The 129,335-nt window shown below is 46.1% G+C and overlaps 6 protein-coding genes across 16 annotated transcripts; all 6 read left to right on the top strand.

The window, feature by feature from the left end:
- Positions 1 to 26,849: 26,849 nt before the first annotated feature.
- LOC102444674 (protocadherin beta-16-like) lies at positions 26,850 to 73,813 on the top strand. Of its 11 annotated transcripts, XM_075900035.1 has the most exons (3): positions 48,368 to 51,474; positions 51,824 to 51,876; positions 72,786 to 72,914. In XM_075900035.1, the coding sequence occupies exons 1-2, from the start codon at positions 49,063 to 49,065 to the stop codon at positions 51,872 to 51,874; spliced, it is 2,463 nt and encodes an 820-aa protein (XP_075756150.1). In that variant the 5' UTR covers positions 48,368 to 49,062; the 3' UTR covers positions 51,875 to 51,876; positions 72,786 to 72,914. The 11 variants fall into 11 exon arrangements, with proteins under 11 accessions (XP_075756145.1, XP_075756149.1, XP_075756144.1 ...); XM_075900030.1 differs by lacking the exons at positions 48,368 to 51,474; positions 51,824 to 51,876 and adding an exon at positions 26,850 to 29,901 and having other exon boundaries at positions 72,786 to 73,813; XM_075900034.1 differs by lacking the exons at positions 48,368 to 51,474; positions 51,824 to 51,876 and adding an exon at positions 26,851 to 29,859 and having other exon boundaries at positions 72,786 to 73,813.
- A 1,971-nt stretch (positions 73,814 to 75,784) lies between these two features.
- Positions 75,785 to 80,313, top strand: LOC102444450 (protocadherin beta-16-like). The gene is made up of 2 exons (XM_025183424.2): positions 75,785 to 78,217; positions 80,308 to 80,313. The coding sequence occupies exons 1-2, from the start codon at positions 75,785 to 75,787 to the stop codon at positions 80,311 to 80,313; spliced, it is 2,439 nt and encodes an 812-aa protein (XP_025039209.2).
- Positions 80,314 to 88,903: 8,590 nt separating this feature from the next.
- LOC106731829 (protocadherin beta-16-like) lies at positions 88,904 to 91,237 on the top strand. The gene has a single exon (XM_075900728.1). The coding sequence runs from the start codon at positions 88,904 to 88,906 to the stop codon at positions 91,235 to 91,237; it is 2,334 nt and encodes a 777-aa protein (XP_075756843.1).
- A 24-nt stretch (positions 91,238 to 91,261) lies between these two features.
- LOC102462505 (protocadherin beta-1-like) lies at positions 91,262 to 106,279 on the top strand. The gene is made up of 2 exons (XM_006120695.4): positions 91,262 to 97,138; positions 101,291 to 106,279. Exons 1-2 carry the CDS (start codon positions 94,706 to 94,708, stop codon positions 101,306 to 101,308), a joined length of 2,451 nt encoding a protein of 816 aa, XP_006120757.2. The 5' UTR covers positions 91,262 to 94,705; the 3' UTR covers positions 101,309 to 106,279.
- An 11,647-nt stretch (positions 106,280 to 117,926) lies between these two features.
- On the top strand, positions 117,927 to 121,487 carry LOC142818693 (protocadherin gamma-A12-like). Its single transcript, XM_075900020.1, has one exon. It carries the CDS (start codon positions 118,429 to 118,431, stop codon positions 121,051 to 121,053), a length of 2,625 nt encoding a protein of 874 aa, XP_075756135.1. The 5' UTR covers positions 117,927 to 118,428; the 3' UTR covers positions 121,054 to 121,487.
- A 991-nt stretch (positions 121,488 to 122,478) lies between these two features.
- Positions 122,479 to 124,818, top strand: LOC142818772 (protocadherin gamma-B2-like). The gene has a single exon (XM_075900727.1). The coding sequence runs from the start codon at positions 122,479 to 122,481 to the stop codon at positions 124,816 to 124,818; it is 2,340 nt and encodes a 779-aa protein (XP_075756842.1).
- Positions 124,819 to 129,335: the final 4,517 nt, after the last annotated feature.

Here is a 129,335-nt window from a genome sequence, read left to right as displayed (position 1 = left end):
AGTTGCGAAGTACCAGCCACCGTGCAAGTTTAAAACCATGTGACCATTTCCAAATTTGGTTTGCAGACAATAGAGACTCCAAGGAATTTAACCCACATACCAAGAAACTGCATCAGATTTTTCCTTTTTTCTCTGGCTCATGGACAGCTGAGCCTCTTGAGATTTAATTCAGGGTCCCTATCAACACCTGATAGTCCTCGTTAATGTTTGCTGAGCAATATTCACACTTCTACATATGCAATAAAATCAGAATAGGTTTTATCCATGGGCTCTATGCAGCAGGATATATTTGTTGGCTCTTAACATACAAAACAGTTTTGAATGGATAAGCTGAATTCCTTTTCTGGAGTCACCCCTTCATTCACACTGGGCTAGAATCCTGATACAATGATTGTGTGATGCAAAGCATCTTATTAAGATCTTACATATATAATATACAATTTAGTGCACACATTTCAAGAGCTAATTTCAAATTAGCTCTTGAAATTTGTAATGATACATCAGGCAGAAGGGATCAGACTTTTTAAGGCATTGTTCAAAATAATACGCAAATTGATTATTACATTTTCTTTGTATTTCACATATTATCTGCTTCTCTGTCAAAATGAAATGACCATAGTATCAGCATGACAGAGATGAATGCATTGATGTTTTGCTGCCAAATTGGAAGCCCAAAGATTCTGTGAGCTAAAGTGAGAGTTTTATTACAGTGAATCAATGTGAGTCCCTACGTGTGATCTTTAGCACTGATAACTGTCAAAGCTTATTTTTAATTTCCTCCAAAATGTTAGGTTGTTTTAAAGTGACCATTGTAACTGATTATATTGTTGTGAACATTTTTTGGTGAAATAAAATGACTAACTTTCTAGCTTCACTCTCCTTCATGTATTTGTCTGGTGGTATCTGAAGTAACTCCTTTACAGTAAAAACTTTAAAAACAACAAATGATCCTGCAGCACCTTAGAGACTAAAAAAAAATGTAGATGGTATCATGAGCTTTCATGGGCATAGCCCACTTCTTCAGATAAATGGAGCAAGGAGTCCAGAGTTACAACTTCCATAAGCAGAAAGAACTGGGAGTGCTAATAAATAAGTACAATTATGACATTGTTGGCATCACAGAAACTTGGTGGGATAATACACATGATTGGAATGTTTGTATAGAAGGGTACAGCTTGCTCAGGAAGGATAGACAGGGAAAAAAGGGAGGAGATGTTGCCTTATACATTAAAAATGAACACACTTTGAGTGAGGTGGAAATGGACATAGGAGACGGAAGTGTTAAGAGTCTCTGGGTTAGGCTAAAAGCGATCAAAAACAAAGGTGATGTCATGCTAGGAGTCTACTACAGGCCACCAATCCAAGTGGTAGAAGTGGATGAGGCTTTTTTTAAACAACTAACAAAATCATCCAAAGCCCAAGATTTGGTGATGATGGGGGACTTCAACTATCCAGATATATGTTGGGAAAATAACACTGCGGGGCACAGACTATCCAATAAGTTCTTGGACTGCATTGGTGACAACTTTTTATTTTAGAAGGTTGAAAAAGCTACCAGGGGGGAAGCTGTTCTAGATTTGATCCTAATAAATAGGCAGGAACTGGCTGAGAATTTGAAAGTGGAAGGCAGCTTGGGTGAAAGTGATCATGAAATCATAGGAGTTCACAATTCTAAGGAAGGGTAGAAGGGAGAACAGCAAAATAGAGACAATGGATTTCAGGAAGGCGGATTTTGGTAAGCTCAGAGAGCTGATAAGTAAGGTCCCATGGGAATCGAGACTGAGGGGTAAAACAACCATGGAGAGTTGGCAGTTTTTCAAAGGGACATTGTTAAGGGCCCAAAAGCAAGCTATTCCGATGTGTTGGAAAGATATAAAATATGGCAAAAGTCCACATTGGCTTAACCACAAAATCTTGTATGATCTAAAAATAATAAAGGAGTCATATAAAAAATGGAAAATAGGACAAATTACAAAGGATGAATACAGGCAAACAGCACAGGAATGCAGGCGAAAGATTAGAAAGGCAAAGGCACAGAATGAGCTCAAACTAGCTACGGGAATAAAGGGAAACGAAGACTTTTTATAAATACATTAGAAGCAAGAGGAAGAGCAAGGAGAGGGTAGGCCCACTGGTCAGTGAGGAGGGAGAAAAAGTAACAGGAAACTTGGAAATGGCAGAGATGCTCAATGACTTCATTGTTTCGGTCTTCACCAGGAAGTCTCTAGGAATGCCTAACATACTGAATGCTAGTGGGAAGGGGGTAGTTTTAGAAAGTAAAATTTAAAAAAACGAACAAGTTAAAAATCTCCTAGAAAAGTTAGATGCCTGCAAGTTATCAGGGTCTGATGAAAAGCATCCTAGAATACTCAAGGAGCTGACAGAAGAGGTATCTGAACCTCTAGCTATCATCTTTGGAAAATCATGGGAGACAGGAGAGATTCCAGACAATTGGAAAAGGGCAAATATAGTGTCCATCTATAAAAAGGGAAATAAGAACAATCCAGGAAACTTAGTTAGTTTAACTTCTGTGCCAGGGAAGATAATGGAGCAAGTAATAAAGGAAATCATCTGTAAACACTTGGAAAGTGGCAAGGTGATAGGGAACAGCTAGCATGGATTTGTAAAGAACAAATCATGTCAAACCAATCTGATAGCTTTCTGTAATAGGATAACGAGTCTTGTGGATAAGAGAGAAGCGGTGGATGTGGTATACCTAGACTTTAGTAAGGTGTTTGATACAGTCTCACATGATATTCTTATCAATAAACTAGGTAAATACAACTTAGATGGGGATACTATAAGGTGGGTGCATAACTGGTTGGATAACCGTACTCAGAGAGTAGTTATTAATGGTTCACAATCCTGCTGGAAAGGCATAACAAGTGGGGTTTCGCAAAGGTCTGTTTTGGGACCGGCTCTGTTCAATATCTAAATCATTGTTCAATGATTTAGATATTGGTATTGGCTTATTATGTTTTCAGATAATACCAAACGGTGAGGGGTTGCGACTAATCTGGAGGATAGGGCCATAATTCAAAATGACCTGGACAAATTGGAGAAATGGTCTGAGGGAAATAGGATGAAGTTTAATAAAGACAAATGCAAAGTGCTCCACTTAGAAGGAACAATCAGTTTCATACATACAGAATGGGAAGCGACGGTCTGGGAATGAGTACGGCAGAAAGGGATCTAGGGGTCATAGAGGACCACAAGCTGAATATGAGTCAGCAGTGTGATGCTGTTGCAAAGAAAGCAAATATAATTCTGGGATGCATTAACAGGTGTGTTGTGAGCAAGACACGAGAAGTCATTCTTCCGCTCTACTCTGTGCTGGTTAGTCCTCAATTGGAGTATTGAGTTCAGTTCTGGGCACCAAGTTTCAAGAAAGATATGGAAAAATTGGAGAAGGTCCAGAGAAGATCAACGAGAATGATTAAAGGTCTAGAGAACATGACCTATGAGGGAAGGCTGAAGGAATTGGGTTTGTTTAGGTTAGAAAAGAGAAGAGTGAGGGGGGGACATGATAGCAGTTTTCAGGTATCTAAAAGGAGGAGGGAGAAAACTTGTTCATCTGGGCCTCTGTGGATAGAACAAGAAGCAATGGGCTTAAACTGCAGCCAGGGAGGTTTAGGTTGGACATTAGGAAAAAGTTCCTAACCGTCACGGTAGTTAAACACTGGAATAAATTTCCCAGGGAGATTGTGGAATCTCCATCTGTGGAGATATTTAAGAGTAGGTTAGATAAATGTCTATCAGGGATGGTCTAGACAGTATTTGGTCCTGCCATGAGGGCAGGGGACTGAACTCGATGACCTCTCGAGGTCCCTTCCAGTCCTAGTATTCTATGATTCTATGATCTGAAGAAGTGGGTTATGCCCTGTGCCCACAAAAGCTCAGATACCATCTATATTTTTTGTTAGTTTGTTTTTTTTTCTTTTAAGTTTTTTTCAGTTACAGACTAACAGTGCTATCACTCTGAGTCCTTTACAGTATTTCAACTTTAGCTGTCCTTTAGCAAAGGTTTTGTTTGGAAATGCATTTTAGAACGAGACAAGAGTTGATTCCTCTATAAATTCAAGGTGAGAGTTTTATGGAAGAAGTAGCTGAAGGAGAAGTTGTTGGTTCCGGGGAGCAAAGAGATGGCTTTAAGCAAAGGGAGAGGCTGAAAGAAGATGCAAAAGATTAAATTGGGGGGATACAGAAGGGTCAGTGAGGAAGAGGTTTGTTGCAATAGCACTACTCCGTTTGCAGCAGAACCTGCTCCGATAAAGGATGGAAATGAAGAAATTAAATTGTATTTATTTGTGATTTATAAAATGTGCACATTCTTCTTTACAAGCTCAAGAGACTCAGCAATCTGATGTATTGAGACAGACCTTTTAGGGATTTATAAATTAAATTGCTTGGATTTTCACAGGGTATAGGATCAGATGGTGCCACACCACTATGCAGGTGTTGAAGGAGAGTGTATAAAGACATTCTCCCCATGTATCTTCAGTCAGTGATTGCTCCCCTTGAAGGGCTAGGCAGCCTAAAAAGGAAGAAGGAGGGCTAGAGATGCAAGACATTTGACTCTTCTCTCTGCACCAGCCAGCAGAGCTGAAGAAGTGCAACAGTGGGTGTAGGCCCATTGGTCTGGGGTGTTCCTGGAGGAACTGTCTCCCTCAAGGTACCTGTCAGTGAAATAGTGCAGGTTTGTACTGGTCTCTAAGTGGAGCAATCAGCTACAGCTACAACTGCTGGTTTGTTTGTTTGTTTGTTTGCAGAGGCTGGTAAGGAGCAACGTGCTATGCAAGAGGCAGATCCCTGAATATAGGGTCTATAAGTGCAGCCAAACAGCCAGTCAGTAGCTCAACAGCTAGCAAACAGAGTCAGTAACAAGGGTGACTTTTTGCAGGTGTGTGTAGATGTCTCAAGATCTTAGGAGCAAAGGCTGTGACAGCTACTGAGGCAGCAGGGATAGTGACACGAGCAATAGGGGAGATAATGACGATGGCCTGATGTGGAAGCTTTGGCATGTGCATTATCCTGGAGCAGGAACCTATGAAGTGGAACCTGACAGAGCGGATAGAAGAGAAGATCGGAGGCTTGGAGATGTAGGTGGAAATTGTGGTTGCTTTTCCAAGGGGATTCAAGTAGATGGAGGGAAAGTGAGAGGAGGCTGAAGGGAAAACACAGGACTCATAGATGGCATGGAGAACTGTGAGGGGAGACTACAGAATGAGGCAAGTGGCCAGTGGAAGCATGCGACTGAGAACCAGGCATAGAAAAAGATCAGAGAGTGAGGGCAAACTAGAACTTAGGAACAGTTTGCCATGCTGGAAAATGAAGAAGGGGACAGTGGGCAGTAAAAGGAAGAGGAGAAGAGCAGCTAGTCCCATGAGAGGAGGGAAAAGAGTCAATGGTGATAGCTAGAATTCCTCTATCCTCCTGGGGCTCTGACTCACAGAAGGTTTTAAGTGAGAACAGGAGATGAGGTCTTGCAGGCTGAAAACAGCAGAGGGATGCAGATTAGGCAGGTTGACATTGCAAATGAAGCGGGGATTTAAATATCCCACACTTAATTTGCATAAAAATGGCCACCAGTTTTGCAGACTCAGCACTTTGTTGGCAAAAAGCATCAGTCTAGAGTGGGATCTGTTGAGAAAGAAAGCCTTTTCAACAGATCCCTTCTGCCTCCTGCAAGGAGGTTTACAGTACGTCAAAAACCGCTTTCTTTCTCGACAGATCCCGCTCTAGACTGCCGCTTTTTGCTGATAAAGTGTTGAGTCGGCAAAAACGGGGGCCATTTTTATGCAAATTAAGCACGGGGTATTTAAATCCCGACTTCATTTGCAATGTCAATTTGCCTACTATGCATCCCTCTGCCGACAGAGGGATGCAGTCTAGACATACCCAGTCTAGACATACTCTGGCATTCATGCACAGAGGACAGTTCTTGTGAGATGGACTCTGCTTGAGTAGAGACAGAAATAGATTTTAGGATGCAGGTTTGCACAGCTGATTTGAGCTTTAAGCTGGGACTCCCATGGGTCAGGTGGCAGAACCTAGGTTAAACGATTAACCAGTTAAGCTCCATCATTTAACCATTTTAAAATCCCTATTTCTTTTTTCATGTATATTTTAATATAAAATACTAGAAAATGTACCTACATGGCTAATTTACTCCTTAACTCAGGTAAGTGTTTTCTTCATTTAAATCATTGTTTGGAGCAGTCTGAGGATGAGGGGTTCAGTAGGCAGGCTGCCTTGGAGAGAGAAGACAACCCCAGCCCTCTCTCACTGCAGCGGCTTGGGCCCTGGTGAGAATCACTTATCTATGGCTGCTGCAGCTACAGCAGGCACAGATGGGGGAGCAGTGGATGTCCTCTGGTTGAGGGACAGACAGACACACAAACAGATGTACAAAGAGGGAAACACTCTCAAACATATAGTAAATAGCTGTCCCTTTCTCCACCTCTGCCACTTGCTAGTCCAAGGGGGTATAGCTCTTCTGGTCTTGATCTCTGGTCCCTTTCTGCCCCCCTGTGGTCATTCTGAAGTACAACTATCCCTCCTGCCAGACCCCTCCCTTTCCATTTTATGAGAAACAATCTAATTCCAGACACATCCTATTGTCCTGTCACAATCAAACCCTTACTTTGCTTTAAGTTAGGATAAGATGAAGTTGCATCCCAAATTTGGTGGACCTAGCTCTTCCTGTTTAAGAGGAATTTCTGAACAGACTCACAGATGGATGGACAGACACTAAAATACAGAGTAAGAAAACAGATGGCATGTTTGTCTCTCTAAATATGTCTGCATCTCCAAGGAAAAAAATCAGTGCACCAGAATGGCAATTGTTTAGGTTAGAAGATGTCAGATAATACCAAAGGTATTAGATTATATTAACTCATCCAGTCTGACCTATTTAGCACGACTGAATGAGTTAATATAGTCTATTTTATGTGCTGTCTGTTGGCCAAATGAAAAGTTGATGTAAGTGGGTGCACTACATTCAGGGTATTGATTTCAATCTTTGGTCTGAACTTGGTATTCTGATTCTACATATTTCATTTTAAGCTAGTCCTTTCCTTTTGCAAGTATTTTTCACTGAGCACTATCACTGAAGTTCTAAATAAACAATATATGATACTGTGGCAAATCTGTCCAAAATTCTGGGAAATTATATCCACAACTTTCCCCTCAAATATTTGTTATTTTAAATATTGTGGCAGATTTATTAAGAATAACCTTGCATGTGTGAATCCTCACTGTCCTTAATTAAATCAGAACACTCCAGCTGGTCCCTGTTCCATTTTTATTTAATGACTTCTGTCCATTTCTCATAGCTAGCTTCAGATTTACCAGTTTCAATTTCCTATATTTTTACTTAATATAAAATATAGGCAGTGCACTCAGCTCTCTTTAAATACGTCTTCTGTTTCCAAAGGTGTTTTGAATTTATATGCTAATATTGCCCCATTTCTTTTGGCATTTGCTTCAGAATTCTGGGTTGGAGACTTTCTAATTTTGTACAGTTTCGTAATCTTCAACTGCTCTAATTTTTTAAGCACCTATTCTGGCAAGATTCAGGTTTTCTTCAGCAGGTTTTCCTTTTCCAACATATTCATGTCTGTTTCTGGAGCAAGTGACTCATGTTTACTGATTGTACTTTTATTAGTACTTTCCCCTTACCCTCTCTTGTTCCCTGTGAAATTAAATAAAATGTTATCCCTTCTTTACTGAGTGCTGACTCTGCACTTGGTGGTGTTTAGAAGTGTTAGGCATGGGCCCTAGCCAAAAAGGCATGCAGTGTAGTTCAGGCTCAAATAAATTAGTTTGACATGTAATATATCTGTTGGTGGTGGCCCAGTTGTGAAAGGCTTAATGAAGGAAATGTGCTTGAAGAGGAGGTTGTTTGATTCACAGGTGGAGAGAAGTGGTTCCAAGGATAGGTAATGCCTGAAAGAAGGTACAACAAGTAAAGTGGAAGGAAAATGCAAAGACGGCAGGAGTCGTTCTTCTGCCCACTCTGTCATGATTTTCATAGTCTCCATATTCATCTTCCTGGATTTTCCAAGTTTCCAGGCAGGGTTAGATAGTGCATGCTTCAATGCTTGTGCACTGTCCATTCCTGAGAGAACACAGAGTGCAGTATTGGGACTCTCCCATATAGGGTACATGAGGCTTCCGGTATCTCACGTTTGGATCATGAGGCTATTTGAGAGGCATTGAGGCCTGTAGTGCAGTCAGCATGTAGATGGCACGCTGCCCTGTATCTCTTTTTCATCAGAGCTGACAGGTTCAGTTGATCAACTACTCCTGTCTAAAATAGGGCTTTAGATGAGAGCCACCTGATTCAATAAAGATGAGACTGATATTATGGTAGCATAGCATAGCAGAATTGACCAGAGGAAATGCATAAATTATCAGTGTCCTTGTTGAAGAAGTTTGCGTATCTGTAAATACTCAAGTTTGAAGTCAGTGGGACTACTGGTATGATGAAAATTGAGCACATGTGTAGATGGTCTGTTAGATCAAAGCCTGAGTACTTAGCATCTTCTATAACTGGCCCCAAAGTCTGCATGAATTTAGAGTGAATTCTTTATGTGCAACTTCTTTCATTCATTTATAGCATTACTTTTAAGATATTCATATTATTATGCTCAGGTTCTCCTGAATGTTCACTCTGACTGGCGTAACACATGTTGTATACATAGTTTATAATTTTAGCTTCCTTGGTACTTTATCTTGCAAGCCTTACACCTTTTTCTGTTGTACTATGGTGCTTAAAATGATCATATCTACAGCATCTCATTAACTGCCTACAGCCGGTTTGGGGCCGGGCCTTACTTTAGGCCGGGCAGCAAACACAGTTAGTACAAAGGCCAGGCCCTGGTTCAGGGCAGTAACAAACACAGGTTTGGGGTCTCCTTATTCAGGAGGGGTGCAGGCCAATCGCCTGCAGTGGCAGCAAGGGGGGAGACTGCCACCCAGTAGGTGGGTGGCAGGGGGGGCACAGGCCTGCCCACTTCACTGCGCCCCGGCCCAGGGCGCTAGGAGCAGCAGTGAAAGCTGCTACAGGCTCAGCGGGGACTCCAGCCTGAAATGTGCTGGCCTTGGGCCTTTAACAGCCCCCACTAACCCCTGGTTCATTTCCCTTCTCTCCCTCAGCTAGTACCTGGGTTTCTGGCTGCTCGGCCGAGGCGTCCAGGGTGGTCTCCTCCCACTGGGGTCCAGTCCGGTCCAGTCCTCTGCCACTTGCAGGTTCACAGGGCTCAGCCAGCTCCTTGGTGCAGGCTATGGCAGGTGTCTGGGCCGGTCCTCTAGGTCAGGCTCAGTCAGGGGTTGTGACGACGTGTTGGGGTTTTCCCATCTCCTGCACCCCTGTAATGGCATGGACAGACCCCACCAGCCAGTAGAATAGAGGGAGTTTGTTTCTCCAGGATACAGCACAGATGTAATCTGGTTACAGGGCAGGCCTAGGATGCCTCAGCCCCTCTTGAGATGGGGGAGACTGGGCCCCTAAATCCCAGCCCCTTTCCCTAGGCTGTCTCCTCCATGCTCCCAGACAGAAAACTAACCAACTCTCTTCCAGTCCTGTCCCCAGCCAGGGGCGGCATTCCACCTTCCTTTGTTTCTTTCCCTGGGGGGGTAAGCTGGTCGGACAGGTTGAGAGACCCTTTTTGCATAATGACTCATCCCCTGCCCTGCTGGGCCTTGGTACAGACAACAGCCAGTGGAGGTCACTCACAGCCCATTGCCCAGCATAGCAACCAGCAAGGTACCCCCACTCCGTCACAGGGGTCCAGGCGAAGCCTCAGCCTCCCTGGCAGGGAATGGGTAGTTTGCCTCTGGCTCACAGGTGGTTGGCGGCCGCGGCCTCAGCCTCCCAGGCCAGGAGCACCGAGCAGTCCTTTGATTCCTCTGCAGGCTGGGCCCTGACTGAGTCCACAGGCTGGGCTTTTATAGCTCTGGCCCCGCCCCCTGATTTCCTGTGAGGAGTCCGGGTAGGGTCAGGCTCAGCCCAACATGGTGGCTGGAGGGGTTCCTCTTCTTCTGACTCAGTGGGCAATCACTCCGCCCTACTACACAGCCAAATTCCATGATGTCACAAGGGGAAATATAAAAGAAGTGTCTTTAAACATCAGTCTAGTCTAATCAGGAACCATAAATACTAAAATTCATGAATAATAGTTGTATGTTTTGTGTGGTGTAACAGTTTGCACAGAACCTGGAAGAAGGAGGATAAGTTGCAGAAAGGGAAAGTCTGTAAGTGGATCACTAGGAATATTAGGCTGCAGTTAGAGCTGCTTGCTAAATGAATAAAACATTTAGTTTACCAAAGGCAGAGCCATCTCACAGACCATGGTACTTAAGAGACAGTGTCAGTATAGGGCAGAGTAAAGGCTGTTTGGGTGTTCAAATTGTGCCTTTCCAGTCTCAACTTCTTTGATTTCTTTTAAATTTAAATTCAACTCTAAATGTCTTGCATTTGTAATTCTTGTTTTTAGAATAATTGCAATATACCCTTAATCTATTTGCCCTTAAGTTATGGATACATACTTTCAACCTTAAATCTTTCTTAATGTAGAATTCTACTTGGGAATAGATGTTGCAAGACAAAATATCAAGTTAGTTACTTACTGTAGTCCCTTTCCCCACAGTACAAACTAAACTCTCCCATTAAACAACTTGACTTGCAGAAATGCAGATGTAAACCAACCACAACTTGGTGTAGTGTTTACATTTTTCCCTGAGCCATTTTGGGTAGATGCTCCTAGTTCTGCCTCCCTGAGAGTTCTTTCTCACTTCACTATTGATCAACTTTGCGTTTTTGTGAGCTACTATCTCACCTCTTCATCTTCCTTTCTCCAAACCATACATATTTAACTCTCTTCCCTCACATTTCATTTCCTTCAACTCTTTTATCTCCTGGTAATATTTCTCAGTTTATCAATATACCACATTTGAGCAGTGTGACGATCTTATTATAAAACGGATATTATAAAAATGGAGAAAATAGAAGTCAGAATTATACATGGATCTAGAGACTGTAGTTAATTAAAAATATCACAGAAGCTATATCGCAGCAGTTTAAAAACGGGAAACTTAGTGATGGCTCATTGTACTATACACAACGCAGACAGATGCTACAGGTGTGTCTGAATTGGTGTCTAGTGAAAACTGTAGGGAAACATAAAGAAATATATAAACAAAGTGTCCTCATATAGACTGGGAAATCGGGAGATTGAAAAGGTGAGTTGTATCCTTTATTGTCCCCGATTTATGTCCTGCTCCAAGTACAGCTGAGCTAAACCAGATATAAGGAGCCAGAACATCTGTTACTATTTAGTGTTTCAGTGGTGTCTGGTCAAATAGTCTCAGAGGGATAGCTGTGTTCATCTACAACTTTAAAAATGAGAAATCCTGTGGCACCTTAGAGACTAACAAATATATTTAGTATATACAGTATCATGAGCTTTCGTGGGCAAAACTCACTTCTTCAGATGTGATGATCTTGAGTGGAGAAAAAAAGTGGACTGTCAGAATAAGAAGGGACAGGGAGAAAAATAATTACGGGTCAATTGTAGTCCCGGTGCTAATGAGGCTAAGTGAGTGGGCTGGAAGTGTCCCAGACTTAGCTTTTAATGTCAATAGGGTGTTGAATGTAAGGAAAGCTGGTTTTATAATATGTTAACCAGTTCAAGTCTTTGTTCAGACCGAGGGAGATGGTATAAAATTTTCATATGAACATCAATTCTGCACTCTCTCTATAGTTGGCTTGTGATATTCCTTTGTAGAAGAATGGCTACTTTTAAGTCCATTAATGAGTGTCTAGGTGGGTTAAAATATTCTCCTACACAGACTTCTCTGTGTTACCATTTTGAATATTCTGATTTGTGTTCATCAATCCTTTGCCACAGAGACTGTCTGGTTTGGCCGATGTATATGGCAGAGGAACATTGCTGGCATTTGATCGCCATAGAGGATGTGCAGTTGTATGAGTCTCTGGTGTGGTGGCATATGTGGTTATGTCCTGTGATGGTGTCACTTGTATGGATGTGTGGACAGACTTGGCCATGGGGTTTATTGCAGGGATGGGTTCGTGGGTGTGTGTGTCTGAAGTGTGATGAGTGGCTGCTGGAAAGAATTTGCTTCAGGTTAGGATTTTGAACTGAATTCAGAATTTGCTTCAGTTGTCTGTAGGTGAGGATTGGCCTGTTTCCCAAAGCTTGTGAGAGTGAGTGACTGTTTTCCAGGAAAGGTTATAGATTGTCACTGATGCACTGGAGGGGGTTGAGTTGGGGGCTGTAGGTGATGCCTAATGGTGTTCTGTTGTTTTCCTTATTGGGCCTGGGTACTTGTCTGGCTCTGTCAATCTGTTTTTTCACTTTCCCAGGTGGGTATTTAAGTTTTAAGAATGCCTGATAGTTTCTGATGATAAAAAATGTATCTGGTCAGAAGAATAAACTTGAATGGTGTTTAAATTGGAATAAGATTCATGGATTTTTTTAAAAACCGCAGAAAGGAAAAGAAATCTGTGAATATGAATTATTGCTAGGATCCTATGAATTCCACTGTTGTTGTTCTTAACAATGCATATGAGCCCCACATAGGAACCCAGATGCCACTGTAAATAGCACCCAGCAAACAAACAAACAAAAACAAGATCCCTGGCCAAAGATCTTATCATTTAGATTTACATAATAATTCATTTGGTTCAGACTCTCTGGGACTTCCTGAAGTTCATCTTCCCTGTGATTACAGGGCCCTTTCTGGTCTCATCCTGGCAGACATCACTGCAGATTTTAATGTCATGGTGACCTTAAAGAGCTTAGGGGAGAATCACCTGAAAGAGTCTCTTCTTCCCATTCAAATCCTACCGGGGACCTGCCATGCATATCTAGAAGAGGGTTTCTGTCCTTGACTCACTCCTTTGTGGTCTGGGAGTGTCCAAGACTCTGCTACCTTTATCATCTTCTCCTGTGTCTGCTCTGTGTGGGACTCTCGATCAAAGATCCATTTTTCAGGTTAATTGGTTTTGGGAAGCCATACTGGAAGAAAGCCCTGCCACTGTTCCGTAAATGTTTGACATGGCAGCCATGAAACTGTACAGGCTGGGTCTTGCATGAAGACAGAGACACGACACTGTAGGAGTTTTGTCGCATGTTGAGGGGCAGGGGGCAAACGTGTGGAAGCAAGCAGGAGGCATGTGCTGTGTGGTGTGTCACATGCTGGACTTCAACAGACCAGAACAAGGAGTAGGATGCCAGGGAATCATGATCTATTAAATACCAACCCAATATGAAACTATTAAACCAGCCTAATTGAGAGGGTAGGTCTGGGGAAGGAATTTGTTGCCTATAAAGCCTGTCCGGCCTTTTACATCAATTGTATGTGATTTCCAAGACTTGGTCACTAAGCTTCTTCCAGAATTTTCTCCAAATAGCTCCTGTGAAGGAGGGAATGTGTAGAGTTGCGAGAGGTGTCATGGGAACAGTTTGGGGAGGGAGTTCCCAAGGATCTTTTGGGGACAAAATCCATTAAATTTTATGATGAAGGGACATGTGGAGTAAATAATGCCACGTAAATTCAGGTGCCCCGCTGTGACTGAAAGATCCCTGGGTGCCATCTGGAAAGGGGTTACAAGAATATCCTGATACTGGCATGTAGATTTTGCCTCTCCGATGTCATGTGAGATTTTAAATGAAAGCTACAGTCACCCTTGTTGTTATTGTTGTGACATGTACGTGCAGATACTGTGTTAGCAATTATCTAGGTACAAAGAAAATATTTTCTTGGATTCTGAATCACAGCAGAGGTGGAGAAACAGATGTCCTGTCAGACAAGGGATATTTATTGAAATGTAAATTAAGTATTGTCCCATTCACAATGGATCTGCCATTACCCATCTAAGATGATGCATAGAAAAGGTTGTCAGAATTTCAGAAAGGAGCTAACAAGTGTACACAGAAAGAGACAAAAACCATATCTTGAGATTCAGTGAACTTTTGAAATTTACCATATTTTTAGACCAAACAAGACACTCCATCCTGTGCCTAGAAAAGGGGCAGCACATTCACATTCATGAAAATTGGATCACAACCAGCACTGGCTGAAGTCACAGCAAAAGTGAATGAGGTAAACATTATTATATTGAGGTTAAACTAAAAATGAAGTTTATTCTCCAGAAAGACTGTTATAATCTTATTTTATCGATAGCCTTTTGTTTCCATTATCCAGACTCACTCTGGCTGTGTCTAGACTACACCTCTCTGTCGACAGAGAGATGTAGATTAGGCACGCTGAAATTGCTAATGAAGCAGGGATTTAAATATCCTGCACTTCATTAGCATAAACATGACTGCCGCTTTTTTTTTTAAACGGAACTTTTTTGGAAAAAAACGGCAGTCTAGATGGGGATCTTTCAAAAAAAAACCCTTTTTTGAAAGATCCTGTATTCCTCAAAAAATGAGGTTTACAGAATCTTTTGAAAAAGGGTTTATTTTTTGAAAGATCCCCATCAAGACTGCTGGGTTTTTTTTCCAAAAAGCTCCATTTCGAAAAAAGTGGTGGCCATATTTATGCTAATGAAGCATGGGATATTGAAATGCCTGCTTCATTAGCAATTTCAACGTGCCTAATCTACATTTCTCTGTTGACAGAGAGGTGTAGTCTAGACAGACCCTATATCTTCCATTTTCTGTAATAATTGTTCTCCTTTTAATGTACTGTCAACAGTAAAACTTACCTCTGAGAACTTAGCCAAATTTAGCCTGAAATATTCCTGCTTAAACATTTGTTAGAGAACTGACATTGTATATTCTTTTAAAAATGGGAAGGGTTTCAAAAAAAACTAGATACATTCATGGAGGTTAGGTCCATCAATGGCTATTAGCCAGGATGGGTAGGAATGGTGTTCCTGGACTCTGTTTGTCGGAAGCTGGGAATGGGCAACAGGGGAGGGTTCATGTGATGATTACCTGTTCTCTTCACTCTGTCTGGGGCATGTGGCATTGGCCGCTGTTGGAAGGCAGGATACTGGGCTAAATGGACCTTTGGTCTGATCCAGTATGACTGTTCTTATGTTCTGTTCATTATAGTACCAACTCTTGTGTAGAAATAGTTGTACAGTAAAGCATGCATTTTTGCACAAAATAAAGTATTTTTAGTAGAAGAAAAGGGAATGAGAACTGAAATTGTAAAAGGCCTAGGACTGAAGGTCTAAAAGTGACTCCTGATTTTTGCATGCCTCAGGTTTTGGTGGTTTACTTGAGATGTTTACAAGGAGAATGATTTTCAGGAATGTTTGACACTTCACTTCTGAAGATCAGCCCTCTTTAAGGTGCCACGTGTTGGGAACTCTAATACTGGAGCACCCAAAACCACAAGTTGCTTATAAAATCTTGGCCTAAACATATTTAGGAATATTTTCTTGGAAAAGGATATAAATAGATACAAAAACAGCCTGGAGTAGAAAAATCTGATATGATCCTTTTAAAATTAGGCGTGGCAAGTATTTAGGAAGAGTGAATATTCCAAACTCAGAAGAGCAGCCATTTCTTGAATGAATGGGTGTCTGTTCCTTTCACATTTCCTACATTTCTAAAACATATTAAAATATGAGCTAAAATTATGTGCCATTAATTGTGGTAGCCAAGCCCTTGGAATAAGCATAGCTAATGTAAGAGTAGAGTAAAATGTGGCATTTTCTGCGTTAAATCCCTTTTTCAGGTGCCCCACTCTGACTAGACTGGACAATATTCTTTCTGTCACCTCTCTGACAATTAGATCTGATTCAGATATAGAATCATGGATGATTAGGGTTGGAAGAGACTTCAGGAGGTCAGATATTCCAATCCTCTGCTCAGAGCAGGACCAACTTAAGCTAATCATTCCAGCCTGGGCTTTGTCAAGCTGGGCCTAGAACACCTCTAACATCTGACCTAGGTTGAAAACTCTCTCTTTTTTCATTGCCTTCCAAAAGCAGGAGCAAGGGGAGAAATTGCAAAACACTCATGATCAATTGGCTTTATACCTGTGGGTTAAGCGACACACACACAGAGAGAGAGACAGAGGGTACATCTACACTACATGCTTCTTGTGCAAGAAGCCTTTTGTGCAAAAACTTCTTGAGCAAGAGCAGGTCCACACCTCAAAGCACATCTCAAAAGGGATGTGCTTCTGCGTTAGAGAGTATCCACACTGCATGGATGCTCTTGCACAAGAAAGCTGTGATTGCCATTCACAGAATGGCCATCAGAGAACCTGTGCTTTTTCCCAGAGGGGTTTCTTGCACAAGAAACCCCTCTGGAGTGTCCACACTTGCATTTTTCTGCAAGAACTCTTGCGCAAAACGGAGTTATGCCTCGTAAAAGGAGGTTTACCTACCGGAAAAGCTCTCTGTTCTGCCTTGCTACTCTTGATTTCCTTGCGCAAAAGTGTCTTTGAGGTGTGGACGCCCCCCGGTTTTTGCACAAAACAGCTATTTTTGCACAAAAACCTTGCAATGTAGACATAGCCAGAAAAAAAGCCCGCGCCAAACCCAATGCCTTCCCCACTAGCCTCCAGAGATAAAATGATGGATAGGCATGAGCCACTTGACGGACTTTTCCGCCTAAATCCAGTTCAGTTTGGAGCTCCCTGCTTACGTTTCCTCCTCACCCAGGCTCTAAGGGGTTAGCTGGATGTCCTCTTAGCCCCGATTTATCTTCTGACTCTAGACTTTGGGTCCTTGCCTAAAACTCGTTTGTATCCTGATTTCAAGGCGTTGTGATTTAAGATGGAACCGCCTAGGACTAATAGTCGGCTCGGCTGCTACTAAGGTCAGTGGCAAATTTCGGTTCCGTGGTTGCAATACAAAGCCGCCTGCTGCCGGGCGTTGCCCCCGCGTATCCAGGGCAGTCTTCGGTTCCAGGGATCCTCGGGACTCTGCGAGCTTCTGCCCCTTTTGCAGGCTTAAAGCTCCAGCTGAAATCCCCAGTGGCTTTTGCGCTGTTGAAGCAGGTTCCTGGGTTATGCTGTGGGACTTGCAGAACATAATGTCAAATTCTCTCTACCGGTAGCGCCAAACCTCGGCTGAATCTGCCCTCTGCTGGTTCAAAGCAGGATTTACTGTTTGTTATTACTCGCAACAGGAGAGCGCCGGTACCTCCGAAATAGAGTAACTCGGTGAATAAACATGAAATAGAGGGTATAAATAATCCAGCCATTTCTCATTCACCTCCCACCTCCTTTACCTCCCCTCCCCCGAACCAGCTGAACACGTTTCGGACTTTGAGACTCTCCCTGGGATTTACAGTATGGTTGTGTTTATGTTACCCTTTTAAACCCAAGACAACTCCCTGGTAATTGGATAGACCAGGAAGGGCTTCTGCCTGCTAGTTAAGCAGTAATGCAGTGTTACGGCTCAAATCCGCGAGTGAACCCTAAAAGGAACAGGTATTTAACGGATCCTGTTGCGTCGTGTGTTAATTGCAGACGAAAATTTGGTTCTATGGGGGATTGAACAAAAAAAGCGTTAATGTTAATGGCATGTGTTAAGTCGTCTGTTTTAAAACGGAATTTCATATGGTCCCGTATCTTTAACCTTACAAGATAGAAACCTGCAAACTTCCCAGCCTGCGAGTAGAAAAATCCTGAAGTAAGAGGAAGGCAACATGCATCCCAGACTTCTGTGGTGTAACAAAAGACAGGACTATGCAGCACTTTAAAGACTAACAAGATGGTTTATTAGGTGATGAGCTTTCGTGGGCCAGACCCACTTCCTCAGATCAAATAATGGAAGAAAATTGGCATGACCATATACTCCAAAGTGATACAATCAAAAAAAGTGAACACACATCAAATCAGATTTTAGAACAGAGTGAGGGTGAGGGTGGGGGGAGGTTAGTGTCTATGAGATAATGATATTAGGGGTGATAATCGGGGAAGCTATCTTTGTAATAGCTTCCCCAATTATATGTGTTCACTTTTTTTGGTTGTATCCCTTTGGTATATATGGTCATGCCAATTTTCTTCCACAATTTTATCTGAGGAAGTGGGTCTGGCCCACGAAAGCTCATCACCTAATAAACCATCTTGTTAGTCTTTAAAGTGTTGCATAGTCTCGTCTTTTGTTTCAGCAAGACTAGACTAACACGGCTACATTTATATTACTATTCCATGGTGTAGACACTCTGGGGACTGAATTCTACTCTACAACAATTCAGTACCGGTTTCGGGTAATATGCACTAATAGAAATACGTGTGTACACGCACACGTTATTAGTATGAAACACATTGAGACAAAACGTTGAGGTCCCTATTTAGTTTTCACTCATTCATTGCTTATACGAACTCCCACGGGAGTAAAATTTGGTGCTGAAGTCACTGACAGTTTGCAAGGGTAAGGAACGATTAAAAGGTGAATAGGGATTTGTGTTTCGCCCAATGAATGATTGTGCTGATCCTTTTACCTTCTCACAGAGGAAATGTCCTACCCCATTGCATTAGAGAGATCACAAGTTTAGGTCATTTTTTTTCTGAGGGGTTTTTTTTTAAACAGAATTCTTAGTATAACTTCGTTTCCTTCGTTCTGGTTAAAAACAAAGCAGGACGTCACAAGACAGCGTATCTGAGAACTTGTTGATTCGTAGACAATAAAGGTCTTAAAGTAAGACAAGAGCACCAAGTTGACGAAAACAGTTCAGTAGCTCTTGGTCTTGCCTTTGCTTTGTCAGCAATCAAGTATGAGCTAGAAAGGAGTTAACAGGGCGGGACAGATTCCTGGTTTCCTTTGTACTGAAATGTAACGCGAGATTTCTCTGGTCTGGCTTGCTGTTTGCTGCCGTGGTTGGGTTTGAGTCTTCCGTTGGAAGAGAGCGAGCATCCTCTCGAGTTCCGCTTTTAAAACAATGCTCATGAAAAATGGGTTTTCGGGGCCAGGTATGAACTCAGATTCACCAACTACCGTCCATCCGTCTTCCTTTTCCTGTTTGTCTCTCTAGTGCTGTATGTTGCTGCTTACTCTGGTTGCCCTCCATTCCCCTCCTCCTTTGGTCTGGTCTATTCTACATTCCCCTGCCATAACAAACCTCTCCATCCTCATTACTGCTCTCTTGCTAGCTCTACCCAAGGTGTCTTCTCTGTCTTCAAACGTCTTGACTAGCCTTGCCAAAAACAACAGGCAGGTCTTGCTTTCCTGATTTCTCTTTTTTTGCTTCCTTTGTTTTATGGCCTTCTGGTTCTACTCCTACGTCACTGGCTGCTGCTTTGGCATCTCCTTTAATAGTTCATCTTCTCTGGGTTAATCACCGGGGTTCTGGTCGGGATTCCCTCGTTTTCGCTCTCTCAAATACTTTATCTCCTTTCAAGTCTTCAGCTCAGATTCCGAAATGCACTTATCAGCCCGGACTTCTTTCTCCAGTCTCTGTAGCTGGCAGGCTGACATTTCAAAGTTTTCCTCAAACTGAATATTGCATTATTCCTCCTAATTTTTATACAGGTGCTCCTGACGTTCTCATTACAAATGAGGAAATACAACCTGGATGGCAAGACTGTAAGATGGGTGCTAACTGGCTGGAAAACTATTCCCAGAGAGTAGTTGTCAATGATTCACAGTGATGCTAGAAAGGCATAACAAGTGGAGTTCCACAGAGATCCGTTTTGGGACCAGTTCTGCTCAATATCTTCATCAACTAATTAGATAATGGCAGAGAGAGTACAGTTGCAGATGATACCAAGCTGGGAGGGGTTGCAGGTGCTTTGGAGTATAGGGTTATAATTCAAAATGATCTGAACAAACTGGAGAAATGGTCTGAAGTAAACAGGATGAAATTTAATAAGGTATTCCATTTAGGAAAGGAACAATGAGTTGCATACATACAAAATGGGAAATGAAAGCCTAGGAAAGAGTACTGTGGAAACAGATCTGGAGGTCATAGTGGACCACAAGCTAAATATGAGTCAAAAGTGCAACACTTGCAAAACAACAATAACAAAACACAAACAAAAAAATCATTCTTAGATGTATTAGCGAGAGTGCTATAAATAAGAAATGAGAAGTAGTTTCCCCCTCTACTACTCATGGATTAGGCTGCTACGGGAGTATTGTGTCCAGTTCTGGGTACCACATTTAATAAAATGTGGACAAATTGGAAAAAGTCCCGAGAAGAGTAACAAAAATGATTAAAGATCTAGATAACATGACCCATAAGGGGGAGATTGAAATAATTGGATGTGTTAAGTCTGGAAAAGAGAAGACGGAGAGGGGACTTAACAGTTTTCAAGTACCTAAGGGTATGTCTACACTACCCCGCTAGTTCGAACTAGCGGGGTAATGTATGCATACCGCACTTGCTAATGAAGCCCGGGATTTGAATTTCCCGGGCTTCATTAGCATAAGCGGGGAGCCGCCATTTTTAAATCCCCGCTGCTTCGAACCCCGTGTAGCGCGGCTACACGGGGCTCGAACTAGGTAGTTCGGACTAGGGTCCTATTCCGAACTACCGTTACTCCTCGTGAAACGAGGTGTACCGGTAGTTCGGAATAGGCACCCTAGTCCGAACTACCTAGTTCGAGCCCCGTGTAGCCGCGCTACACGGGGTTCGAAGCAGCGGGGATTTAAAAATGGCGGCTCCCCGCTTATGCTAATGAAGCCCGGGAAATTCAAATCCCGGGCTTCATTAGCAAGTGCGGTATGCATACATTACCCTCCTAGTTCGAACTAGGAGGGTAGTGTAGACATACCCTAAGAGAAGGTTACAAGAAGGAGGGACAAAAATATACTGTCCTTAACCTCTGATGATAAGACAAGAAGCAAGGGGATTAAATTGCAGCAAAGGAGGCTTAGGCTGTTCTTAGGGAAAACTTCCTGTCAGAGTGGTTAAGCAATTAAATAAATTGCCTACGGAGGTTGTGGAATCTCCATCATTGAAGAAGTTTAAGAGCAGATTAGATAAACACCTGTCAAGAATGGTCTAGCTGGTGCTTGGTCCTGCCATGAGTTCAGGGGACTGCACTTGATGACCTCTCAAAGTTCCTTCCAATCCTATGATTCTATTATTGTAATTCCTTCCCTGTGTTACTTCTCCCTTTACTGAAAACACAATTTTCCTTATCTCTCTGGAATCTCTCTGGAATCTCTCTGGAATCTCTGACTCCTTCTGCAGTTTCTCACAAAATCCAGTTACTTTCTTTTTAATAATTCCATACCCATCCTTTCCACATGTATCTCATTGTTGATATTTTTGTTTCTACATTGATAATCTCCTGCAGCAATTAGTGCAATGTTCTGTGTGCCTTCACTGTCGCTCAACTCTCGCCACTCAACTTTGTCCCAAATGTCAATGCTAAAATCTTTTCTTCCCCCATTTCTTTGAGCATGAGGAAGATAACGTGTAGGGGACAGTCATTGCTCCAGAAAATAGTTTCTTTGAGCACAGGTGTGCCCCGGAGTGTGGGGGAGTCCCCAGGCTGTGCACCCTCATCCACCTCCTGATGTGACGCTCAGCCAGCATGTAGAACAGAAAGTTTATTGGTTCACAGGGACACAGCATAGCTCAGACTTCTTGTTACAGGAACCAGGAGCATTCAGTACAATTCATCTTAGGGACAGGGGGGTCCAGAGCCCCAGCTCAGGGCCCTGCCATGGACTCTCAGGCTACCTCAGCTCCTTTCTCCCCCAGCCAGCCGAAAAACTACTGACACACACACCTAGGAACTGCTAGGTGCCACGCTGCCTCCTTTGTTCAGATTCCCCAGGCAAAGTGTCACCTGACTGAATCCTTCACCTAGCTCAGGTGACAGGCTGGCCTGGACCATTCCCTTTGTGCTTCCCCTCAGGAGTTTGCACCCAGAGATTCCATCCCTGCTGGGCACTATGCATGTGCATACACACACACAGATTCGCTACAGAGCAGCACAGGACAGTAGAATCATACATAGCACAACAAAGCAACCATCAAATGTAAAAACCAAGTGACCACCATGCCTACAAGGGTATGTCTACACCAGAGGTATCCTGAAATAGCTACCCCACGTCTTTTGAATGTGAAATATAGCAGATGCGCTATTTCAGCATCCTCATAAGCCTCATTCCACGGGGGATAAGGAATGTCTCAAAAGAGTGTGTTACTTCAAAATGTGATGCCATGTAGATGCTCCAAATTTTGAAATAGCCTAATTCGCAATAAAATTTAAATAAGATACACAATTTGTATCTTATTTTGAGTTTAGGGTGCAGAGTAGATGCACCCCAAGAGTGAATGCAGTCCCCACTACATCACAAGGTGAGAATTAAATAGCAAGCTCACTAATTTCATCTGTGAACAATATGCCATTGCGGAACACCCTTTAATGGGTGAAAAATAAAACGTGAATTAAAACAGTGTTATACTAAAATATTTGTGGGACTCGAGATCAAGGATACAGACTTACATCCCAAGAAAGAAGGGGCAGAAAAGACCTTTCTATGCATTAACAAAATGAAATGTTTTGGCTTTTTGAGAAAACTTAAACATTGGATAAAAAACATTGGACCATATCATGCTCCATTATAAGGCTGAAAGACTGGGAATTGAAAAGCCAAAATGTGATGATAGGTAGGAAGCAGTGTCAAATTGTTTGACTTTCTGAATTACATGAGCCAAGCATACTGTATGAGGGCCATCTCTAGAACCCTGCAAATCTGCGGATATCCGCATCGACTGATATCACTCATATTTGTGGAGACAGATACAGATGAGATACAAAACATTTGGACGGCATTCCCATCTGTAGTTGACCATTGAGGTCAATCACAGCAATGATTCAGATAAACTTCTCAAAGTGCTAATACATTTAAATGAATGTGAAGAATGAAATTTGGATTCTACCTCTCTCATACTGGGTAGATGGAATTTTCGATGCAGATGCCAATGAATTATTGGGAAAAAATGACCTTTTTTGATCACTCAGGATTGTTAACACCTCATGATATTGGAGAACTGTAGCTGTTCCAGACCTTTGTGACTGAAACATCTTATAAGAACCCTATGTTCTACTAAACAGAAAAATTAGCAAGATCAGAACATTAATTTGGCTGATGGACATTAATGGCTTTTAAAGAGACCTTACATGCTGAAACTAAGAGGTGGATATGTCTCTGGAGATAAGGATCATGTCATGGCTAGAGAAGATAATTAGTGTTGTTTCTTTCAAAATATGGAGGTAGGAAAAGGACTGGTTAGAGATCTCATGGAAGGCCAAATCATCCAGTCATGCGCAAGCATTCATCAGACTGCTACAGACAAGGTTAAGTGGAAATGGAAGTACCAGTACCTGAGAATGCTGCGAGTAAAAACCAGATAATTATCTCACCTGAGGGTAGCCTTTGACATGATACAAAGCACAGTTTCCTTTGTTCTCCAAACAGTGAGGGCTGTTTGGAGATTTTTGGATATATGAATTGCCCATGAATTGTGTTCTGAAGCAACCGACGACACAATTACTCTACGTAATAAAATTGGCCCTTAAATTCCGATTACTTCAGCAAGAGGGAAATATTAAAAAGTAATGGGCGTGCCTCCTTAAAAAAGCAAACAATAGCTGCGTTCTCAGCGTGCGATGACCAATCTGTCAGGTAACCCGGCGGGTTTCTTGACCTATGATCTTCACAGTGACTGAGCAATGGCTGGTTTGCTGATGTTTACTATATGATATTTATTAGTCTTAGGTAGGAAAACGTTAGTATAAAATGTCTCTTAAACCATCGTGAAAACCAGATTTTTGTGTGTTGGGTATAATGGATGGCAAATATGCTTGCAAATTGAAAATGTGAATCGTATTCAGGATCTTAATTTGAAACTAGCCAAAACATTGTATAAAAATGGTCGCGGAACAATTTGCATGGAGTTCACGTAGGGTTGCAGTTCTTACTTTGAACACGGCGTGTCGCTCTTGCTGCAGTTTATTGCTGCTGAGACTCAAGACATTTTCCGGCAGGAAGCTGCCAGTTTACTCTGACGTTATCTGGCTGTGCAAATCCCAGCTGCGGTATTGTGCTTAGATTTGACTATTCCCCTCGCTCGCAGCCGGTACAGAGTACAGCGTCGCGGCGGCAGGCAATGAGAATGGAGCCCCTCTTTTCCGTGAAAGGAGATTGGAAATGTGAGCGCAGACCGAAGCCAGGGGGTTTATTGTCTCTTCCGGTCTCTGTACGATGTCGCTTGTTCGCTGATTCCTGCAGAACTGGGGGGGTTGCTGCTGAAGATCTGGAACGATTCAGACACAGACGGTAGGGTGGTAAGATCCGAGTGAATTCCGGGACAAGCGATCTGTTCTATTTACGAGTATGAAGGGGGAGGGAGGAGCATGTAAATGCAGATCGATTAGAGTAAACGTAGGTACTCAACGCCCCTTTTCGTCTGTTGAGTAACAGGCAGGAACGGAAAATCCCCTCGGTGAATTTCCAGTGAAGACGGAGATTCTGGAGCTAAGGATCAATGCTCTGCATTTTCCTGGCGGTCGTGGCAAGCTGTCTTCCAGCTGTTAACACTGTAAGGTATCGCTCTAGAGAGGCAAGGCTGCGAGCTCGCGATAATGAAAGAAAACAACACGATATTTCCTCCCTGAATTTGCTGATGGAAATCCACGAAGATCGGAAGATGGCCGACATTTCTAGTTTGTCGCTATATGTAAAATAAAATGTACCAACAGCGGAGAGCGGCTGGAGAAGTTCGTGACAGGAATGTTGTTTTCATAATCAATACGAGTGATATGGACGTGTGAGGTGGGACAGGAGTCCGTGGCGTCTGGCAGGCAGAGGAAGAGAACAGGTGCTTTCGGCCGTAAGAATTTAGCCAAGTAAAATAATCTTATGTAAATTCTTAACAGGAGACACCTAAATGCCATGCACAGCTTTTAGGAAACCGAAAAACGAACTATTCTTCTGCTACAACTATTGCAGGAAATCACTGAATTTTACGAAGTTGTCACTGAAGTTCTGGAACCTAAGAACCGTACCCCTGGAAATGTGCTAAGAGGAAATGGAGCACGAGGCACCACTACAGGTGCCTTTAATGTCAAGGACTTGCGGGGGGAAGCATTCAGTGCAACAAATGAACATTCCCTCTGTGCTAGAATTCTTAGCAAAACGAAATCGCCTTGTTCATGGAAAGGGCCTTAGACCGTGAGAAGCACATGTACAACCTGGCTATATTTTCGGTGGAGAAGAGCTCGCCCCAAATGACGTCTTTGGAAACATTCGAATATAAAATTACCCATTTTAATCACAGGCTCTGTATATATTTTCAAACCTCATGCAACTTGCACTGGGAAAAACGCAACAACCTAGTTCTACCGACTATGTAAATTCTACTGTTTTAAATAGGGACCAGAAAGCCAATTAGAGATATTCAGCGGTATGCCAAGTGAAGACGTTTTTATTTCTATACACACTGAAAACACTGACAACTATGTTCCAAGAACAATGGATTATGAGTATATAAAAATCTATATTGCATTCAGAACTGCAGATAGAGGATGGTCCCTTCCATTGAGCTCTGAAGTAATTGTCTCAGTTGATGATTAATGAAAACGACAACCCGATAGCTTTTCACGAAGCGGCAGGGTCTGGCCAAAAAGGGATGTGCTTGCGCGTCCAAAGCTCTCTAGTCAGCGCTGTTAACATTCACACTTGATGTTAAGAGTTTTAAAAATCTACAGAATAGACAAAATGAGCGAACCACGAGGGTCTTGTGAGAAAATACTTTGAAATGTTATGTCTGCGGAAGAGGATATCATAACTGAGAAAGTTACTAGAAGCTGTATGTAGAGTATAATCATATTTCAAGTGTCTGTGCTGTATACTCAAAGGAAGATATTTACCGAGCATGTCTGTGGCTCCCTCGACCGCATAATTGCAAGTAAATAATACTTAAGTGGAAAATTAAGACGATAACGCTTTTCATTGAAATCAAGTTAAGGACATTTTAGTGGAGGCGCTGATGACCATAGACCAGCCGATAGGTTTACTCGTACTAAACCAAAGGAGATCCCAGCTGTTCGGGAAGAATGTCTGAATACAGTGTAAGATGTTTTAACTGCATCCAGGGGCAGCAATTTATAACCGAACTACTCGCAATCAAGGTGTAATATCGGACGTCAAGAAAACTGCTACAAAGCACAGTGATTGTTTTTAAAAGACTGTTGTCGTTGACGTAAAATGGCTTGCGAGTTATCAAGCGGCTCCATCAAAAGGAAAGTTTATTCTCTAGTTCGGAGATCGGAGAGAGATCCGAAACAATTCTCTGTTCTTTAGCTTAGATCATGGAACGTGACCGGGAGAGAACATCGGATTCGGAATATAGATGTAACCATCATTGCCATCGACTCAAGGACTCCCAGACTAATCACAGATATTGGATATCGGACTCGAATGACACTTTTCTAGCATTGAACCAGACACTCTACACTCTGTACTTGAAGGAAAACATGGTCCGGATTGGACCATATAAATGCTGGCGCTTAAAAATGTTTAAAAGCAAAAGGTAAAATGAAATATTCCTTAGCGCAGACAGGTAAAGGAGCTGCCTAATAACCCTGGATTAGTAAAGGTAACAGATTGCTGAATTGCTGTGATAGCAGCAGATGGCGGATCTTCTCCATGGAGCGCCGAAGTCGGCATCTGAGTTGTAATTGATAAAAATGACAAAGCTCTGTTCATTTTATACCGGGTGGAGAACAACCGCTGCTTCTATCTCACAGAGGGGACTTGACTCTGTATGAAGATTCCGGTCAGAATTCTTGACTTTCCTGCCAGCTGCTGAACGCCACAGACCCGGGTCTCTTCACTATCGGACTCCATAATGGGGAAGTAAAGCCCGACAGACGAATGACGGGAGGAGACCACATTAAGTCAAAATCAGCTGTTGCATGAAGACAGTGAACACCTTCCTTAATCGAATAGTATTACGGTAAATACAATGATAGTGGATGGATTTTAAGAGGTGAAAATACATCGGTAAGGGCGTAAGAGGAGAAGATGACAAATTGAATATATATTTAGTAAACTATGGTTTCAATTTCATTTTTTCTTCTTCCTGCTGTGGTCTATATTGCTGTACAAAAACGTAACAAGAGAAAATCAGGAAACGATGCACGTGGCTTCTTTCAGTTGGGAGAAACTCCCCGCATCACCAACAAGTACATACAATTTCGCAATAAATGGACAATTTTAAATGTACAATCATGGGCTGCATTATTTTAGCTCAGCCACGAGGTGGCGATATTGGCAAAGACGGTGCTGAAAATTCAGCCTTTACGTCAGCTCTCAGGCTTCAGACGCCTGAATGCCGCGGAAGGCAGCGGCTCTGCGTCGGGAACAGGTAAAAGAGGTTTACAGGGAAAGCGCGGCTGGAATCGCTACAAACAGATTCAGTCTTCGGGATAAACAGATTCCCGTCTAGCACAACATCTGAGCGGCTGCCGGAGCTTGACAGAGAGTCCTGTGTTCACATCTGACTGGGCCTGGCTGGCGCAATGGCGAATCGCTCCAGGACAAGGCAAGTTCTCTCTTTCGCTCTGTGTCTGTGGGTGTCCCTGGCGGAGGGCGGGACGAGCCGCTATTCTGTGCCGGAGGAGAAGAAAAGCGGGTCGCTAGTTGCTAATATAGCAAAGGATTTGAATGTGGCCGTAGGGACCTTGTCTGCTCGCAGGGCGCGGCTGGTTTCTAAAAGCACCAAGCAGTATTTTGAGCTGAACGCGCGGTCCGGGGATGTGAGAATAAAGGAGAAAATAGACCGGGAGGAGCTGTGCGGACAGAGTGACCCGTGTGTGCTGCAATTCGAAATTGTGCTGGAAAACCCACTGCAGCTGTACCCAGTGGAGGTGCAGATCGAAGATGTGAATGACAATTCCCCGAAATTCTCCAAGAGTGAATTCGGTTTACAAATACCAGAACAGATCCCCGTAAACACCCGCTTCCCTTTGGAAGGAGCCCAAGATTCGGACATAGGAACAAACGGCATCCAGAGCTACGCAATCAGCTCTAATGAGCATTTCCGTCTGGATGTGCAAACCCACAGCGACGGCAGCAAATACGCGGAGCTTGTGCTCGAGAAACAATTAGATCGCGAGGCGCAGCCGCAGTTGATGCTGATTCTCACAGCTGCAGATGGGGGCCGCCCACAGAGAACCGGCACAGCCCAAATACGCGTCAGTGTGCTGGATGCTAACGATAACTTCCCCCAGTTCAGCCAGTCGGTGTACAGGGCGCAGTTACCGGAGAACAGTCCTAGAGGTACCTTGGTCACCAGGGTGGAGGCCAGTGATTTGGATCTAGGTTCCAATGCAGAAATCAGCTATTCCTACGGGCAGGTGCCTGAGAGAGTCCTCGAGTTATTTCAGCTCAATCCGTCCACCGGGGAAATCACTGTGCTAGGGTTCATTGACTATGAAGAAACAACCAGCTATGAGATGAACATTCAGGCCACAGACGGGGGCGGTTTCTCTGCGCACTGCAAAGTGCTGGTGGAGATCGAGGACATGAATGACAACGCCCCGGAGGTGACGCTGACGTCCCTCAGCAGCACCATCCCCGAGGACTCCGCCCCGGGCACCGTGGTGGCCTTGTTCAGTGTGAGAGACCGGGACTCCGGGGACAACGGCAGAGCAGCCTGCTCCATTCCGGGCAATGTCCCTTTCGCTCTGAAATCGACTGTGCAGAACTATTACGAGCTTGTCACACGGGGGCCCCTGGACCGTGAGGCGGTGGCGGAGTATAACATCAGCATCACAGCCACGGACCGGGGCGCTCCCCGGCTCGCCTCGGAGAGGGTGATCCGCGTGCAGCTGTCGGATGTCAATGACAACCCGCCGGTGTTTACCGAGCCGTCCTACGTCATGTACCTGAAGGAGAACAACCTCCCGGGGCTCTTGATCGGCTCAGTCCACGCTGCGGACCTGGACACCGAGCAGAATGCCAAAGTGACGTACTCGGCGTTGCCTGGCGACGTGGGCGACCTCCCCTTCTCCTTCTACGTCTCCATAAACTCCGACAGCGGCCACGTGTACGCGCTGCGATCCATGGATTATGAGCGAACGAGGGATTTCGAGGTGCGGGTGCGCGCTGCGGATGGCGGGTCCCCCCCGCTGAGCTCTGAAGCCACCGTCCGGGTTGTGATCTTGGACGAAAACGACAACGCGCCCTTCCTGTTATACCCCCTGCAGAACAGCAGCTCCCCCGCCAGTGAGCTGGTGCCCCGCTCGGCGGGGCCGGGTTACCTGGTGACGAAGGTGGTGGCCGTGGACGGAGACTCGGGCCAGAATTCTTGGCTTTCCTACCAGCTGCTGAGAGCCACGGACCCCGGTCTCTTCACGGTGGGGCTCCAGAGCGGGGAGGTGAGAACCAGCAGGCCGGTAACGAGCCCGGACTCTGTGAAACAGAAACTGCTCGTGCTGGTGAGAGACAACGGCGACCCGCCCAGATCCACCACCTCCACGCTGAACGTGCTCCTGGTGGACGGGTTTTCGGAGGCCCACCTGCAGCTCCTGGACGTGCCCCAAGAGGAGGGGCAGCAGGACACGTTAACCCTGTATCTCGTCATTGCTTTGTCTTGCATTTCGTTCCTTTTCCTGCTGTCCGTGGTGACAGTGATCGCCACCCGGCTGCACAAGGCGAGGCAGGGCCAAGAGCGGTACATGGCATCGTCCAGGAACTTCTATTGTGAGCCCAGCTTCCCCACAAAGCCCGCGGACACTTGTGGCGCCGGGACTCTGCCTCAGTCTTATTGTTACGAGGTTTGCTTGACCACGGGCTCTGGCACCAGCGAATTTAAGTATCTCCGGCCGCTGCTACCGACCGTGCCCGCTGAGCCCAGCGCTGCAGGAGGCTCCGTTCTGGAGACTCAGGTTAGTTGCCAGCTAAAGGAGGAAAAGGAATCTCGGAGAGAGGTGAGTGCTCATGGTACTTCATTCGCGTCAATACCTACTTTGAATATTTGTATTGCTACTCTTAGGAAAATTACTTTACTTCCAGAAATGCCTCACATAATTTTTGTTCTGAATGTATTGTTAAGCTTTTCCACTTGCCTCGTGGTCAAGCGGTGATCAATCCACTGAAGAACTTTTCTTTTCTTCTATTTTCTTTCCTTAACGTCAATTTGTGAAACCTTGATACTGGTCTCTCTGCAGTGTCTCTGATCCCTGCTAGGGAAGATTGATGGTCGTCAAAGAAAAGTGAATTTGGAATTGTTTAGATATTTGTGCTGAACTGAGTAGCAGCGGGATTATTTGACCTAGAAGGAGTGTTCTCCAAGGGGCTTTATGGCATCTGAAATGTTACAAAGAGACTGAGTCCGCCTTTGGTTCTTCAATAGTGTTCTCAGAGGGTAATCCGGATGTAGTGCCAATGGGAGGGCTAGTGCGCCATTATAAAATCGGGCGATAAGAAAAGTGTTAAAGTAAAATTGAAGTATCCAAGGGAAATTTAAAGTGCATCTTATTTGTCCACCCCACCCTTCCAATCTGAGTATCCAGCGGTGGCTGCCGCTTCCAAGTGAGAGGTATTTGCAGAGGGAAGAGGCGCTGTTTATGAAATCATCCTCACTTACAGTCTCTGGGGTTTATGAACCCCCTGCAATCCACAGGGATGTGAAAGGTTCCTGATAACATGCATACCAGTGAGATACTGGCAACTGACGGCATCAGTTGGGTTTTTACACGCAGCAAGTCATTGTGCAAGGCGTTATATGATTAAAGTGACAAAGGTCTGTTCATTTTGTACTGTGTTCAGAGCAGCAGCTCCCCCATTTAATGACATGGTTCGAACAGCAACGGAGGTGACTAAATTTGTGACCAAGGTGCATGGGGATTCCCATCAGAATTCTGCGCTCTCCACCAACCACTGACGGCCACAGACCCAGCTAGCGGGAGGAATGGTGATTGAAAGACCGAGACACCAATTACGGAGCGAGACCACCTTCAGTCAAACTTAGTACCATTGTTAAAGACAACGGACATCTATCACAGTCCAGCCGCCCTTCCTCGCTTAATATATTGCTAGTAGAAGAGTTTTCATGAGCTTTTATGAGAGTCAGGAGACAAGACCATAAGAGCAGCATAATGGGTCAGACCAAAGGTCCATCTAGCCCAGTATCCTGTCTGCCGACAGTGGCTAATACCAGATGCCCCAGAGGGTGGGAACACAACAGGCAATCCTCACGTGATCCTTCCCTTTTCACCCATCTCCGGAGAAAAAAGGATGCAACTGTTATGGAAAAAGGGCGTGATAGCTTGTAAAATATATATTTAGTCACTTTCGCTTAAATTTCCTCTTTCTCGTTTCTGCTCTGTGTATTGCCATAAAATATACGACACACTAAGAAGAAAGGGAGCACGGGAGAGCTATTTTTTGTATAACGGTGTAGAAACCAGGGCTGGATTCGTTCCCGAGATCTAAATTAGTAATGTTTGATAATAAAGGGATCGATCATCACTGAGTTAAAATTTAATGTCACAGTTTTCTAGCTTTCCTACATCTTCATGAGCACCCTATGCGTGGAGACAATCATGAAACTTGGGTGGGTTTCCACATAGCCTAGTGGACGAATGGGAAGAGAGGCGAGCGAACTGCATTGACTTACTTTGCATCTTTACTTGTGTAGACCAGCAGTGCTGGAGTGTGAGAAGAAAACCCATCGTAGAAGTGTCACAAGTCAGATTGCTTTTCTAATAATTTCCGCCTATTTCCACATTAATGTGAAATAACCTGGGTTAATGCTTTCCTTGCTTTCAAATAATCGAACCACAATTTATACGTAAGGGATAAATCATTAGCTAGTTGATAGTAAGTGGACACACTAAATTTAACTATTTTGAGATATGGTGTTCAGCGCAGCCACAAGGTGGCGATAGAGGCAAGACGATGAGGAAAATGCAATTCTTTGAGTCCAGCAGCGATAGGTGGAAGAGGCACTGCAAAGAGAGCTGAAAGCAGAAGGAAACGTCGCCTTGTCGGGAAAGGACGGAAACGGATTACAGGGGAGAAGAGCTGCTCTCATAATTACAAAAAGGCAATAGTGGAGGAGAAATCATTTCCCGTCTCGCACCACAGCTGAGCGGCTGCCGCGGCTCGGCAAAGGGGCCTGTGTTCAGATCAGATTGGGCCTGGCTGGCGCAATGGCGAATCGCTCCAGGACAAGGCAAGTTCTCTCTTTCGCTCTGTGTCTGTGGGTTTCCCTTGCGGAGGGCGGGACGAGCCGCTATTCTGTGCCGGAGGAGAAGAAAAGCGGGTCGCTAGTTGCTAATATCGCAAATGATTTGAATGTGGCTGTAGGGACCTTGTCTGCTCGCAGGGCGCGGCTGGTTTCTAAAAGCACCAGGCAGTATTTTGAGCTGAACGCGCGGTCCGGGGATGTGAGAATAAAGGAGAAAATAGACCGGGAGGAGCTGTGCGGTCAGAGTGACCCGTGTGTGCTGCAATTCGAAATTGTGCTGGAAAACCCACTGCAGCTGTACCGAGTGGAGGTGCAGATCGAAGATGTGAATGACAATTCCCCGAAATTCTCCAAGAGTGAATTCGGTTTACAAATACCAGAACAGGTCCCCGTCAACACCCGCTTCCCTTTGGAAGAAGCCGAAGATGCAGACATAGGAACAAACGGCATCCAGAGCTACGCAATCAGCTCTAATGAGCATTTCTGTCTGGATGTGCAAACCCACAGCGACGGCAGCAAATACGCGGAGCTTGTGCTCGAGAAACAATTAGATCGCGAGGCGCAGGCGCAGTTGATGCTGATTCTCACAGCTGCAGATGGGGGCCGCCCACAGCGAACCGGCACAGCCCAAATACGCGTCACTGTGCTGGATGCTAACGATAACTTCCCCCAGTTCAGCCAGTCGGTGTACAGGGCGCAGTTACCGGAGAACAGTCCTAGAGGTACCTTAGTCACCAGGGTAGAGGCCAGTGATTTGGATGAAGGCTCAAATGCAGAAATCACCTATTCTTTCAGGAAGATGCCTGACAAAGTCCTTAAATTATTCGAACTAAATCAATTATCCGGGGAAATCACTGTGCTAGGGTTCATTGACTATGAAGAAACAACCAGCTATGAGATGAACATTCAGGCCACAGACGGCGGGGGTCTATATGCGCACTGCAAAGTGCTGGTGGAGATCGAGGACACGAATGACAACGCCCCGGAGGTGACGCTGACGTCCCTCAGCAGCACCATCCCCGAGGACTCCGCCCCGGGCACCGTGGTGGCCTTGTTCAGTGTGAGAGACCGGGACTCCGGGGACAACGGCAGAGCAGCCTGCTCCATTCCGGGCAATGTCCCCTTCGCTTTGAAATCGACTGTGCAGAACTATTACGAGCTTGTCACACGGGGGCCCCTGGACCGTGAGGCGGTGGCCGAGTATAACATCAGCATCACAGCCACGGACCGGGGCGCTCCCCGGCTCGCCTCGGAGAGGGTGATCCGCGTGCAGCTGTCGGATGTCAATGACAACCCGCCGGTGTTTACCGAGCCGTCCTACGTCATGTACCTGAAGGAGAACAACCTCCCGGGGCTCTTGATCGGCTCTGTCCACGCTGCGGACCTGGACACCGAGCAGAATGCCAAAGTGACGTACTCGGCGTTGCCTGGCGACGTGGGCGACCTCCCCTTCTCCTCCTACGTCTCCATAAACTCCGACAGCGGCCACGTGTACGCGCTGCGATCCATGGATTATGAGCGAACGAGGGATTTCGAGGTGCGGGTGCGCGCTGCGGATGGCGGGTCCCCCCCGCTGAGCTCTGAAGCCACCGTCCGGGTTGTGATCTTGGACGAAAACGACAACGCGCCCTTCCTGTTATACCCTCTGCAGAACAGCAGCACCCCCGCCAATGAGCTGGTGCCCCGCTCGGCGGGGCCGGGTTACCTGGTGACGAAGGTGGTGGCCGTGGACGGAGACTCGGGCCAGAATTCTTGGCTTTCCTACCAGCTGCTGAGAGCCACGGACCCCGGTCTCTTCACGGTGGGGCTCCAGAGCGGGGAGGTGAGAACCAGCAGGCCGGTAACGAGCCCGGACTCTGTGAAACAGAAACTGCTCGTGCTGGTGAGAGACAACGGCGACCCGCCCAGATCCACCACCTCCACGCTGAACGTGCTCCTGGTGGACGGGTTTTCGGAGGCCCACCTGCAGCTCCTGGACGTGCCCCAAGAGGAGGGGCAGCAGGACACGTTAACCCTGTATCTCGTCATTGCTTTGTCCTGCATTTCGTTCCTTTTCCTGCTGTCCGTGGTGACAGTGATCGCCACCCGGCTGCACAAGGCGAGGCAGGGCCAAGAGCGGTACGTGGCATCGTCCAGGAACTTCTATTGTGAGCCCAGCTTCCCCACAAACCCCGCGGACACGAGTGGCGCCGGGACTCTGCCTCAGTCTTATTGTTACGAGGTTTGCTTGACCACGGGCTCTGGCACCAGCGAATTTAAGTATCTCCGGCCGCTGCTACCGACCGTGCCCGCTGAGCCCAGAACTGCAGGAGGGTCCCTTCTCGACTCTCAGCTTAGCTCCCAGCTGAAGGAGGGGAAGGAATCTGTGTGCGAGGTGAGTGCTCATGTTACTCCTTGTACATTAATCTCTTCTTTGAAAATTTGTGATACTCTGGAAACTATTTCAAAAGAGTCGGAACCATTTATGTGGAGGGCTGCCCTCTCTCGTTCTAGGAATAGAGCCCGGGAAGGGAGAGCGCATGGCCGGAGGTGAAGGACATGAGGGACTTCAGTGCTGTGCAGCTCTGATGGCTCATGGGCGTCTTCCTCTCCCTGCCCCATAGGTTCTTAGGCCTCCGCGTGAACTGAGAGAGCCTGCCAGCATGTTCTTGACCCACAATGTCACTGTCTGTTTCCCTGGCAAGCTCCCTGTAACGCGTTCTCCACGTTCCCCCTCCTACATAGGCTTCGGTCGAAGAGAAGTGGCAATCCGATAGGATACCAGTGAGCAGATGAGGCTGAGAAACCTGCATAATATGTTACCGCACCTGTCCTTGCTGTACTGCCAGCCATTCTGAAACACCCTTCAGCTGTTGTACAGTGTTATGGTTCCCCCTAGTGAAGTGCTCTCTGTGTCTAGGTAAGGACTAGGAGCGTGGTTGTGTTCTGCTCACATAAGGAGCCTAGTGTGCACATGCAGTGTGAGTTTACTTGTAGTATCATAACTTTTTTCACAATACTTTGTAGTGTAGCTAAGGCCTAAGTTTATTTCCTCAAGTATCGCGTTATATTTATGTAGGGATCTTTTCCTATAGTTTTTACATCTTTCTCACTTATATGATTTTCAAGCTAATAAATTTATACATAACTTTTCTTTATGTGCTTTCTCCTCTCAAAGACCACTAGCAATCTATGCCGAATGTATCCTCTTTATAAAGGAAGGTTGAACCTTCTCAATGGAAAATCAAAGAAGTAATTGTTTCTGTATTAAAAAACACCATGATAGGGAAACTGTGTGACCTAAAGCCCTCTGCAGAACACACTATGGCATGCGAAATGTTACAAAGAATCTGAATCTATCCTTGCTTCTTCAGTAGTGTTTACCGATGCTAATTAGGAATATATGTGAGTTGCAGGGCTACTGCATGAATGTGGAACGAGGGAGATTAGGAAACACTAAAGTAAAATACAAATATCTTATGAAAATGTCAGCTGCGCTTTACATGTCCATCAAACCCTTTACCAAGTGAAAGGCTAACAGTAGTTGAGGTTTTGATGAGGAAGGTGCTCATAGGAGGAAGAGGCAATGTTTATTTTCATCCTATGAACTCACCATCATTTTACAGCTTGTAGAGTTTATGAACCCATTCCAATCAACACTTATGAGAAAGTAGCTAGTTAGTTACATGCATACCAGTGATATAGAGGCACCCGATGGCATCAAGAAGATGTTTTATTCAACAAGTCATTGTCAGCGGTTTTTGATGAACATGACAACGGCCTCTTCGTTTTGTACCATCTTCAGACCTTCACCTCTCCACTTAATAACATGATTGGCATAGCAAAGAAACCCGAATACCGTTGTGACCAAGATGATGGCTGTAAATGGAGATTCTGGTCTCAATTTTTGACATTCTAACCAGTTGTTTCAGATCACTGATACAGATCTGTTAATTGATGTACTGAAAATTTGGAAGAAAAGTCACGAAGCCCATTACGGGCATGCTCCTTTAGACAAAAGCTAAAATTTGTGAAAGAGAATGGTTACAGCCCCAATACGCTATTGAGATTCTAAATTAACTAGTTTTGCGTTGGTTTTCTAGTGCGCGTACATAATTTAGCGACCTAGATACAGAAGAGGAATACGATGGGATGTTACCTATATACTTAGTAATTTCTTTTATATTAATTTCGGTGGGATTGTTGTTTGTTTCTTTTTGGACCGTATTGCTATAAAATATATGAGAAAAATAGAAAGTTACTGACCTGCTTCTTTCAGAGGAAAAGAGGACCCAGTTTCTCGAATAAGTGTATAGAGGCCAGGACAGGAATCCCTGCTAGCAACTACATATATGATGTTGGCGTAACCACTAGGTCTATCACTAGTTACATGTATTCTATTAGCCCCCCAATTTCCCAGTTTTCCTTTTGAGCAGCCTAATAAGGAAGGGATACAGAAGATTCAGGATTTACAAGCTATCATTGACCTCGTGGACAAAAGAGAAGCCGGTTGTAGAGGGAATCCACTTCTAGTGATTTGCATTATTAATGTACTGTGCAGAATAAAGCTGTTGGGAGGTGAGGGAAGAAAATGGGATATTTGCGGATTACCATTCATATTAATATTAAATAATTTTGAAACTCTCTTCTCGAAACAGTAATAATCTTCCTTCATATTTCACAATTCGTACCATGCAATTTTATGACCACAATTTCTACAGTTTACGGAAAGTTTTGTCATGCAGATAACAGCGCGAAATACATTTACACTGTAAAATACTGGTCAGCCTTGTTTTGGCAGAGCCACAAGGTGGCGCTATTGCCAAGGAAGGTGCTGCGACTTCAGCTTTTACGAGTCCATCAGCGCTCAGTGGGGAGCTGCGCTCAGACGTCTGAATGCCCCGGGAGGCAGCGGCTGTGCGCCGGGAACGGGTGACAAAGGATTATTACAGGGAAGCGCGGCTGGAATCGCTACACACAGAGTCAGTCTTGAGGAGAAATCGTTTCCCGTCTAGCACAAGTAGAGAAGCTGCCGCAGCTTGACAGGGGGGCCTGTGTTCAGATCTGACTGGGCCTGGCTGGCGCAATGGCGAATCTCTTCAGGACAAGGCAAGTTCTCTCTCTCGCTCTGTGTCTGTGGGTGTACCTGGCGGAGGGCGGGACGAGCCGCTATTCTGTGCCGGAGGAGAAGAAAAGCGGGTCGCTAGTTGCTAATATCGCAAAGGATTTGAATGTAGCCGTAGGGACCTTGTCTGCTCGCAGGGCGCGGCTGGTTTCTAAAAGCACCAGGCAGTATTTTGAGTTGAACGCGCGCTCCGGGGATGTGAGAATAAAGGAGAAAATGGACCGGGAGGAGCTGTGCGGACAGAGTGACCCGTGTGTGCTGCAATTCGAAATTGTGCTGGAAAACCCACTGCAGCTGTACCCAGTGGAGGTGCAGATCGAAGATGTGAATGACAATTCCCCGAAATTCTCCAAGAGTGAATTCGGTTTACAAATACCAGAACAGATCCCCGTAAACACCCGCTTCCCTTTGGAAGGAGCCGAAGATGCAGACATAGGAACAAACGGCATCCAGAGCTACGCAATCAGCTCTAATGAGCATTTCCGTCTGGATGTGCAAACCCACAGCGACGGCAGCAAATACGCGGAGCTTGTGCTCGAGAAACAATTAGATCGCGAGGCGCAGGCGCAGTTGATGCTGATTCTCACCGCTGCAGATGGGGGCCGCCCACAGCGAACCGGCACAGCCCAAATACGCGTCAGTGTGCTGGATAACAACGATAACTTCCCCCAGTTCAGCCAGTCGGTGTACAGGGCGCAGTTACCGGAGAACAGTCCTAGAGGTACCTTGGTCACGAGGGTGGAGGCCAGTGATTTGGATGAAGGCTCAAATGCAGAAATCACCTATTCTTTCAGGAAGATGCCTGACAAAGTCCTTAAATTATTCCAACTAAATCAATTATCTGGAGAAATCACTGTGCTAGGGTTCATTGACTATGAAGAAACAACCAGCTATGAGATGAACATTCAGGCCACAGACGGGGGCGGTTTCTCTGCGCACTGCAAAGTGCTGGTGGAGATCGAGGACATGAATGACAACGCCCCGGAGGTGACGCTGACGTCCCTCAGCAGCACCATCCCCGAGGACTCCGCCCCGGGCACCGTGGTGGCCTTGTTCAGTGTGAGAGACCGGGACTCCGGGGACAACGGCAGAGCAGCCTGCTCCATTCCGGGCAATGTCCCTTTCGCTCTGAAATCGACTGTGCAGAACTATTACGAGCTTGTCACACGGGGGCCCCTGGACCGTGAGGCGGTGGCGGAGTATAACATCAGCATCACAGCCACGGACCAGGGCGCTCCCCGGCTCGCCTCGGAGAGGGTGATCCGCGTGCAGCTGTCGGATGTCAATGACAACCAGCCGGTGTTTACCGAGCCGTCCTACGTCATGTACCTGAAGGAGAACAACCTCCCGGGGCTCTTGATTGGCTCTGTACACGCTGCGGACCTGGACACCGAGCAGAATGCCAAAGTGACGTACTCGGCGTTGCCTGGCGACGTGGGCGACCTCCCCTTCTCCTCCTACGTCTCCATAAACTCCGACAGCGGCCACGTGTACGCGCTGCGATCCATGGATTATGAGCGAACGAGGGATTTCGAGGTGCGGGTGCGCGCTGCGGATGGCGGGTCCCCCCCGCTGAGCTCTGAAGCCACCGTCCGGGTTGTGATCTTGGACGAAAACGACAACGCGCCCTTCCTGTTATACCCCCTGCAGAACAGCAGCTCCCCCGCCAGTGAGCTGGTGCCCCGCTCGGCGGGGCCGGGTTACCTGGTGACGAAGGTGGTGGCCGTGGACGGAGACTCGGGCCAGAATTCTTGGCTTTCCTACCAGCTGCTGAGAGCCACGGACCCCGGTCTCTTCACGGTGGGGCTCCAGAGCGGGGAGGTGAGAACCAGCAGGCCGGTAACGAGCCCGGACTCTGTGAAACAGAAACTGCTCGTGCTGGTGAGAGACAACGGCGACCCGCCCAGATCCACCACCTCCACGCTGAACGTGCTCCTGGTGGACGGGTTTTCGGAGGCCCACCTGCAGCTCGTGGATGTGCCCCAAGAGGAGGGGCAGCAGGACACGTTAACCCTGTATCTCGTCATTGCTTTGTCTTGCATTTCGTTCCTTTTCCTGCTGTCCGTGGTGACAGTGATCGCCACCCGGCTGTACAAGGCGAGGCAGGGCCAGGAGCGGTACATGGCATCGTCCAGGAACTTCTATTGTGAGCCCAGCTTCCCCACAAACCCCGCGGACACGAGTGGCGCCGGGACTCTGCCTCAGTCTTATTGTTACGAGGTTTGCTTGACCACGGGCTCTGGCACCAGCGAATTTAAGTATCTTCGGCCGCTGCTACCGACCGTGCCTGCTGAGCCCAGCGCTGCAGGAGGCTCCGTTCTGGACTCTCAGGTTAGTTCCCAGCTAAAGGAGGAAAAGGAATCTCGGAGAGAGGTGAGTGCTCATGGTACTTCATTCGCGTCAATACCTACTTTGAATGTTCGTATTTGTGATGCTCTGGAAACCGTTTCAAAGGGAATCAGAACCATTCATGTGGATGCTACTCTCTGGTACTGGGACTACAGCCTTCTGCAAGGAGCGTCAGTGGTTGCCGCGTAAATGCACGAGAGGGTGCTGTGTGGAACAGATGATTGTGTGTGTGTGTGCAAGGAGCGGCATCTCACTGCCTCATCGTGGGTTCTTAGGCTCCTGTCTGAAATTAGAGAACATGGCAGCTCATTCTTCCCCAACAAACGCGCACACAGCCTGTCCCGCACAGAAATTCCTTTCTATACATTCTCTTCCACTTGCCCCTGTTACATATACTTCTGTTGAAGACGGGTTGCAATCTGATAGGATACTAGTCGACAGATGGGGTTGAGAAACCCGCATTGTGTCACTGTACCTGCTCCCTGCCGCATTGCAAACCATTTCCAAAGCACCCCTGCAGCCAGTAGCACAGTGGAATGGCTCCCTCTTCTTCCTGCACTTCTCTGTGTGTCCAAGTAAGGGTTCTTAGTGTGGGTGTGTTCTGCTGGTAGTAGGAGCCTAGTGTGCACATGGAATATCAGTTTACTTAAAGCATCCTGACTTTTTTTCACAAAACTTTGTTGTGTATAGAAGACCAAAGATTATTTCCATGAATGTCTAGCAATATTTACGCAGGGATCTTTCTCACTTGTATGATGTTCAAGCTAATAAATCTGTATTTAAGAAGTGTTCTTTATGTATTCCCATACTATTTTCTCTTCTGAAAGACCATTCTCAGTCTGTGATATTAACCTCTATTAATTTCCTCTATTATTTCCTCTTTGCAAAGGAAAGTTGAACCTTCTCAATGGAAAATCAAAGAGGTAATTGGGGGTTGTGTTTTTTTTCATTAACTCAGTATCCAGGGAACTATGTGACTTTATTAGAGTCTTCTGCAGAACAGTCTATGGAATCCACAATGTTACAAGGTTTCTGAGTTTGTCCTTCTTGAGTAGTGTTTTCTGGTGCCAATGGGTGTGTCTGCGCTGCACCTGTAGCTCCAAATTAGCTACGCAATTTGAGCTATGCAAATTGGGTACCTTAATTCGAGAGTATTTCAAAACAGATTATTTTGTAAATTAGCACTGTCTGCACAGTGCCAAATTTTGAAATAGAGCACTATTCCAAAACATCCCTTAATCCTTATGGAATGATGTTTATATGGATGTGGGAATAGTGAGCCCATTATTTTGAAAGCTATTGTTTAAAGATGCAGAATAGTTATATTGGGAAACCATAAGTCTCCCAAAATAACAGCAGTGTATACATACTCTGGCAGGGCTACTGTGTGATTGTCAATCAAGGGAGGTCAGGAAACATTAAAGTAAATAGAAGTGTTTAACAAATATGTAAAATGCACTTTATTGGTATGTCTACACTATGGTGGAATTAAGATACACACCTTAACTCGATTTTTGGCATTGTTCACACTATACGAAGTTGAAGGAAGAACACTCTCCCTTCGACTTCCATTACTTCTCCTGGTAGCAGGATTTCTGGCATCCATGAGAGTTCCCCTTTCAGCTCGAATTAGCGTGTCCTCGCTATACTTCTAGTTTGAACCCTGGAAGATTGACAGTGACAGCCTTGATATTCTCTGTAGTGTAGGCATACCTCTGTAGTGTAGGCATACTCTGTAGTGTAGGCATGTCCATTAAAGCCTTTGAAATGTGAGAAGCTAGTAGTGGCTGAGATATCAATGGGGAGGAGATACTCGTACAAAGGAGAAGCAATGTTTACTTAACTCATAAACTCATCACCTTTCACAGCTTCTGTAGTTTATGAACTCATAGCAATTGACATGTACGAGAAATACGACTATTACAGGTATATCAGTTCAGTGATAAAGTGGCAGCCGATAGCATGAAAAGGATTTTTGCATGGAGCAAGTGATTGTCTAAGATGCTATTTGATTAAAATGACAGCGACCCCTTCATTTTGTACCATCTTCAGAACATCACCTCTCAATTTAACAACCTTCTCCGCAGAGCAAAGAAACCCGAATAACTTGTGATCAAAGTGGTGGCTACAAATGGATATTCTGGTCAGAATTCCTGGCTTTCCGACTAAGTGTTGAAGGCCAGTGATTTAGATCTGGTCACTGGTGGACTGAAAATAGGAAGAATAACCATGTGTGACATAGTGGGGGTACCTGGCTGGTTTCTATGCGGCTGGCTCTGGGGTAACCCCCACTGGCTGTCTGGGGACCACGACCCAGCAAAACAGGATGAGTCACTATGCAAACCAGTGGCCAGACACCCCCCATGGAGAGGAACAAAGGAAGGTGGAATGCTGCCCTGGCTGGGGGGCAGGGCTGGAAGTTAGTTAGTTGGTTGCTGGCTGTCTGAGAACATGGAGGAGAGCCTAGGGGAAGGGGCTGGAGTTTAGGGGCCCAGTCTCCCCCATCTCAAGGGGGCCTGAGGCAACCTAGCCCAGCTCTGTGACCAGATTACATCTGTGCTGTGCTGTATCCTGGAGAGGCAATAAACTTCCTCTATTCCACCGGCTGGTGCAGTCTGTTTGTGCCACTTCGGGGTGCAGGAGACGGGGGACCCCAATGCGCCGTCACACCATGATACCAAGTAGAGTGCAAGATTCTTTTAAGCAAAACCTAACTATTGTTAAAGACAATGGTCATTGTCCCGATCGCTAAGGATACTACATTTACAGTGATTGTGCGGCTTTTTAGATGCACGTATGCCAGGGATGGGCAACCTGCAGCCCGAGAGCCACGTTCAGCCCATAAAGGTTCTCTTGTGGTCCATGAGACATTGTGTTTACTGTTGCCCATTTCTTGCCAGATTCCGATGCTTTCCTTACGCCTGGTTTTTTCCCTACTGGTATTGCTAAGGTGACATGCACATAAAGCAAGGGCAGGTGAAGTGCGGTGTGTGATGCACACAACACTGACTGTGGGAGCTTTTGGCTGCCTCTATATTCAGTCTGAACAGTTAGCATACCCTGCAAACCCTAGATATAGAAGCGCAGTTGGAAAACCTACCCTATGGGATTGTGACAAACTTGTGGCCCACTGAATGAAGGAGGTCCACTTAGGGGCCCACTCACTAGTGTAGGTGGCCCATGGCTGACGTATGCAATTCAGTGACATAACTATGAAAGAGGAAAGAGCTGGGTGATTAAATATGTTCTTAGTAATTTCTTAGTCTTACATTTAATTGGGATTTTTGCTTGTTTCTCTTTAGCCCCTATTCCCATAAATTACATAAAATAGGAAAATAGAGAGAAAATTACTGTTTTGCTTCTTTCAGTTGCCATGCTGGGAAACCCAGTTATTCAAGTAACTGTACTGGCGGGGACTGGATCTCTTTTCCACAACTAGTTAGTTATACGATGTTAGTTTAACCCTGGGTCTCTCACCTCTACTTTATGAGCCCTCAGTTTCCCAGTTTTCCTTTTGTACACCCTAATAAGCAAGGGAAATGTGGGACTTAGATCTTTCTAGGCTATCGCTGATCTCCAGGATAAAGAAAAGCAGTGGCTTGGCGGGGGAGGGGGGTGGGCGGGGCGGGGAGAGACTTTAGGGACTCGTTTACTATCTTAGCTCTGAGGAATAAAAGTCTTGGGAGGTGAGAGAAGAAAATATGGTGTGGAAGAATCGCAATTCAATATATATTTTATTATTTTGCAACTCTATCTCCTCCAAACGCAAATAACCTTGATTCTTATTTCACGGTTGTTAAAGTGCAATTCTAGAACCACAGAAAGTACTGAAAAGAGAACGCTTTGCCATACAAATGCTAACAGGGCGAAATACATTTTCACTGTAGAATTATGGGCTGCTTAATTGTAGCTGAGCCACGAGGTGGCGGTATTGGCAAATAAGGAGCTAAAATCAGCTTTTACGGGTCCGTCAACATTCAGAGGGGAGCTGCGCTCAGACGTCTGAATGCCACTGAAGGCAGCGGCTCTGCGCCGGGAACTGTGTTAAGGATTACAGGAAAAGCGTGGCTGGAATCAATACGAACAGAGTCAGTCTTCAGGAGAAATCGCATACAGTGTAGCAAAACATCTGAGCGGTTGCCGCGGCTCGGCAGCGGGGCCTGTGTTCAGATGTGACTGGGCCTGGCTGGCGCAATGGCGAATCGCTCCAGGACAAGGCAAGTTCTCTCTTTCGCTCTGTGTCTGTGGGTGTCCCTGGCGGAGGGCGGGACGAGCCGCTATTCTGTGCCGGAGGAGAAGAAAAGCGGGTCGCTAGTTGCTAATATCGCAAAGGATTTGAATGTGGCCGTAGGGATCTTGTCTGCTCGCAGGGCGCGGCTGGTTTCTAAAAGCACCAGGCCGTATTTTGAGCTGAACGCGCGGTCCGGGGATGTGAGAATAAAGGAGAAAATAGACCGGGAGGAGCTGTGCGGACAGAGTGACCCGTGTGTGCTGCAATTCGAAATTGTGCTGGAAAACCCACTGCAGCTGTACCCAGTGGAGGTGCAGATCGAAGATGTGAATGACAATTCCCCGAAATTCTCCAAGAGTGAATTCACTTTGGAGGCGCCTGAACAGATTCCCGTAAACTCCCGCTTCCCTTTGGAAGGAGCCCAAGATTCGGACATAGGAACAAACGGCATCCAGAGCTACGCAATCAGCTCTAACAAGCATTTCCGTCTGGATGTGCAAACCCACAGCGACGGCAGCAAATACGCGGAGCTTGTGCTCGAGAAACAATTAGATCGCGAGGCGCAGGCGCAGTTGATGCTGATTCTCACCGCTGCAGATGGGGGCCGCCCACAGCGAACCGGCACAGCCCAAATACGCGTCAGTGTGCTGGATGTTAACGATAATTTCCCCCAGTTCAGCCAGTCCGTGTACAGGGCGCAGTTACCGGAGAACAGTCCTAGAGGTACCTTGGTCAACAGGGTGGAGGCCAGTGACTTGGATCAAGGCTCAAATGCAAAAATCAGCTATTCCTACGGGCAGGTGCCTGACAAAATCCTGGAGTTATTTCAGCTCAATCCGTCCACTGGGGAAATCACTGTGCTGGGGTTGATTGACTATGAAGAAACAACCAGCTATGAGATAAACATTCAGGCCACAGACGGCGGGGGCCTATATGCGCACTGCAAAGTGCTGGTGGAGATCGAGGACATGAATGACAACGCCCCGGAGGTGACGCTGACGTCCCTCAGCAGCACCATCCCCGAGGACTCCGCCCCGGGCACCGTGGTGGCCTTGTTCAGTGTGAGAGACCGGGACTCCGGGGACAACGGCAGAGCAGCCTGCTCCATTCCGGGCAATGTTCCTTTCGCTTTGAAATCGACTGTGCAGAACTATTACGAGCTTGTCACACGGGGGCCCCTGGACCGTGAGGCGGTGGCCGAGTATAACATCAGCATCACAGCCACGGACCGGGGCGCTCCCCGGCTCGCCTCGGAGAGGGTAATCCGCGTGCAGCTGTCGGATGTCAATGACAACCCGCCGGTGTTTACCGAGCCGTCCTACGTCATGTACCTGAAGGAGAACAACCTCCCGGGGCTCTTGATCGGCTCAGTCCACGCTGCGGACCTGGACACCGAGCAGAATGCCAAAGTGACGTACTCGGCGTTGCCTGGCGACGTGGGCGACCTCCCCTTCTCCTCCTACGTCTCCATAAACTCCGACAGCGGCCACGTGTACGCGCTGCGATCCATGGATTATGAGCGAACGAGGGATTTCGAGGTGCGGGTGCGCGCTGCGGATGGCGGGTCCCCCCCGCTGAGCTCTGAAGCCACCGTCCGGGTTGTGATCTTGGACGAAAACGACAACGCGCCCTTCCTGTTATACCCTCTGCAGAACAGCAGCTCCCCCGCCAGTGAGTTGGTGCCCCGCTCGGCGGGGCCGGGTTACCTGGTGACGAAGGTGGTGGCCGTGGACGGAGACTCGGGCCAGAATTCTTGGCTTTCCTACCAGCTGCTGAGGGCCACGGACCCCGGTCTCTTCACGGTGGGGCTCCAGAGCGGGGAGGTGAGAACCAGCAGGCCGGTAACGAGCCCGGACTCTGTGAAACAGAAACTGCTCGTGCTGGTGAGAGACAACGGCGACCCGCCCAGATCCACCACCTCCACGCTGAACGTGCTCCTGGTGGACGGGTTTTCGGAGGCCCACCTGCAGCTCGTGGATGTGCCCCAAGAGGAGGGGCAGCAGGACACGTTAACCCTGTATCTCGTCATTGCTTTGTCTTGCATTTCGTTCCTTTTCCTGCTGTCCGTGGTGACAGTGATCGCCACCCGGCTGTACAAGGCGAGGCAGGGCCAGGAGCGGTACATGGCATCGTCCAGGAACTTCTATTGTGAGCCCAGCTTCCCCACAAACCCCGCGGACACGAGTGGCGCCGGGACTCTGCCTCAGTCTTATTGTTACGAGGTTTGCTTGAGCACGGGCTCTGGCACCAGCGAATTTAAGTATCTCCGGCCGCTGCTACCGTCTGGGCCCGCTGAGCTCAGTGCTGCAGGGGACTCCGTTTTCGACTCTCAGGCCAGTTCCCATGTAGAGAAGGGGAAGGAATCTCTGAGCGAGGTGAGTGCTCATGTTACTCCATTCGTATTTTAATATGAGATTTTGAGCGTGTTTGTTGGTATTGCAGTGAAAACTGCTTGGCAGGAATTCAAAACCATGAATTTGGGATGCTGCTCTCTCTGCCGCTAGGAATACAGATCGCCCTCTCCTCTTCCCTCCCCCACCCAAACTCTCATCGCAACAATGGGATCCGGAGTGACTCTGGAGCGTGCTCCGTCCCACTGCCATCTTCCCACCTATTGCCCTGGGCTTCTCCATGGAAACCAACATCCAGAACCCACCGAGTGCAGCAGGCTCCGAGAGAGGGGAGGAATAGAGCGCAGTCTGCCAACCTTCTCTGGGTCCTGCCACCATGGTAGGTTTTGGGGGGATGTGAGACTCCTGCTGACACGCTCGACCAGACGCCGGACAGTCCAGTGGCTTGTGTTGAACAGAGGAGGGAACAAGGGAGGGCGGAATAGTGCGGGAAGCAGCCGTGAAGGGGCAGAAAGGAGTGGAGTTTGGTGAAGGGACGGAGTTGGGAGTTGCTCTGGGTTGGGACAGAGCAGAGGTGGAGCAGAGAATTTGTGATCCCAAGCCCCGCTCCTGTGGCACTGGGGAACGGGTTGACTTAGGCCACGCACCCCGCTAGAGATGGCAATGCTCACAGTTTATTGTTCGCTGTGTCCATGTAAGAGCTCTGCTGTGGATGAGTTCTGATCACATAGTATAGTCTAATGTGGTCATGCAGTACTGTTTAGTTGAAGTGTCATAACTTTTCCCCTGAAAACTATGTTGTGTGAAGAAGGCCGAAGTTTGCTTCCATAAATGTCTTGTGATGTTTGCAGGGATCTTTTTCTGTAGTTCACTCAGATGATATTCAAGCTAAATCATTTCCATTTAAGAACATTTCTTTATGTATCCCTATGTTTTTATCCTGTCTAAAAGACCATTTTTCAAACTGGGATAGTGGACTATGTGCCGGGTTTGTGATTTTTGCTGAGGAAGGTTGAAGCTTTTCAGGGGAAAATTTAAAAAGGAATTGTTTGTTTGTTTCATTAACTCAAGTGCAGGGGAAGTATGTGAATTAGAAACCCCTGTAGATTAGTCTATAGAATCTGAAATGTTGCAAAAAATCTGTCTGCCCCGGCTTCTTCAGTCGTGTTTTCACAGAGTACTCTGGATGAGGTGTGAGTTGCAGTGTTTTTGCATGAATGGGAAATGAGACAGATCAGGGAAGCATTAAAGTAAAATGGAAGTATCTAATGAAGTGTCAAGTGCACTTTATGTATCTATGTAACCTTGTGCAGTGTGACAAACCAGCAGCGTCTGAGGTTTCGATGAGGGAGGAACTCATCCGAAGAAGAGTCAATGTTTATTTAAATCCTCTGAACTCGTCGTCCATTTTACAGCTCCTGGAGTTTATGACCTGATAGCAATGAACACTTATGAGAAAGTACCGTGTTACATACACACCGTGGTAGAGCGGCAGCAGATGGCAAAGAGGATTATTCAATACAGCAAGTAATTGTCCAATTTGTTATTTGGTTAAAATGGCAATGGTCCCATCATTTTGTGCTGTCTTCAGAATATGACCTCATCATTTAATAACCTGGTTCCCAGAGCAAAGAAACCCCAGTACTTCGTGACCAAAGTTGTGGCTGTAAATGGAGATTGTGGCCAGAATTCTTCTCTTTCTTACCAACTGTTGCAGGCCACTCATCAAGATCTGTTCACTGGCAGACTGAAACTAGGGATAAAATGTATGGAGAATGACTTCTTCTGGCAAAGACTAAATATTGTTACAGACAATGCTCACTGTCCCAATCCGCTACTGCGATGCTAATTTCACTCTGATTGGCTGGGTTTTAAGGAGCGCACATTCGTTCAGCGACAGAACCACGGAAGAGGAATGTAATGGGATGTTAAGTATATTATTTATATTCTTAGTAATCTATTTAGTTTCAATTTCATTTGAGCCATTGTTTGTTTGTTTGGCCTCTATTGCCATAAAATGTATAAAACAAGAAAATCGGAATGAAGATACTGACTTGCTTCTTTCAGTTGCCATGGGAGCCAGTTTTTCCAATGATTATGTAGAGGCCAGAACTGGATCTCTTCTTAGCGACTCCCTTTACATGTTTGCTGAACCTCTAGATTCCTTACTAGTTCTAGCTTAGTTGTCCTTCAGTTTTAGAGTTTTTCTTGTGCACACTCTGCTCAGCAAGGGAACCACAGGACCTAGAGATTTCCAAGCTATCGCTGACCTCATGGACAAAAGAGAAGTGGTGGCAGAGGGGATCGACTTTTAGGGACTCGTTTACTTGCTTAGCTGTGAGGAATAAAGGAACTAGACAAAGAGAAGAAAATGTGAAAAATCACAATTTAATTTACTATTTTATTATTTTGCAACTATCTTATCTCCTCCAAACAATAATAGCCTTCCTTCACATTTCCCAATTCTCAGAGTGCAATTTTATAGACACAACTTGTACTAAATAGGGAAAGCTTTGCCATGTAGAAAACAATTGCACGCAATAAATTTTCATTCCAAAATATTGGGCTGCCTTAATTTAGCTGAGCCACGAGGTGGCGATATTGGCAAAGATGGAGCTGAAAAATCAGCTTCTCCGAGTTCATCAGCTCTCAGTGGGGAGCTGCGCTCAGACATCTGAATGCCACAGAAGGAAGCGGCTCTGAGCCGGGAAGGGGTGACAAAAGATTACAGGGAAAGCGCGGCTGGAATCGCTACAAACAGTATACTGGTGAAATCTGTTCCTGTCCAGCACAACAACTGAGCGGCTACCGGGGCTTGGCAACAAAGCCTGTCTCCAGATCTGACTGGGCCTGGCTGGCGCAATGGCGAATCGCTCCAGGACAAGGCAAGTTCTCTCTTTCGCTCTGTGTCTGTGCGTTTCCCTGGCGGAGGGCGGGACGAGCCGCTATTCTGTGCCGGAGGAGAAGAAAAGCGGGTCGCTAGTTGCTAATATCGCAAAGGATTTGAATGTGGCCGTAGGGACCTTGTCTGCTCGCAGGGCGCGGCTGGTTTCTAAAAGCACCAGGCAGTATTTTGAGCTGAACGCGCGGTCCGGGGATGTGAGAATAAAGGAGAAAATAGACCGGGAGGAGCTGTGCGGACAGAGTGACCCGTGTGTGCTGCAATTCGAAATTGTGCTGGAAAACCCACTGCAGCTGTACCCAGTGGAGGTGCAGATCGAAGATGTGAATGACAATTCCCCGAAATTCTCCAAGAGCGAATTCACTTTGGAGCTTCCTGAACAGATCCCCCTAAACACCCGCTTCCCCCTGGAAAGGGCTCAAGATTCGGACATAGCAACAAACGGCATCCAGAGCTACGCAATCAGCTCTAATGAGCATTTCCGTCTGGATGTGCAAACCCACAGCGACGGAAGCAAATACGCGGAGCTTCTGCTCGAGAAACAATTAGATCGGGAGGCGCAGGCGCAGTTGATGCTGATTCTCACAGCTGCAGATGGGGGCCGCCCACAGAGAACCGGCACAGCCCAAATACGCGTCAGTGTGCTGGATGTTAACGATAACTTCCCCCAGTTCAGCCAGTCCGTGTACAGGGCGCAGTTACCGGAGAACAGTCCTAGAGGTACCTTGGTCACGAGGGTGGAGGCCAGTGATTTGGATGAAGGCTCAAATGCAGAAATCGCGTATTCATACCGGCAGGTGCCTGAGAGAGTCCTCGAGTTATTTCAGCTCAATCCGTCCACCGGGGAAATCACTCTGCTGGGGACAGTTGATTATGAAGAAGCGACAATGTATGAAATGGAAATTCAGGCCACAGACGGCGGGGGTCTATATGCTCACTGCAAAGTGCTGGTGGAGATCGAGGACATGAATGACAACGCCCCGGAGGTGACGCTGACGTCCCTCAGCAGCACCATCCCCGAGGACTCCGCCCCGGGCACCGTGGTGGCCTTGTTCAGTGTGAGAGACCGGGACTCCGGGGACAACGGCAGAGCAGCCTGCTCCATTCCGGGCAATGTCCCTTTCGCTTTGAAATCGACTGTGCAGAACTATTACGAGCTTGTCACACGGGGGCCCCTGGACCGCGAGGCGGTGGCCGGGTATAACATCAGCATCACAGCCACGGACCGGGGCGCTCCCCGGCTCGCCTCGGAGAGGGTGATCCGCGTGCAGCTGTCGGATGTCAATGACAACCCGCCGGTGTTTACCGAGCAGTCCTACGTCATGTACCTGAAGGAGAACAACCTCCCGGGGCTCTTGATCGGCTCTGTCCACGCTGCGGACCTGGACACCGAGCAGAATGCCAAAGTGACGTACTCGGCGTTGCCTGGCGACGTGGGCGACCTCCCCTTTTCGTCCTACGTCTCCATAAACTCCGACAGCGGCCACGTGTATGCGCTGCGATCCATGGATTATGAGCGAACGAGGGATTTCGAGGTGCGGGTGCGCGCTGCGGATGGCGGGTCCCCCCCGCTGAGCTCTGAAGCCACCGTCCGGGTTGTGGTCTTGGACGAAAACGACAACGCGCCCTTCCTGTTATACCCTCTGCAGAATAGCAGCTCCCCCGCCAGTGAGCTGGTGCCCCGCTCGGCGGGGCCGGGTTACCTGGTGACGAAGGTGGTGGCCGTGGACGGAGACTCGGGCCAGAATTCTTGGCTTTCCTACCAGCTGCTGAGAGCCACGGACCCCGGTCTCTTCACGGTGGGGCTCCAGAGCGGGGAGGTGAGAACCAGCAGGCCGGTAACGAGCCCGGACTCTGTGAAACAGAAACTGCTCGTGCTGGTGAGAGACAACGGCGACCCGCCCAGATCCACCACCTCCACGCTGAACGTGCTCCTGGTGGACGGGTTTTCGGAGGCCCACCTGCAGCTCGTGGATGTGCCCCAAGAGGAGGGGCAGCAGGACACGTTAACCCTGTATCTCGTCATTGCTTTGTCTTGCATTTCGTTCCTTTTCCTGCTGTCCGTGGTGACAGTGATCGCCACCCGGCTGTACAAGGCGAGGCAGGGCCAAGAGCGGTACATGGCATCGTCCAGGAACTTCTATTGTGAGCCCAGCTTCCCCACAAACCCCGCGGACACGAGTGGCGCCGGGACTCTGCCTCAGTCTTATTGTTACGAGGTTTGCTTGACCACGGGCTCTGGCACCAGCGAATTTAAGTATCTCCGGCCGCTGCTACCGACCGTGCCCGCTGAGCCCAGCGCTGCCGAAGGGTCGGTTCTGGATTCTCAGCTCAACTTCCAGCTAGAGGAGGGGAAGGAATCTGTGTGCGAGGTGAGTGCTCATGTTACTCCTTGTACATTAATCCCTTCTTTGAATATTTGTGATACTCTGGAAACTATTTCAAAACAGTCAGAACCATTTATGTCGAGGGCTGCCCTCTCTCGTTCTAGGAATAGATCCCCGCGAAGGGAGAGCCGATGGCTGCAGGGAAGGACATGAGAGACTGCTGTTCTGTGCAGCTCTGATGGCTCTTTGGTTTATTCCTCTCCCTGCCATACTGGTTCTTAGGCTGGTGCCTGAACTGACAGAGCCTGCCAGCATATTCTTGGCCCACAATGTCACTGTCTGTTTCCCAGACAAACTCCCTTGAACGCGTTCTCCTTTTTCTCCTCCTACATAGACTTCGGTCGAAGAGAAGTGGCAATCTGATAGGATACCACTGGGCAGATGAAGGTGAGAAACTTGCACAATATGTTACTGCATCTGTCCTGCCAGCCATTTTGAAACACCCTAGAGCTAGTTGTACGGTGGTATGATTCCCCCTAGTGAAGTGCTGTCTGTGTCTAGGTAAGGATTAGGAGTGTGGTTGTGTTCCGCTCACGTAAGGAACTTAGTGTGCACATGCAATGTCAGTTTACTTGTAGTATTATAACTTTTTTCACAAAACTCTGTAGTGTAGATGTCATGGTCATGAGGGATGGTCAGCAGCCTGTGGATTAAGGGGTGAACTGTAGCTAGCCAAGTAGCAGTCAGCCAATAGAAATGCAGATAGGGATTTCAAACTGAGATAAAGGAATTTTGGGTTTTTCCCTCCTTTGTCTCTGGCCCGTTTGCTCTAGATACGTAGGGAGACAGAAGACATGTCTCTCTCTCCAAGAAAAAGACTCTTCATAATGTGTAAGTAGGGTAAATCTTAGATAAATCCATCAGGTTTTATTGTTTTCTGTGTGGGACTTTGGATCTGATGTCTGTGCTGTTAGAAATGGGTTTTCCTCTCTGTTGTAACTAAGCTTTGGCTCATGAGATTCTCTATAATTGTATTAATTGGTGGCTGTTACAATTTAGCCTATCAAATTATGCTTGTAACAGGAGTATTGTTTTTATAATAAAAGTTCCTTTTTTATTAACCTGGTATTGATTCACTTCTGTGTCCTGGAAAATCTGTCTGTGGATATCTGAATGCCTCTGTGACGTAGTGGGGGTACCTGGCTGGTTTCTATGCTGCTGGCTCTGGGGTAACCCCCACTGGCTGCTGTGGGTAACACGACCCAGCAAAACAGGATGAGTCACTATGCAAACCAGTGGCCGGCCCCCCCCATGGAGAGGAACAAAGGAAGGTGGAATGCTGCCCTGGCTGGGGGGCAGGGCTGGAAGGGAGTTGGTTAGTTCCTGTCTGGAAAGCAGGGGAGAAGGAGCTGGGGAGGGGGGCTGGGACTCCCCTATCTCAAGGGGGGCACTGAGGCCTCTTAGCCCCAGTTCCTGTAACCAGATTACATCTGTGCTGTGCTGTATCCTGGAGGAGCAATAAACCACCCTCAATTCCACTGGCTGGTGGAGTCTGTTTGTGCCATTTCGGGGTGCAGGAGACGGGGGACCCCCAACGCGCCATCACAGCCTCTAACTAGAGGGCAGCAACCACAGCCTGCAGTTCATCATTTCTCTTTGTTTTTCAACCTCTTTGCAGAAAAGAGCTTGGGGTGCCCTGGGGTTGGGTTCAAGTGTCCACCCCTGGTTTTGGGTTCAAAAGCACTTGATGGTGGCATCAGATTTTTATCCCCAAAATCTAGGTTTTTACGATTTTGGGGAGAAGTTTTATACCAAAGCCTGGAGAGATAAGGTTTTGAGGTACATTTGCGGGCCCCCACTTTTGCATTCATCCTCTCAGAGTGGGGAATCACCCTTGAGAGTAGATAAGGCCTACGATTATATCCACAAGTATCTAGTCATATTTACTCGGGATCTTTCCCTGTAGTTTTTACATGTGTCTCACTTCTATGATGTTCAAGCTTATACAGTTATACTTCAGAACTTTTATTTAGGTATTCATATACTATTTGCTTCTCTAAAACACCATTAGCAATCTATGCAGGGTCTGTCAACTTTGCAAAGGAATGTTGAACCTTCTCAATGGGAAATCAAAGAAGTAATTGTTTATTTATTCAAGAACACCAAGATAGGGACACTGTGTGACCTAAAGCCCTCTGCAGAACACTCTATGGCATGCAAAATGTTACAAAGAATCTGAATCTATCCTTGCGTCTTCAGTAGTGTTTACCGACGGTAATTAGGAAGATATGTGAGTTGCAGGGCTACTGTGTGAATGCGAAAGGAGGGAGATCAGGAAACACTAAAGTATCATACAAATATCTTACGAAAATGTAAACTACACTTTATATGTCCATCAAACACTTACAAAGTGAAAAGCTAACAGTGGTTGAGGTTTTGATGAGGGAAGTGCTCATTGGAGGAAGAGACAATGTTTACTTACATCCTATGAACTCACCATCATTTTACAGCTTGTACAGTTTATGACCCCATTCCAATCAACACTTCTGAGAAAGAAGTTAGTTACTTGCATACCAGTGATATAGAGGCAGCTGATGGCATCGAGAAGATGTTTTCATGCAACAAGTCTTTGTCAGTGGTTTTTTTTATGAACATGACAATGGCCCCTTCATTTTGTACCTTTGTCAGACCTTCAACTCTCCAATTAATAATATGATTTGCAAAGCAAAGAAACCGAGATACCATTGTGACCAAGATAATGGCTGTAAATGGAGATTCTGGTCACAATTCTGGACTTTCTAACCAGTTGTTTCAGATCACTGATACAGATCTGTTCATTGATGCACTGAAACTGGGGAAGAAAAATCATGAAGCCCATTACGAGCATCTTCCTTTAACCAAAACCTAAACTTTGTGAAAGACCATGGTCATAGCCCCAATATGCTACTGAGATGCTAAATTCACTACTTTTAGGTTGGTTTTCAAATGCACATGTACAATTTAGCGACCTAAGTACAGAAGAGGAATACGATGGGATATTACCTATATACTTAGTAATTTCTTTGATATCAGTTTCTGTGGGATTTTTGTTTTTTTCTTTTTGGCCTGGATTGCCATAAAATATATGAGAAAAAATAGAGAGAAAGCTACTGGCCTGCTTTTTTCAGATGCCATGGTAGACCCAGTTTCTCAAATACGTATATAGAGTCCAGGTCAGGATTTCCTGCTGGCAACTAGATATATGATGGTGGCGTAAACATTAGGTCTATCAGTAGTTGCATCTAGTTTTTTTAGCTCCCCCAATTTCCCAGTTTTCCTTTCGAGCAGCCTAATAAGAAAGGTTTAATGATTTCCAAGCTATCACTGACCTCGTGGACAAAAGACAAGCGGTGGTAGAAGGAATCCACTTCTAGTGGTTCGTACATTTAATTTACTGTGAAGAATAAATATATTGGGAGATAAGGAAAGAAAATGGGGTATGTACGGATTACCATTCAAATTATTATTTAATAATTTTGAAACTGGCTTCCCCAAACGGTAATAACCTTCCTTCATATTTCACAGTTCGTACCGTGCAACTTTATAACCTCAATTTCTACTGATTAGGGAAAGCTTTGACATGCAGATAACTGCAAGCAATACATTTTCTCTGTAAAATACTGGGCTGCCTTGTTTTGGTTAAGCCACGAGGTGGCGATATTGGCAAAGACGAAGCTGAAAATGCAGGTTTTACAAGTCCAACAACAAAGCTGCGCTCAGACGTCTGAATGCCACGGAAGGCAGCGGCTCTGCGCCGGGAACAGGTGACAAAGGATTACAGGGAAAGCGCGGCTGGAATCGCTACAATCAGTCTTCAGGTGAAATCGGTTCCTGTCCAGCACAACGACTTAGCGGCTGCCGGGACTTGGCAACAAGGCCTGCATCTAGATCTGAGTGGGCCTGGCTGGCGCAATGGTGAACCGCTCCAGGACAAGGCAAGTTCTCTCTTTCGCTCTGTGTCTGTGGGTGTCCCTGGCGGAGGGCGGGACGAGCCGCTATTCTGTGCCGGAGGAGAAGAAAAGCGGGTCGCTAGTTGCTAATATCGCAAAGGATTTGAATGTGGCCGTAGGGACCTTGTCTGCTCGCAGGGCGCGGCTGGTTTCTAAAAGCACCAAGCAGTATTTTGAGCTGAACGCGCGGTCCGGGGATGTGAGAATAAAGGAGAAAATAGACCGGGAGGAGCTGTGCGGACAGAGTGACCCGTGTGTGCTGCAATTCGAAATTGTGCTGGAAAACCCACTGCAGCTGTACCCAGTGGAGGTTCAGATCGAAGATGTGAATGACAATTCCCCGAAATTCTCTAAGAATGAGCTCCTTTTTAAAATGCCCGAACAGATCCCCGTAAACACCCGCTTCCCCCTGGAAAGGGCCCAAGATGCAGACATAGGAACAAACGGCATCCAGAGCTACGCAATCAGCTCTAATGAGCATTTTCGTCTGGATGTGCAAACCCACAGCGACGGCAGCAAATACGCGGAGCTTCTGCTGGAGAAACAATTAGATCGGGAGGCGCAGGCGCAGTTGATGCTGATTCTCACCGCTGCAGATGGGGGACTCCCACAGCGAACCGGCACAGCCCAAATACGCGTCAGTGTGCTGGATAACAACGATAACTTCCCCCAGTTCAGCCAGTCCGTGTACAGGACGCAGTTACCGGAGAACAGTCCTAGAGGTACCTTGGTCACCAGGGTGGAGGCCAGTGATTTGGATGAAGGCTCAAACGCAGAAATCACCTATTCCTACGGGCAAGTGCCTGAGCGAGTCCTCGAGTTATTTCAGCTCAATCCGTCCACCGGGGAAATCACTGTGCTGGGGACAATTGATTATGAACAAACGACAAAGTATGAAATAGAAATTCAGGCCACAGACGGGGGCGGTTTCTCTGCGCACTGCAAAGTGCTGGTGGAGATCGAGGACAGGAATGACAACGCCCCGGAGGTGACGCTGACGACCCTCAGCAGCACCATCCCCGAGGACTCCGCCCCGGGCACCGTGGTGGCCTTGTTCAGTGTGAGAGACCGGGACTCCGGGGACAACGGCAGAGCAGCCTGCTCCATTCCGGGCAATGTCCCTTTCGCTTTGAAATCGACTGTGCAGAACTATTACGAGCTTGTCACACGGGGGCCCCTGGACCGTGAGGCGGTGGCCGAGTATAACATCAGCATCACAGCCACGGACCGGGGCGCTCCTCGGCTCGCCTCGGAGAGGGTGATCCGCGTGCAGCTGTCGGATGTCAATGACAACCCGCCGGTGTTTACCGAGCCGTCCTACGTCATGTACCTGAAGGAGAACAACCTCCCGGGGCTCTTGATCGGCTCAGTCCACGCTGCGGACCTGGACACCGAGCAGAATGCCAAAGTGACGTACTCGGCGTTGCCTGGCGACGTGGGCGACCTCCCCTTCTCCTCCTACGTCTCCATAAACTCCGACAGCGGCCACGTGTACGCGCTGCGATCCATGGATTATGAGCGAACGAGGGATTTCCAGGTGCGGGTGCGCGCTGCGGATGGCGGGTCCCCCCTGCTGAGCTCTGAAGCCACCGTCCGGGTTGTGATCTTGGACGAAAACGACAACGCGCCCTTCCTGTTATACCCCCTGCAGAACAGCAGCTCCCCCGCCAGTGAGCTGGTGCCCCGCTCGGCGGGGCCGGGTTACCTGGTGACGAAGGTGGTGGCCGTGGACGGAGACTCGGGCCAGAATTCCTGGCTTTCCTACCAGCTACTGAGGGCCACGGACCCCGGTCTCTTCACGGTGGGGCGCCAGAGCGGGGAGGTGAGAACCAGCAGGCAGGTAACGAGCCCGGACTCTGTGAAACAGAAACTGCTCGTGCTGGTGAGAGACAACGGCGACCCGCCCAGATCCACCACCTCCACGCTGAACGTGCTCCTGGTGGACGGGTTTTCGGAGGCCCACCTGCAGCTCGTGGATGTGCCCCAAGAGGAGGGGCAGCAGGACACGTTAACCCTGTATCTCGTCATTGCTTTGTCTTGCATTTCGTTCCTTTTCCTGCTGTCCGTGGTGACAGTGATCGCCACCCGGCTGTACAAGGCGAGGCAGGGCCAGGAGCGGTACATGGCATCGTCCAGGAACTTCTACTGTGAGCCCAGCTTCCCCACAAACCCCGCGGACACGAGTGGCGCCGGGACTCTGCCTCAGTCTTATTGTTACGAGGTTTGCTTGACCACGGGCTCTGGCACCAGCGAATTTAAGTATCTCCGGCCTCTGCTACCGTCCGTGCCCGCTGAGCCCAGCGCTGCCGGAGGGTCCCTTCTGGACTCTCAGGTTAGTTCCCAGCTAAAGGAGGGGAAGGAATCTGTGTGCGAGGTGAGTGCTCATGGTACTTTTTGTACATTAATACCTTGTTTAATGTTTATTTTTGAACTGGTCTGAAAATTATTTTAATTGCTTCTAGAAATTTCTGTGTTTTACGTAGGAATCTTTTCCGCTATTTATTTATTTATTTGTTTCCACTTGTATAATCTTCGGGCTCATATTCTTTTACTTAAGTGCCTTTTTATCTACCCCAATGTTTGTTTCCTGTCTAAAATACCGTTTATCAAATTGCGATATTGGTCGCCGTGAACAGTCTCTCATCCGTGGAAGGGAAGTTTGAAGTTCGTGAGAGGAAAATTACAAAAACTACAACTTGCATTTCTCATAAACTCAGTCGCGGAATTGTGTGACCTACGCAGGGTGTTCTGCCGAGGTAATCTATTTGAGGTGCGAGTTGCATAGCTACTGTTTGAAGGTGAAATGTCAGAGATCAGGGAAATGTTAAAGAAAAATGAATGTATCCAAAACAGGAATATCTTTTCCTCCTCCCTGACTTCCGCATCACCCACCCACACCTTCCGCCTCTCTAGTCATTTGGTCGTGGTGTGAATTTGTTTTTTGGCGAGAATTTTGAATTCAATTTAACATATTATTACACACTTTAAATGCTCGTACAGCAGAAGCTAAAATAGGCATATAGACAAAGCCAGCTTCTTCAACCACTATTGTTTTTTGTGACATTTTTGACACTTTTCTCTCAGGGATTTTGGCCAACTTAAAGGTAATCAAGGGCTGAGTGAGCTCTCCTCTGACAATTCGTGATGAATGGGGGTAGGGAGTGAAGGGAGGAACGCTTTAGAACCAGACTGTACCTACATTGCCTAGGTATCCAGTGGACACCGTGTTGCCAAAATGATCAGTTTTGACTGGTGTTGAATGTGGGTGTACTGAAATGTTATCCTTGTCCTAATAAGTGACTTCAGTGTTTGATTCGTGCCAGGGCTGAGTCCTGGTGCATGTAGGCCTGCTAGTTCATTACCGGAAGACGGATGGGCTTTCCACATCTGTTTTGAAAGTTAAAAAAATAATTACTTGAGTGCTGGCACATCTTTCATTAGAAATTAAGTCTTGGTCATCCTCAACTGAACTGCAGTTGCTAAGCAGAGGGCAGATCCCAGAAAGGCAAGAGAAGCGATGGAACAGGTGTTCTGCTTCATTGTGTGGGCTTTGCCTAAGTCACTGGCATATTTGATCTGCTCTTTCCGCTGTTTAAAGATAAAAGATATTAGGCTCCATGGACAATCTTTTACTATTTACCTGAGCACTAAAGCCAAAATCACTGATAATCAGGTCTAAGTGTTCAAACCTGCAGTTTCTGTGGAAGAGACTGACCAGCCTGCACTAGCAGTGCAGTTCCCTTGCTCGCAGCTGAAATCACTGAGAGCTGGATGGAATCTCAAGAGTCCAATTCCCGGAGGTGGCAGTGGAAAGTGACAGCACAGGGCCATTGGTGACAGAACCATGGAATAAACAGTGGTACAATACACAAGAGTAGCCAGAGTGAGTGACTGAGTGAATGGTCAGCGGCTGAAAGAATGACCTTTCTCTTCTACACTTCAGGGTGGGAGTTGAATTCATGCAAAAGCACCTCTAAACTCTGGGTCACCTCTGACTAAGAACAACTAGTAGTCCGTGGCACCTTGAAGACTAACAAAAATATATGGGATCCTGAGCTTTCCCACATGAGTTGGAGTGGAAGTAACAGAATTCAATATATATATATATATATATATGAACATGATCCTACAATTGACAGGTACTTCATTTGATATATATATATATATCAAATGAAGTACCTGTTGTGACGGCGCGTTGGGGGTCCCCCGTCTCCTGCATCCCGAAATGGCACAAACAGACTGCACCAGCCGGTGGAATAGAGGAAGTTTATTGCCTCTCCAGGATACAGCACAGCACAGATGTAATCTGGTCACAGAGCTGGGCTAGGATGCCTCAGGCCCCCTTGAGATGGGGGAGACTGGGCCCCTAAACTCCAGTACCTTTCCCTAGGCTCTCCTCCATGCTCCCAGACAGCCAGCAACCAACTAACCCTCTTCCAGCCCTGCCCCCCAGCCAGGGCAGCATTCCACCTTCCTTTGTTCCTCTCCATGGGGGGTGTCTGGCCACTGGTTTGCATAGTGACTCATCCTGTTTTGCTGGGTCGTGGTACCCACGGCAGCCAGTGGGGGTTACCCCAGAGCCAGCAGCATAGAAACCAGCCAGGTACCCCCACTACGTCACAGTTCTCCCCCCTCCTAGAGCGAACTGAGCAGGGTCACTCCGCTCGTGACCTAGGGAAGTTCAGGTCCTCTGCGTGGGAACCCGCCCTGGGGACATGGGTGCTCCCCTTGACTCGGGCCGGCCGTGGTGAGGCCCCACATGAGCTGGCTTCCCTCTGTCCACTCGCCGCCCCGCTCCAGGGTGACTGGCACAGGCCTGTCCTTGGGGGTCACACCTACCCTTCCGCTGGCCTTGATCTCTGGCCAGGGTCTCTCGGGCCGGGGCCATGAGCCCAGCGAGCCTTCTCTGGACAGCCAGGGCGGCTTCCATCCCCGATGCTCCATCCAGGGAGGACTTCCCCTCCCATAACTCTCTCAGCAAACCCAGAGGGTCCTCTATCTGGGGTAGAGACCCCCAATCCGCTTTCCTACTGTCTTGGGCCTTCCCGCCCCTCTGGCAGGAGTCACAGGACCGGCAGTACCGCTGCATGGCTGTAAAGATTCCCGGCCAATAGAAGTGCTGGAGCAGCCTCAGCCGGGTGCTCCGGATCCCCCGGTGGCTCCCAACGGGGACATCGTGGGCCAAATACAGCAGCTTGAGGCGATACTTTCGGGGGACGACCAGCTGCCGCTGGACCCTCCATGCCCTCACCTTCCTGGGGGGAAGCCATTCACGGAACAGGAGTCCATGCTCCCGCAGGAATCTCTCCTGGCCACCTCTCCCCCGGGGCTGAGCTGCACGGAGGCCAGCCTGGTCCCTCAGCCTCTGCAAGGAGGGGTCTGCCTGCACCTCAGCCTGGAATTCAGCTGCTGAGGCAGGGATCGGGACCTGTTCCCCACCTTTGCCTAGGTCCGGAGTCCCAGCCTGGCTGGACCCCGTGTCCACTGGGATGGGACCCTGAGGACGCTGCCAGGAGTCCTTCCCTGGACCCACGTTGTCAGCCCCCCGCTGGCTCTGGCTCCGGGTAGTGACTAGAGCCCGCTGGGATTCATGGGGCCACTCCTCTAGGTCATTCCCCATCAGTACCTCGGTGGGCAAGTGCGGGTGCACCCCCACTTTCTTGAGGCCTTTCTTCGCCCCCCATTTCAGATGCACCCGGGCTACAGGCACCTTAAACGGGGACCCATCTATGCCCTTCAGGGTCAGCTGGGTGTGTGGTAGTATCCGCTCTGGGGCCACTATATCGGATCGGGCCAGAGTCTCCTCCGCCGCCGTGTCCCAGAAGCCCGTCACCTTCCTACCATCCACCTCCAGGGGTATGAGGCACTCGCTCTGCAGGGGCCATCCTGCCCCCACCCGGTACACAGAGAAATCCGCCTCCTGAGAATCAGACCTCCCAGGGGAGGTGCACTGAGCATCCTTCCCCTCTCTGAGCTGAGGTTTGCCTGCCAGCCCCTGCTTCTGGGGCAGCCTGCCCTTCCTCCCGCCCCAGCCAGTTAACCCTGGAAAGTCCCCAGTCCTGGGACCTGGTGCACTGAGCCCTCTTGTGGCCTTTTTGCCCACAGTGATGGCAAGTTAGGCTTTGGGCTGTCTCTGTCCAGGGCCTGGCTGGTTCTGTGGGGCACAGACGACCTGTTCCTTGGTCTCGCCCCGTAGTTGACTCCCACCGTCGCTCAGCCGAGATCCGGTCTCTGCGCGGTTCCCTTTCTCTCCGGGACTCCCGTTCACACCCGGACCGGCTCTCCGTGAACTCGTCCGCCAGCCTCCCGGCCTCCTGGGAGTTCTCTGGTCTTCGGTCCTTGAGCCACAGCCTCAGTTTGGGTGGGCACGCTTCATAGAGCTGCTCCATCATGACCAGCTTGAGCAGCTCCTCTGCAGTCTGGGCTCCGACTCCAGACACCCACTTGCGGCAGTATTGCGCCAGGCGGGAGGCCAGGTCCACATGGGTCTCCCGTGGTCCTTTCTGTACCCCCCCGGAACTTCTTCCTGTACATCTCGGGGGTCAGCCCGAACTTGTGCAGCAGGGCCTCCTTGACTCGGTTGTAATCCCCTGGCTGTAGGTCCTCCAGCTGACTGAGCACTCCGGCCGCCTCCTGGTTCAGTGCGGGGACGAGCTCCTGTAGCCAGTCAGCTGGGGGAACCCGTTGCAGTCCACAGGCCCTCTCAAAGGAGCTGAGGAACCCGTCTATGTCGCCCACGTCCTTCAATTGGGCCACGGTGAGCCTCTCCAAGCGCCTGGCAGCTCTGGGACCCTGGGGCCCATCCGCACTTGGCCCAGCCGGTGCCCCGCCGGTTCTCCGCTCTGCCATGGCCAGCTCATGCTGCCGCTGCCTCTCTCGGTCCTGGCGGTCCCTCTCTCAATCTTGGCGCTCCTTCTCTCGGTCCTGGCGGTCCCTCTCTCGGTCCTCTACTTCCAATTCCTTGATCCGCAGCTGGATCTCCAGCCGCCGTAGCTCCGCTGGGCTGGCCCCTGTCCTAGATGGGCTATGACTTGCAGGCCTCCCGGGAGACGCTGTCTCATCTCTCCGGTGGGTTCCAGCGCTCCTCCCCCTCTCTGAGTCTGACACACTCTCGGGGGGGGGGGGGGGGGTCTGGCTGCTTCCCCTGGGGACAAGATCCTGGCCTTGTGGCTGGACATTCTCTTCCAGCTGGGCAATCAGTTGGGCCTTGGCTGCTTTCCACACAGGCAAGCCCCTCTCTCTGCACAGCCCCACCAGCTCTGCCTTCAAGAGTCGGGCGTAGGCCATCTGCCCGCTGGTCCCCTTGGTGCAGACTCACCAGTCTAGTGCTGCAGCACCCCACGATTCCCCGGAACCGCTTCGCTCTGCCTCCAGCACGCCTGGCTCCAGGGCTCTTGCTTCTACGGCGCCTTGTCGCTTGCCGCTGGGAGCTTCATCCATGGGATGCAGTGCATCCCACCCCTGACACCAGTGGGACGGCGCGTTGGGGGTCCCCCGTCTCCTGCACCCCGAAATGGCACAAACAGACTGCACCAGCCGGTGGAATAGAGGAAGTTTATTGCCTCTCCAGGATACAGCACAGCACAGATGTAATCTGGTCACAGAGCTGGGCTAGGATGCCTCAGGCCCCCTTGAAATGGGGGAGACTGGGCCCCTAAACTCCAGTACCTTTCCCTAGGCTGTCTCCTCCATGCTCCCAGACAGCCAGCAACCAACTAACCCCCTTCCAGCCCTGCCCCCCAGCCAGGGCAGCATTCCACCTTCCGTTGTTCCTCTCCATGGGGGGTGTCTGGCCACTGGTTTGCATATTGACTCATCCTGTTTTGCTGGGTCGTGGTACCCACGGCAGCCAGTGGGGGTTACCCCAGAGCCAGCAGCATAGAAACCAGCCAGGTACCCCCACTACGTCACACCTGTCAATTGTAGGATCATTTTCATGAAGCTAATTAAGTGGACTGGATGTCATAGCTTTGATGTGGAAAATGCCTTAGAGTTGACAGGTACTTATTTTGCTGTTATAGATATCTATTGGCTGTTAAGTATGCTGGAGATACAGCATAGTGTATGGGAATGGGGTCACATCATGCTTTCTATTTAAGCAATAGATATCACACACTACAAACTGGAGGCCAATTTTCAGTGCACTGTCACTTGTTAATTTTGAAGTCAACACTGGTTCTGAACAAAACAGGCAAATGCTCACACTTTCACAAGCAACTCAACTGAATGGAAGTATGCAGTGCAACAATGAATGGCTCAGGGACAGAAAAAGTAAATCATTCATATTCAAAATATGCATACATGGCTGATAAGTGCACCTATGCAAATGGACATCAAGTATTAAGCCACTTTGTATATTATCTTAATATCAGTGATAAGCCAATGCATGTGTGTCTAGATTTTCAAGTTATTGAAGACATATTGTCTGCATCTGTGACAACCCACATCTTAGAAGAGCTAAATTGAACCCCAAGCACATGACTGCTTTTGCATTTGATGGAGCTTCAAACTTCTCTGAAAGTCATAGTGGAGTACAAGCTTTGCTCAGAGAAAAGTGTACTGTTAATCTCTCCTATACACCCTGCAGAGGCTATCTACTCTAACTACCAATACACAAACTGCAGAATATTCAGAAGACTGTTTAAAAAGTCACAAATGTAATGTCCTCATTAAACTCTATTTTTCAGAAGGAGTCCCAAAGGACTAGACATCATTTAATAAATAGAAGATTAAGTTCAAATTAGTCCAACCTGGGAAAACCCATTAGCTTTCTTACAAGTTCTCTTTGACTATTGTGTTGGGCCACGTCTATACTTACATGTCAGGGATTGGTCTTCTGTCATTCAATTTAGGAGGTCTAGTTAAGACCACTAAATCAAATGCTGTAGATGCCTCCAGTTGGTGCCAGTATTCCATGCAGTCAGGAGGCATGAGGGAAATTGACAGGAGTATTTATTCCAGTTGGCCTCCCACTGTAAGGATGCTGGTTTCAGGTACGCAACTCCAACCACTTAGTGTGATGGATTTATGTCTACACTATGGCAGAATGTTGACCTAAGCTACACAACTCAGATTCATGAATGTAGCTGGAGCTGACATCCCACAGGTGGAGTTACAGTGGGATCTACACTGCAGAAGGTTGATAGGATAAAACTCAATTTTTAAATCACACAAATTAAAGATGACTACTAAAGCCTACGTGAAGCACTACATCTACATTCTTCTTGATTTCTTGTAATTTTGCAGGAACTCCTAGTGAGCTTCTCGAATGCAGTGCATTCACGTTTAGTGACTTCTTGTGTGTCCATTACTGCCATTCCTTCATGGCTTGCACTTTCCAGTGGGCCCCTTTACCAGAGACAAGAAGAGAAAGGGAAGTCAACAGGAGAAGTAACTAGGATTATATTCAGTAAAGACAGATACAAATTACTCCACTTTAGAAGGAACGATCAGCTGCACACATGCAACATGGGAAATGACTCCCTAGGGATATATCTACATAGACATTATTCCAAAATAACATAGTGTGGGTCTACATATAAGCCATTATTCTGAAATAATGTTGAGCTGGAGGACTTCTTATTCTGACTCCTGTAACCCTCATTTTATGAGGAACAAGTGAATTCAAAGGAAGAGTGTTCTTCCTTCCACTTCCTACTGTGTAGACTGTGCTAGAAGTCCAATTAAGCTATTTTGACTTAAGATACACAATTGATGTAGCTGAAGTTGCGTAGCTTAATTTTAGTTTTTCCCTGTTGTGTAGACATGCCCTTGGAAGGAGTAGTGTGAAAAGGTTTCTGGGGGTCATAGTGGCCCATAAACTAAATAAGAGTGAAAAGTGTAACATTGTTGTGAAAAAGCAAACATCCTTCTGGGATGTGTTACCAAGAGTGTTGTAAGACAAAAGAAGTAATTCTTTTGCTCTATTCTGTGTTAATTAGGTTTCAACTGGAGTATTGTGTTCAATTCTGGGCACAACTTTTCAGGAAACATGTGGACACACTAGAAAGACTCCAAAGAAGAGCAAGAAAATGATTAAACATCTGGAAAATATGACCTATGAAGGATGATTTTAAAAAATGGGTTTAGTTCATCTTGAAAAAATGAAGATTGAAAGGGGACATAACAATTTTCAAATACAGAAAAGTCTGTTAGAAGGAGGAGGGAGAAAAATGTTTTTAATTTTTGAAGCTAGGAGAAGAAGCAATGGTCTTAAATTGCAGCAAAGAGGATTTAGGTTGGATATTGGGAAGAACATCTGAATTGTCAGGGTGGTTAAGCACTGGAATAAATTGCCTGAGGGTGTTGTGGCATCTCCATCACTGGAGATTTTTGAGAGCAGGTTAAACAAACTCCTAACAGGGATGGCCTGTATAATACTTAGTCCTGCCATGAGTACAAGGGACTGGACTAGATAACTTCCTGGGGTCCTTTCCAGCCCTTTGATTCTGATCAAAGTTCTCATTTTTTTTACACCAGCTGCTGGAGGCCTGCAATGCAGATCTATTCACTATCAAATAGAAAAATGGAAAACAAAACTATGAGATCAATTACAGAGTGTACTCTGCTTGATGCAAAATCTAAATATAATACAAGCAAAGACAATGGACACTTGACCACCTACATTTGCTGTTGGGATGCTAAATATATTGGTAGCGCATGGTTCTTCAGATACACATATGCAATCCAGGGACACATCTCATGCAAGAGGAATGTGATGGGATAGTAAATGTATACAGTACTTAGAAATCTCTTACTTCAGTTTAATTTTTCTTTCTTTTGTGACCACTATTGCCATAAAATATGTGAGATAAGAATATTACAAGGAAGATGTTTCTCTGCTTCTTCAAATGCAACGGGACACCTATTTTGTTTGAATAATTGTATAGTTGCCAGCACAACATCTCTTCCCCAGAACTAACTATATGCTGGATTAACCACTGGGTCGACCACTAAATACATCTAGGTTATTAGGATGCAGTTTTAGTTTTACTGTAGAGCACTGTAACACAAAAGGGGATAATCGATTTAAGGATTTCTGTAGTTGAGAGAAATGATAATGGGAGGTGAGAGAAGAAACCCGGTGTCGAATATTTTATGATTTTCAACAGTCTAGCTCATCCAATGGGTAATAACAATATTTAATATCATATAGTTTTTAATCTGCAATTTATTAACCATACGTTGTAGTTAATAGAGAAATCTTTACCATGCACAGAATAACAGCGGGCAATACATTTTCACCGCAAAATGCTGGCCTGCCTTATTTTAGCTAAGCCACAGGGTGGCGATATTGGCAAAGACGGTGTTGAAAATGCAGTTTTTCCCAGTCCATCAGCGCTTAGTGAGGAGCTGCTCTCAGACGCCTGAATGCCGCAGAAGGCAGCGGCTCTGCGCCGGGAACGGGTGACAAAGGAATACAAGAAAAGGCCTCTGTAAGAACTAGAAACTGATAGTATCTGGCTCAATCTCTTGTACTGTAAACTGAGCTCGAATTGAGGAGAAATCGTTTCCCGTCTCGCACAACATCCGAGCGGCTACCGCGCCTTGGCAGAGGGGCCTGTTTTCAGATCTGACTGGGCCTGGCTGGCGCAATGGTGAACCGCTCCAGGACAAGGCAAGTTCTCTCTTTCGCTCTGTGTCTGTGGGTGTCCCTGGCGGAGGGCGGGACGAGCCGCTATTCTGTGCCGGAGGAGAAGAAAAGCGGGTCGCTAGTTGCTAATATCGCAAAGGATTTGAATGTGGCCGTAGGGACCTTGTCTGCTCGCAGGGCGCGGCTGGTTTCTAAAAGCACCAGGCAGTATTTTGAGCTGAACGCGCGCTCCGGGGATGTGAGAATAAAGGAGAAAATAGACCGGGAGGAGCTGTGCGGACAGAGTGACCCGTGTGTGCTGCAATTCGAAATTGTGCTGGAAAACCCACTGCAGCTGTACCCAGTGGAGGTGCAGATCGAAGATGTGAATGACAATTCCCCGAAATTCTCCAAGAGCGAATTCACTTTGGAGGCGCCTGAACAGATCCCGATAAACACCCGCTTCCCCCTGGAAAGGGCTCAAGATTCGGACGTAGGAACAAACGGCATCCAGAGCTACGCAATCAGCTCTAACGAGCATTTCCGTCTGGATGTGCAAACCCACAGCGACGGCAGCAAATACGCGGAGCTTGTGCTCGAGAAACAATTAGATCGCGAGGCGCAGGCGCAGTTGATGCTGATTCTCACCGCTGCAGATGGGGGCCGCCCACAGCGAACCGGCACAGCCCAAATACGCGTCAGTGTGCTGGATAACAACGATAACTTCCCCCAGTTCAGCCAGTCCGTGTACAGGGCGCAGTTACCGGAGAACAGTCCTAGAGGTACCTTGGTCACGAGGGTGGAGGCCAGTGATTTGGATGAAGGCTCAAATGCAGAAATCACCTATTCCTACGGGCAAGTGCCTGAGAGAGTCCTCGAGTTATTTCAGCTCAATCCGTCCACCGGGGAAATCACTGTGCTGGGGACAATTGATTATGAACAAACGACAAAGTATGAAATAGAATTTCGGGCCAAGGATGGGGGCGGGTTGTCTGCGCACTGCAAAGTGCTGGTGGAGATCGAGGACATGAATGACAACGCCCCGGAGGTGACGCTGACGTCCCTCAGCAGCACCATCCCCGAGGACTCCGCCCCGGGCACCGTGGTGGCCTTGTTCAGTGTGAGAGACCGGGACTCCGGGGACAACGGCAGAGCAGCCTGCTCCATTCCGGGCAATGTCCCTTTCGCTTTGAAATCGACTGTGCAGAACTATTACGAGCTTGTCACACGGGGGCCCCTGGACCGCGAGGCGGTGGCCGAGTATAACATCAGCATCACAGCCACGGACCGGGGCGCTCCCCGGCTCGCCTCGGAGAGGGTGATCCGCGTGCAGCTGTCGGATGTCAATGACAACCCGCCGGTGTTTACCGAGCAGTCCTACGTCATGTACCTGAAGGAGAACAACCTCCCGGGGCTCTTGATCGGCTCTGTCCACGCTGCGGACCTGGACACCGAGCAGAATGCCAAAGTGACGTACTCGGCGTTGCCTGGCGACGTGGGCGACCTCCCCTTTTCGTCCTACGTCTCCATAAACTCCGACAGCGGCCACGTGTACGCGCTGCGATCCATGGATTATGAGCGAACGAGGGATTTCGAGGTGCGGGTGCGCGCTGCGGATGGCGGGTCCCCCCCGCTGAGCTCTGAAGCCACCGTCCGGGTTGTGATCTTGGACGAAAACGACAACGCGCCCTTCCTGTTATACCCCCTGCAGAACAGCAGCTCCCCCGCCAGTGAGCTGGTGCCCCGCTCGGCGGGGCCGGGTTACCTGGTGACGAAGGTGGTGGCCGTGGACGGAGACTCGGGTCAGAATTCTTGGCTTTCCTACCAGCTGCTGAGAGCCACGGACCCCGGTCTCTTCACGGTGGGGCTCCAGAGCGGGGAGGTGAGAACCAGCAGGCCGGTAACGAGCCCGGACACTGTGAAACAGAAACTGCTCGTGCTGGTGAGAGACAACGGCGACCCGCCCAGATCCACCACCTCCACGCTGAACGTGCTCCTGGTGGACGGGTTTTCGGAGGCCCACCTGCAGCTCGTGGACGTGCCCCAAGAGGAGGGGCAGCAGGACACGTTAACCCTGTATCTCGTCATTGCTTTGTCTTGCATTTCGTTCCTTTTCCTGCTGTCCGTGGTGACAGTGATCGCCACCCGGCTGTACAAGGCGAGGCAGGGCCAAGAGCGGTACATGGCATCGTCCAGGAACTTCTATTGTGAGCCCAGCTTCCCCACAAACCCCGCGGACACGAGTGGCGCCGGGACTCTGCCTCAGTCTTATTGTTACGAGGTTTGCTTGACCACGGGCTCTGGCACCAGCGAATTTAAGTATCTCCGGCCGCTGCTACCGTCTGTGGCAGCTGAGTCCAGCGCTGCAGGAGGGTCGGTTCTGGACTCTCAGGTTAGTTCCCAGCTAAAGGAGGGGAAGGAATCCGTGAGCAAGGTGAGTGCTCATGTTACTCCATGTGCGTTAATGCCTAGGTTGGATTATTGTATTGTTCTTGGTCTGTAAATTACTTGACTCGGATATTCAGAAATGTTTGGAAATATGTGATTGTCTAGGAAGCTTTTCTGTTCATTGTCCAAAGTATTGATGTATTTTTAGCATGTGCTGGCTAATATAATTGCACAGTAGCGTTCTGTTCAGTTGTTTGTCGGATTTGTTCTGATCTTCTTGTATTGTTTGTGGTATCTACCAAAAAAGATTGAAGTTTGTCCAAAGAATTATTTGGATATTATTTATGGAGCTCTTGTTACCATCGGAATTTTCTCACCTTCGTTCAATATTCCGAATGTGGTTCTATATACTCTGAATTTTTACAAGGGATTTACAACTTGTTTTTTCTGTAGAATTTTTTGCGGCAATCTTGCTGAGATTAGAATTTCAGAACACAGGTGTCAGTATGTAGCAAGGCAGATAAGGAATAATGTTACAACGGAAAATACACACCCAGCAAAATATATAAACTACTCCTTACTTGTCCGTCAAGCCTTTGCAATGGGAGCAATTATCAGTGGCAGAGGTTTCAATGAGGGGGATATTTGTTGAAGAAATGGACAAAATTTATAAAGCAGTTAGAGCTTCATAAATGTTTGTACACATGACCATCAGCGTGGATGTTCAGGGCTGGTGTGATATTGCACCCAACTGATATAGCAGCGGTTGGTGGTATTAGCAAGATTTTTGTAAGCAACAAGTGTGTGAGAAGTCGGTGAGCAAAGGAATATAGTGTTGAGTCCAAAGAGAGGCCATAATCTAGAATAACCAAGGAAACTCTCCGTGTACACGCACTGTCCGGTTGCGGATGTGCAGAAACACCACTGGCTCATCAGTTGTCCAACAATGCTAAAAATGAAGGATCAGGTCCGATAAGCGAAATCGAGGTTGGAAGTGCAATATAAAGCAGCCAATTTGGTACTATTTAGTTCTCTTTTTGGGTTGAACGGACGGAAGTTTATAGCCCGTGAGAAGTAACACAGTAGTATGACTCTTTCGCATTACGAAATGGAATGTGTTTAACGTTTGTAGGGTAACACACAGGACCCATATCCAAACGCAATCTCCTGACGTTACACTTGCTAATGGATAATATTAATGTAATTTGGGTTTAACTATGGCACTAGCTCATGTTGTACTTTTCCGGAGGCAAAACCACGGGATGAGAAGGTCTAGATAGGAGATTCCACTTACTGGAACTTGCTACCGGTCTGGCCCTGGGGATGTGTTGCGGGATAAGACGGTGCACAGAGAACACAAGCGTGGATCGATGGGGGAAGAAATCTGACTCCTCAGAGGGGTTTTTCCCCATGTTCTTTCTGGCCTGCCTCACTCTGCATCAGCGTCCTCCCCTTTTCCTCTGTGTTCGGGGGAAATCCCGGAATCAAATTTGGGAGATCATTACCAATCACCGGTCTGAAGTATTTCTGCTAGTTCAGGTGGGGAGCAGGCATTAGAAAGAACTGTAAAGACATAGGAATGCGATGCGAAACCAATACCCCACGATCTGCCTACCTTGGCCAAATTCCATCATGTTCTTCTCTCTATCACCAGAACAAAGGTGAAAAGGAGCATCTGCCCTTTGGTAACCAAGAGATGCCTTAATTCTAGCTCTTCGTTTTCCAGACAATGGATACAATTTAAAGGAGGTTTTACATGTTTATTTTCCTCCAAAGACAGTGTTACTATAATCGAGCAATGTGTCAGAGTTTGTCATTCGAGAATAATTTTGTGACACCAGTCCTAACACATGTCTTGAATCTAGGAATTTGCAGTTATTGTGACTATTAGCAATGCGTAATTGGTGAATTATTATCAAGGAATATGTGTATGGTTTTTAAAAATACGGAGCCGTTTATTTCGCTGTAAAAATGTATAGGATGTTTTAGATATCTTAATATACTGCCAATGACCCTGAATTATTTAAAACACATATCTTTTTGAGACAGGCATATGTACTCCCAGAGACATTTTACTATAAATCATAATTCCTCATTATTTGCTAAATATAACTTGGAATTCAATATAATTCATGAATTATTTGCTTATAGCATTTTTCTGATACTACAATCTGGATTTAGATACCTAACAATAGAATGACAACGTGCTCCCAAAAAAATCTTCACTTCCCTTTCAGGAAATGTGAACAATAAATACAAAACTGATATTAAAAGTATCGATATCCCAGCTGATGTAAATCGAACTAGCGCCTCTGATGGTGGCAGCTAACTTTACACTATCTGCATATCTAGAACATTGACAGACCTGATAATTTTAAACAAACAAAAAACAATGTTTATGGTGGCACTTTATAGCAGTTACTTAGCGTTCCTGCAGGAAGTATTAACCAAAGGTTAGAATCATAGAGCTGGAAGAGACCTCAGGAGGTCATCAAGTCCAGCCCCCTGCCCAAGGCAGGACCAATCCCAACTAGAGGTTAATTAGAGGCTATCAAAATAAGTTATTCTTAACTCTTTCAAATCTATTTAAAAAATAAAATCGATCTAGTTGCCTGCGACTGCTAACAATCCTGGCCAAAATGTATAAAATCCTTTCTTGACTTGGAAGCCTGCCTTTTTGGTGCTCAGTATTAGATACTCAGGCCCTATCCCCTAGGCCACTCCACCTCCCTCCTGTGGAGGGGCTCTTATCCTGTGTTGGTTGTCTAGTCATTTCCAGGATGGGTTGGAGGGGGCACCACTAGAGCCATGGAGGGGGGCTCTGTCCGCCCCCATCCACCCACTCTGTAAGGGGCCGGACAGCCAACACAGGCTGCCCAGGATTGGAGCTGGCTCCCGCATTAGGAAGGGAGGGTAAGGGACGGGTTGAAGGTGGGGACGTGGGGTGGATTCTGGAGTGGCTTTGGGGATAGGGCACTCGCTCGGGGGTGCAGGGCTGCGGGCTTGAGCATGTGAAGGTAAGGTGGTGGGATAGGTTCTGGAGTGTCTTAAGGGGTAGAGCAAAATAACAATCTTTTGAATGAGTCACCTGAATTACCATAAAGTTGAATTACCTGCATTACCTTCTGAATGTTCACAAGGTAAAATTTCTCAGCAAGTTATACAGGGACACAGTGTCACCCTTTTGGATTTCAACAAATAGGAGCATTTGTGCTATAAGATGTACTTACGGGCCAGGTGCTTTTCCCATTGAAATCAATAACAAAACTATTGAGTTTAAATAGACCGGTATCCCAGCCACAGTTCTCTAAGATGAAGTCCCGCTTGCATGTACTCCAATGCACAATAGTGCCTGACTTCTTTGCAACAGCCGATAATGACACCTCACCATTCTGTATTGTTTGCAGGGCAGAGCATCCGTTTCTGAGGACTCCATACCCAGATCTTCAGGCGCAGGCTGTATTGCTAACAAGGTGTTAGGGATAAATGAGGACTGTGGTCAAAACGGTTGGCTTTCCTACCAATAGATGAGAACAACCAACTCCGCTCTGTTCAACTATCAGACACCATAAACAAGAATTGAGAATCAAGAGGCTTGTCGCCTTCAAAGAAACTTTCAAGAAGATATACGTCCTTTATGTAAGAGACCCTTTCTATATTGTGTAGTTGTTTATTCCTGTTTAATAGGCATTTCAAGTAGACCTTTGCATTTGTGACCTAGTTACTGAAGAAGAACAGGAGCTCGTATATCATGCTTGCTTTGTAGATGCCAGCTAGTCCTTAGTTTATTATGATTATTAGAATTTAGAAACTTCTACTTTGTCTAGATAAGTCAAACCTAAACTTTAACAGTGATTTATCATAAACTACCTTCCCTATCACTCTCCGGCCAGGAGATGATTATGTAATAGTGTGTTGATTTTTTGCAAGTTCTTTTCAGTGTACAAGTTTAACATTCAATGAAAATTAAGAATATTTTCTCTTACAAAGTAATTATATATCAGCAAACAGAAAAAGATTACATTAAAAATGATTGACTACAATGTACCATTGCATATTTGGTTGGAAGGTTGAGCCTCATGTATATTGTGTAAACTGTGTATTTTCAAAATTGCAGTCTTTTTTCTGATCATATGAAACTGAAACTAATAGTTATAAAGTATTTCGAGATCCTTCGTTAAAAAATGCTGTAGAAGTGAAGAACAAATATTTCATTAATAGTATGATAGTAACATAGGTTAAAAGTGATACTATAAACCTTAGACACTTTGCTGTGTGTAATGAGTATATTTTCTTTCTGCCTTTATTTAATGTCATTACCAAGTGTAACATTTAAGATAAAGGGAACATGATGTAATTTTCCGCGTTGATCACATGGTTTAAAAATCGAGTTTCTGGTGACCATAACAATAATAAAAACAATTTTTGAAAATGGCTTTAGTTTGACTTTGTTATCCGTTGAGTCTCAGGATTGGTAGCTGCGCAGCCAGCCAGGGAACAATTTCTAATGACCTGTTCTGGTGTCCGGTAGGCTGGCTGGTCTGTCCCAAACGTGACAGCTGGTGGCCCACATATGCAGGAAATAGCATACAGAAAGTGGGCTATCTGCAGCACATGGCTATGGAATGCAATCCCATCACCGGCAGATGGAGAGGAAAAGAGTGTGGGAAAGTGCCTACCTGCAAGCAGAGGAAATGCAGCTCTCACTGAAGTCAGGCAAACATTGGTTCTGTCTACAAAACTTCAATAGATGGGAGAAGTCGGCGACATTTCTGCTAACATTTAACTAAGACAAAAGGGGATGAGAAATGCATCAGGCAAGTGCAATGCCAGCAAGTTTGAATAGTGGAATGCAGAATGAGGTTAAAATCTTGATATAGCTAATAGTGCCTCAAGAACCTGCCTTGTTAACATGGCATTTTACACCCCTACTTTTATGAGGGTCTGGATGTGGTACCCACTGTTTGGTGAGGCCAGGTCAGGACTGTAAAACTTAAACCTAAGCTTCAGGGAGGTTGCAGTGGTTGGGGATGGGGCTTGTGCATGAATCGCTACCCAGCCCCAACCCTGTTCTAGTGCTGGCCCAGGTTACAGTGGCAGTGGTGGTGGCTCCAATTCCAAGGTCTTCCCGCTGCCTCTTCTTTATTAAAAATAAAGTGAATTTTAATAGCTATGAAATGATACATTGTGCAGGAATGAGAGATGTCAAAAGTCGGGGGGGAAGGGGGGAATAAGATGGCAGCAGTCACCAGGGTTAGCTCCTAACGGGCCACTGTATTCACCTGTGCCTCAGCAGGTATGGGTAACTGCAGATCACCGTTCGTGGCCAATGAGAGCAGCGGGAAGTGGCGCACACCGGGACACTGCTTTCCGCAGCTTCCATTGGCCAGGAACAGCAATCTGTGGCCAACGGGAGCTGCAATCGTCCATACCTGTGGAGGCGCAGGTAAATACAGTGGTAGTGACCCGCCAGGGGCTAACCCTGGTGAACCGGAAGTGGTGCATTTGATTTTTCCTCTTTAAAGGGGGTACTCTGTCTTCACTGCATTTCATATTGTTGATTTCACATAAATTCTCGGATTTCTCAAGATCATGTAGAAGTCTAATCCTCTCCTTCAAAGTGCTGGAAACCCCTTCCATCTTGGTGTCATACATCTTTCTAAGGAAATTAAGAGTACTTTTAACTGACATCAGAGATCTGAGAACAGCAACACTGGCAGCACTAACAGCATCGAGTAGGACAAACTGACACCGAAAACATTTTGCCGAAAACTGCTCTATGGAGTACAATATAGCCTCCTCCCTTCCCTAGATTTGACAATCGAAAAAAGTGACCAGGCCTTAGATGTGCTGAGTAAACGGTGAACTTTGGCTGCTTTGCACCTCTGAGTTTTCGGATTAGGCACTACTTGAAAAAAAAAGACTAAAATGCAGATAAAGTATTCAGCATGCCTTTTCTTGCTTTCCGTATTATAACGTTACCTCGATAGATGTGTGTGTTCCAAGAAAAGTTTATTAATTAAGAGTATCTACAAAGAAAACAATGTAATAGTCCTTTTTAATGGAGACAGCAGAAGCATCAAAAACAGATTTTTTTCCAACCGGTTTCCCGACGAGGAAAACCTCGTTCAGACACATGGTGGCGCTGTTGGCTAAGCAGGGGCGCGATTACAACAGGCAATTCTGGCTGTGAGAACTTAATATCTCCCGATTGCAGAAGCAGAGATACGGGAGCTTTGTCTGGTACCGCTGAGAGAAACAGCCCTAAAAAGGGCGTCTCGTTCACTGAATCCCTGGACAGGAAATAGCCAGACTAAAGTAAATCTTTCGGCAATCTGAATTCGGCAGCGAAACTCCACTGGAGTCGTTATTTCTCGCCCCATCTGTGCGTTCTCTCCTATTGGGAATGGCGGACAACGAGAGGAGAAAAACAATCGAAAGGCAAGTGGCGTTTCTCGTTCTGTTTCTTTGCATGTGGGGCGTCGGGTGCGAGACGGCTCTCTACTCTGTGCCCGAGGAAATGGAAAGCGGGTCCTTTGTGGCGAATGTAGCAAAGGATCTGAGACTAGACCCGAAGAGACTGTCCGCTCGCAGGGCCCGTGTGGTGTCTGAAGGCAGCCGCCAGCATTTCCAGCTAGACAGAGACACCGGGGACTTGTTTATTAAAGAGAAACTGGACCGAGAGGAGCTGTGCGGGCAAACTGACCCCTGCACGGTGCAATTTAAAATGATACTGGAAAATCCCCTGCAAGCCTTTCCCGCTGAGATAAGAGTTTATGACATAAATGATCATTCTCCTGAGTTCTCCGAACAGGAATTTATTTTAAAAATCTTGGAAACGTCTGAACCTGGGTCTCGGTTTCCCTTGGACAATGCCCAGGATTTAGATGTGGGAAGGAACAGCTTGCAGAACTACAGCCTTAGCAACAATGACTATTTCCATGTTGATACGCGGGAGCAGAGCACCGGCAGGAAATTCGCAGAGCTCGTGCTGGATAAGCTGCTAGACCGCGAGGAGCTGCCAGAGGTGAGTCTCGTGCTCACGGCCGTGGATGGCGGCTCCCCGCCGAGGTCTGGCACAGCACAAATCCGTGTCACTGTCTTGGATGCCAATGACAATTCCCCGGTCTTCTCTCAGGCCATTTACCAAGCTCGAGTTCCGGAAAACAGCCCCAAAGATCATCCGATTGTCACTGTTTCTGCTACTGATTTAGACGAGGGAAATAATGGGGAAATAGCCTATTCTTTTAGCCAGAAATCCAAAGAAAATAGCAAAACCTTTCACATACACGGACTGACTGGAGAAATTCGACTCACAGGACAACTAGATTTTGAAACGATAGAAGCGTATGAGCTAGATGTTCGGGCTACGGATGGCGGGGGTATTTTCTCCCACACTAAAGTGCTTGTAGAGGTGGTGGATGTAAATGACAATCCCCCGGAAGTTGAATTAATATCCCTCAACAGCCCCATACCCGAGGACTCGTCGCCTGAGACTGTGGTGGCGCTTTTTAGTGTCAGGGACCGGGACTCTGGGGACAACGGGAGAACAGTCTGCTCCATAGACGATGACCTTCCATTTTCATTGAAAACAACTTTCAGAAATTCCTACTCGCTGGTGACTGAACACGCGCTTGACCGAGAGACAGTGTCGGAGTATAACATAACCATCACCGCCAGGGACATGGGATCTCCCAGTCTCTCCACTGAAAAGACCATCACCGTGAAAATCTCCGACATTAATGACAACTCCCCGGTGTTCAGCCAAACGTCATACACTCTGCACGTCCGAGAAAACAGCGGCCCCGCCCTGTTGCTAGGGCAGGTCCGTGCTTTTGATTCGGACTCGGAGCAGAACGCCAAGGTGACATACTCGCTCTTGCCTGCTGAGGCCGGTGGCCTTCCGCTGCTCTCCTATATCTCCATCAACTCGGAGAACGGGAACGTGTACGCGCTGCGATCCGTGGATTATGAGCAGATCAGAGAGTTCCAGGTGCGGGTGCGCGCTGCGGATGGCGGGTCTCCCCCGCTGAGCTCTGAAGCCACCGTCCGGGTTGTGATCTTGGACGAAAACGACAACGCGCCCTTCCTCTTATACCCCCTGCAGAACAGCAGCTCCCCCGCCAGTGAGCTGGTGCCCCGCTCGGCGGGGCCGGGTTACCTGGTGACGAAGGTGGTGGCAGTGGACGGAGACTCGGGCCAGAATTCTTGGCTTTCCTACCAGCTGCTGAGGGCCACGGACCCCGGTCTCTTCACGGTGGCTTCCCACAATGGGGAAATCAGAACCACGAGGCTCATAACAGAACGAGATTCCAAGAAGCAGAAACTCATTGTGGTTGTTCGAGACAGCGGCGAATCGGCTCTTTCTTCCTCTGCAACTCTCACCATAGCTCTGGTGGATGGGTTTTCGGACGCACACCTGCAGTATACCGAGGTCGCTGTGGAAGAGGAAGAGAATGGCCCGTTAACGCTTTATTTAGTCATTTCCCTGTGCTTAGTGTCGTTTGGCTTCTTGGTTTCAGTGATAATATTTATATGTATCAAGCTTTATAGAAGAAGGAATTATGGTGAAAAATACGTGTCTGCTTCTGCCAATGGCTACGGTGATAGCAACTTCCAAACTAATCTGGTAGATGTGTCGGGCACCGGGACTCTGTCTCAGAGCCATCGCTATGAAGTCTGTTTAACGACTGGATCAGGAAACAGCGAATTCAAATTCCTGAGGCCCGTTCTCCCCTCCTTGCCACCTGGGCAGGGCCCCCCTGGAACGGGCTCTGGGCGAGACCAGGACCTTCTTGCTAACTTTCACCTGAACCCGGACCTGGAGCCAGCGAATCAGGTTAGATTAACTTTCTCGTTCTCTATAGTTTTTTATTTGTTTGTTATTTTTCTTAATCATTGGTTTAACAGAAGTCCGGAGTTTGAAGAAAATATTATAAATATTTCACAAGTATTCAGAACGGAACTCATTTTTGTTCTTTTGGTTCTTGCAAATAAGTTTCGGATTGGTCTGTGTATTTCATGTTTCCTAGTCTGTGTTTTGGTGTAGAAACATTTGGAATATTACATCTCTTCAGCGGACGTGCGTGTATCGGGGAGCCTTCATAGACTACTGGTCGACTGAATAGGAACGAGCATGCAAGAAAATGATCAGTTTTGGGGAAACACTTTAATGTCCTAGTAGAGAGAACTGATTTTCGCTTTTGAGCAAAGAATGCTGGTGTCATTAAAGACTTTTGGCCAAGTGCGGTTTAACAGGGTTGTAAATGATAAATGAATGCACCCAGCTACTTCCCCATTGTTATTTTTACAGTCACCTGTGATCGAATTAAGGCACAAGGGGTAATGGAAAATGTCTCGATGCACATTCTTGACTTTACATACTGTATAGTGCATTTTTAGAAAACATCAGAAGGTGCATTAACTATTAGGTTGAATTGAATCGCATTCGAATTCTACATGATTTTTCATAACGGGTTGTGTTCGTCCAGTAGAACACTATTTTATCTGCTCTCCCTGGTGTTGTGAAATGATTTGATTCTGTTGTGTCCTTACAGTATCGAACTTGCAAGTTTGTATTTAATCTATATTTTACAATTATTTGTGTTGTTTATATCTTTTCATAATAAATAATGTAGGATTTTTTAGAAATAGACTCCTAGAGTAGAAAACGGGAATTTCAAAATCTGTCTTTGTTATTTTGGCCTTTGCAAGTAATTTTGCATTTTGTTTCTGGTATGAAAATACTAGATAGTGAAAGACACTATGGCAGATTTCCAGACTTTCTTCTTTTGCTGGTTAAGAATGTTTCTAATATGTGGGTGTGTTATATTCTTGGATTCAATTGTCATTCACTTTCAACCGTTCTTAACTATTGCTTTCACATATTTTTTATTTTGGAATTTTCCACACACAAACGTTTTTTTAATGGGGTTGGGATATAAAAGCCAAAAGAGTTGGGCAGTGCTCCCAGACATATGTAGAAATCTGCTGAAGTGGAGCTGCAAGTTAATAGGAAGTTTGTTGTGAGGAGTTTTATACTTAAGAACATAAGAAGGGCCATACTGGGTCAGACCAACAGTCCATCCTGCCCAGTATCCTGTCTGCCAACAGTAGACAATACCAGATGCCTCAGTGGGAGAGAACACAACAGGTAATCCTCACGTGATCCCTCCCCTGTCACCCACCTCCAGAGAAACAGATGCTAGGGACACCATTCCTGCCCATCCTGGATAATAGCCATTGATGGACCTAACCTCCATTAATCTATCTAGCTCTTTTTTAGCTCTTCTTCCACCTGTCAGCAGGGGATGGAGGAGACAGGAGCTGAGGAAGCAGCATAGGCCAAGGGACGATTCCATTATTAAGTAATGGAATGTTTGAAAACAGCTATATTGTTGGGGGTGGAGTCTGTACAATTTTATTAGATTGAAAAGGGGTCTGTATGCTCAAAAAGTTTGGGAAGTATTGATCTAGAAAATGTTAAGCATTTACATTTTAAAACAGAGAAAAAGCCATTTTTGCAAGTTCCCCACTATGCTTCCTTATTCCCATGAACCAATCCCATATCTGTTCCAACCCACTGCACTACCATTTCTCTCCTGGTACCCTGAATTCTTTTTCTTCGATTACCTTCCTGACCTTAACTCATGTCCCTTGTCCCCTTTCCATTCTTGTTACCATGTAACCTGGGATATAAGACTGGTCTTTGTGATTTTTGGTGTCAGAGACTATCTGACAAAGGTAAATTTACTTGGGTGTTGAGATAGATTGGGGTATCAAATTAACTGCTTGTGACTTCATGGTTAGGTTGTTATAGTGCCTGGCTTTACACTTAATCACTGGTTGTGAAATCTAAGTATATTACAATGAAGTTCGATTTGTGCCATGCTTACTAACTCACACTCTTGAGTCTCTGCTTGACAATAGGTCTAAAATTGCTCTGTATAAACTCTTAGTGATATTGTAAATTCCCTTCCCCTGCCCCCTCCAAACAATACTCAGCAGGCTGCTATTCTCAGTAAGGCCAATAAAACAAAATATATCTGTAATTTGCAATCAAAGTAATTTTGGAAGCATAATGAGCAATTTTAAGAGGATTCTCTTCAGACATTGAACATTAACTAAAAATTAAAATCCTCATAACTTTCAAACTCCTTTTCTGATTTTTACCAAACTTCTTTGAAAATAAATCATTTCGTTCATCTCATCATAGGATAAGATGGACAAAATACATTTCTAGAAGGTTGATTACCTTTTTGAGGAGACTGGGATTCAGGAGAGACAGTTTTAAAATTCAAGTTACTAAAACAAAACTACCATCAGTCTTGACTTTGGAGCACCTATTGTTACAGGAGGATTTTGTTTTAAAAATGGAAATAAAATAAATTTTGTATCTGTTTACAGAACAGTGCAAAAGAGTCTAATGAAGGATTTTACAGCTCAAATAATTTATTCAAAAATTGACAAAAAATTATTTAACATTATTTTCTGAAGGTATAGGTGGTTATGTTTTCAGTGGATGTATTCATGTCTATTCTATTTTACTTTCTTTCCATGTACAAATCAAGAAAAGTGGGGAGGGACAATCTACCTTTTATTTTCTGAAGGTATAGGTGGTTATGTTTTCAGTGGATGTATTAATGTCTATTCTATTTTACTTTCTTTCCATGTACAAATCAAGAAAAGTGGGGAGGGACAATCTATAGCTGAATCTGAGTAGATGTTACTTGAATCCAAAAAAATAAAATAATGCATTATAATTACAGGAAAACAGGAAGGCTATGTTTAGACTGGCATGATTTTCTGGAAATGCTTTTAACGGAAAAAGTTTCCGTTAAAAGCATTTTCAGAAAAGAGCGTCTAGATTGGTACGGACGCTTTTCCGCAAAAGCACTTTTTGCGGAAAAGCGTCCATGGCCAATCTAGACGTGCTTTTGCGCAAAAAAGCCCCGATCGCCATTTTTGCGATCGGGGCTTTTTTGTGCAAAACAAATCTCAGCTGTCTACACTAGCCCTTTTGTGCAAAAGTTTTGCACAAAGGGGACTTTTCCCCGAACGGGAGCAGCATAGTATTTCTGCAAAAAGCATTGATTTCTTACAGTAGGAAGTCAGTGCTTTTGCGGAAATTCAAGCGGCCAGTGTAGACAGCTGGCAAGTTTTTCCAGAAAAGTGGCTGATTTTCCGGAAAAACTGGCCAGTCTAGACACAGCCGAAATGTAAATATTCACTTCTGCATATATTAGAGCATAAGCAACTCATTGTGAGTAACCATGGTTAAATCACTTTCAGCATCATCACATGCACAACATTTATGAGATATATACATCAACATTGACAGGTAAGATTAAGTGTAACTTCTCTGTGTGCTGGAATTCCTATGAGCATCTCTAAACTAACTTCACCTTCTCCCTCTGTGCATAGAATTTATTTCCCTTCTTTGAGTTGCATCGTATGGAGACTCTATTCTACACTTGCCAAACTGGTCAGCAAACTGCTAGTCATACACATAAAGTGACTTTTAAGAGTACTTCCATCCAGTCACTGAGCTTGATACTGAATTGCAGCATCTAAGAATAAATTTAGCTTCCATTTACGTGCCCTACATACATATTGCCATTATCTAATACCCACAACTAGACCCCTATTGTCTTCAGGCAGCTGCTGACAGGTGGAAGAAAAGACTAGTTGTTCAAGATTTGAAAGCAGTTGGAGGGAGGTCAGACCCCACATGGGATCATGGGGGAATGTTAAAGGAGCAGAGGACCTAGTGATGGCACAGAAGGGTTTAAAGAAAACCTGTGAGTTCATCTAGCCCTGCCCTGTTATCCCTACAGACCTGGAGGGGACAGAAAAGAAGGGAGCCTGGCATAGTGAGGGATTAACTGTCAAAGAGTTGGGAACTTTCTCTTTGCCTTCCTGAAGGACCAGCAACCTGCGAGTCAGTGCAGACACTGGACGCAAGAAGGGAGCTGCTTGGTAAATGGCCCAGCAAGGCCCACCCCAAATTAAAAAGATCTTTCATAGGAATCAACCCAAGAAAACACGTCCTGAAACTACCCTCATGACCTGGAAAAAAATCCATTTCCTCTGCACAGTGGTTTGAGCACACAGAACCATTAGCCAGGATCTGAGGGAGAAGAAGAGGTCAGGTCCCCAATAGTCTTCCTAACCAATGATCTAGGCACGAAGCTGTCCAGCTACTGAAGGCCCTATCACATATCATGGAGATTGCAGTCATTGACCTAGTCCCTGATGATTGGAATTTTAAAAAAAGGCAAAAAAAAACCTCCCAAGAACATGAGGTCAAAACCTTGAATGGAGATGGAACAGCTGTTGAAATGGAAGGCCTAGCAAAACAACCACCATCAACAGCAACAGCAGCAACTCCTGAAGCATATGGCCTTGCAGCAGCAGTAGAATCAGCTAATTAATAAATTGGCAGCGCAGCAACAGCAGTAGCAGCTGCTGCTGGTGGTCCAATAGGTGGTCTCCATATTGCGACCAACTGCTGCACCTGAACTGCCTAGCTCACCCCATCACGTTTGCCAAGATGGGGCCTGATGATGAGCCTGAGGGTTTCTTAGCAACTTTTGCATGGGTAGCCACAGTAACCTGGTGAATTCAGGCCCTTGAAGAACATTTGCATACTTCCCTCTTAAAAGAATCCCTGTGCGCTAGAGGACAAAGACCCCAGTGTTCCCTAATCCATTTACCCACACACCAACTGAGGAGACCACAGTCCTCTGAAGGCTCAACCAATGCTCTTGGTTTGCTCAGAATTTGGGGAGACCTGTCATCACCAGATCACCCAAGTATCCAGGCAGGAAACCCATGTGCCACCCAAGATCACAGTGGCCATTCTGGGCACTGGTCCAAAGAGTGTCCTTAAATGGAATGTATCTTTGCGAAACCACTCTGAAGCCCTCTCACATGCCAAGTGCCCTATTTAGACATGCATCTGATGAAGTGTGTCTTTGCCCATGAAAGCTTATGCTCCAATAAATCTGTTAGTCTATAAGGTGCTACTGGACATCCCGTTGTTTATTCAGATTCAAACTAACACAGCTACCTGTCTGATACTTGTCACCATGCAAGGCACTACATTTAGCCATAGGGAGTGAAAATCCATCAACCTCATGAAAAAACTTGCACAAGTACAGACATATCATCTTCCTCTCCAAATGCAAATGGATGGACATCATACCAAATCGAATGAAGGTGAAAAATCCATTGTAATCAACATACTGCACAGACTATGGTGAGAGATTGTGCCATACACTCTCAAAGAAACTGAGGAACCACCTGAGGAGCCTCCTGTACAGCAAACAGGAAAACATCAAAAATGAGCTCGCAAATCTGGAAACGCTCATAAAAAACCAACCTTCCACGCAAACTTCCACATGGCTGGACTTTACTAAAACAAGACAGGAGATTTACATTGCACACTTCACTTCTCTACAGAGGAAAAAGGACTGTAAGCTGTCTAAACTCCTACTTTCCACATAGGGCCACAACAGTGGTACCCTTAACTCACCCAGCAATATTGTCAAGCTATCCAACTATACACTCAGCCCAGCAGAAGAGCCTGTCCTATCTCAGGGACTCTCTTTTTGGCCAACCACCCCCACAAGCATGATACAGTTCTGTGGTGGTCTGGAAGCCTACTTTCGCCATCTCCAACTCTAGGAATACTTTCAACACAACACTGAACAGCACATTAACACAGAGATACCCTCCTACCAACAGAATTCTGCATGGACTCCTCCTAATGGTCAAAATGACAGACTGGACCTATACATAGAATACTTCTGCCAACATGCACAGGCAGAAATTGTGGGAAAGCAGCATCGCTTGCCCCATAACCTCAGCCATGAGGAACACAATGTCATCCACAGCCTCAGAAACAACCCTGAGATTATAATCAAAGAGGCTGATAAAGGAGGTGCTGTTGTAATCATGAACAGGTCAGACTACCAAAAGGAGGCTGTCAGACAACTCTCCAATACCACATTCTACAGTCCACTTTCCTCAGATTCCACTGAGGAGTACTCAAAGAAACTGCACCATCTGCTCAAGACAGTCCCTACACAAGCACAGGAACAAATCTGCACAGACACACCCCTAGAGCCCCGACCAGAGTTATTCTATCTACTACCCAAGATCCATAAACCTGGAAATCCTGGACACCCCATCATCTTGGGCATTGGCATTCTCACTGCAGAACTCTCTGGATATGTGGACTCTCTACTCAGACCCTAAGCCACCAGCTCTCCCAGCTATCTCCGAGACACCACTGACTTCCTGAGAAAACTACAATGCATTGGTGATCTTCCAGAAAACACCATCCTAGCCACCATGGATATAGAGGTTCTCTGCACCAACATCCCACACATAGATGGAGTACAAGCTGTCAGGAACAGTATCCCTGATGATGCCATAGCACAACTGGTGGCCGAGCTATGTGAGTTTATTCTCACACTCAACTATTTCAGATTTGGGGACAATTTATACCTTCAAACCATTGGCACTGCTATGGGCACCTGAATTGCCCAAAAATATGCCAACATTTTTATGGCTGACCTGGAGCAACGCTTTCTCAGCTCTCGTCCACTAGCACACCTCCTCTACTTACACTATATTGATGACATCTTCATCATCTGGACCCATGGGAAGGAGGCTCTGAAAGAATTCCAGCATGATTTCAATAGTTTCCACCTCACAATCGACCTCAACCTGGACCAGTCTATACAACAGATCCACTTCCTGGACACTACAGTGCGAATAAGTGATGGTCACATAAACACCACCCTATACTAAAAACCTACTGACCACTATGTTTAACTACATGCCTCCAGCTTCCATACCGGACACACCACACAATCCATTGTCTACAGCCAAGTGCTAAGGTACAACTCCATTTGCTCCAACCCCTCATCCAGAGACAAACACCTGCAAGATCAGTGGTCCCCAGCACGGTGCCCGTGGGTGCCATGGTGCCCGCCGGGGCATTTGTGCACACCTGCCGACAACCTGGGCTGGCCCGCCCACGGCGCACGGGAGGCGCCGGCCCCAGGCGCGCAGCGCTCGGGAGGCCTCAGTCCTGGGGCACATGCGGGCGCGCAGCACTCAAGCAGTGCCGGTGTCGGCCCCAGGCATGTGGCTTGGGCAGTGGCGCCGGCCCCGGTCCCATGGCACAAGGCTCTCGGGCAGCCCCAGCCCCGGCCCTGGGGCACATGCCGGCGCCGGCGCCAGGTGCAAGGGCATCCCCGTCCCCTGGCGTGCCCCCGGACATGCGGCCCTGCCCCTGGGTGCCCGGCGCGTGAGTGGCCCCATCCCCGGGCGCCCGGGAGCCTCTAAAGGTTGGGGACCACTGTGCAAGATCTTCATCAAGCATTCTTAAAACTATAATACCCGCCTGAGGAAGTGAGAAAACAGATTGACAGAGCCAGAAGTGTACCCAGAAGCCTCCTGCTACAAATACAGGACCAACAAATAAAATAAGAACACAACTGGATATCACCTACAGTCCCCAGCTAAAACCTCTCCAATGCATCATCAGTGATCTACAACCCATCCTGGACAATGATCCCTCACTCTCACAGACTTTGAGAGGCAGGCCAGTCCTCGCCCACAGACAGCCTGCCAACCTGAAGCAAATTCTCACCAGCAATTATACACCACAGCACAGTAACTCTAACTCAGGAACCAATCCCTGCAACAAACTTCGGTGCCAACTCTGCCTACATATCTACACCAGCAACACCATCACAGGACCTAACCATATCATCCACACCATCACAGGCTCATTCACCTGCACATCTACCAATGTAATATATGCCATCATGTGCCAGCAATATCCCTCTGCCATATACATTGGCCAAACTGGACAGTCCCTATGTAAAAGAATAAACAGACACAAATCAGATATCAGGAATGGTAAAGTACAAAAACCTGTAGGAGAACACTTCAGTCTGCCTGGACACACAGTAGCAGATTTAAAAGTAGCAATCCTGCAACAACAAAAATTTCAAAAACAAACTTCAAAGAGAAACTGCAGAGCTACAATTCATTTGCTTAGGATTAAACAAATACTGTGAATGGCTAGCCAACTACAAAAGCAGTTTCTCCTCTCTTGTTGTTCACACCTCCACATCAGTTGCTAGAAGTGGGCCTCATCCTCCCTGACTGAATTGACCTTATTATCTCTAACCTTACTCTTGATTGGAGCTCTTTTCATATGCCTGTATATTTATACCTGCTCTGGAATTTCCACTACATGCTTCTGACCAAGTGGGTCTTTGCCCATGAAAGCTTATGCTCCAATAAATTTGTTAGTCTGTAAGATGCCACAGGACTTCTCGTCATTTATGCAGATTCAGACTAACACGGCTACCCATCTGATATTTAGACCCAGGGGTTGCTCCAGTGCTAGACAATTGTCTGGGCAACCATACAGACTTTGGCCTTCTGTGACTCCAGACTTAACTTTGTCTCCTCATCTGCCATCTCCATTCCCAGCCACTCTGGCTATGTCTACACTAGCAAAGTTTGGCAATGAAAGTGGTGTCAACAGGCAGAAGACACCAAAACTCAAACTGTTTTTTCTGGTATCTGCTGTTGACAGCTATTGGCCACATATGCAGCTCTCTTGTCAACAGAAAGAGCAAAGCTTTGTGGGCACACATACCACAGTGCCTTGTACCACCTTCACACACTAAGCACTATAGGAACATGCAACATAGCAGTAGGCATGATGGGAACATGAAAAATGTCCTGTCTGACTCTGATTTCTGCCTCCTGATTCCAGCCTGGTATTACTGCTGACCTCTGGTCCCTGAACTCAACCTAAGTCTGCTTATTGAACCTGGCTGTTATGATTCCAATTCCTGGTCTATGACTACTGCCCCAGCTATGCTGTCCTATGCCCAGTTGTGACTGATAGGCCAGGCCACACCACCTATGCTGAGGTTCCTTACACCCAGGTAAATAGGGTTGTCAGTTGAACAAGTCTTTCTGCTAAGATAATAGAGCAAGATATAGGTATTATTCATTAATAAAGACATAAAGGAGGTAATATAGTAATGCCAATCAACATGGTTTGTGGATAATAAATGCTGTCAAACTAATTTGATTTTTTTTGTTGATGAGATTCCAAATTTAGTTGACAAAGGAAATAATGGACTTTTGTAAGTTCTTTGATTTGCTACTACATAACATTTGGGTAGAAACCTGGACTGATAAAATTAGCACAGTACTCATTAAAGTGATTTAAAAACTGGCCAACTGATAGGTCTCAAAATGTAATTGTAAATGGAGAATCATCACCAAAAGAATCTTTTCTAGAGCAGTCCCACAGGGGCCAGTTCATAACCTATTTAACATTGTTATCAATGGCCTGGAAGAAAACAAAATAAACTCAGTTAATGTTTGCAGATGATGCAAACATTGAGGAATGACAGGTCGCTGGTACTGTGTGATCTGGATCATTTGGTAAGTTGGATGCAAGCAAACAATATGTCTTTTAAATAAGTCAAAATGCAAAGGTAATATTTAGAAACAAAGAACAGGGACTGTCTTTACTGGATGGGGAACTGTGTCTTTGTAAAAGTTGTAAAGGTGGTTGATTTTCTGCTGATCTTGCACTCCCAGTACAATGCCGTGGCTAATATGATCATTGGATGCATTAACAGGGGAAACTTGAGCAGAATAGATAAGTTATTTTATCTCTCTACTGGACATGATGGCTACTGGAATACTGTGTCCAGTTCTGGTGTCAGAATTCAAGAGGATGTTGATAAATAGGAGTGGGTACAGAAAAGAGCTTCTAGAATGAATATTGAAAGATTAAAAAACCTGCCTTATAGTGACAGACTCAAGGGACTAATTCTAATGATCTTAACAAAGAAAAGGTTAGGGGATGATCTGATTGTAGTTTATAAGTACTTACAAGGGGGAGATATTTCACAGAGGGCTCTTCAATGTAGCAGAGAAAGGTGTAGCAGGATCCCATGGATGGAAACAGAAGCTAGACAAATTCAGAAGGGAAATAATATGTATCTTTTAAACAGCAAATAAGTTACCATTATTTTATACATTTTAAAAAAATGGGGTGGGGGCTGCGAACATAAAGTTCAGACACCTGGTGGCGCTGTTGGCTAAGAAGGGCTCTCAGCTACAGCCTGTAATTCACTTCTGCGGAACAAGAAGTCGCACGACTACGGGAGCAGAGTTCCAGACGCTTTTGTCTAGAATTGCTGAGAACGTCACCAAATAATTCGGCTCAATTAAAACTCTGGAAAGGAAATATTGAAATTACAGTAAATCTTCCGGAAAGGAGAATCCTGCTGGGATGAATCTCGACTAAGGATACTATTTCAGCAGCACCCTGGCTTGTGTTTCTACGTACACAATGGCGGGCGCCGAGAGGAGAACAGCATGCAGAAGGAAAGTCATCTCTCTCGTTCTGTTTCTTTGCGCTCGGGCCAGCGGGTCCGGGACCGTTCGCTATTCTGTTCCCGAGGAAATGGAAAGCGGGTCCTTTGTGGCGAATGTAGGGCAGGATCTCGGGCTAGCCCCGCAGGGACTATCCGCTCGCAGGGCTCGCATTGTTACCGAAGACGGCAGTGAGTATTTCCAGCTAAATGGCAACACAGGCGACTTGTTTATTAAAGAGAAACTGGACAGAGAAAAACTGTGCGGGCAGACGGACCCCTGCACGGTGCAATTCGAAATAATCCTGGAAAATCCCTTACAATCGTATCGAGCTGAGGTCAGGGTTTATGATGTAAATGATCATTCCCCAGTGTTCCTGGAAAGCGAACTACGTTTTAAAATCGTGGAAACGACTCCCCCAGGAACTCGGTTTCCCCTGGAGAGCGCCCAGGACTTAGATGTGGGAAACAACAGCCTGCAGAACTACAGCCTGAGCCCCAATGCCCATTTCCGTCTGCAAACAGGGGAACTCGCTAATGGCAGGAAATATGCCGAACTGGTGCTGGACAACGCGCTAGATAGAGAGCGCCAGCCAGAGGTGAGTCTCGTGCTCACGGCCGTGGATGGCGGCTCCCCGCCGAGGTCCGGCACAGCACAAATCCGTGTCACTGTCCTGGACGCCAATGACAATCCCCCGCTCTTCTCTCAGGCCATTTACCAAGCTCGAGTTCCGGAAAACAGCCCCAAAGATCATCCGGTTGTCACTGTTTCTGCTACTGATTTAGATGAGGGGACTCACGGGGAAATAGCCTATTCTTTTAGCCAGAACTCCAAAGAAAATAGCAAAACATTTCACATAAACCCAGCCACGGGGGAAATTCGACTCCGAGGTGCCATTGACTTTGAAACGACAGAGAACTACGAGTTGAACATTCGGGCCACGGACGGCGGGGGGCTCTCTGCGCACTGCAAGGTGCTGGTTGTCGTTCTCGATGTGAATGACAACGCCCCGGAAGCGATAGTAACATCCCTCAGGAGCCCGATTCTCGAGGACTCCTCCCCGGGGACAGTGGTGGCGCTGTTCATTGTCAGGGACCGGGACTCCGGGGACAACGGGAGAACAGTCTGCTCCATAGACGATGACCTTCCATTTTCATTGAAAACAACTTTCAAAAATTCCTACTCGCTGGTGACTGAACACGCGCTTGACCGAGAGACAGTGTCGGAGTATAACATAACCATCACCGCCAGGGACATGGGATCTCCCAGTCTCTCCACTGAAAAGACCATCACCGTGAAAATCTCCGACATTAATGACAACTCCCCGGTGTTCAGCCAAACGTCATACACTCTGCACGTCCGAGAAAACAGCGGCCCCGCCCTGTTGCTAGGGCAGGTCCGTGCTTTTGATTCGGACTCGGAGCAGAACGCCAGGATGACATACTCGCTCTTGCCTGCTGAGGCCGGTGGCCTTCCGCTGCTCTCCTATATCTCCATCAACTCGGAGAACGGGAACGTGTACGCGCTGCGATCCGTGGATTATGAGCAGATCAGAGAGTTCCAGGTGCGGGTGCGCGCTGCGGATGGCGGGTCCCCCCCGCTGAGCTCTGAAGCCACCGTCCGGGTTGTGATCTTGGACGAAAACGACAACGCGCCCTTCCTCTTATACCCCCTGCAGAACAGCAGCTCCCCCGCCAGTGAGCTGGTGCCCCGCTCGGCGGGGCCGGGTTACCTGGTGACGAAGGTGGTGGCCGTGGACGGAGACTCGGGCCAGAATTCTTGGCTTTCCTACCAGCTGCAGAGGGCCACGGACCCCGGTCTCTTCACGGTGGTTTCCCACAATGGGGAAATCAGAACCACGAGGCTCATAACAGAGCGAGATTCCAAGAAGCAGAAACTCATTGTGGTTGTTCGAGACAGCGGCGAATCGGCTCTTTCTTCCTCTGCAACTCTCACCATAGCTCTGGTGGATGGGTTTTCGGACGCACACCTGCAGTTCACTGAAGTAGTTGAAGCAGAAGAAAAGGATGACACGTTAACTCCGTATTTAGTCATTTCTTTGTGTTTAGTTTCTTTTCTTTTCCTGATTTCAATAATTATATTTTCAATAATGAAGCTACTTCGGAGAAAGAATTATGGAGGAAGGTTCGTGTCTGCATCTGACAATGTTTATGGCGATGGGAACTTCTCGAGTAATTTGTTGGATGTAACGGGTAACGGAACTCTGCCGCAGAGCCTTCGGTATGAAGTTTGTTTAACATCTGGTTCGGGAACTAGTGAATTCAAATTCCTGAGACCCGTTCTCTCCACTCTCCCCGCTGAGGACAGGAATTTTGGGAAAGCACAAACACAGGATCTTGTAAATAACTCGCATTTGAATAACGAAACGGAATCTGCTGCCCCGGTGAGTCTCACTGATGCTTAAATGTCCTTTTTCTGTCTCTGTAGCGCAATATAAAATATTGTTTTTTCAATAATATTAATTGGATTTTTATGTTGAAATTATTTTCAGTCTCCCTCTGTCTATCCTCCAGTTTGCATGTGGTATATGGGAGTGTTATTAATACGGGTGATAGTTAATTGTGTAATTTTCAATTGCGAAAGTTTTAGTGGGATATCGATGTTACTCTTTCTTAAAGATGCTACCTTCTTGTTTTCGCGGAAGTGGAAATTTAAGATGATTTCTAGATTCAAACGGTTTTACTGATTGACATATGGTCAGTAAATCTTTGGCTGGGAGGAGAGAGAGTTTCCCAAGTGATTGTGAGCGATCAGATGCAATATAAATGCAACAATGAGCGATGTGCTTTCTAAGAAGATTATAAGGAACCTCTGGATTTATTGCTCTCCAGAGTGTAATTAGCTGCTCCGGAAGCGCAGATTTGTGCCCCTAGACAAGGACACTGTTGTCCTAAGCTGTCAAGGTTTCATAAGGCGGGCTCTTCTCTTTCCTTTCCGGGTGACTAGTGCATTTGTGCTATGCAAACTCGGGCGGTGCCTAACTCGTAAGTCTAATATAGGAACAGTTCCTCTCTCTGATAGATATCTTGGACTCGTAAAGAAGACCAATAGAACAGTTAAACTCCATTAATTAAAGTTTTTAAAGTATAAATTAACGGCTTCATGTTAATCTCCTTGCCAGTGATTCAGTGCAGAGGCTAATGATGTGTTTTGCAATTCTTTGTCTATTAATTATTTCCGGAAATCTGAAGCAGCATATTAAGCCCGCGTATCCTGCTAAACGTATCGGTAAATGGCATTGTTTTTTTCTTTCTTCCTCGGTATTCTCTCTGATTTAGAGCCCAATTATGGACAAGAGAAATTAGGAGAAAATAAACGTTCAAAAATTGACAAGTATATAATATTTTAACGAGTTATAAAAACATTCAAATCGTAACGTCTTATTATCTTGAAAAAAATGACATAAAATAATCCGTGTTGGTAAAGATTTCAGTGACAATACAGAGTGATTTAAGAGTGTTTTGACAAGATAAACTGAAAACAAGAAAATAACGTAGCCTTTTGAAAGTTACATCCTTCCTCTGTACTGTCTTTTCATAGCTCTGTCTCTCTCCCGTGCTTTCATTTCGGTGTGTTATCTGAGTACCTATTGTGTATGTGCGTATGTGCGCACACATCCTCACACACAGAAAGACTGTATGCATTCAAATTATTCGTCATCATTCAATGAAAGACTTGATTTCAAACAGAGGAAGCAGCATGAATTCAAGGGGTGAAATGCTAGACAACTTAAATTAATGGTAAAACTCCCCACTAACTTCAATGGGTCAGGGTTTCACCCAATATCTCTTCTCGGGGTAAGTCAGAGGGCTCAGATGAGGAAATCCATAAACCGAAGAATCGACGCAGTAGTTCAACCAAATTTTCTCTGTGTTGGTCATTGCGGAAGGTAGATGTAGTTAAAACTTCAGCAAACTTCCTGCTGATTTGTATACTGGTCTTTACTTTCCTGCCACTTATACATTTAAGAAAAGACTAGTAACAAAAATGAAATTGAGGAGATGTTCTGGTAAATGGAGTGTATAACGCGAGGTATTCTAATGCAAAATGGGGAAATTAACTTTCTGTTGTATCTGTGGACATTAGCGCATAATGGCTGGTTTCCATCCTGTGACTGAATTTAACACTTGTCCCATAGTACTCCACCAAATTCCTTGCGACTCAGACGACAAGACTGATTTCCTGCTGGCCAAACCAGTGCAAATATTGTTTCACTTTCTCACTCTAGACCTGGAAAACGTGGATCTCCCCTGTTAATCTCAGTGAATTCAATTCAATTCAGAATTGGATCACCCCCTTGTATCCCACTTGGCCACTACTTACACTGGTTTGGGAGCCAGGTACATAGTTAGGGGTTTCCAGGGCATGAGAAAGTGTTAAAAATTAGCTTAGACTGGCTATGTAATTGTTGCATCCGATGACACCAGGGCTGAATTTGCTTCTCACTATATTCGACCGGAGATTTAAGTGCAGACCCTTGTGATCCATTTGCAGCATCTCTACATGATGCACCATAATAGTCTCCATACCTTTAAAACCACATAAGCTCTAACTTCTGAAACATACTGTAATAGGAAGACAGACTGAGACATAAGACCTTGTATCAGAGAGGTCCGGTATAAGGCAGGGCCTGCCCACAGAATCCAACAAGAGCAGGGCTGATATTGCAGAAATACTAGTGATAGAGTATTCGGGCAAATTCATCCCGACGTTAAATGGTACCAGAACAATCCTATGTAAAGGATGGTACAAAAACATTTTCCAAGGATAACAGGAACACATTGACTCATCTTAAAGATACGGTTAAAATAACAGTAAGTAATAAAATTTGAATTGAACGAACATATACAAGACTAAGTCAGTGACAGTAACTATGTTAAGGGCAATACTAACTCGTTTTCATTGGGGTACAAAGATGTATTTTAGAGGGAGTATTTTTGTCAGGCGGGAGGAGAGGAAATGCCCACCATTCACTGAGCTGCATTCATTGTTAAAAAGTATTTTTAAAAAGTATTCTTGTAGAATTTGCTAGATGTTATTACCTTGTTTTGCTGACAGCGAACCTGGCTGGTGCCTTGATTTTTTTAAGGGAGCTTGTGGTCATTGGGGGTTTGCTTGTCTGCCATGACTGCTGTCTGCGCAAGGCGGGGGTGGTATACACAGGGAACACACACAGCAGCCAAACATCTATCAAAATCTCACCACACATATACTTCTGTCTTTGCTTATATGAAATTCGCTTTATACAATAAGCAAAAAATGTTAGTGCGGTTGATCCCTGCCAAATTGTATCAAAGTAAAGTGCGATGTACACTTAAGAGCGGTTCATTGATATTTACTCCGCCTTTCAAGCTTCTCGTGAACGAGCCGCAATCTCATGAATTTTATGAGACGTGCAATCCTTCTTTCTGTTGAATCTAGCAGCAAAAGAATGACAATCCTTCCTTGTGTTGTTAAAGGGACTTTCAGAGGAGGAAAGGGATTTTAGAAGGATTATAATCCTCAAACGCATAGAGAAGCTCTGCCTTTTACATTCCCCTTTAAAGTCATTTCTGTTTTACACTAAACAGCCCTAAAGATCCAGCAGATTACATTGTTCCATTTACATGGGATGCTGGTAGCTGCTGGTGAATATACAACCCATTTCCAGATCTTTGTAAATGGATTCAGAATCGAATCGTTATCATCTGAGACGCTTGGTGGCAGTATTGGCTAAGGAAGAACAAAGAGCCACAACCTGAAACATTCGCGCGAGACTGGATCCGTTCATGTGCGCAGGAGCAGGGATACATCTAGCTCTCGGAACTGCAGAAGACGCTGTGGCAAAGCGACATTCTTTCAACGCGGAGCTCGCTGGATTCGCACAGTAAGAATGGCGGGTGAGCAGAGGAGAACACTCCTCAGAAGGCAAGCGGTGTTTCTCGCCTTGTTTCTTTGCGCGTGGGCTGTCGGATCCGGACCAGTTCACTACTCTGTGCCCGAGGAAATGGAAAGCGGGTCCTTTGTGGCGAATGTAGCAAAGGATCTGGGACAAGACCCAAAGAGACTGTCCGCTCGCAGGGCCCGTGTGGTGTCCGAGGACAGCCGCCAGCATTTCCAGCTAGACAGCGACACCGGGGACTTGTTTATTAAAGAGAAACTGGACAGGGAGGAGCTATGCGGGGAAGCAGACCCCTGTATCGTGCACTTGGAAATCATCCTGGAAAACCCCTTGCAGTCCTATCGGGCTGAGGTTTCGGTTTATGATGTAAACGATTACGCTCCGGAATTCTCCGATAAAGAACTGATCCTAAAGATGCCGGAAACCACTCCTCCTGGGTCCCGCTTCCCTCTGGGAAAAGCCCGGGATTTAGATGTCGGAAACAACAGCCTGCAGGGCTATGCCATCAGCTCAGCCGACCATTTCCGCGTCTACACGCGCCATCGCAGCGACGGAGGGAAGTACGCGGAGCTGGTGTTGGAGCGGCCGCTGGATCGGGAAAAGCAGGCAGAGATCAGCTTTGTGCTGACGGCGATAGACGGAGGCTCCCCGGCGCGGTCAGGCACAGCGCAGGTCCGCGTCATTGTTCTTGACAGCAATGACAATGTTCCCGAGTTTTCCCGGGCACTTTACAAAGCACAGATTTTGGAAAACACCCAACCAGATTCTGTGGTTCTGACGGTTTCCGCAACTGATGCAGACGAAGGAATTAACGGAGCAATCTCGTATTCATTTAGCCAGAAATCCGAAACGAATCTCAACGCATTCGGCATAAACCCGCTTACGGGAGATATTCGACTTTTGGCCCCACTGGATTTTGAGGAAACAGACGCCTGTGAGATAGACGTTCAGGCGACAGACGGCGGGGGGCTGTCAGCGCACAGCAAAGTCCTGGTGGAAGTGACAGATGTGAATGACAATGCCCCAGAGGTTAAAATCACGTCTCTTATTAGCCCCATACCCGAAGATTCGTCACTTGAGACTGTGGTGGCCCTCTTCAATGTGAGAGACCGGGACTCCGGGGACAACGGGAGAACAGTCTGCTCCATAGAAGACGATCTGCCGTTTTTTCTAAAATCAACTTCAAAAAATTCCTACTCTCTGGTGACCCAAAATACATTTGACCGAGAGACGGTGTCGGAGTATAACATAACCATCACCGCCAGGGACATGGGATCTCCCAGTCTCTCCACTGAAAAAACCATCACCGTGAAAATCTCCGACATTAATGACAACTCCCCGGTGTTCAGCCAAACGTCATACACTCTGCACGTCCGAGAAAACAGCGGCCCCGCCCTGTTGCTAGGGCAGGTCCGTGCTTTTGATTCGGACTCGGAGCAGAACGCCAAGGTGACATACTCGCTCTTGCCTGCTGAGGCCGGTGGCCTTCCGCTGCTCTCCTATATCTCCATCAACTCGGAGAACGGGAACGTGTACGCGCTGCGATCCGTGGATTATGAGCAGATCAGAGAGTTCCAGGTGCGGGTGCGCGCTGCGGATGGCGGGTCCCCCCCGCTGAGCTCTGAAGCCACCGTCCGGGTTGTGATCTTGGACGAAAACGACAACGCGCCCTTCCTCTTATACCCCCTGCAGAACAGCAGCTCCCCCGCCAGTGAGCTGGTGCCCCGCTCGGCGGGGCCGGGTTACCTGGTGACGAAGGTGGTGGCCGTGGACGGAGACTCGGGCCAGAATTCTTGGCTTTCCTACCAGCTGCTGAGGGCCACGGACCCCGGTCTCTTCACGGTGGCTTCCCACAATGGGGAAATCAGAACCACGAGGCTCATAACAGAACGAGATTCCAAGAAACAGAAACTCATTGTGGTTGTTCGAGACAGCGGAGAATCGGCTCTTTCTTCCTCTGCAACTCTCACCATAGCTCTGGTGGATGGGTTTTCGGACGCACACCTGCAGTATACCGAGGTCGCTGTGGAAGAGGAAGAGAATGGCCCGTTAACGCTTTATTTAGTCATTTCCTTGTGCTTAGTGTCGTTTGGCTTCTTGGTTTCAGTGATAATATTTATATGTATCAAGCTTTATAGAAGAAGGAATTATGGTGAAAAATACGTGTCTGCTTCTGCCAATGGCTACGGTGATAGCAACTTCCAAACTAATCTGGTAGATGTGTCGGGCACCGGGACTCTGTCTCAGAGCTATCGCTATGAAGTCTGTTTAACGACTGGATCAGGAAACAGCGAATTCAAATTCCTGAGGCCCGTTCTCCCCTCCTTGCCACCTGGGCAGGGCCCCCCTGGAACGGGCTCTGGGCGAGACCAGGACCTTCTTGCTAACTTTCCCCTGAACCAGGACCTGGAGCCAGCGAATCAGGTTAGATCAACTTCTGATTTTCTATAATTTTATTTCGTTCTCGTTATAATTTGTTTATCGTGTATCCATCATTGAAATATACTATCATAAATTTTTATTTTTAAAATTATGGGGAAAGCTATTCTTTTTCCTGCTAAAGATATGTAGACATCGGTTCATACAATTTGGCTTTAATAGAGATTTGTGTGGGTTTAATGTTTCTTACTTTATGTACTTTGGTTTAGAAATGTCAAAGAAGAGATGTGAAAAGATCTGGAGAATATTAAAATACTAGTGTATTGTGCGTGTATGTTATAAGAACTATATTAGCCTGCTATTTTGGGAAATACTCTTGAATCGCCTAGTAGGATGTATTGATCTGTGTTTTGGGTAAAGAGTGTCGGTGTTATTCAAATCAGACTTTGCCGCCAGGGTCAATTCATAGGTATTTGGAAAATGATATTTTTATAGCCTGAGCCAGCTGCATGCTATTATGTTGACTCATTGTTACCCGATTCTCCATATGGAGTCTTGTAGCCCCATCCACTTGGATAGGCCCTGCCTCTCTCCCATGTGAGATGACTGCTTCTCTCCTAAACATCTGTTTAATTCTGTCCTTGTGACGTAGTGGGGGTACCTGGCTGGTTTCTATGCTGCTGGCTCTGGGGTAACCCCCACTGGCTGCCGTGGGTACCACGACCCAGCACAACAGGATGAGTCACTATGCAAACCAGTATGGCCAGACACCCCCCATGGAGAGGAACAAAGGAAGGTGGAATGCTGCCCTGGCTGGGGGGCAGGGCTGGAGGAGAGTTAGTTAGTTGCTGGCTGGAAGCATGGAGGAGACAGCCTAGGGAAAGGGGCTGGAGTTTAGGGGCCCAGTCTCCCCCATCTCAAGGGGGCCTGAGGCAGCCTAGCCCAGCTCTGTGACCAGACTACATCTGTGCTGTGCTGTAACCTGGAGAGGCAATAAACTTCCTCTATCCCACCGGCTGGTGCAGTCTGTTTGTGCCATTTCGGGGTGCAGGAGACGGGGGACCCCCAATGCGCCGTCACAGTCCTTCTTTATAGAATTTCTCTCCTTGTATGACTTCAGGATAGAGTTAGGTTGGACATTAGGAAAAACCTTCTTAACTGTCAGGGTAGTTAAGCACCAAAATAAATTGCTTAGGGCCTTGTGGACTCCCCATCTTTAGGAGCAGGTTAGACAAACGTCTGTCAGGGATGGTCTGTTCTAGTTGGTCCTTAGTCCTGCCATGAGCGCAGGGAACTGGACTTGTTGGCTCCTTAGGGTTCCTTCCAGTTCTTTGATTCTATTATACGTTTTAAACAATTTTGTAAACTATACACGTGGTAATGCCCCCTTCATTTTATTCCTTCTTCAGAATAGCATCTCCCCTGCTAATAAACTGCTCCACAGAATAGCAGAAGCCGGTTACCTTGTCAGTAGCATAGTTTCTGCTCAGAATACTAGGAATGGCTTTCCTATGAAACTCCAAAAGCCACTGAGCCAGGACATTGTAGAAGTCCACAATAGTGAAGTAAGAACCATTAGGATGATAATTGACCAGAACAGTATAGAAGGAAGGTTAATTATTATGGGATAGGCGCATTGTCCACAATACATGATCCTGTATGCTAAATCAAGATTTCAACATCGATAGGCAAGTTTGGAATAGCCCAAATTTTCAAAAGATCTTTTTGCAAAACGAATTGTTACCTATCAGTGACTAAGCGAACGATTCGCTTTTAAATTTCTATTTTTGATGTTTTCATTTAATCAAGCAGCCATGTCCGTAATAACTTTTCAGTGTTTGTTACACTGGGCATCTATTTTATTATATAGTGCCAATCCACTCTATTTGTGTGACACTCCCATCTCTGTATACTTTTCTCTGTTTTTCTTTCTTTTTCTCTTCAACGCCTGAGAAAGTGAGTTGTAGTTCATGAAAACTTATGCTCTAATACATTAATAAAGCTGTTAGTCTTTAAAGTGCCTCCGACTCCTTGTTGTTTTTGTTGAAACAGAATAACACGGCTACCGCTCTGAAATCTGTGTGTGTACTTTCCTAATATGAGAATATGTGATAGTTAATGCATTGCTTATAGAAGAGTGCATGTATGTCTGATAGGCATAGATGAACTACTTTGATATAATTGTGTTCAGATTTTAAATATTTGATTTATTTAATATTTTTTATCGCAAAACTGTAAACATTGTACTTTACTATTGAGTTATTTTGCTCTTTATTTTTTGACTTTGTCCACGAATGTACTTAATTTAGTTCTTACAATGCCACACTCTGGTTATCAGGAGAGGAAAGAGCATTGCTGGTTTTTTAAATTTAATTCGGAAGGATGTGGGGAGACCTAAAGCTTGGCTTTGTCAGATGCATTTGAGCCTATGAACACTCTTGACCTCTTTATGGACATTTCTTACATGGGATGATAAGGAAAAGAGACCGACTACTTTCTGATTAATGTGCCCTTGAGTTGACTACCTGCTGGGGCTTTTCAAACATTTTGGCAAGACCCCCGCTGTGAGGAATTCACAGTCTAAGGGATCCCTGTAAGGAGACCTTTGGGAAGGAGGAGCAGTTGCCCTGGAATCTACTGAATGGGAACCACAGGCGAGTTTCCTCTCTAGGCCTGCTCAGTTTTGAAGCGTGACAGGAACTTCCAGCAGTTCAGGTAATTATAGGTTGGCTATACCTAATGAAGGTCGGATAAAGAACAATTGGAAAGGTTATTGGCATCCTAGGAGTCAGCCTGATCATGGCCCATGTAGAGTGAGTGACTGGGAGAGTTTCTTCTCTGAAGGATACATTGATTTATTTCCCTGGGTAAGGGACCCAAGCGCTCTTCTCAACTTTTCAATAGCACACGGGCAAAGATCCCTTTTTGATGGCCGGCATTTCCAAGACGGCATGAATGGATAATGTGATTTCAAGATGTTCTTATCCTTGTGCTGCTGCATCTTGAGCCACCGGGATTCTTACCTTCCACGTTCCTACACCATCTGTCTCAGCTCATCAATGAACCAAGGTCAGTTATATTGCGGTGAGAGACTAGGAGCAGAATATCAGTGACATAGGGCATCGCGTGGTTACTTTATTCTCTAGGGCTGTAAGACACTGTCTGTATTGGTGTCTGGCTCCCTGTATCCTTTAGGACAAATTGGAAATTTGTGGCAGGATGACCATTTGTTTTTTAGACTGTTGGTTTAAGGGTTGAGAAAAGCAATTATCATCTCTAGCCATTGCGAGTGGGGGTCTGATCAGGGAAACTAGTGTTCGTTATTTCTTCCATGTATATGCTCCAGACAAATATTAGGTCCGGTATGTGGTCAACTTTGTGTGGAGCTCCAGTGACCACTCCGGAAAATGATCTTGCTGACTCCGTGAATATGAGGCTTTGGGCCAGATTTTCCATGCTGTTGTCTGTGTGGGTATTTAAAATAACTGAACAGACTATTTTGATTCATAGATGTTTAGTTTAAAACGATTTTATTCTCGTCTAGCTTGAGAGTAGATGAAAGCAGGGTGGCGCCACATCCTCATTCCTCGACTCTGATTTCCGGTTGAAATGCGCAATTGGTAGGAACGAGCTGTGCCGTCCAAGTCCCGGCCGGGCTTTCCATCCCCTCCGGCTACAGGAAAGTCTGGAGCGTGCTCAGTTATTGGGTCGTGCCTGGCCACAGCCGAAATGGGGATTTGACAACAGAATGAAACAGGGCCATGTTATGTAGTCATAACACGGGTAAGGGCAAGAGACATTCCTCTTTGTATAACTCCGCTTACTAAGTCCAGCTAGTCCCTGCGAGAACTCCCTGATAAGGAATAAGTTATCCCCGGATAAGAGAGAGGGCAGGATTTGTCACATACACTCAAAGACAGGAGTTAATAAAACAGTACAAATATTTGTTTGGGAAAATGTGCTCTTAAGTTGTCTTGGCTTTAAACGATCTGAAGTGTGCGAAGACATTGTGCACAATCATTTTTTTCTGTTTTAATATATTCTGTATTTATATGTATATTTATGTTTGTGTATCAGTATATATATGGGCATGCATTTTATATCTCTGAAAGAAAGATATTTCTTTACTCAGAATTTATACAGCGATTTTATACATTTGGTTATTTCTATTAATCGCCTTATTCTTTTTTTCTCAAGCTCATAGGAGGAAAATAATCTGGAAGAATAATTCAAAATGGGAAGAATCCCATTTTAAAACTGCTTGGTGGTGCTGTTGGCCAAGACGGCGCCGAAACAGAACTGTAGGTCCTGTAAACTTTGTTCGGCCAGACAGCACAAAGAGTATAGAACAGAATCTACTTCCCGCATTCTGCAATATTTCGTCTGGAAAATAAAGGCGCTTGCTGTCAGTTTTACAGGAGAGCTGTGAGAGGAATGGTGACTACAAAGATGAAAAATGAATTAACAAGGCAAATTCTGTGTTTCTGTACTTTTATCTCTACACTTTACATTCTCCGTGAAAAAGATTCGCTATTCTGTACCGGAAGAGATGGAAATGGATCCGTTGTAACTAACTTTGCAAAGGATTGAGAAAACTGTTTGCTCGCAGGGCCTGGGTTTCAGAAGATAGCAAATAACACTTTCAGGTTGAATGCCCTATGGGGCTTTATTAATTAAAAACCTAATAGATCTCGAGGACATTTGTAGGAAAAGTGGCTCGGATACTGTATATTTTCAATTATTACTGGAAAATCCCTTGCTGTTCTTTCAAGAGGAAGGATATCAATGACCTCTCTCCTCTGAAGACAAATTAACTTTCAAGATCCTGGAAATAATTGATCCAGGATCTCGTTTTCCACTAGAGGGCATTCAACATTTGGGTGCGGGAAGTAAAAACCTGCAGAATTATCCAATCGTTCCTCCTAATTGTTCCTTTTAACGTATTTGTTCGGGAACAAAAGGATGGCAATAAATAGTGTTGGAAAAGTCATTGCACAGAGAAGAGCAGCCTGAGGTCAGGTTAATTCTCACTGCTACCTCCTCCTCCCCCGGATCCAGTGGAACTCAAATTCACATCATGGTTCTGGATGTAAATGATTATGCTCCAATCTTTACGCGGAAGTTGTACAAAGCGAAGAATTTAGAAAACAGCCAAGAAGATTGACTGGTTCTCATTGTCACTGCAACTGATAAAGGACTTAATGACTTATTCAGTCAACATGCAGAAAAGAGCCATTCAGCTTTCAAGACAAAACTGAGTGGTGAAATCCGAATCGTAAAACCCCTGGACTTGGAACTTACTGAAAAATATGAGATCGGAGTTCGAGCCACAGACTGTGGAGATCTGTCTGCACTTTGCAAAGTCCTCTTGGAAGTTTGGACGTGAATGACAATCCCCCCACAAGTGAAAATAAATTCGCTCATTATCCTGATAACAAAAAACTCACCTGGTAAGATTGATGGCTGTTTTCAGCGTTAAGGATCTCGACTCCGGGGACAATGGGATAACGTCTTGTTCCATTGCAGATCAACTGGCCTTTGCTCTAAGACCAGCTTTCAGGAATTATTATGAACTGGTGACAAAAACCTCTGGAGAGAAAGCTTCATAGTGTGTGATAACCATCACTGCTACCGACTCAGAGTCCCCTGCGCTCACTACCACCGAAGCCATTATGGTGCAGATATTAGACATCTGTGCATTTTACACCACCTGTGTGAATGAGAACAATGACCCAGATACATTGATTGGCACCGTAACAGCTCTTGATCAGGATTTAAGGCAAAATATATTCCATATTGCCTTCTCAGAATACTGACCAATCCTTATATTCCTACATATCTGTTGATTCTGCAAGGGAAATGTATATATGTTCTAGGGCAGGGGTCAGCAACTTATGCCTCTGAAGCCAAATATGGCTAGTTTGTCATTCCCAAAATTCATGGATAAGGCATCAGCTGAAGGGGGGGAGGTCCCAGTGACCTAATGAAGAAGGCATCAGCCTACAGAGCTTGGGATGCTGGGTTTCAGTCACACACACACACCAGAGGCTGGATCACCAACACCATCTCCTGGAAGCTTTCCCCGCTGCTCCTATTGGCCAAATTGCGGTCAATAGGAGCATCGGGAGGTGGTGCTCCCCCATCACTTTCATGGTCAGAGCAGCATTCCCATCCCTTCTCTGTAGCACACAGACCCACCAAGACCCCAGTAATACAAATGAGCATTCTTATACGGCTCTTTGTTGACCACTGGTTCTGAATTGTGATGTATTTTGGCTCTTTGGTATTGATTTGGAAAGGTTGCTGACCCCTTCAATTAAAAGTGTATTTATTGATTAACAAACTCTTAATTTCTCCTTCAGTTTCTTGGTGAAATGTCTCTCATTCTCTAATTTGTTCAAGTTAATATATTAATCTGGAGGTACATTTCAAGAAGTGAAATAGTCTACTACTTCCAATGTTACTCTAAAAAATTATGAAGCATGATAAGTAACAGTATTTGAAGATTAATAATGCTAAATATAATGATAAGCTGCATTTGTACAGTACAGTAATTCCTCATTTAACACTACAGATGCGTTTCTGAAAATGTTCATCCTAAGTGAAAACCTGCTATGAGGGATAAATTTTCACATTAAAAATAATGGAAAAGGTGGGGGTTGCGTTTCAGGTGGTGATTGAAAAGTCAATTTTTTTGTTGGTTCTGGGTCATCAACATGATATCTAGCAATACAAGATAACTAGAAACACAAGTCACCATGGTTTCTTAAAACACAAAGATAAACAAGTGAGTGAACAGCGGAGTGCTGTGACCACGTGTATTCATCCACTCATGTGTATTACCACTGTTTTCACCAATTTATACCGGCACTTGATTATTTTCATGTTATTTTGGGGACTGTCGTGTTACTCAAAAAATGTTCCCTAAAAATAAAATCATGCTATTGCGAAAATGTGTTAAGCAGGCACGTGTTAAATGAGTAATTACTGTATCTGCATGTGACAGCCCTGGGATTTTCCCATCTCCTGCACCCCCATAGTGGCATGGACAGACTCCACCATCCAGTAGAATAGAGGGAGTTTATTGCTTCTCCAGGATACAGCACAGATGTTATCTGGTTACAGGAACTGGGGCTAGGAGGCCTCAGTGCCCCCCTTTGAGTTGGGGGGTGTGTGGGCCCTACAATCACATCCCCCCTCCCTAGCTTCTTCTCCCCTGCTTCCCAGCCAGAAACCTAATTCACTCCTCTCCAGCCCTGCCCCCAGATAGGGCTCCACTCCCCTTCTTCCCATTGTTCCGCTCCCTGGGAGATAACTTGTCAGACAGGGTCAAAGCCCCCTAGCATAATGACTCATCCCCTGCCCTGCTGGGCCCTGCTGCAGCCAGCAGCCAGTGGAGATCACTCACAACCCACTGCCCAGCATAGCAACCAGCAAGGTACCCCCCCATTAGGTCACACTACATTTATTTGATGGTAATAGAAGTGGCACTTTTAACATTTTATGTCATTATAATGAAGCATCATTTCTTTCATTCCAAAACGTAAGGGTATTGCTACTATATTGGAAAATGTGTGTTGCCACAAAATATGGGCTCATATGTGAAATGACTCTACAGAGACAAATTTATTCACCGATGTAATTTATTTTAGGTCAAGTGTTCTAGGACATTAATTAAATCGTCATTGTCATGGCCTTGGACATAGATCACTTAATTTCTCCATGGGTTTACTCACAGGTCTGCTTTTGGCCAACTGGGTGACATTCATCTCTGTGTGCCTCAATTTCTTCATCTTTAAAATGTGGATGATTATACTAAGCCCTTCTGTAAAGCATTTTGAAATTTATTTATTAAAAGTCCTGTATAACAGGTAAGTATTATGACTATTTTAATGTTGTGTCTGTTATCGCTTGATGCCTAGTATCTCAACTATCTAATGCTTCAACATATGTCCATATTCCTCTATATGGCTATTAATAAGTGAACTTCTATAGGTGTTCCATTGCTGGAAGTGTTTTCAACACAAAATTAAATCAATTTCAAAGATTTGCACTTCACAATTCAATAGATATGTAGATGGAAATTTTATTAAGACCTGATGTATGCCAATAAAAACCATGAATATCATATTTCTTTATGTACCTTCATCTCTCACACTGAGATCCAATGTCTTTCTAAAAGATATGTCCTGATTCAGTCAAAACTTATCGGACTGTAAAGTGTTCCATTATAATGTAAAGAAGAATAATTTATTTCCATGCAGGAATTACTTTGAGAATTCACTGGCGTTTTTATGTAGGAAGGCAGACTACGTTGTCATAGTGGTCCCTTCTGTCACAGTGGTCCCTTCTTGCTTCATACTCTATGAATTTATTAGTCTATCTTCACAATTGTCACCAGTTGTGCATGCTTTCCCTTTTACTGTTTCCATAAAATGCACAAAATGTAAAACCTCCTTCATGTCTCCATGTATAACTTTGTGTTATTTCCAGCTTCCAAGCTGTTACTATTTAATCCAAAAAGGTTATCCGATAAATGTTCTACTGGGGTTTCTGAGTTCCTCATTTATTTCGAATATACTCAAAAGGACCCAACCATGGGACTCTTCACTACACTGTATCTTACATAATAACATTTTACTATACCGAAGTTAGATGGATGTTTGAGTTGCTTTCATTTTATTCTGTATCAGTGAAAGACATTTTGTGAAATAAAATAAGAAAAAGGTTTAAAATGTTAACGAAATAGCATTTGAATTAAGCACTAGATATGTAATTGCACTTGTCATATTATGCTAAGTGAGCTGTCCTGTGAACTGTCATGCTTACAGGTGTAAATATATATATTGTGTAAAACTGAACAATTGAAATGTCATCATTAAAAACAAAACAACCCGTTACAATGGAATACACTGCAGTCATTGATATGGACTCTGGGTGTCGCTGTTTGCTAACTAAGCACGAGAAGTCTAATACCAGACGGAGGAAACCTCTAGTAAAGACAAAGAAGCCGCAGGATGGTATGGTCTGAATAGAAAAACAGACCCTTGAGGGGTTGAATGTAGCCCTGACATACGATACCGGATGGGAGATTTGTCCCGAGACAACAGGATACAAATTCCTGATTCCTAATCTCTGCAGACATCGGCAAGAGAACTGGGAGGCAGCTCTTCGTTGCTTTTGCAATGGCGGACACCCCGAGCCGGCAGGGTTGCAAAAGGCGAGCCTTGTTTTCCTGTATCTTGGTCACAATTTGGGCGGCAGTTTCAGGACAGATTCGCTATTCGATTCCTGAGGAAATGGAGAAGGGATCCTTCGTAGGGAACATCGCAAAGGACCTGGGACTGGCTGTAAAGGAGCTCTCGGACCGCGGAATCAGCCTTGTTAACAGAGGTGGGACACAGTATTTTGGCTTGAATATGAAAAATGGGGATTTGCTTGTTAATGAAAGGATAGACAGAGAGCAGCTCTGTGGTCATGCTGCAAAATGTGTGGTAAATGTAGAGGTTCTTGCGGAAAATCCAGTAAAGCTCTACCGAGGAGAGGTAGAAATAAAGGATATAAATGATAACTCGCCCAGTTTTACAGAAAAAGAAAGCTTGTTAGAAATCAGCGAGTTTACTGCCAGAGGTACACGTTTCCCTCTAGAAAAAGCCCACGATCCTGATGTAGGCATGAATTCTCTACAAAATTACAAATGTAGCCCGAGCAGCTATTTTATCCTGAATGTAGAAACCGGAGATGATGGCGTAAAGTACCCGGAGTTAATACTGGAGACAACTTTGGATCGAGAACAACAATCGGTTCATAATTTGATCCTCACAGCCACTGACGGTGGGGATCCTGTAAAATCAGGATCATCCATAATCCGGATTATAGTGTTAGATGGAAACGACAATGCCCCCGAATTTACGCAATCGGTGTATAAAGTGAGCGTGAAGGAAGACACCCCCGTGGGGAGTGTGGTGCTCCGCGTCACAGCCTCGGACCGGGATGAAGGCGCAAACGCGCGGGTCAAGTATTCCTTTCTCAAAATCTCCGAAAGGTTTGACAAAACATTTAAACTGGATCCCGAAACTGGGGCCATTCAAGTAACGGCAAAGCTCGATTTTGAAGATTTAGCATGGTATGAACTGGACATACAAGCGAGGGACGAGGGCGGGCTCTCTGCCCACTGCAAGGCTCTGATAGAGGTTGCTGACGTCAATAATCACGTCCCTGAGATCACCGTCACATCTACCTTCAGTCCCATGGCCGAAGAGTCCCCCTCAGGGGCAGTAGTTGCTATTCTGAATGTGCATGATCGAGACTCCGGGGAGAATGGCGAGGTCACGTGTGGCATAATCCCAGAAAGTCTCCCCTTCAAACTAGAGAGGTCATTTGATAATTTCTACACTCTGGTGACGGATAGAGCCTTGGACAGGGAGCAAGTCTCCGAATACAATATCACTGTGACAGCCTCAGACCGAGGGACCCCTCCTCTCACTTCAAATAAAACCGTCTTTGTAGAAATTTTGGATAAAAATGACAACGAGCCTGTCTTCGATCACAAACACTACACTATTTATATCCCAGAAAACAGCCCCCCTGGCGTGTCCGTGTTTCATGTGAAAGCAAACGATATGGACCAGGGAGAGAACGCCAGAATCACTTACTCCATTGCTGAAGGAGACGGAAGCGAAGTGCCTTTGTCTTCCGCCGTGTCCATTAACTCGGAGACCGGGGCTGTGTACGCGCTGCGCTCCTTCGACTACGAGCAGCTGCGGGAGCTTCGGTTCCGGGTGCAGGCTCGGGACGGGGGGTCCCCGCCGCTCCGCAGCAATGTCTCCGTCAGGCTCTTGGTGCTGGACCAGAATGACAACAGCCCGCACATCCTGCACCCCGCCTCCCCCAGCGATGGCTCCACGGGAGTGGAGCTGGCCCCTCGCTCCTCCGAGCCGGGCTACCTGGTCACCAAGGTGGTGGCGGTGGATGCGGACTCCGGGCAGAACGCCTGGCTCTCCTACCAGCTGCTGAAGGCCACGGAGCCGGGGCTCTTCTCGGTCGGAGTCCACAGCGGCGAGGTGCGGACAGCGCGCTACTTTGTGGACAGGGACGGCCTGAAGCAGAGCCTGGTGGTGCTGGTGAAGGACAACGGGCAGCCCCCTCTCTCGGCCACCGTCACTGTCACGGTGGCGGTGGCTGACAGCATCCCCGAGCTCCTGTCGGACCTGAGCAGCCTCTCGGCTCCCGCGCAGCCGCAGTCCGGCCTCACCTTGTACCTGGTGATCGCGGTGGCGTCCGTGTCCTGCGTCTTCCTCACCTTCGTCATAGCGCTGGTGGCCCTGCGGCTCCGGCGGTGGCGCGAGTCGCAGCTGTTGGACTCCTCGAGTGGGACTTTCAGCGGAGTTCCCGTCTCGCACTTCGTGGGCATCGATGGGGTCAGAGCGTTTCTCCACTCCTACTCCCAGGAGGCGTCGCTCACCGCGGGCTCCGGGAAGAGCCAGTGGAAATTTCCTACTGGAAGTGTTTCAAATACTCTGATAGGTCAACAGCCTTCTGAAAAGGCAGGTAGTCTTGTAACTACCGAAGATTCCAATATTAATAAAGAAGGTCAAGTCATCAGCCAGGTAGGTTTCATAGCTTTGTTTTTAAATGTCGAATGTTAGCTTTTAGTACAATAAAAAATCCACGCGCGCGAGCGTCTATAAATATTAAGAATGAATCTGTGCATATACTTCTCAAAACAATGGTTGGCATTCTATGAAGTTAACATTTTTAGATTTAAAATATAATCGCACGAAAGCATGTTTTTTCACTGAACAAGCTATCACACTGTATCTCTATTCCGTAACAAAAAAATCAATTACTTGGTTAATGTATTAATTAATGTAATTAGAATGACTGGTTTTGACATCCTGCTGCATTCATTTATTTCTTTTCTCGTCTTCATTTTTGTTTTATTGTGGGTATCTATTTACACAAGTCTTTGATGTACACTATAACTCGGTTCCTCATTTCAGGAGATAATTTAATCACCTGATTAATTTTAAACATCTTCCTAAATCCCATCAATATAAAGTTAATAGATGCTTTCCTGAATACTAGAAACGTTCAGTGTTAATTTCCACATTGTGATGTATTCTTTAGTCTCTTAACTAGCACAGAAATTAGTTTGCCTCTAACTTCTGGAAACTTCTTCCTAATTATCCTTTAGGTCATAGAGGAGGAGATGGGCTTTGCTGTGATGCAGAAAATATGTTAACATATGCCTAATTCAGATGCCTGAAGTTGAGCACTCGCAAGTATGATGCTGAATTTGGGCCCGAGAGATTTTAGAGTGGAGTCTAGATTCACAATAAGATTTAGGCACCTTACTTCCACTTCTGATGTCTAAATTACAGAATCAGACCACACTGGAATTCACAAAGCCCTCAGTCGACTACCGCTGCACCTTGTATGTGCTTAAAGTTTCTGGATCTGTGTTTTTCCCAGTTAAACCTCCCTAGCTGCCTAATTTTCTGGTTTTTCCTATGAGTAATTCCACCCCACAAGAAGTATCTGGATGCCTAAACCTCAGAACAATGGGTAAAGATAGGCATTCTTCTGCAGACTTGCCCAACCGGGCCCAATCCGGCAGGCAGGCCCAGACATCACCTACCAGATTAGGTGCTCATAGAAAAATTTACACAAAAGGGCGGAGAGGCTGAACTTCCATGAGTGCTTGGAGCCTTGGAGTTGAGATACTCCTCTAGGATGAGGGGAGAACCTCGGTTCCAGAACCCCTTTTGGCTGAGGGGGAGAAGATTTGTATTGAAATGTGCTGCCTCTGTGCTGAATGCGAGTGTCTTAGCCACGAAGTTATAGGGCATTTTGCTTTGAGGCTCCCTCAGTCTCTCTTGTTGGAGCTGTTTCACTGTGGATTGAATAATGAAAGGATCGCTACGGGGGAGGACAGACAGAGCACGCCAATGGCGCTGTAGCGTGATGGCTAAGCACTCGCTTGTGAAATGTGAGATCCAGGAGCTAGTCACCTTGCTCCAATGACTTTTTAAATTTAGTTACCCATAGTGGTCCAGCTCACCAGGGAAGACTGAAGGAGACCTGTATCTGAAAGTCCATCAGCTCAATGGCTAGGCCCGGGAGTATACCGGAAAGCTAGTCGATCTCAATTCACACCTTTTCTACTCCTCAGCTGGAGAGGGATCTTGATTTAGGCTACTCTGAAATTCCACGTGACCGCCCTAATCGCTGGGCTAACCGTTATGAGAGATGTTCAGGTTCTTCTTCCTTCTTCCGTCCCCTTCCCTCAGAGGCAAAGACACCTAACTCCAGAGCGTTTGCAGAGAAGGATCTCAAGCAGGAGGCAACCCGGATTTAGGCAGCTATCTCCAGAAGTGGGTGGGGCTTAGCGGACACTCCTCCTCCTGGCATTTTTTGGGTATCCTAGGCGAGGAGCCACTTGACTTTTTGAAGCCCATTCTGAGATGCCTGTTTCTCACCATTCATTTTAGAGGGAGCTACGCCTCAAACTCAGGCTTCCCGAATCACACTGATTTCCTAGGTGCTTATAAGTTAGGTGTGCTAATACTGGGTGGTCTGGGCTTAACTTAAATTGTCAAAGTTCTGTGGAACCGACTATCTTATTTGCTCTGTAAAATAAAATAACTGTTTATTGCCACTGTTATTACTACTATCAATACACAGGATACTAGTGATGGTGCTCCTTATACTTTTAAAACGCAAGCACAGGCTAGAAGTAATTGAGTGGGAAGAAGATATTTGCAAGCAATTTTGGAGAATGGCGTTCCGAGTGGAGACAATTTTTCTTCCAGATATACAAGACCATTGGCACCTCTAGGATCAGTGTGATTTCTCTTACGGTTTAATGCTGACACTTAGAAATTTCTGCGACTTCTCTCAAAATTTTAAGAAAATATTTGAAATTTTGCACAGGAACGAACAAGATGTCAATTGACTTGGGGTAAATCTTCACAGTCTTTAGTGTTTATCAGTTATACTTTAGCTATTGCATTGTATTTTTCTTGTTTCGGTGGAACTAGGATTATGCCTTTCTTTCTGTTCAAGAGACAGGATAGGAGGGTCCTATATTTTATTAGACCAAAGAAGAACTCGTTCAAGCTCCAATGTTTGTGTCTCTCACCAACAGAAGTTGGTTCAATAAAAAGTAATACCTCATTCACTTTGTCTCGCTAGTCTCCTGGGTCCATCAGGGCTACAACAACCTTGATTTCTGCTAGTGCGTTGCCATTCGTTTCAATCTTACTCATTGCAAAGGATTTACAAAAAGAGGTGTCGTAATAGCACTGATTACATTTTCCCATTGTGCCTAATTATACTGATGTTAGTAAAAGGAGCTCTGTCACACTTATGTTCTGGCAGAATGGAGAATGAATAGGGGCTATGGTCTGAGCTGATAATCTCACCTTCTCTCGCTCACACACGCACTGTTCCACAGAATTCTGAAATACATGAATAACTGTAGCGTAAGGGACACAGTAACATACCTAAACCTCAATTATAAACATATGAAGCATACATTTAAGCCACCTATTTACAATATCTATTTCACCAAGAGTGGAAAGATCTATTTGACGTAAGTTTCAAAATGTTTTACATTTTAAATGTGCACAGAGAATGTACAGAAGAAAAATGTCTATCTATAAACTGCACGGGCGTTTACATTAGCTCAGACTGGCTGCAATTCTCCGGCAGAACCTCAGGGTGCCGCTGTTGGCCAATGCCACGCCAGAGCTGCTGCTGTAGGCTGGCTGGAGCTTCCTGACTGGTGATTGCGCAGTCACACCGCGCAGCTCCGAGAAGAGAAGCGGCCGGGGGATTTCACACGGTGCAGCTCAGCTAAGAAATCATCCCTCTGGAAAGGGACAGGAAGAGAGAACGGCGCGATTTTAGTGCTCCTCATTAATGCGAGTGTTTCGTCCCAACGGGAATATACAAAGCGCTATCTCGGATTCTCTTCGGCACACACCGGACCAGAAATCCAGCGGGGCCGGGATGACGTCACAGCGGAGAAAGGTCGGCGGATTAAGACTGCAAGTACTGTCCCCCTGGTTATTACTTTTGTTCAGCGGCGCGCTCTCAGAGCAGGCCTACTATTCAATTCCCGAGGAAATGGGAAAGGGGTCCCTTGTGGGCAATCTGGCTAAGGATCTGGGTCTGAATATCAAAGATCTGGGACACAGGAAACTGCGAGTTGTCTCCACAGCGACAAACCAGTACTTTAGAATCAGTACAGAAAATGGGAATTTATACGTAAATGATAGAATTGACCGGGAGGAAATATGTGGGAAAGCGTCGCTTTGTGTTCTAAAGTTAGAAGCCGTGGTTGAAAACCCATTAAACATTTTTCATGTGAATGTTGCAATCGAGGATGTAAATGATAATGCACCCAGCTTCGGCAGGGATACTGTGGATTTAGAAATCAGTGAATCCACCTTGCCAGGAGCAACATTCCCTGTAGGGAGTGCCTTGGATTCGGATGTCGGGAGTAATTCGCTGCAGAATTACGACCTCAGCTCGAACCAGTATTTTATCTTGAGAGTGAAAGAGAACAAGGATGGAAATAAATATGCTGATTTGCAACTGGAAAAACTTTTAGATCGTGAAAAGCAAAGTTCCCATCTCTTGATCCTGACATCTGTAGATGGGGGAGATCCAGTAAGGACTGGGACAGTTCAGATTAGGATTAATGTTACTGACGCCAATGACAATCCTCCCATATTCACTGAAAACGTGTACAAAATCAGACTCCGGGAAAACCTACCAAAGGGCTCGCTAGTTCTTCAGGTGAAAGCCAGTGATGCGGACGAAGGGTCCAATGCGCGAATTACATATTCGTTCAGCAACACACCAGACCGTGTACGTCAGTTATTCTTTCTGGATCCCGGAAACGGAACCATTACAACTAGCGGTATTATTGATTATGAAGAGGCAACCAGTTATACCCTTAGTATGGAAGCCAAAGATGGAGGAGGACTAGTTGGCCACAGTAAAATTGAAATCGATATTACAGATGAAAATGACAATTCCCCCAAACTGACACTTACCTCTGTGTCCAGTCCCATTCCCGAAGATTCTCTGCCTGGGACAGTGATCGCTCTGATCAATGTATATGATAAGGATTCTGGAGAAAATGGCCAGGTCAGCTGTCTCATTAAAGAGGACTCTGCTTTTAAAATAATATCGTCTTCCAATAATTACTACAAGCTGCTGACGGTCAGCACCCTGGACAGGGAGCGGGCCCCGGAGTACAACATCACAATCACGGCCACAGACAAAGGCTCCCCCCCGCTCTCCACCCAGAAAACCATCCTCTTGCAGATCTCGGATGTCAATGACAACGCCCCTGTCTTCGAGAAACCTTCCTACAGCGCCTACGTGCCCGAGAACAACCCCTCGGGGGCCTCCATTTTGAGCGTCAAAGCCTCAGACCGGGATCTGGACGGCAACGCCCGGGTCACTTACTCCATCCTGCGCAGCAGCATCCAGAAGCTGCCTGTCTCCTCCTACGTGTCCATCAACTCCCAGACCGGAACGCTGTACGCGCAGCGCTCCTTCGACTACGAGCAGTTCCGGGCGTTCGAGCTGCAAGTGAGAGCCGAAGACGGCGGGTCCCCGCCCCTCAGCACAAACGTCACCGTCGGCGTGTTTATCCTTGATCGGAACGACAACGCCCCTCGCATCCTGTATCCCTCGCTCGGGCCCGAGGGCTCGGCCGTGTTCGAGATGGTCCCTCGCTCTGCCGAGGCGGGTTATCTGGTGACGAAGGTGGTGGCGATGGATGCGGACTCGGGACACAACGCCTGGCTCTCCTACCATGTGCTGCAGGCCACGGAACCGGCGCTCTTCCGGCTGGGGCTGCACAGCGGGGAGATCCGGACCGCCCGCGCCTTTTCGGACAGAGATGCGGTGAAGCACCGGCTGGTCGCCCTGGTGAAGGACAACGGGCAGCCGCCTCTCTCCGCCACCGTGACTCTGAGCCTGGTGTTCGCCGAGAACTTCCAAGAGGCTCTTCCGGAAATGAGCGACCGGTCGGCTGAGTCGGCGCCGCAGTCTGATTTGCAGTTCTACTTGGTGTTGGCCTTGGCCTTGGTCTCGTTTCTCTTCCTCCTGACGGTGACACTGGCCATTGCGGTGAGATTGCGAAGGTCGAGGCATCTCCCTGTTTTGCAGTGTTTCGCTTCTGATCATTCTTGCAACTCAGGTCCTGTATTCGCACCAAACTACTGCGATGGAACTTTACCTTACACCTACAATCTGTGTATGGCCGCAGATTCCGGAAGAATTTACTCTAATTTTCTAAAACCGAGTCGCCAGGATAGTGCTGGAGACACCAACCTTTCTGATGAGAACTCTGTCATGATATTTCAGAAAAAGAATGAAGCCACACCCGAAAAGGATAGCATTCCTCCGGTACGTTTGTGCGTTGATTTGTTTACTTTTTGCCATAATATAATCTGGTTAATATAAAGACGTGTTTTCTGTTTATAAGAAAGATTTGCGGACCAAGTACGGTTATGTATGCAGTGGAATAATTAGCTTTTTTTAAAAAAAATAATTCACTGTTTATTTCATGAGGGGCATCATATGTTTTTGTTACATGAATGTTAAACTGTTGAAAATATCAGTTAAGAAATTGTATTCGATTTATCAGCTTTTTTCTCTTCCTCTTTCACATTCGTCAATCCTCACTGTATAATAGGAGAGGGAGATTCTCACAGCCGAGTCGTTCTTTTAAATTGGCAAATCTAGGGAACCGTCCCAGACTGAGGTGTCAGTACAGAAGGCTTTGGAACACATTGATTACTTAAATCAGGAATGGGAATCTTTTTTCGGGTCCGGGGTCACAGCCCCATAAAAAATCAGTCCGAGGCCGCACACAAGTGAGAAGAAAATAAAACCACGTCCCACATCATCCTTGTACACCAGAGCCTATGAGGCCTCAGCCTAGTAGAATTTGTGTGTGCCAGATCCATGGGGTCCCTGAGCCTTTGGGGGCAAGGTCCAGGCAAGCCAGGGGCCGCATCCAGCCCCTGGGCCTGAGGTTCCTCACCCCTGCTTTAAATCGTAAGTTCCCAGTGCCAGGTCATATTCACCTTCCAAGTCTGAAGGAACTCAAATAGGAAATTGCAGACCTGCTAACTGTGGTGTGTAATTTATCCCTTAAATCAGCCTGCCAGCCAGATAACTGGAAGATAGCTAATGTAAGGACAACTTTTTTAAGACATCAGAGGTGATCCTGGCTATTGTAGACCGGTGAGCCTACACTCAGTACCTGATAAATGGGTTGAAACACTAGTAAAGAACAGAAAATCAGACACACAGATGAACAGAAAGTGCTGGGGGGAAGTCAAAACATGTTTTGTAAAGGAAAACCAGGCCTCACCAACCTATTAGAATTATTTAAGTCTGTCAACAAGCATATGGTTAAGTGTGATCCAGTTGATACAGGGTACTTAGATTTCCAGAAAGTCTTTCTCAAGGTCCTGCACCAAAGACTCTTAAGCAAAGTAGGTAGTGAAGGGATCAGAGAGTGGGTCCTCTCCTGGATGGGTAACTGGTTAAAATATAGGCCATTTATTCCTATCCTTTGTTTTGTGTTTTCACTAGAGAGAGAGGTAAACCGAGGGATCCCCCAGGGATCTGTACTGGAACCATTGCTATTCCACAGATGTATAAATGATCTAGAAACAGGATAAACTATAGATGCAAAGTCCAGTACAAAATTACTCGGGATAGTTAAGTCCAGTGCTGACTGCTAAAAACGTAACAAAAGGCACAAGACTGAATGACAGAGCAACAAAATAACAGATAAATGTAATGCTGACAAATGGAGAGTAATGAACCCTGGAAAATGTAATTTCAGTAATATATACAAAATGATGGGGTCTAAATTAGCTCAAGAAAGAGTTCCTGGAATCATGGTGAATAGACCCCTGAAAACATCTGCTCAATGTACAGGAGGAATAAAACAAACAACAAACAATGCTGCCTGCTTTTCTTCCTGTTCCCCTGACTATCAGGGAGCGAGTGGAATCTAGGGGGCTTGTGTGCCTGCCTGTCACTCCTGGCAGGGGAGGGGAGAAGCAGAGACGTAATTCACGTTTCTCCTCACTCCCCGATAGAGAAGCAAGCAGCGTCCTGGTGTGCAGGGGTGCTGCCCCGACTCCCCTCCCCAAATGGCGCCCTTGATAGAACCAACTCCTTCCACCAGCGCTTTCTGCTCTATGGCGGGCCGCCAGTCAGCGCTTCTCCCTTCCATCGCTTACAGCTGTGGGAAGAAGCAGAGCAGGCCGGGGTGGGGCCTGGGCAGAGGGGATAGTGTCTCTCAGCAGATTAGAAACTGGGCAACTATGTTCCTGAACCTGCATCCTCCTGAGGAGGGCCCTGGTGTGACCCAGTATGGCCATTCTTATATTCTAATCACTAGAGTCTTCTCTAACGGGTGAGGAAGGAGCCCTGTTGTTACGTCATATATGATCATACCATTAAATGGTGAATTGACAGATAGCTATAATAGGAAATTAGGTTAGACACACACACACACAGTTAGCAAAATTGAGGTTGGACGGACAATTGGGAGAATGGAAAAATTCTAGATATGTAAGCATTCGGTTTGTAACTTTAATTGCCTTTTAGCCTCTTTGTGGTGTTATAAAACTTTGAATTTAGGAAACAATTTTCTACTGTTCAAGTTCTTATTTCTACAATGTAAAGTTGCAATCCAATTTCAACTGCATAGAGGTGGGGTATAAGCGTAGCCTGAGTTAAAGAAGACTCTTTACAAGACCTTGTTTTTAAGAAGCTCCCCACATTTAAATATTTCACATTTTGTGCTGAAAATTAGCATTCGTTGCTTCTAGCTGACTTTTAAGATTTCTAACAAGTTGGGACAAAAACGAACCACTTTTGAGGCCCAGGACAACGAAAAAAATCTCACAAATATTTCTATTATAAAATCTCAGTGCCTTTTCAAACATCATTAGCGCTGATTGGGAAAGGTTCAACACTGACGCCTTCGGGCAGATTGTATTTAGATTAAATTAATTTTATCGTTCTCATTAAATTAGTTCTATTTGGTCAAACTATAAGGTTTTTAAAGCAATAGTTTGCTTTTGATTGTGATGAGGGTGATGGTGGTGAAAAAATGCTAACTTTTTAACCAAGGCTTCCTTTATTCAAAATATTAACTAGCCATTGCTAACCAAAAGAAGCAAAGCTGCATATAGTTAAACCAAAAAGGCCTTTCCCCTCTTAATGAATCAACTTTCACTTTTTTTCTTCTTGGCATGTCATCCTGTATAGTAGCTCTCTTGAGTCTTACAGTCTAAGAAGAAACTGAGTTCCTTGTGTAAAAAAACAAACAAAAATACTTCTCTGTTCTTTGTACAATACCAAGGGAAAATATTTGTTCTCTTTTTGCAGACCTTCAAAGTCTGATATGACCAGCGGACATTTCTGGTCACTTCAAGTAAATAAACATGCATTATTTTAAATGCCCCTCCTTTAGAAAATATTATTCTTTGTCGTTTAGGAGAGATTTTTCTCTTACTCTCACATTAGTCAATAATCCCATCATTTTATACTTATTTGTTAATTAAAATATTCAGATTACTGATGGCATAGTGTGTGAAAAGTTTTTGTTCCGCAATGCAGCAATAACATCTCTAAAATATTATATGATCATTTGGAAAAGAAGAAGCTATTTATTGTCTTCGTTGACAATAAATAGCTACATTTTTCATGTTATATTTGAAATATCTTTTTTTTTATCGAATCCTCAGTTCATTACAGCAAATCAAAATCAGGGGAAATGATTATTTTCCATTTCAATATATTTTAAGTAACGCGAGTGTATAATTACTCGATTTTAAGAAAAAGTTCCCTAATTTAATTATTTCGATCACGTGCCTATCTCTGTTGCTGTTTATCATGTGCTCATTTAAAAAAACAGAAGGGTACATACCTAAATGATTAACACAACTAGGCACCATAAATTCAGGGCACGCAAGGTGGATATTTATCTGAGCTGATGCAGTTATTGTTTGAGACTCTGAGCGTCGCTGTTCACCGACCAGGGAGCTAAACGCGCTGGGAGAACCAGCCAGCCCACAAGCGCTGTTACACAGCGCGGAACACAAGAGCTCAGATTCCCGGCCCGTCAGAGAGATTGTAAGGAAGATTTTGGTAGTGGAATAATCCCTGTACCAGTCTCGATGCAAACAGCAGTTACTGCGGAGACAGAGGACTGGATATAATGCCACAGTACTGACATCGGTGACGGGGAACCGAGTACACCAGTACGAGAAACGGAAATGGCCGATACACAACGACTGCGGGATTGCAGGCAGCTGCTGGCTTGCTTTACGCTGCTTCTCGTTTGGGAGGCAGTTTCTGGGCAGATTCGCTATTCGATTCCTGAGGAAATGCAGAAAGGCGCTTTCGTGGGGAACCTCGCAAAGGATGCGGGGCTGGACACACAAAAGCTGACGGATGGTGGAGTCCGAATTCTTACAGAAGGTAGGACGAAACATTTTGCTCTCAATGTGCAGACCGGCTATTTGTATATTCGTGAAAAAGTGGATAGAGAAGAAATATGTGGCCGCATCTCAGAATGTTTGCTACCCTTGGAGATTTTTGTTGAGGAACAGGTTACCCTTTACACCGTTGAAATTGAAATCGGCGACATTAATGATAACGCCCCAGCCTTCCAAGTAGAGGAATTAGAGCTAAAAATCAGTGAGACCACAAGCACTGGCTCGCGCTTTCTTCTGCCAGACGCACAGGACCCGGATATAGGAAGTAACTCTATACAGAGTTTCCAAGTCAGCAGAAATGGGCATTTCTCCCTGGACGTGCAAACGGGAGCTGACGGGGCAAAATTCGCTGAGCTGGTGCTGGAAAAAATTCTGGACCGAGAAGAACAAGCTGTTCACGATCTAATCCTCACAGCCACTGACGGAGGAGACCCTGTCAGGTCCGGCACTGCGAGAATCCGCGTTATTGTTGAGGATGCAAATGACAACGCGCCGATTTTCACACAATCAGTTTATAAGGTGAATGTTTTGGAAAATGTCCCCGTAGGCTCCCTTTTAGTCACAGTAAATGCCACTGACCGGGATGAAGGAGTGAACTCCGAGGTAACATACTCCTTCCGGAAGATCTCAGAGAAAGCTGCCAATATATTCCAGCTGGATTCTAAAACCGGGGACGTGACGGTGACCGGGGACTTGGACTTCGAAGAATGTGAATTCTATGAAATAGAGGTTCAAGCCCGCGACGGAAGAGGACTCTCTGCTCGCGCAAGAGTTTCGTTGGTTCTAGTGGACGTAAATGACAACGTTCCGGAAATTACAGTCACATCTCTCGCCAGCTCGATCCCCGAAGACTCCCCAGAGGGAACTTTGATCGCCTTTCTCAAAATCCGAGACCGAGATTCCAGAGAGAATGGTGAGGTCACGTGCTCCATCCCCAGCGGCCTACCCTGTCGGTTACAGAAATTATTTGACAATTATTACAGGTTGGTGACAGACAGCGCACTCGACAGGGAGCAGGTCTCGGGTTACAATGTAACGATCACAGCCATAGACCGAGGAACTCCTGCTCTTTCCACAACCACGTTCTTCCTGTTGAAGGTTTTAGACAAAAACGACAACCCGCCAGTCTTCAACCAGACACACTACACCTCCTACATCGCAGAGAATACGCCTAAAGGCGCTTCCATAATGATGGTGAAGGCGAATGACCCCGACTGGGGGGAGAACGCCCGAGTGACTTACTCTCTGCTGGAGGGCGAGGGCCGCGAAGCTCCGCTCTCCTCCGCCGTGTCCATTAACTCGGAGACCGGGGCTGTGTACGCGCTGCGCTCCTTCGACTACGAGCAGCTGCGGGAGCTTCGGTTCCGGGTGCAGGCTCGGGACGGGGGGTCCCCGCCGCTCCGCAGCAATGTCTCCGTCAGGCTCTTGGTGCTGGACCAGAATGACAACAGCCCGCACATCCTGCACCCCGCCTCCCCCAGCGATGGCTCCACGGGAGTGGAGCTGGCCCCTCGCTCCTCCGAGCCGGGCTACCTGGTCACCAAGGTGGTGGCGGTGGATGCGGACTCCGGGCAGAACGCCTGGCTCTCCTACCAGCTGCTGAAGGCCACGGAGCCGGGGCTCTTCTCGGTCGGAGTCCACAGCGGCGAGGTGCGGACAGCGCGCTACTTTGTGGACAGGGACGGCCTGAAGCAGAGCCTGGTGGTGCTGGTGAAGGACAACGGGCAGCCCCCTCTCTCGGCCACCGTCACTGTCACGGTGGCGGTGGCTGACAGCATCCCCGAGCTCCTGTCGGACCTGAGCAGCCTCTCGGCTCCCGCGCAGCCGCAGTCCGGCCTCACCTTGTACCTGGTGATCGCGGTGGCGTCCGTGTCCTGCGTCTTCCTCACCTTCGTCATAGCGCTGGTGGCCCTGCGGCTGCGGCGGTGGCGCGAGTCGCAGCTGTTGGACTCCTCGAGTGGGACTTTCAGCGGAGTTCCCGTCTCGCACTTCGTGGGCATCGATGGGGTCAGAGCGTTTCTCCACTCCTACTCCCAGGAGGCGTCGCTCACCGCGGGCTCTAGAAAAAATCAGCCCTCGTTTCCTAATGTCAGTTGTTCAAATACATTCACGGGTGAGAATCCGTCTGAGAAACCTGGGCCTCTTCTAGTGGGAGACCTTTCAAATATCGATACTGTCGATCAAGTCTCCCTTCAGGTGAGTTTCTTAAACCCCAAGTTTCATTTTGATGGAGAAGGGCAGGTAGTAGCTTTTGATGTAGCTATCCCCTGTCTTCACAGCAAGACCATTATTTTGGACTCCCTAATCTGGGGTCCCTGTAAATCTCATTCTTCCAGGAGTAGGGGTTGTTTTGGAATAGTGCTTTATTTTAAAATGTGGCATTATGCAGACAGCACGAAATGATGAAATAAGCTATTTCAAAATAGCATCAAAATAAGATACACAATTTGTATAGCATAAATTTTGTATCTTATTTTGAGTAATGGTGCAGTGTAGACGCAACCTAAGGGAAGTCAAAGGGGGAGTGTTCTCCCTTCCACTTCCTGCACTGTGGAAAGTGCCAATTAATGTAGCTGAAGTTGTGTATCTTAATTCGACCTTATCCCATAGCGTAGCTATACTCTGGCTATAACTTACCTTTCATGCGCTATATGTTCTCATATTTCCAAGTAGTAATCGAATTTTCTATTTATTTTGTGTTTGTTAAAAAAAAAAGCCCTTCAGCCCTTCTTTTCTACCATGACTTGCATTCTAAGGCTATCAACCACATTTTAAACATTTCTAAAAATAGTTTTCTGTGGATTGTGCCTTAGTTTATAATTGACAGCCAACTGCATAATTTAATTTAGATTGTTTTAAAATTTGCAGTTTTCTCTGAGAGAGATCTGCTTAAACAACAGTATCAGTTGTTTAAGTTAGCTAAAATTAATGTCATAATTCCATATTAAAGCAGGGAATTCCTGAGTAAGGTTCTTGTTCTGAATATTCCTTATTTTTATGTATCTTTACCTGCTATTATGTTTGGGGTCTATTTTCTTCGATCTCCAGAAGCATGTAATCTTATCTCCGAGAAAATATTTAATAGGGGTAATGACAAGATCTCAAAAAATGGATAAACGGGGTCTTATTCCTGAATGGGAACTTGGTGGAATATTCATATAGCGAGAACATTTGTTTTTAGAAGTCAGTTTTTTCTCCTTTGAATCAAGCTGTTTACTTTATTCCCCAAGTGAAAATACTGTGGGTAATTTTACTGGCATAAGCTTGCTTGTATTTCGAGCACTGGTAGTTTGACGGAGACAATTTTGCTTTAAATAATTATTTAAATGATGTTACTTTTAACCTTTATTCAGATAAGTTGGGGGTCGTCTCTAGTCAGCGCTAGCTGTGTAGTTGCACTAAGATCAGCCGAGCTGCAGTTCTCCAGCAGAGACGCAGAGTGTCGCTCTTAGCCAGCGCGATGAGGGAGCGGCGCAGGGGATCTGTCAGGGACTCGGGCAGTGGCGCAGTCAGGCTGCGCAGAGCGGAGAGGAGTCGTAGCGAGGACAGATCCACGCAGAGTCACTGAACACGTCGGGCTTTGCCAGGGTAGAGAAGCGACTCTGTTCAACCTTCTCGCGGGAGGTTTCCATTTAGCTGGAATCTAAAGACTCCCGGGGGCTCGGGATGGAGGAGAGCGGGCCAGCGGAATCCAGAGGGAGCTGGCGAAAGGCAAGAGACAGACACAGGGGCCGGAGATACGAGAGGCAAGTACTCTTCTTTCCTTTGTTGTTCTCCCTGTTCTGCCCGGCGCTCTCTGAGCAGCTACGCTATGTGATTCCCGAGGAAATGGCCAAAGGCGCCCTAGTGGGGAGCCTTGCGCAGGATCTGGGGGTGAATGTGGGAGGCCTGGCACCCCGGAAGCTCCGCGTGGTCTCCAGTGCCAAAAGGCAGCATTTCACCATCGGTGCAGACACAGGGAATCTACATGTAAATGATAGAATAGACCGAGAAGAAATATGTGGAAACGCGCCCCTCTGCGTCCTAACCGTGGAGGCAGTGACAGAAAACCCTTTCAACGTTTTCCCTGTGGCTGTTCAAATCCAAGATATTAACGATAACTCCCCCTACTTCACTAGAAGCCGCATTGATTTTAAAATAAGCGAGTCTGCGCTACCCGGGGCTTCGTTTCCATTGGAAATGGCGCAAGATCCCGATGTTGGGAGCAACACGATACAGAATTACCAGCTCAGCCAGAACCAGTATTTTGTCCTGTCAGTGAAGGAGAGCTCAAATGGCAACAAATACGCAGAATTGGTTCTCGGTGAGCAATTGGATCGCGAAAAGCAAAGTTCCCATCACTTGATCCTGACAGCTGTGGATGGGGGGGACCCGGTCAGAACCGGGACGACTCAGATAAGGGTTAATGTCACTGACGCCAATGACAATACCCCCTTATTCAGTGAAAAGCTCTACAAAGTCAGCCTGAGCGAAACTCTGCCAAACGGCTCCTTAGTGCTTCGGGTGCAAGCCACAGATAAAGATGAAGGGTTGCATGCAAAGATTGCCTATTCCTTTAGCAACATACCCGACAGTGTTTTTAAACTGTTCACAATTGATCCGGATAGCGGAGAAATTAGAACTCGATGGAATCTGGATTATGAAATGGAAAACAGCTTCTTATTAGACGTGGAAGCGACAGACGGCGGAGGTCTGAGCGCTCACTGCAAACTTCAGATACAAATTCTAGATGAGAATGACAATGCCCCAGAGATGACACTGACACCTGTGACCAGTCCCGCCCCTGAAAACTCTCTGGTGGGGACAGTGATCGCTCTAATCAAAGTCATTGACCAAGACACTGCTGAGAACGGAAAGGTCTCCTGCCGTTTAGAAGAAAATTTACCCTTTAAAATAGCATCTTCTTCCGATAGTTACTACAAGCTGGTGACTGACAGCCCCCTGGACAGGGAGCGTGCCCCGGAGTACAACATCACAATCACGGCCACAGACAAGGGCTCCCCCCCGCTCTCCACCCAGAAAACCATCCTCTTGCAGATCTCGGATGTCAATGACAACGCCCCTGTCTTCGAGAAACCTTCCTACAGCGCCTACGTGCCCGAGAACAACCCCTCGGGGGCCTCCATTTTCAGTGTCAAAGCCTCAGACCGGGATCTGGACGGCAACGCCCGGGTCACTTACTCCATCCTGCGCAGCAGCATCCAGGAGCTGCCTGTCTCCTCCTACGTGTCCATCAACTCCCAGACTGGAGCGCTGTACGCGCAGCGCTCCTTTGACTACGAGCAGTTCCGGGCGTTCGAGCTGCAAGTGAGAGCCGAAGACGGCGGGTCGCCGCCTCTCAGCAGCAACGTCACCGTCAGCGTGTTTATCCTGGATCGGAACGACAACGCCCCTCGCATCCTGTATCCCTCGCTCGGGCCCGAGGGCTCGGCCGTGTTCGAGATGGTCCCTCGCTCTGCCGAGGCGGGTTATCTGGTGACGAAGGTGGTGGCGGTGGATGCGGACTCGGGACACAACGCCTGGCTCTCCTACCATGTGCTGCAGGCCACGGAGCCGGCGCTCTTCAGACTGGGGCTGCACAGCGGGGAGATCCGGACCGCGCGCGCCTTTTCGGACAGAGATGCGGTGAAGCACCGGCTGGTCGCCCTGGTGAAGGACAACGGGCAGCCGCCTCTTTCCGCCACCGTGACTCTGAGCCTGGTGTTCGCCGAGAACTTCCAAGAGGCTCTTCCGGAAATGAGCGACCGGTCGGCTGAGTCGGCGCCGCAGTCTGATTTGCAGTTCTACTTGGTGTTGGCCTTGGCCTTGGTCTCGTTTCTCTTCCTCCTGACGGTGACACTGGCCATTGCGATGAGATTGCGGCGGTCGGGAGAACTTAGCATTCTTCGATGCTTGAATCCTGATATTTATTCCAAAGACTGTCCCAGTTATCCAGCTAACTACTGCGATGGGACTTTACCTTATTCCTACAATATCTGTTTTCCCACAACTTCCGGTGACAACGGCCTTAATATCCTGGTAACCGATACTCAAAATGATACACCAGGGAAAGTTCTTTGCAGTAAAAACCCTGGGAAGTTGTATCTGAGCAGCAACATAAACGATCCAAATTCTCAGTCCGAATCTCTACTGGAGGTGAGCGAAAGATCCGAACCTTTGGTATTCTGAATATTTCCATGTCTCGATTTTTTTAGAGGATACCTGAATACTGATCATCTTAATTAACATGTTTAGTGTCTACAAGTTTGTATATTAATCCCAAAGAAGTATTTTTAATTTTTCGGGTTTTTTATTTATGTTGAGGTAGCATATAGTAGGAGATTGTGCATTTTTGGGAAGCGACACTGATTTTTGCATGATTGTGATACTGGAATGCCAAGTGCCAGCTTATGCCAAAGCCCCCAGGTCTGAAATTGACCAATACATGTCTGGAATCTGTCTAGGTCAGTTATGGGTTAATATTCATAGAACTGATATTAGAATTAGAAGAAAGTGCTTCGTCTGTATTGATTGCTTGTGAGTTGCTGCCTGCAGTAATCTTGTTATATTTGAGGTTCATATTGTCAGGTGGTATCTGAGCTGTTGTATTGTGAGCTTCTGTGACCATATGAATAAGTCATGTGGAAGAGGGGCATCTGTTAGTGGGAAGAGGTTCTGTTGTACAGTAATTATACCCATCTTTAACGGGGAGACCTGTGGATATCAGGCAGGGGTGAGCAAATGCCAGCCTGTGGCTGGATCCAGTTCACCAAGTTTAGCCCCTGACTGGTGTCCCCCTCTCTGAGTACCTACCTGCACAGCCACCATTACTAAGCTATTGCAGTTCTCATTGGCCAGTGATCACTATTCATGACCAGTGGCAGGAAACCTCCACCTCACTTCCTGCAGCTCCCATTGACCAACAACAGTGGGCCCCTGCTCTTTTATTGTCAATCCTGTTCTCAGGGGTCATTTTATTCTTTAATAACTATTATTTTTTTAAACGTTTAAGCTAAAGTATTTTATCCTTTTAGAGAAAAAAGATATATTTTTAAAATGTACACTTGGCTTCTGTGAAATAGTGGTGTCCTTTATTTGTCCATATCCTAGTATCTCAGCAAGAGCTGGTGTAATATAGAAATGTCCTGGACACACAGTTTCTTAGTCACCTCTGTCAATTTCAGTTGTCTAGTGTATATCTGTTTTGTTCTAAAGTCCTGCAGCACTTTAAAGACTAACAGATTTATCTGGGAATTAACTTTCATAGTAAAAACCACTTGGTCAGATGCATTTGAGTGGAAATTACAGAGGCAGGCTGGTGTTTGTAGCATGGTAACAAATGACTAATGATGTGCCTTTTTCACTCTTTTGCATACCTACATTCATAACCTGATATTTGCTTTTAGTTTACAGTCCTAAGCTTAGAATCATTTGATTAGCTCTCAGCATGTGTGGAATATAATTTTATTTGTACTTATATGAGGGGAAAAAGTATGTTTTTCATTAATTGTAGCAAGTGCTTCATTCTGTGGTTAGTGGTGCCACATATGGAATTGGCCTGATTGTAGATTAGGTGTTCCACATTCCTTTTAATTTGATCTGTCCTTTTGCACTTCCTGTGCTATGGACAGTGCATTAAGTGGGAGATGATATTTAAAAGAACATCCCTCAATTATGTCACAGTTCTTTTCTAGATAAAACTTTTCACATGTCCTTCATAAATAGCTCTGACTTCTTTGTTCTCTAGTTAAAAAAGAAAATTAAAAAATCCCTGGTTTTTCATTGTGATCTGTCAGAGGGATTCACACTGGAGTTACTCACTTATTTAGGGTGCTCTGCAAAGAATGGGGGCAAACAATCACCAAGCCAGCACAAAACAGCTTCAGTAATACATTATTTGTTACCCAGAAGCCAACAACACAGCTCCTTTAAAAAGCAACCAACTCTGAAATCTCCACCCAGGCACCCAGATCAACTGTGATTACTGAAAATCTTATTCAGCATATAAAAAAAAATTCTACCAATCCCAAAGGATCAGCCACATTGTTTCCCAAGTTAATTAATATTTCAGATCTTACCCAAGACATGTTTACAGCCAATTCTTATTAACTAAACTACAATTTATTAGAAAAAATAGGTAGAGTATTGGTTAAAGGATCAGTACACAGAGAGACATGAATACAGTTTCTGAGATCAGAGTCATGGTAGAGATGGGGAGCTTTGTAGTTGTAAAGAGTCTTTAAGAAATAGCCCTATGTTATGGTCTAATGTTTGTATTCAAGGTGTTCCAATTTAGGAATGGGATCTCAATCCTGTGACTTCAAACTTCCCTTGATGAAGCTTAAATGTTATCTATTGGTATGTCCCTAAATGTTGAATTTTGGACAGTTATCCTGCCGAATGCTTAATACTTTCTGGTTAAGTGTCACAGTCACACAAACAGATGTGTTGAAAATAAAATAGGTTGCCAGCTGACACATTTTATAGTGTGGAAATGCCAAACTTAAGACTGCAAATGCAGCCCTGTTGTAAAAATACATTATAGTACTGCATATTCTTTCATGGTCAGATGCTGCTTTTTATTAAGAGACCATGTCTCAGTCAGAGCCCATAAATAGAACAATGGATGAGTCAGAGTTCTGCAATGAACCGAGCAAGGACTCAGGGAATGCAGAAGTTGAACCATGTGCTGTGAAAATGGCAACAATCTGGAGGGATCATGCAGGAATGAGGCAGGAGACCAGAGAGTGAATAAAGAGTATAACATTAAATAGCAAACTACCTTGACTTGTACACTGAATGAGACAGGGCCTGCATGGAAAAGGGGTTTGGTCATATAATTTAATAATAATATGCAAAACTAATAGCTTTAAAGTGTCATCAAAAATTTTATCTATGGCATTTCTAGATTTTTAAAGCATTTTATATTGCAACAGTATTTATATTTTTATTTGTTTTATGGAATTTTGCCACTGTCTTATTTTCTCAGGTGTTTCTAATTTCTGATATGTAAAAGTTGGTTTTAGTCGGAATACTCAGAAAAATGTAAATTTAGATTTTCTCATTATTTTCTTACCTTATTTTCATTTGCTTACAATTTTGTGATTTGTTTTAACATTATGTTCTGATAGTGTCAAATCTCTAAATCATAGTGAATCTTTCTGGAAAATTTGGAGGAAAATAGTTTAGCCATTTCTGATAATGACCATAGTCTGAAACTTTTCCCCAATTATTGAAAATAATGGTATATGTTCAAATCACTGCTCCTGCTTTTTTCAGTTGTGGTTGAGAATGATCAGTACTTCTGTAAATCAGGTCCCCGTTATCTGAAATTAAACTTTGAGAAGACGATGAACATGCTATGAATGGCCATCTGTGAAAAGTTTGGTTTAAGTGACTTGCCCATCCACCTAAGAACTTTGTTGGAGATGCAGGTATAAAATCCATTTATCCAGGGTGGAATTCAATGGAAAGCACCCTTTCCCTTCCTGTAATACCCCATTTATTACACAACTTCCACATTTTGCGACACTTAAGCAACTTTAATTCTGGCATTTCCTTTATTATGAGTGCTTGATTTCACAAGTTTAACATGATTCTAGTGTAGGGTTCAGCTTTTGGTGTTTCCATTTAAAGAAACTAATTTGGGTGAAATAAAAAAGTCTGTTGTGTGGAACCATATTAACCTCCCACATAAGGCATCAATGAGGCTGAGACCTTCACAGCCACTAAAGAGGGCAGAGGCAAACATTTCCCCAGTGAGTTTCACACCTATTTGTGAGGCAGCAGAGGACTGCTGAGAATCAAAAATACTATTTTTGGTTCCAACTTCTGAAGGGAAGTGTGCTGTAGTGTGATAGGCCCTTCCTCCTTGTTCTCCCCCAAGAAAGCCATTTCCATGCTTTCTGCTTCCAGCCTGTGCTTGTGCCAGTCATTCCTTAAACCCAGCTGTCATCTGTTTTCCTGAACACTGAGGTGAATCTAGGCTACTCCTGCTAAAAGGTGGATGCATAATTAGCTAGAAAACCATCCTCAGAGAGTATTTATCAATGGTTCCCTGTCATGTCTGAGGGACACAATGAGTGGGGTCCCACAGGGATCAGTTTTGGTTGCAGATTTGTTCAATATCTTCATCAATGATGGGATAATAGAAAGGACACTTATGAATTCTGTGGACAATATCAAGATAGGAGGGTTTGTAAGTGCTTTGGAGGATAGGATTATCATTCAAAATGATCTGAATACACCAGAGAAATGGTTTGAAGTAAATATATATTCACTGAACAGGTCTACAAAGTCAGGGAGAAAATCTACCAAAAGAATTCTTTGTACTGCAGGTGAAAGCAAGGAATGAGGAAGAAGGTCGAATACATACATCTTGGGAAGCCAAAAACAGAGGGGAAATGGCTGCCCACAGCCATTTGGAGTGGTTATTGATAATCAGAAGGAGAATCCATCACTCCTCCCTTCCCATCGCTGATATCTGCATCAGAATCCAGCCCAAGTCTCTCTTGGACAGGATAGCTCTGATTCGTGTATCTGTCCAGGATGCAGGAGAAAACGGAAAGGTCAAATGCCAAATAAAGGTCAAATGTATCAAATAATATCCTTTACGAATAATTATTATAAGATGGTCACAGAGAACACCTTTGGGCAGAGAAAGGTCATTGGAGTATACTCCAGTGACAACCAGAGACAAAGGCACC

Source organism: Pelodiscus sinensis, chromosome 17 (assembly GCF_049634645.1).
Source record: "Pelodiscus sinensis isolate JC-2024 chromosome 17, ASM4963464v1, whole genome shotgun sequence".
In the NCBI taxonomy this organism is placed as follows: Eukaryota; Metazoa; Chordata; order Testudines; family Trionychidae; genus Pelodiscus; species Pelodiscus sinensis.
Note: the sequence above shows the minus strand (reverse complement) of the source record. Positions and strands in the feature narration are given on the sequence as shown.

What these genes read in the sequence shown, in the direction of transcription:
- LOC102444674 (XM_075900030.1), top strand. Translation starts at nt 27,490, where the DNA reads ATGGCGAATCGCTCCAGGACAAGGCAAGTTCTCTCTTTCGCTCTGTGT. An exon ending in AAAAGGAATCTCGGAGAGAG is followed by an intron (nt 29,902 to 72,785) that starts GTGAGTGCTCAT and finishes TATTGTTTGCAG; the next exon opens with GGCAGAGCATCCGTTTCTGA.
- LOC102444450 (XM_025183424.2), top strand. Translation starts at nt 75,785, where the DNA reads ATGGCGGACAACGAGAGGAGAAAAACAATCGAAAGGCAAGTGGCGTTT.
- LOC106731829 (XM_075900728.1), top strand. Translation starts at nt 88,904, where the DNA reads ATGGAAAGCGGGTCCTTTGTGGCGAATGTAGGGCAGGATCTCGGGCTA.
- LOC102462505 (XM_006120695.4), top strand. Translation starts at nt 94,706, where the DNA reads ATGGCGGGTGAGCAGAGGAGAACACTCCTCAGAAGGCAAGCGGTGTTT.
- LOC142818693 (XM_075900020.1), top strand. Translation starts at nt 118,429, where the DNA reads ATGGCCGATACACAACGACTGCGGGATTGCAGGCAGCTGCTGGCTTGC.
- LOC142818772 (XM_075900727.1), top strand. Translation starts at nt 122,479, where the DNA reads ATGGCCAAAGGCGCCCTAGTGGGGAGCCTTGCGCAGGATCTGGGGGTG.